Source organism: Papio anubis, chromosome 12 (assembly GCF_008728515.1).
Source record: "Papio anubis isolate 15944 chromosome 12, Panubis1.0, whole genome shotgun sequence".
Classification (NCBI taxonomy): Eukaryota; Metazoa; Chordata; class Mammalia; order Primates; family Cercopithecidae; genus Papio; species Papio anubis.
The window spans coordinates 111,253,763-111,394,196 of record NC_044987.1 but is presented as its reverse complement, the minus strand read 5'-3'; the positions used below and the strand labels follow the sequence as shown (position 1 = coordinate 111,394,196).

At 55.0% G+C, this 140,434-nt stretch overlaps 2 protein-coding genes and 1 pseudogene across 9 annotated transcripts; 1 reads left to right on the top strand and 2 right to left on the bottom strand.

Annotated features, from left to right (window-relative positions):
• Positions 1-2,845: 2,845 nt before the first annotated feature.
• On the bottom strand, positions 2,846-18,736 carry LOC103877452 (annotated as a pseudogene).
• Positions 18,737-59,839: 41,103 nt separating this feature from the next.
• Positions 59,840-125,907, top strand: SYT7 (synaptotagmin 7). Of its 8 annotated transcripts, XM_009185876.3 has the most exons (13): positions 59,840-60,120; positions 85,215-85,318; positions 89,922-90,001; positions 94,088-94,219; positions 95,139-95,363; positions 98,810-99,178; positions 103,068-103,190; positions 108,222-108,357; positions 113,145-113,415; positions 116,770-116,939; positions 117,362-117,476; positions 118,030-118,229; positions 120,872-125,904. In XM_009185876.3, exons 1-13 carry the CDS (start codon positions 60,090-60,092, stop codon positions 120,974-120,976), a joined length of 2,061 nt encoding a protein of 686 aa, XP_009184140.1. In that variant the 5' UTR covers positions 59,840-60,089; the 3' UTR covers positions 120,977-125,904. The 8 variants fall into 8 exon arrangements, with proteins under 8 accessions (XP_009184140.1, XP_003909774.1, XP_009184141.1 ...); XM_009185877.3 differs by lacking the exon at positions 94,088-94,219 and having other exon boundaries at positions 60,024-60,120; XM_009185878.3 differs by lacking the exon at positions 95,139-95,363 and having other exon boundaries at positions 60,025-60,120.
• Positions 125,908-128,556: 2,649 nt separating this feature from the next.
• LRRC10B (leucine rich repeat containing 10B) lies at positions 128,557-130,819 on the bottom strand. The gene has a single exon (XM_003909727.3). The coding sequence runs from the start codon at positions 130,572-130,574 to the stop codon at positions 129,696-129,698; it is 879 nt and encodes a 292-aa protein (XP_003909776.1). The 5' UTR covers positions 130,575-130,819; the 3' UTR covers positions 128,557-129,695.
• Between the last annotated feature and the right edge of the window lie 9,615 nt (positions 130,820-140,434).

The following is a 140,434-nucleotide window of genomic DNA, read 5'->3' as shown; positions in this document are numbered from 1 at the left end:
AATAAATAGCAAAAGGCAACTGAGTAGACCTAGGGTTGGGGGGACATGAGGAGCCACCACTGGTTTGTCACCCAGCAGAATAAAGTTTAATCTCTGTACTATGGCCTGCGAGGCCCTTTGCAAACCTTGCTGCTCATTAAAACCACCTGTGAAGCTTAAAAAAAAATCTCAGTTTCCAGGATGCTCCCAGACCAAGTAAACTTAGTGAATCCAAAGGGCATCCAGGGCTGGGAGCTAGCCCCCGCATGGTCTTAAAACAACAACAACAAAACAAATAAAACTAAATATCTGGCCTGAATGGGGAGGACCCCAAGGCCCAGAGAGGTGAATGCATTTGCTTAGTAAATCATGGACGGCCCCATTGTTACTGGAAAGGGGTCCCAATCCAGACCCCAAGAAAAGCTTTTTGGGCCTCATGCAAGAAAGAATTCGGGGTGAGTTCATACGGTAAAGTGAAGGCAAGTTTATTAAGAAAGTAAGCAAATAAAGTATGGTTACTCCATAGGCAGAGCAGTCCTGAGGGCTGCTGGTTAGCTATTTTTTTGGTTATTTCTTGCTTATATGCTAAACAAGGGTGGGTTATTCATGAGTTTTCCCGGAAAGGGGTGGGCAATTCCTGGAACTGAGGGTTCCTCCCACTTTTAGACCATATAGGGTAACTTCCTGATGTTGCCATGGCATTTGTAAACTGTGATGGCGCTGGTGGGAGTGTCTTCTAGTATGCTAATGCATTATAATTAGCATATAGTGAGCAATGAGGATGACCAGAGGTCACTTTCATCGCCATCTTGGTTTTGGTGGGATTTGGCTGGCTTCTTTACTGCCTCTTGTTTTATCAGCAAGGTCTTTGTGACCTGTACCGTGTGCCGACCTAGCTCATCCTATGACTAAGAATGCCTCACCTCCTGGGAATGAAGCCCAGTGGGTCTCAGCCTCATTTTACACAGCCCCTATTCAAGATGGAGTTGCTCTGGTTCAAACACCTCTGACACTGCTAGGCAGACTCATTGCTTTGTGCACCAAAGCTTGGGCTCTGGAACCACGTGGGCCTGGGTTCAAATTCCAAATCTATCACTTTAACCTAATTGCCTAAACCTCTCTGGGCATCAGCTTCCTCATCCAGGTGAATAGTACCTGCTCTTCAGGGATCAGATGAGGCACCACATGCAAAGGGCTTCTCCTAGTGTCTAGCACATCATGAACCTTGTTTTAAGCATTTTATTAGCAATTTCTACTGCTTGGAGGGGAGTAAGGGGGCATGACTCTGACCCAATTTACCTGCCCCCACCATCTTTTTGAGAGAGGGCCTCACTCTGTCACCCAGGCTGGAGCTCAGTGACAGGATCCTAGCTCACTGTAGCCTCAGAACTCCTGGGCTCAGGCAATTCTACCGCCTCAGCCTCCTACAGGTGGGTGCCACCACACCCAGCTAATTTTTTAATTTTAATTTTTTGTAGAGATGGGGTCTCACTATGTTGCCCAGGCTGGTCTTGAACTCCTGGAATCAATCCATCCTCCTACCTTGGCCTCCCAAAGTGCTGGGATTGCAGGTATAAGCCACTGCACTTGGCTTCAATTTACTTGTCCTTTTATACCTTCAATAATCATAAGAATTTTTGAGCTCTTGACTATTCCAGGTACTCTACAGGGTACCACCCCCATAAGGCCAACACGGGGAGCAAGGTATGGGAAAATGGGTGTCTTGCTCTAGGTCCCCCGATTGAACCCTGAGTTCTCTTCTATATGGATGTATACAGGGGTGGGAGGTAGGAATAGGGCGGCCCAGCCTCTGTAACTCTCCCGGTGGTAGCTTCTCTGGGGTGGGAACCACTTCCTTTCTTTGTCCATAACACCAAGCATAAACCCTGGCACCTTAAAAGGAGCTCAAGCAGCCGAGTGCAGTGGCTCACGCCTGTAATCCCAGCACCTTGGGAGGCCGAGGCGGGTGGATCACTTGAGACCAGGAGTTTGAGACCAGCCTGGCCCAACATGGCGAAAACCCGTCTCTACTAAAAATACAAAAATTAGCCGGGCGTCGTGGCGCACATCTGTAATCCCAGCTACTCAGGAGACTGAGGCAGGAGAATCGCTTGAACTCTGGAGGCAGAGGTTGTGTTGAGCTGAGACTGTGCCACTGCATTCCAGCCTGGGCGAGAGTGAGATCCTGTCTCAAAAAACAAAAATAAAATAAAAAGGAGCTCAAGCAATGTTTGCGGAGCTCTGCCAGGGCTGTAGAGCAGCTCCGCTGCTGGCGAGAGGTCAGGCGCTGCAGCTGCAGTCCTCCGTGTGGCCACGAGGGGTCTCCACGCTCCACCGAATGGCTGGAGGGTCTCTCCTAAGGCTCGGCGGCAGGCCATGGCTAACCCGCAGCCCCTGGACACTGAGCACGAGGGTAACAGGGTGGGACGCCAGGCTCTGGCCTCCCGGGGTGCCATTCGTCCTCCCTGCTGTCCTCCTCTGGGGTCAGGTTACAGATCACCATGAGGTCCTGCCTCAGGCTGTCATAGCCTGTCAGGGGCTGGCGGCTTCATGAGGGCTGAATACCTACTGTGTGCTCCTTCTGCCTGCTCTGAGGCTGTCGTGGCCTGTCAGGGGCTGGCGGCTTCATGAGGGCTGAACACCTGCTGTGTGCTCCTTCTGCCTGCTCTGAGGCTGTCGTGGCCTGTCAGGGGCTGGGGGCTTCACGCTGGCTAAACACCTGCTGTGTGCTCCTCCTGCCTGCTCTGAGGCTGTCGTGGCCTTTAAGAGGCTGGGGGTGTGCTTCACTACTGTGTGCTCTTTCTGCCTGCTCCTTTTCTTTAAACCCCACTGCCACAACCGTGGAAGCAGGTGTTGTTTTATTTTCTTTTTTTTTCTTTCTTTCTTTCTTTTTTTTTTTTTAAATAAGCCTTTATTTCCTTGTTTTGCAAATAAAGCTGGCTAAGTTGGTTGCTTTTTGGTGATTAGTCGAAGAGACCAAATCCCGTATCCTCATCCAACTCCTCCGACTCTTCCTTGGCTTCAACCTTAGCTGAGGCTACAGCAGCAGCAGCAGCAGGAGCAGCCGTGGTGGCAGCGGCCACAGGGAGAGCAGCCACAAAGGCAGATGGATCAGCCAAGAAGGCCTTGACCTTTTCAGCAAGCAGGAAGGTGTCATCAGTCTTCACAGACAAGGCCAGGACTCCTTTGTACCCGTTGATGATAGAATGGGGCACTGATGCAACAGTTGGGTACCTGATCTGCAGACAAACACTGGCAATATTGTGGACACACTCCAGGAAGCGAGAATGTGGTTTCCTCTGTGATGTCAAGCATTTCAGGGTTGCAGATACCGCCATTGTCAAACACCTGCTGGAGACCAGCCCAAAGGAGAAGGGGGAGATGTTGAGCGTGGTCAGCAGCTTAGCTTCACTGGCTCCCACTTTGTCTTCCGTCTTGATCAGCTGTACATCACTCAGGATTTCAATGGTGCCCCTGGAGATTTTAGTGGTGATACCTAAAGCCTGGAAAAAGGAGGTTTTCTCGGGCCCCAGACCAGTATTCTGGGCTGGCACAGTGACTTCACATGGGGTAATGGCACCAGCATGGGTGGCAGCTGGCACCTTACTGGCCAGTAGCATGTCCGTGATCTCAGTGAGGTCCTCCTCGGTGAACACAAAGCCCACACTCCCCCGGAAACGAGGCAGCAGTTTCTCCAGAGCTGGGCTGTTTTCCAGGTGCCCTCGGACGGCCTTGCACATCGTGGCGTTCTTGCCCATCAGCACCACGGCCTTCCCACGGAGGGACATGCGGATCTGCTGCATCTGCTTGGAGCTCACATTGTCTGCTCCTATGACGAAACATTTCAGATAATCATCTAATAGTTGGATGATCTTAAGGAAGGGGTTGGGTTTCCAGGTTGCCCTGTCTTCCCTAGGCATCACGGCGGTGCGTCAGGGATTGCCATGCAGGGTTTAAAGACGGTGTCACTTCCACGAGGACGCCTGGAGAGAGGCAGGCGCTGTTTTCTATGCTGCCTGGGGAGTGAAGAGAGGTGGGGTTGGTGGGGTTGGGACTCCAACTCAATTCTGTCTCGTTTCAAAGCCTGTGTTCCTTTGGGGTCTCTCTGCTCCTGTTAGCACCCCCAGGGCATCTCAGGCCTGGCTTCTAGACAAGCCAACTGGGCCTGAATCTCACACACCCAGTTGCTCACATACTCACACCCACGCACACTGACACATACGTGGGTCCCGCACCCCATCCACACCTGGAACCTCAGAGCTCAGCAGGGATTTGATACTCAGTTCTTCAAACCAGCTTCTCATCGAGGGGGTGGGCGGGGAGGAGTTATAAGAGCAATTGCTGTAATCCAATCGTCTCTGTTCTTCTTGTTTTCTTCTCTCAGAATATACTTTGCATTAAGGCCTTGTCTTCTTGGTTCCCATGAGAACGCTGTGCTTTTTCTTAAATGAAGGTTCGTTGATCGTTTTCTCCTGTTATTACAAAAGCAATTTGTGCCACTGCAAAAAAACACAGAGAAGCCAAGAGAACAAAAACTCCTCCCTCCACTCCTGCAGGGACAGCCCAGGCTGACAGGTGTGGCACTGTCCTCCCCACACCCCTCCTCCCCAGCACAGCCTCCTCCTGCCATGGAGCCCTGGCGTCCTCATGAGGCCTGAGCTGCTTCTTCCAGATGGGGCTCCCAGGCTGGGACTCAGAGGCTGGGTCTTCATCCTGCCCCATCACTGGGGCCCACGTGTTCTTGGCAGGTCCTCCGCATTTTGGGGTGGGAAGGGGATGATCTCAAAGGGTCTTCCGCCCTCACACTCAAGGATCCTGTTCTCTTATTCCAGACAGATATATCTGGGGCTGGGCTGAGCAGCAGCTATTAGGAGTTCCTAGGTAATAAGGGGCTCTCCCAGAATAAGCTGGAGACCAGGGGAGGCATGGAACCCAAAGCCTCACTCATTGCCAGCACTGAGCAGACAAGCAACCCTCCCAAGGACAGACAGCTGAGCCCATTATAAAGAGTCTGGGCCGGGCATGGTGGCTCATGCCTATAATCTCAACACATTGGGAGGCCGAGGCGGGTGGATCATGAGGTCAGGAGATCAAGACCATTCTGGCTGGCTAATATGGTGAAACCCCGACTCTACTAAAAATACAAAAAACAAATTAGCCGGACGTGGTGACGGGTGCCTGTAGTCCCAGCTACTCGGGAGGCTGAGGCAGGAGAATGGCACGAACCTGGGAGGAGAAGCTTGCAGTGAGCCGAGATCGCTCCACTGCACTCCAACCTGGGTGACAGTGCGAGACTCCATCTCAAAAAAAAAAGATTCTGGTGTCCTGTGTCCCAATCACAGCCAGCCTCATGGTTGTGCAGCCTTTGCAGCTGCAGAGGGCCCTACACTCCAAAGGGCTCGAGCTTGATTTAATGCTCTGCTGTCGCCACCTTGAAATTCTTCATGATGTGTGAGCAAGGGCCCCGCAAGTTCATTTTGCACTGGGCTCTGCAAAGTATGTAGCTGTCCCTGTTCTTAATAATGATAATACCTGTTACTGACACACAGCTTACTGTGTAGCCAGCACTGCATATTTTTCCCATATACTGTGTAATTCACCTGTCCCTCACAGGAGCCAGGTGTAAATTGCCTCTCTTAGATTTGGCCAGCCCATGTGATAATGTGAACTGGGTGCTAGGCAAGTTAGATATGTGACGCTCTGAAGGCTCTCAGCCGTACAAGAAGCCATTGTAAGCCAGGAACCGTGGCTTACGCCTGTAATCCCAGCACTTTGGGAGGCTGAGGCAGGTGGATCACCTGAGGTCAGGAATTCGAGACCAGCCTGGCCAACATGGGGAAACCCTGTCTCTACTAAAAATACAAAAATGAGCTGGGCACGGTGGTGGATGCCTGTCATCCCAGCTACTTGGGAAGCTGAGGCAGGAGAATCGCTTGAACCTAGGAGGTGGAGGTTGCAGTGAGCTGAGATTGTGCCACTGCACTACAGCCTGGGCAACAGAGCAAGACTCTGTCTCAAAAAAAAAGTTATAGATGAGGCACGTTATAGATGAGGCGTGAAGTCTGGGGAGGTTAAGCAACTCACCTGCAGCTGTAGAGCTAGTGAGGAGCCCCCAGACCCTCCCCTTCCTGCCCGGCTGGCCAAGGGCCATCCCAGGAGCTCTGCAGCCCCCATCCTGCCCTGGCCACCATCCCAGCTGTGGTGGGCACCTGGCAGTGCCTAGAGGGGTGAGAAGCTCCACTCACACTGTCAGTTCCCATTTCCACCACCTCCTGATCTGCCAGCAGTTGGTGCACTTCACCACCTCCTGTGCCCAGGTGTGCAGTCAGCTCCCCACTTGGGGCATGGAGCTGTGGGGCCAAGAAGTGTCCGTCTCCATTTCTCCCCACCGTGCTGAACTCCTGAGCATTCTTTTTTTCTTTTTTCTTTTTTTTTTTTTTTTGAGACAGAGTCTCACTCTGTTGCCCAGGCTGGAATGTGGTGGCGCAGTCTCGGCTCACTGCAACCTCCACCTCCTGGGTTCAAGTGTTTCTCCTGCCTCAGCCTCCTGAGTAGCTGGAACTACAGGCACGTGCCACCATGCCTGGCTAATTTTTGTGTTTTTAGTAGAGACGGGGTTTGACTCTATTATCTGTTGACTCTATTTTGTATTTTTAGTTCGAGGCGAGTCTCGAACTCCTAACCTCGTGATCTGCCTGCCTCGGCCTCCCAAAGTGTTGGGATTATAGGCAAAAGTCCCCGCACCCGGCCTGCTCCTGGGCATCCTAAGCTGCAGGTGTGGCTCCAAGGACTCTGGTTCATCAGTGCTCGTTTCATTCATTTATTTATTGAGACAGGGTCTCACTCTGTCGTGCAGGCTAGAGTGCAGTAGCACCATCACAGCTCACTGCAGCCTCAACCATCCAGACTCAGGCTGTCCTCCCACCTCAGCCTCCCAAGTAGCTGGGACCACAAGTACACACCACTACGCCTGGCTAATTTTTATATATTTTGTAGACACGAGGTCTTGCTGCGTTGCCCAGACTGGTCTTGAACCCCTAGACTCAAAAGATCCTCCGGCCTCAGCCTCCCACAAGGCGGGGATTACTCAGCCCCCAGTGCTGGTTATTGCTGAGGTAGCCCAAACAGAGAAGGTTGATACCAGAGTGAGCCCAGGCAGCTGGAATTGGAGTGGACAGAACAGCAATAGGAGACCCTCACACACCCAGGCTGACTTGCTCAGCATCTGTCTCAGCTCCCACATCTGTAACATGGGGTAAAGCAGGAGTCCCCAAACTTTTTGGCATCAGGGACCTGTATAAGGAGTGCATAAGAACAGGAGCGGTGGCTTACACCTGTAATCCCAGCACTTTGGGGGGGCCGAGGTGGGTGGATCAGCTGAGGTCAGGAGTTTGACACCAGCCTGACCAACACACAGAAACGCTGTCCCTACTAAAAAAAAAAAAACAAAATTAGCCAGACATGGTGGCAAGCAGCTGTAATCGCAGCTTCTCGGGAGGCTGAGGCAGGAGAATTGCTTGAACCCGGGAAGCGGCGGTTGCGGTGAGCCAAGATCACGTTATTGCACTCCAGCCTGGGCACCAAGAGCGAAACGCTGCCTAAAAAAAAAAAAAAAAAAAAAAAAAAAAAGTGCATAATGTAGATCCCTCACATGTGCAGTTCACAGTAGGGTTCGTGCACCTGAGAATCTACTGCTGCTGCTGATCTAACAGGAGGCGGCACTCAGGCAGTAATGAGAGTGATGGGGAGTGGCTGTAAATACAGATGAAGCTTCTCTTACTTGCCCTCCGCTCACCCCATGATGTGTGGCCCAGTTCCTAACAGGCCACAGACCAGTACCAGTCCACAACCTGGGAGCTGGGGACCCCTGGGATAAAGAAACCAGCCCAGCAGTTAAGAATTTGAGGTTTGGGAATACACCATCCTGAGTTCAAGCCCCAGGCCCAGCACTTAACAGCCATATGACCCTAGGCAGATTGCAAAACTGAACTTCAGTGTCCTCCATAAAAACAGCAAAAATGGAGGCATTCTAGTTAAGGACTCAGGCCCAGCAGACCAACAAGAGTTCAAATCCCACCTTGAGCACTTATTAATTATGGGAACTTGTACAAGTTATTTTACTTTTCTGAGCCTTGGTTTCCTTATCTGCCAAATGCAGATAATCTTTGCAGCATCCTCATGGGGTTTTGTGAGGACCAAATGACCTGGTGCCTGCGGAGTCCTTTGCTCAGTCCCTGGCATTTAGTAAGTGCCCAATAAGCTGTTGCGACTAGTGCAAACGGATGGGATTTGCTGGGACGTCACGAGAGCAGGTGCCCTGCCGGAAGGGTCTGTGGCAGGCCAAGCCGTGGAATAAGTAAGCCAAGCACAGGCCCATCTTCCCATAGCCAGGCGGCCCTGGGAATTGGTGACTGAGGTCCAGGGACTAAGCCACCAGGAGGCCATTGACAGGTCCATGGGGACAGCTTCGTTTAATGGGAACTGAGGCAGTGGGATGAGAGAGACAAAACCAGGCTCACATCAGCATGGGCTGCCTCCCAGCCTCTCAGCTACCTCTCCTGCTACCTCTCCTCTCTGGGGTCAGGCCTCCCTCCCCCAACTCCCGCCAGATGCCACTCTGTAAACCCTGGAGCTGTGCTCCCATGCCACAATGCACCGCGCACACGAATTCCCTGAGGAACTTCTTAATGCGCTGATTCGGATTCAGCTGTGGGGGTGGCCCGAGACCCTGCATTTCTAATCAGCTCCAAGGAATTCGAGGCCACGCTTTGAGTAGCAGCATCTAAAACATGATATAAATGTAGGTCATGAACATTAATAATAATGTGGGGTGTGGAGTTACTACCTGATCTGACTCTAGTAGACTTTGAGAGAAGCCTGTCTAGGAGAAAATTCTCCCCAGAGGTCAAAAGGAACCCCCACCCCAGGTTCTGGGGGTGCTAGATCTGATTTCGCTCCTAAGAGCAAAGACACAGGCAGAGGGCACCTTTCAGCTGGAGCCAGGTGGACAGTGGTTCCCAAACGGCAGACCACATACCAGCTGCATCAGAAGTACTTGGCGATTCGTTTTTTGTTTGCTTGTTTGTTTGTTTTTTTAGATGGAGTCTCGGTCTGTCACCCAGGCTGGAATGCAGTGGCACGATCTTGGCTAATTGGAACCTCTGCGCCCGGCTACTTTTTGTATTTTTAGTAGAGATGGGGTTTAAACATGTTGGCCAGGCTGGTCTTGAACTCCTAACCTCAAGTGATCTGCCTGCCTTGGCCTCCCAAAGTGCTGGGATTACAGGCGTGAGCCACTGTGACGACCGAATTTTTTTAAAATACAGATTCTGAGTCACGAAAAGACAGATCCTGTATGACTCCCTTATATGAAATATCTAAAGCAGTCAAATCCATAGAAACAGAAGTAGAATGCTGGTTGCCCAGGGGCTGGTTGGGAGGGAGAATGGAAAACTGTTGTTTAATGGGTATGGAGTTTCGGATTTGCAAGATGGAAAAGTTCTGGAGGTCTGCTTTACAATGATGTGAATATACTTAACACTACTGAACTGTCCACTTAAAGATGGTTAAGATGATAAATTTTATGTTATATGTTCTTTTTTTTTCCCACCATAATGATAGACAAAGACTTGCTCTGTCGCCCAGGCTGGAGTGCAGTGACTCAGTGGCTCTCGACTCACTGCAGCCTCCGCCTCCCAGGTTCAAGCCTCAGCCTCCTGAGTAGCTGGGATTATAGGTGCATGCCACCACATCCAGCTAATTTTTGTATTTTTAGTAGAGACAGGGTTTCACCATTTTGGCCAGGCTGGTCTCGATCTCCAGGCCTCAGTTGATCTGCCCGCCTCAGCCTCCCAAAGTGCTGGATTATAGGCGTGAGCCACCATGCCCAGCCTCATAATGATAATTTTTTTAAAAAAAACAGATTCTGGGCTAGGCGCCGTGGCTCACACCTGTGATCCCAGCACTTTGGGAGTCCGAGGCAGGAGAATTACCAGGTCAGGAGTTCGAGACCAGCCTGGCCAACATGGTGAAATCCCATCTCCACTAAAAATACAAAAAATTAGCTGGGCATAGTGGCAGATACCTGTAATCCCAGCTACTCGGGAGGATGAGGCAGGAGAATCACTTGAACCCAGGATGCAGAGGTTGCAGTGAGCCACTGCACTCCAGCCTGGGGGACAGAGTGAGACTCCGTCTAAAAAAAAAAAAAAAAAATCAAACAAAAAACAAAACAAGAAAAAACAGATTCTGGCTCTAGCCCCTGAGATCCCATTTAAGTGCATCTTGAGTAGAGCCCAGAAACCTATTTTTTAAAATCTGCCTAGGGAATTTGGGTGCACAGCCAGGCTTGGGGACCACTGGCTAGGAGGAAGCTTTCCCCCGAACATCTCTGGAATCTTTCCACCTCTCCCACCTCCACCTCCGTCCCCACGGCTGCGACTCCATTCTGGACAATGACAGAAGCCTCCCGCGCCCTCTCCCTGCCTCTGTCCTCTCCCTGCCTCCGTCTGCCACGCGGCTGCCCCGGTGATCTTTCAAAGCACAAATTCGATCCTGTTGCGCAGCTCCTTTAAAACTGTTCCAATGCCTCCCGTTGCCCTCGGTACAAAATAGAAAAAAGCACAACCTTCTCAGCAGAGTCGAGTCAGGGATTCAGCTGTGCACATGGAGTATTACAACAGGAAGCCTTTGGAGCAGCAGAGGTCCGTGCAAGGGCCCCGGGAGCACCGGGGGCGGGGGCACAGATGAATTCTGCCAGGAAGAGAGAGGTGGTGGGAAGGCTACCCAGAGAAAGAGGCATTGAGCTGGGCCTTGCAAGTGAGCTGGCGTTTGTCAGGAGAGTAGGGTGAAGGCAAAAGGCGGTGGCAGCAGGGGGATTCCAGGCAAGGGGGATAGCATCTGCAAAGCCAAGGAGGTGTTGGGGAGTATGTCCCCCTCAGTGCAGGCAGGGGCTGGGTGAGCTGAGAGAAGAGGGAAAGGTGAGGGTGGGAAGAGGCAGTGAGTAGAGAGACTGTGAAAGTCCAGTTCAGCTGGGAAGCAGGGAGGGGGTGAGCCTTTCCATCGCCTCCCAGAGCCGTCCTGCCAGGGGCAGGTTACCAGCTTCAGGCCCTTGTCCTCACTCCCCGCCCCCGCCCCACCTCCCCACTGGTTGGTGGGGGCCTTGGGCAAGGGGATCGGGTCAGGACGGGAACATGTTCCTTCTCTGCTCCCCCAGGGGCCCTATGGCTTCCACTATCACTCAGTTCATACCCTTGGCTCTCTGCCTTCCTCCCTCAGGGCCTGCCTGGACGCTTCTCCTTTCCCCTCACCCGTGTGTGTGTGTGTGTGTGTGTGTGGGCACGCGCGTGCGTGTGTGTGTGTGTGTTGTTGTTGGTGAGTCCTGAAGGTCGTGTGGTCACCCAGTCTCTGTCTTTGTCTGTCTAAAAGCCGGTATGGCACAGCGTGCCTGTGTTTATGAACACATCCCTCCTGCCCGAGGGTTCCCAGCCCCAGGGTCAAGTCTCCCCGGGCCTTTCAAGGCTGTAAGAGGTGATTCTAGGGGCTACAGCAATAGAGACCCAGCCAGAGGGAGCAGGAGAGCTCCAGCCCACAATTCCAGGGGCCCCACGGCCAGCCACTTCCAGAGGAACACATGGCCTAACTGAAAACAGAGAGCCCGCAGCACAGCCACAGCGCCTGACGTGGCTGAATTCCCCTGCTGCCTCGCTCAGTGCCCAGCACCAGCCCGACACCACCGTAGAGGAACTCGGGCGCTGCATGCATTTCAGAAAGGGCCCCTTCGCCACAGTTAGAGCACAAATAAATGGGTCCTCTGGGGCTGGGGCTGGGGCTGGGATTCCCTTTGCAGCCCCCTTCCCCACTGTGGAGGCCTCTTTCCTCCCCACACCTTCAACCCTGCAATTCCTCATCTGAAGCAGAAACAAGGTTCCACCCAGGCCATGGGGCCTGGCCGTGCAGGTCAACCCTGGGTCCTGGTGGAGGACCCAAAGTCTCCCTGCTGAGGACCAACATCCGGTGGCCCCAGCTGGGGTGACATCACACAAGGGGCTCACACAAGGCTTCTGTCTTCCAGGAAGGAGATGGGAACAGAGATCTCCCTGCAAAGGCTGGAAAAGAAATCACGTCCCAGAATTGTTGGCAGAAGGTTAATTGGATGCATTTGTAAGCTTATTCCTGGGACAGGCGTGTTAATAGCACTAAAACATCTGAAAACTTCCAGAGCCACACGGAGGAGTTAATAGGCCTGGAGAGTCCAAGGTCACATTGAGGCACCTCCCGGGAGTGGAAAGAGCAGTGGACCAGGAGTCTGACAGCCTGAACCCTTGACTCCTCACCACAGTTCGCTGTGGTCCCCAGGCAAGCCCCAGCCTCTCTAGACCTGGAAAACATTAGTGTGGAAGGCAGGTCGCCTGGGTCACCCGACGGAAGTCTCACTGTGGTCTTATATGATGATGTTATCATTATTTTTGTTTTGTGGAAGAGGAAACTGAGATTCCTCAAATGAGGTGGAATTTGCCACTGCTGGTGCTGGGGTCAGTACTGGAGCCTGACTGCAGGCCAAGGGCTGAAATCACAGGGCTGTCCCAAAGGCCAGCCAGGGAGACGTTCCCTTGGTGTCCACTGGGAGGCGCCCTAGACTGCTTCTCCTAGTTGGCACCAGCACCTGCATCCCTCAGCCAGAGTGGTCTCCCCTGGGTGATCTCTGGGTAAGGTGGGACTGGGGGCTGCCAGCTCTTGGGGCAAGGTCAGGAGGCTTCCTGGTCCTCCCTCCTCATTCTAGCCACCCCATGAAGGAGCCTCCTGCCCTCACTTTCCAAGGGCAAGGGAGGGAAGAGTGAGGTTTCAAACCCATGAGGACGTGGGGCCCACTGGTTCCCTTCCTCAGGCCCTTGGGGAGCCCATGTATCAGATTGGAGTCAGCTACAAATGTCAGAGGCTCAGAGAGGGTTAGTCACTTGCCCAAGGTCACATAGTCAGGTCCACCTGATTCTGAACACCTAAACTTTGTCCTGATTTAGGTGAGGCTCAGGGCAGATGTGATGGAATTCCGCCGGTCACATGGCCCACAGCAGGCAAGAAGGTGGTGGTCAGCTGGGCCTGCAAGTCCCACTGGTGGCAAAAGGGCTGAGTCTTGTAGAGGGGGTTCCTACAGTTGCTTGAGGGTCCACGGCTGGGTGCAGGTAGTCAGGACCGGGTGTTGGGGCTCATGAAAGGGCAGGAGGAGGCATTCAGCCAGCGGATGTCCTTGGCATCAGGGTCGGTGTCTGTATGTGAAAGTGGGCGTGTAAGTGGGGGATGGGGTGGAGACAGAGGGCTGTGGCTCAGGCCCAAGACCCCAGGTCATGCTCACTCAGAATTCAAGTTTGTCAGCTTGTTAGAAGAATGAGGACGGTGACAGCCGGGGATGTGGGGAGGAGAGAGGCCTTTGGAGATGGGAGTTGGGGAGGCTGTGATTGGGGGATGTCGAGCAATGGCTTGAGGAGGTCGAAGGATTCAGCTTCCCGAGTGTTCCGAGTTGGTCTGGAGCTGACGGACCAGCTGGGCTGAGGGAGGGGAGGTGACAATGACATTGAGTATGGGGACACAGGGCTCTTCTCGCCCTGCTGGGCTTTCTGGAGGGTGGAGGACAACAGGAGGGAAGCCAAGTGTCCCGGGACAGAGCTTTGCAAAGTTACAGCCGGCTCCTGCCCTCTCTACCCAACTCTTGCAACAGGGACCCTCCCCTAGAGCAAGCCTGACCCTACTCAGACCCCTACCAACATAGAGACCACCTAACCCAACCCGTTACTCAGGTCACCTCACCACAGCAGAGGCAGGAGCAGGCCCAGGGTTGGAGACAAGCCCATCCCCAGGCCCCAGGGCTCACAGCAAAGCCAAGGAGACAAGCAGCCACCAGGTACACCAGATTAAGGCTGTCCAGGTAGGGGACTCCATCTCCCAGTAGACAGATGTAGCCAGGGAGACTATAGGGCTAGAGGAGCTGTCCTGGAAAATCCCAGCCCTTCCCTAGCAGGTCACAGAACCGGCTCTCCCAGCTGAGGCCCTTCCCTCCCAGCAACGTGTCCAGGGGCACCTGACTTGAACTATAAATAGAGGATGACGGAAGGCTCCGGAAGCCCAAGGGAGGGCAGGAGAAAGGGATTCTGATTCTCCCCCAGCAAGGCCCTGCAAGGTTGCACTGACAGAGCAATGCCTCAGCACTGGGTCTTCGAGGTTGGATAGAACGGCCCCTGGCATCGGAGGTCCGGGAGGGCCATTCAGGCAGAGGGAACAGTCTGGGGAGGCAAGGAATGGAGCAGGCAGGTGGCTCCAAGAGGCTGGACGCAGGCTGCACAGGGCTGTGGCAGTTCCTGAGACCCAGTGGTCAAGGGCTCTGAATGTCAGGCTAAGGACTTTGTTCTGGAGGCCTGAATCTTGCTCTTAGAGTAAGAGGAGTTAAGAGAAACTCAACTTAAGTTAAGGAGTTAAGAGTAACACACAAGGCTGGGCACAGTGACTCATGGCTATAATCCCAGCACTTTGGGAGGTTGAAGCAGGTGGTCACTTGAGGTCAGGAGTTTGAGACCAGCCTGGCCAATATGGTGAAACCCTGTCTCTACTAAAAATAGAAAAATTAGATGGGCATGGTGGCGCACACCTGTAATCCCAGCTACTCAGGAGGCTGAGGCAAGAGAATTGCTTGAACCTGGGAGGCAGAGGTTGCGGTGAGCTGAGATTGTACCACTGCACTCTAGCCTGGGCAACAGAACAAGACCCCATCTAAAAAAAAAAAAAAAAAGTAACACACAAGAACATGTAACATACAAGAACAAGGCCACCTGGAGCAGAGTACCAGAAAGTACATGGCCATCTTCCCCACGTGGAATGGAGAAATACCAAGATGTGCCAGAGACTGCCAACTATTCCCCAACATCTGTTCTCTGTCTTCTTTGCCACGGAACCCCGGTTTTTTGCTGGGCAAACAACCCCCTGAAATATAAGCTATATTTCCCAGCCTCCCTTATAGCCAGGTATGGCCATGTGTGTAAGTTATAAGAAGTGCCATTCAGAGGCAGGAGGTTGCACCCTGTTACCTCTTCTCCTTTTCTGCTGGAAAGGAATATGCATGTGATTGCTCGAGGAGAAGCAGCTATCTTGGATCATGAGGTAGAAGCCCCATGTTAAGGATGACCAAGCCACAAGAAGGAATTGATCTGAGTTTCTGATGTTTGTGGAGCTGCCACACCAGCCCTGGACCAGAACCTCCAAATATTGTTTACTCAAGAGAAAAATAAACTTCTATATTATAGTTTACCACATAATTTCTTAAGTTTTCCTTTAGATGAACATAACCTAAGCACATACAGGTAAGGAATTAACCTCGAGAGCTCTTATACCACTGAAATAAATTCACAAACTAGACAAAAAAAGAAAAACCCCAGGGGCATTTTATACATCTCTTTGTTTTTTTTTTTTTTTTGAGATGGAGTCTCGCTCTGTTGCCCAGGCTGGAGTACAGTGGCATGATCTCGGCTCACTCCAACCTCCGCCTCCCGGGTTCAAGTGATTCTCCGGCCTCAGCCTCCCGAGTAGCTGGGACTACAGGCACCCACCACCACGCCTGGCTAATTTTTTGTATTTTTAGTAGAGATGGGATTTCACTGTGTAAGCCAGGCTGGTCTCAATTTCCTGACCTTGTGATCCGCCCTCCTCAGCCTCCCAAAGTGCTAGGATTACAGGCGTGAGCCACCGCACCCAGCCTTACCTCTTAAATAGTGAGAGGTATGCTCTGATTACATTCCAGATATCGTCTCTCATGAACTCTCTGCAGAACCTTCCTTCCAGGTGTAGGGATGGAAAAGGTGTGATACCTCTTCTCACCCATCATAAGGGTCACGGCCAACACTCCTATACCAAAAGACAGAGAGAAGTTAACAAGAGAAGAGCATAACAAATGTATTTAATCAAAATTTTACATGACACGGGGGCCTTCGGAAATGAAGACCTAGGCCGGGCGTGGTGGTTCACGCCTATAATCCCAGCACTGTGGGAGGCCGAGGTGGGTGGATCACTTGAGGTCGGGAGTTCAAGATCAGCCTGGCCAACATGGTGAAACTGTGTCTCTACTAAAAACACAAAAAATTACACAGGCATGGTGGTACACACTTCTAGTTCCAGCTACCCGAGAGGCTTGAGACATTAGAATTGCTTGAACTCGGGAGGTGGAGGTTGCAGTGAGCTGAGATCATGCTATCGCACTTCAGCCTGGGCAATAGAGCAAGACTGTGTCTCAAAACAAACAAACCAAAAGAAAAAAAAAGAAAAGAAATGAATACCCAGAGAAAACTGTACAGTACCTTTTTATGCAAAGGTTCAATGTAGAATGGACAGTCATATAGGAATGTGATTGGACCAGCCAGGCACGGGCTCTATACCTGTAATCCCAGCACTTTGAGAGGCCAAGGTGGGTGGATTACTTGAGATCAGGAGTTCGAGATCAGCCTGGCCAACATGGTCAAACCCTGTCTCTACTAAAAATACAAAAATTGTCTGTACTTGGTGGCGGGCACCTGTAATCCTAGCTATTTTAGAGGCTGAGGCACAAAAATCACTTGAACCCAGGAGTTGGAGGTTGCAGTCAGCTGAGATCTCACCACTGCACTCCAGCCTGGGCAACAGAGTGAGATTCCATCTAAAAAAAACACAGGATTGGAACAAAAGAGTATGACTTAAGGGTAATAGGCCAAGGGAGGGAACTCAACGATGACTGTGTGTTCACATTCTTCTTGGCCTGTCTGCCATATTCCTTATTTCTAGTATGGGGCAGGACCCCCTGGAGCGAGGGTCTTACGGCCCACTATCAGACCAAGTAGGCTCAGAGAATTTCCTTATGACCAGCTCCTACACAGAAAGGCAGGGGAAGGTTAGAGTAATAGTTCTACTTTCTTTTCCTCCTTTTTCTTCTCCTTCTCCTTTTTCTTCTCCTTCTCCTTTTTCTTCTCCTTCTCCTTCTCCTTTTTCTTCTCCTTCTCCTTCTCCTTCTCCTTCTCCTTCTTCTTCTTCCTTCTTCTTTTCTTGAAACAGAATCTTGCTGTGTCACCCCGTCTGGAGTGAAATGGCACGATCCTGGCTCACTGCAAACTCCACCTCCTGGGTTCAAGCAATTCTCCTGCCTCAGCCTCCCGAGCAGCTGGGACTGCAGGTGTGCGCCACCATGCCTGGCTAATTTTTGTATTTTTAATGGAGACCGAGCTTCACTATGTTGGCCAGGCTGGTCTCAAACTCCTAACCTCACGTCATCCACCCTCCTTGGCTTCCCAAACTGCTGGGATTACAGGCATGAGCCATCACACCCGGCCCCCAATATTTCTACTTTCTATGACCTCCCTTAGGGAAGAGGAATTCTCATTTCTATGGCTGCTTTAAGGGAGAAAAGGGGGACAGGTCAGATAGGGAGATACTGCTTCTGAGGCTGCTTCTGAGGCCTTCCAGTCTCCTTTAGCTCAAAGTACTCAGCATGCCACAGCCCCATACTTTGGGATATCATTATCTGAGCCCCAATACGGGGAAGGAAGTTTCAGTAGGATGCTCGAAAATGAGCTGTCTTTGTTGCAGATGACATGCGACATCCTATGACAGCGTGATTCCCATGCCAGGCCCCCCATCCAGACAGGCCTGGTTTTCTGGACCCTGTGACTCAGGGCCCCGAGAGCCACGGGCTCACAGAGGTCCCAGAAACTTTATTTGACCCCTTTGGCATCCCTGGATGGCTCCTTTGTCTCCTTTTCCAAAACACATGGTTGTGTGGTCTTATCCCGGCCACAATAACTACATAAGAACAAGAAGCTGCCGTTCACTGAAGACGCTACCACGTGTCCCTATGAGGTCAGCACCGTAGGAGCGGCCTGGACATGTGCCCTCTCCCCCTGGATGGGACGGAAACAGAGGGGATGTGGCTCTTGGCTAAGGATTTAATGGAGCCCTTTTGGGGAACAGCCTTCTCCATGTGGAACTGAGGGAGCAGCTGTTAGGGGCCCAGGCACCACTCTGCATGGTCATGCCACTTACTGGATCTGGGGCCAGCAGTGTCGAGAACAGGAGGTGGCTGGGGCATGTTTCCCTCCACCTTATGGCTCAGGCTCTGCTGCTCTGTCTCTGAGTCTTCTGTTTACCTTCAGGAGTGGCTTGTGGTGTTCCCAGGGTATGGGGGTCCTGCCTGTGGAGGGAGATCTGCAGGTGAGCTAGGAGGGGCCGCCCAGATCCCTGACACTACAAAGGCCCAACCCACACCCTACTCCCCATGCTGGGGCTGGAATGTCTTGGTCATTCCTTCTTACCCTGGTTGCTAGTAAGGTCCCTCCTGGTCCTGCCCCATACCCAGTGGGACACACTTTCCAACACCCTATGGGGAGGGGACATTCACACGGGCAAGGCAGGAAGAGGTGGCAAGTTTGAGGTTAAGAGAGCGTGGGATGAATGAATGATCGGACCCAGAACCGCCTAGGTTTGATCTTGACTCCACCACCAGCTCTGGGAGCTGCCCAATAATTGGACCTCACTGAGCCTCAGTTTCCTCATTTGGATAACAAGAAAACTCATAATACCTTCCTCCTAGGGCTGTCATGAGTATTAAACGAATTAACACATGTCAAAGTTTAGGATGGTGCTGGCATATAAAACCTGCTCAAAGAGGAATAGCTGTTAGTATTAGCATCAGTGTTAGGATTATTGTTAAAGTATTATTATTATTATTATTATTATTATTATTATTATTATTTTGAGACAGAGTCCTACTCTGTTGCCCAGGCTGGAGTGCAGTGGCGCGTTCTCAGCTCACTGCAGCCTGTGCCTCCGGGGTAGCTGGGATTACAGGTGCCCACCACCACACCTGGCTAATTTTTTTGTATTTTCAGTAGAGACAGGGTTTCACCATGTTGGCCAGGCTGGTCTTGAACTCCTAACCTCAGGTGATCTGCCTGCCTCGGTCTCCCAAAGTGCAGGGATTACAGGCATGAGCCACTGCGCCTGGATTGTTACAGTATTTCAAGAGATAAACTCAAACTCAGTGAGCCCCTTAAGGGAAGAGAACTAGTTAGGAATGAACTTCTGAAATGCCACCGCAGACATGCTCTCTCTTTTTTTTTTTTTTTTTTTTTTTTTTGAGATGGAGTCTTGCTCTGTCCCCCAGGCTGGAGTGCAGTGGCCGGATCTCAGCTCACTGCAAGCTCCACCTCCCGGGTTCACGCCATTCTCCTGCCTCAGCCTCCCGAGTAGCTGGGACTACAGGCGCCCGCCACCGCTCCCGGCTAATTTTTGTATTTTTTTAGTAGAGACGGGGTTTCACGTGTTAGCCAGGATGGTCTCGATCTCCTGACCTCGTGATCCGCCCGTCTCGGCCTCCCAAAGTGCTGGGATTACAGGCTTGAGCCACAGCGCCCGGCCTAGACATGCTCTCTCTAGCACACACCTTGAAGTGTTACTCCGCACCACTGTAAAGTTATGTAGTCACTCCAGCCCATCGGGAAGAGGGTCTCATCCTGTTTAGGGAGGTGGAGGAGTGTAGTGGTTTTAAGTGCAGACTTTGGGGCCAGACTGCCTGAGTCTGAATCTGAGCTCTGCACTGCTGGAAGTTTCCTTAACTCTCTGTTTCTTGGTTTCCTCACTTGAGGCATGGGAAGACGCAAGCACCTATCTGCGAGGTTTAAGTGAGATCATGTGTGTCTGGTGAGCCCTGGTGATGGCCTGGCATTGGTGGCACTGTGGACTAGGGGCTGGGTGCAGGAGAGTCGGGGCTGCCACAGGCCACCCCCGCTGGTGTCCCTAAGGGGTTGTGCCCAGGAGCTCCAGTGTGACCAAGAGGGGGAGGGTGGCAAAGTCACACCATAACTCCCTCATAGGCTCCTCTATCCGAAGAGCCCTCAATGCAGAGGGGCCCAAGTGGCTGCCTCAGGTGGCCAGACAGGTTCAGGCTCTGTCCGGCTCCCTCCAAGCTGGAGGCTGCTGACTGTGCAGGGCACAGGGTGGGGCACACTGGTCCCCACTCGGTCATCTCATTCAAGCTTCCCTATACCTACCTCCAGGAGGCTGGCATTTACTGCCCCATTCTGCACACAAGGGACTAAGGCCCAGAGACCCAGACATGGGAGTATCAATTCCAGGCCTGACTGACCCTGGAGTGGTCTCATTCCTCACCAGGACATCCTTGGTCTCCCCACTCTGGGATGAAGCCGCTGTCCTCCATCTCAGGTGCACAGTCAGTCATACATACTTCCCCTCCCTCCAGGTCTAACTTTCCACCCCAGCTCACTTTTCTGTTCCCACTTGCTGGTTCCCCGCTTTCTCTATGTATCTGAAAGTTCACCCCTGTAATCCCAGCTCTTTGGGAGGCCGAGGCGGGCAGATCACTTGAGGTCAGGAGTTCGAGACCAGCCTGGCCAACATGGCGAAACCCTGTCTCTACCGAAAATACAAAAATTAGCTGGACATGGTGGTGCACGCCAGTAATCCCAGCTTCTTGGGAGGCTGAGGTGGGAGGATCGCTTGAACCTGGGAGGTGGAGGTTGCATTGAGCCGAGCTCATGCCACTGTACTCCAGCCTGGGCAACAGAGCGAGACTCTATCTCAAAAAAAAAAAAGGTCAGTGATTTTTCATGCCTATGAACTCTGTCATGGAACCTCAGAGACTCACAGAGGTAAAAAGGAAGCCCTCCCTTCTAGAACTTGTCTGGGAGCTGGGGAGGAGGTTATGGTCTGGAGCAGACATTCTGTAGTCAGGGAGGTTGGAGAGATCTGCCCTGGAGACAGCCAGGAGGGCTTCCTGGAGATGGTGGACCTTGAGACAGGCTTGGAAGAGATGGGGCCTTTTGGCCAAAACAATTCATGAAAGGCAACGAGTGCCTGCAGACCTGGGATCAGATCTCAGCCTTGCTGCCACCTAGCTGGGTAACCTTGGTCCTGGTAATTAACCTGTCTTTACCTCAATGTCCCCATCTGGAACAGAGGCATCAAGTCACTGATGAAGGAGTGTGACTTCATGGAATGAGCACTAAAGTGTGAGTCCAGAGGCCTGGGTCCCCACTGCACTGCTAACAGGTCAAGCAATGTGGATAATGGTCATGGCTGGGCTGATTGGTGCTTGCGTGGTGCTGTATGCTTTACATATATTATCTCATTTAAATGTCACAGTCACCTTACTTGGGAGGTCTCCATTTTTCAGATGAGGAAGCATGTCCAGAGAAGTCTGGTGACTTCCCCAAGGTCACACAGTTGGCATATGTCAGAGAGGGTGGCTGTCAGATTCTCGAGCTCGTGCCCCTAACATTCTGGACACTTTGACTGACGCTCCCTCTCAGGCTTCCCCATCATTAAAAAGGGCAGGGAGTGGGCAGGTGACATTCTGCTCCATCACAACTTGCAGCCCAGCTGCCTACTGTAGCAGGAAGGGTCCCTGCTGGAGCCAAGTGCCCTCACTCTGGCCTTTTAGCAACTTCCCTGACGCCTCCACCCTCAGGATGGTGAGAAGTCGTGCCTGGGAGCGCTTTTCCTGCTTTTGAGAGGGTGGGGCCTTGGGGAGGGAGGAGCTGGGTCCCTAGTGCCCAGGTCTGCCGGCTAAATTTAGGTGCTGGGGCATAGAAGGAACAAGGGTAATTAAGGGGTGTGGTGTCACTTTCCAGCCGCCTCTCACATCCCCTGAGAAGTCACACGCCATTTGGGAAGGAGCAAGGAGGCGTGGGTGATAGAGGGGAGGAGAGGGGAGGAATGATGGACAGTTGGAGCCGGAGGTGGGAGAAACCCACAGCTCCTCCACAAACCTGACGGCTGCCTGAATCACAGGGAGGCAATTTTCAGCCAATAACCCCGAGGGATTCCTTCAATTAACACCATTCATAAATGGAAAATCCTGCCCTGAAGGTAGTGACCCCTGCCATTGGAAATGCCCTGCCCAAAAGGAAATCAAGCAAGCACTGATCAGGGGCAAGACGCAACAGGATTTACACGTATGTTCTCAGCAATCCCTTGCAACAACGCTATAAGGAAGGTGTTATCACTCCCATTTTACAGAAGAGGAAACTGAAGAGTTAGCCTCCCAGGTTGCACAGCTGAGGCTTGGGGGAGCCAGGATCTGAACCAGGCAGGCTAGCTCCAGAGCCCATGTGCTTAGCTGCAGGGAACAGCTAACTCTGGCCCACTGCAACACGGTCAGCTATCACTCTGCAATCAGAGGATTATGAAGAAGGTTTAAAGAAGGCTTTGCTGAAGAGATGAGAAGTCATTGTAGGTGGCAGACACTGCCTCTGTAAAGACTAAAAGGTAAGTCTGCTAACCCCAAAGTGCACAGGCTGATGTCAAAGCAAGCATGAACCTTCTGTGCTGGAGCCTTCACAACTGTTGCTTTATCCCTGTAAGTATCAAAATCAGACCTGAAGCCTGAGCACCGTGGCTTATGCCTGTAATCCCAGCACTTTGGGAGGCTCAGGCAGGCGGATCACTTGAAGTCAGGAGTTTGAGACCAGCCAACATGGTAAAACCCCATATCTACTAAAAATACAAAAATTAAGGCCAGGCACAATGGCTCATGCCTGTGGGAGGCCTAGGTGGGTGAATCACCGAGGTCACGAGTTCGAGACCAGCCTGGCCAATATGGTGAAACCCCATCTCTACTAAAAACACAAAAATTAGCTGGGCATGGTGGTGTGTACCTGTATTTCCAGCTACTTGGGAGGCTGAGGCAGGAGAATCATTTGAATTCGGGAGGCGGAGGTTGCAGTGAGTCGAGATGGTGCTACTGCACTCCAGCCTGGGTGACAGAACAAGAATCCATCTCCAAAAACAAACAAACAAACAAAAAACAAAAATTATCAGGTCATGGTGGCAGGCATCTGTGATACTAGCTACTCAGGAGGCTGAGGTAGGAGAATCGCTTGAACCCTGGAGGTGGAGGTTGCAGTGAGCCGAGACTGTGCCACTGTACTCCAGCCTGGCTGACAGATACCCTGTCTCAAAACAAAAACAAAAACAAAAACAAAAAAACCCAGACCTGAATCATCCCATTAAAAATGGGCAAAGGATTTAAATAGGCATTTCTCCAAAGCAGATATACAAATGGCCCCTAAGCACACGAGAGATGCTCAGCATCATTAGTCATGGCGGAAATGCAAATCAACACCACAATGAGATACCCCTTCCCACCACTAGGATGGGCTACAGTAAAAAAGAAAGACAATAACAAGTGCTGGAAGGGATGTGAAGAAATTGGAACCCTTGTGCCTTGTGCTGGGAATGCACAGCAGTGCAGTAGAAAACAATTTGGCAGTTCCTCAAAAAGTTAAACATGAATTACCATATGATCCAGCAATTCCACTCTTAGGTGTATACCTAAGATATCTGAAAACATAAGCCCACAAAAAAAAAATAGTGCTCCTATGAATCTGAATGTTCATAGGCTGGATCTCGGCTGACTGCAACCTCTGCCTCCTGGGTTCAAGCGATTCTCCTGCTTCAGCCTCGTGAGTAGCTGTGATTACAGGCGTGCACCACCACACCTGGCTAATGTTTGTATTTTTAGTAGACTCGGGTTTCACCAGGTTGGTCAGGCTGGTCTCAAACTCCTGACCTCAGGTGATCTACCAGCCTTGGCCTCCCAAAGTGCTGGGATTACAGACATGAGCCACTGCCCCCCGGCAAAAGTGGAAACAGGTTAAATGTCCATCAACTGATGGATATACCCATACAGTGCAATATTATTCGGCAATAAAAAGGAATGAAGTACTGATACATGCTACAAGATGAGTGAACCTTAAAAGCCTTATTCTAAGTGAAAGAAGCCAGACACATTTGATATAATTCCATTGATATGAAATGTCCAGAATCAACAAATTCACAGGAACAGAAAGTAAATGAGTAATTTTCAGGGCTTGGGTGTGGGAGGGAATGGGGAGTGACTGCTATTGGGTGCAGGGTTTCTTTTGGGGGTGATGTAAATGTTCTGAAATAGATACTAGTGATGAATGCATGACTTTGTGAATATGTTAAAAACCACTGAAGCGTATACTTCGAAGGGGGAGCTAAGGTACCCATAAATTACATGTGAATTATATATACATATATATCAATAAAGCTGTTATTAAAAAAACCTCCCAGACTCGTCTCTAATATTTGCAAGAGCACAAATGAAGACCCACATACCATATGCTTAAATATTTCAAAATCAAGCGAACAAGCTGTTAAATAAAATATGTTCTCTTCTCTTACCTTGACAAATATACCTTCATAGTGGCACAATTGCAAAGCATGTGTAAAGCTCTGGTTTTTATATGCTCAAAAGCTGGTGTGTTTGGGTATTCTGTTGAAGGGCCGGCTGTGTTTAGACAAGTGATCAAATAAAGACATACATAATTCATAAATTCTTATAGTTTTAGTCCATAAAAATGTTCAGGCCTTTATTTCACCAAAATTGCTAATTTGTGTTTTAGTGACAATACCCATCCAAAAAGACTAAAGAAATAAAATATAGTTTTTATCCAAAAGGTAAATTATAGTAAAGGTAAAATTTTAAATATTTTTAAAAGGTATTTTTCTAAAATATCCAAAATTATTTATTGAAATTAAAAGGTAAAATACAAATTATAATGAGTGTAACTGTTTTTGGAGACAGAGTCTTGCTCTGTCACCCAGGCTGGAGTGCAATGGTGTGATCTTGGCTCACTGCAACCTCCACCTCCCAGACTCAAGCAATTCTCACGCCTCAGCCTCCCAAGTAGCTGGGATTACAGGCACATGTCACCATGCCCAGATAATTTTTGTATTTTTTGCAAAGACAGGGTTTCACCATGTTAGCCAGGCTGGTCTTGAACTCCTGGCCTCAAGTTATTTGCCCTCCTTGGCCTCCCAAAGTGCTGGGATTACAGGTGTGAGCCACTGCACCTGGCCTAGCATTTTAAATCATCATTTTAAATTAAATCTGGGGCTGGGCATGGTGGCTCTCACCTATAATCCCAGTGCTTTGGGAGGCCAAAGTGGGAGGTTCGCTTGAGGTCAGGAGTTGCTTGGGCCACATAGCAAGACCTTATCACCACAAAAAATTTAAAAATTAGGCAGACATGGTGTCACACATCTGTGACCCCAGCTACTCAGGAGGCCGAGGTGGGAGAATCACCTAAGCCCAAGGATTCAAGACTGCAGCGAGCCATGATCACACCATTACACTCTAGCCTGGGCTAGAGAGTGAGACCTTGTCTCTAGAAAAATAATCATTTAAAAAATATATTAAATCTGAATTTTCATTAATCTTTTGAAATTGTAATAACATTTTATTAACCATTTTTAGAAAAATGACATATTAGCAATTCCAGTGTTTAACACTACATTAGTTTATTAGTTCATTTTCACACTGCTAATAAAGACATACCCAAGACTGGGCAATTTACAAAAGAAAGAGGTTTATTGGACTTACAGTTGCATGTGGCTGGGGAGGCCTCACCATCATGGCAGAAGGTGAAAGACACGTCTCACATGGCAGCAGACAAGAGAAGAGAGAGAATGAGAGCCAAGTGAGATGGGTTTCCGCTTATGAAACCATCAGATCTCGTGAGACTTATTCATTACCATGAGAACAGTATGGGAGAAACCAACCCCATGATTCAATTATCTCCCACCGGGTCCCTCCCACAACACGTGGGAATTATGGGAGTACAGTTCAAGATGCAATTTGGGTAGGAACACAGCCAAACCACATCAAACACCCATCTAGTTGGTACTGTAAATAATCAGTATCACACTTCATGCATGCTATATCTAAATTTATATACACAAATATAAGAGTAAGTGAATGGTTTAAACATTGCAAAAGGTTCCTCAGCTGCTATAGGCATCATTGTGGATATTATATTAATCCTCAAGACTCTGGAACCAAGAATTGGCACATGAAGAAAAGTTAAGAAAATGGACAGTTGACTCTGCCGAGAAAAGGCTTTGGTTTGCAAGAATCTACTGCATTCGAGCTCTCTGAGAGCTAAGATTTAACACATTCATCTTAGGCTTTTCTCTCACATAAGCACTGCTGCCTCTCAAGTCTACCCTGTCCTCAGAAGCAGAATCTGTCTCTCAGCTCAGGAGTTGCACAACCCCCAAACCTTCACACATTCTAGACTTAGATCACCTTTCGTATCCAGGACCTAGAGTAAGAGAAGAGGAGAAGTGGTCCCCTGGGGCATGGATGGTTCTAGTCACAGGAGTGGCTGTTTAGGGCTGTCCTGAGCTGAGGCCAAGGATGCCTCTTCCCCTGGTCTGCCAGTGGGACGGAAGGAAAGCACAGCCCTTCCATGGGTCACACATCCCAGTGGATGAATTCTCGCGAGAGTTGCCTCTTTGGTCCCCTGACCCTACTGTCTTCTCTCGCTTGTCCATCTGCCTACCAGCTGGCCCCAACACCCCCTTCCTCACTGGCTGTCCTGCCACCCCTGTCTGCCAAGCGTCAGCCTCAGCAGGGGGTAGAGAGGGGCTACCCCCTCTCCCCAGCTGACAGGCAGATTATGTAGCCGTCTCTCCCGGAAGAGGGGGTGACAAGGGTAATTACCCACCCACCGGCTAGCCACCCAGAGGAGCAGGCTCTGCCCTGGGAGGTTATGACAACAGGGGAAGGCTTCCTTCACCTCCCAATATGGCCAATGCCTCCCGCCTCCTGAAGCCTTCTGGGTGCTGGAGCTTTGAAGATGCCCAGCCCCCTAGTCCTCTAAAGGGGGCTTGTCAACCAAGTAGCCATATCACGTTGCGGGGCTGTAGAAAGAGTTCTGGCTGCAGCCTTAGGAGGCCTGGGTTCCAGTCCTGCTCCTGCTTTGCTGTGTGACCCTGGGCAAGTTATTTCCTCTCTCTATACTCTGGTGCCCTGATATATAAATGGGCCTGGCTGGGGGATGACCAGCTCCAAGCCCCCTCCGTTGTGTAACAGTGCAGACCCTGTTGGTTGCCCACCAAATTCCTTTTCCCTCCCTCCCTACTTGCTGACCAGATTCCAATTTTGTACAGGGTTGCCACATTCCCCCACCTCACATCTGTATAAACAGAAGTCTACAGTGTGGGATTTCAGGAGAGTTTTCACTTTTAAAAATAAGGGGCAGACTGGGCTCGTAGGATTTCTTTTGGTCCTAACTTCAATTTTTCTTGCCAGGAATCTGAACGTGAAGTCTGGAGGTACGGCAGCCGTTGTGGCACCATAAGGTTGAAAGTCAACATGTAAAGCTCTGGGAGCAGGAAGCTGGCATCCTGAGGCCAGCACACTGGCTCTGGGCAGCTTGCCTCCAGGGTCCTTGTTACGTGACAAGAGAAAGCCCTGAAGTGTCTAAGTCACAGTTTTTGGGTTTCCTTTGTCTTAGGACCAAATGTGCTCCTCATAGACACAGATTAGAATCTGTCTGTGGGGTGTGCTGGGCGCAGTGGCTCATGCCTGTAATCCCAGCACTTTGGGAGGCCGAGGCAGGTGGATCACTTGAGGTCAGGAGTTCAAGACTACCAGCCTGGCCAACATGGGGAAACCTGGTCTTTACTAAAGTACAAAAATTAGCCGGGCATGGTGATGTGCCCCTGTAATGCCAGTTACTCTGAAGGCTGAGGGAGGAGAATCGCTTGAACCCAGGGGGCGGAGGTTACAGTGGTTGCAGTGAGCCAAGATTGCGCCATTGCACTCCAGACTGGACAACAGAGTGAGACTCAGTCTCAAAAATTTAAAAAAAAAAAAGGAATCTGTCTGTGGGGTGTCTCCATTGCTCTAGGCCACTTTAGGATGTTTGGACTTGTGCCTGGAAGGTATTACTATTATTATTATTATTAGTTTGATATGGAGTCTTGCTCTGTCACCCAGGCTGGAGTGCAGTGGCGTGATCTTGGCTCACTGCAACCTCAGCCTCCTGAGTAGCTGGGACTATAGGCACAAGTCATCACGCCCGGCTAATTTTTGTGTTTTTAGTAGAGACAGGGTTTCACCGTGTTGGTCAGGCTGGTCTTGAACTCCTGACTTCAGGTGATCTGCCCCCCTCAGCCTCCCAAAGTGCTGGGATTACAGGTGTGAGCCACTGCGCCCGGCCATACACATTTGTTAACCTGTTTTCACGTCTCCATCTCCCCCTTGCTCTCTTGTAAGCCCCTGCAGGTCTAGAATGGTGTCACTCACTGTCTCAGTGTCCCAGGGCTGCCATCACAACATACCACAAACCGAGTGCCTTGAAACAACAAAGCTTGATTGTTTCCCAGTCCTGGAGGTCACACATCTGAAATCAGACATCAGCAGGGCTGTGCTCCCGCCGAAACCTGCAGGGGAGAACCCTCCTTTGCCTCTCCCTACGTTCTGGTAGTTGGCTCGGTTTTCCTCGGATTGTGGATGCATCACTCTCATCTCGGCCTCTGTCACTACTTGGCATTCTCCTGGTGTGTCTGTGCCTTCACATGGCTGTCTTCCCTCTTCTCAGAAGGACACCAGTCATATTGGATTAAGGGCCACCCTACTTCAGCAGAACCTCGCCTTAATTTGATTACATCTGCAATGGCCCCATTTCCAAATAAGGTCATATTCTGTGGTGCTGGGAGTAAGGACTTCAACATTTCCTTTGGGGGGATATAATTGAACCCATGACTATCCGCAAGGCACCTGGCACAAGAGATATCTGCGGGATGAACAACAGATACAAATAAATAGATCCTTCTGATTGTGAGCCCCCAGGGGCAGGGCTCAGCACCCCATCTCTGTGTCCTGGGCCCTAGGTCAGAGCCTGCTGTCCTGAGGGCAGGTAGATGGATTTTCATTTAGATGTATCACAGGGAATCTGCCCAGCCAGCTGGCTGACCAAGCCACCCCTGATGAGAGTCCTCTGGCAGGGGCTGGGGGTGGCCCGGGGGGGGGGTTTCACCCCTCAAAGGTGCAGGCCTGACTGCTGAGTCCAGAAAAGCTGACAGTTTGCTCAGTACCGCTGCCACTCAGCACAGACGGGGCAATCCCCAGGGAGATGTCGCAGGCAGCCAGGGGCGACTGATGTCTTGGTGACACTGCTAATCCGGGGCCCAAGCTATCCTTGTGTGTGTGCGTCAGGCTGACTTGCGGTGGGAATAGAAGGGGTCTTGGCTGGGAGGGGGCAGCGGATGCTGAATCAGGGAAGAGTGGGCTCCTCCTGCATGGGTTGGGGAGGGGAGGGCAAGCTGGGTTCTGCAGGGCCTACCTTCCCGTCCCCCATGCCAAACAGCCCCTGGCCACCACCACCTGCCCCCTCTTCCCCTTCAAGGCTCCAGCATCCGGTGGCCAGCCTGGCTGCACTCAGGGAGCTGGAAGGGGAGGAAGGACCAAGGCAGCAGCCGTAAAGGTCAGCAGCCCTTGGGGCTGGGAACATCCATGATGCAAATGTGGAATTTACACTCCTGGAGTGCCTGTTGGCCAGCCTCCCGCCTGTTTCTATGCCAGCCAGCAGCCTGGGCAGCACGGGCACAGCAGATGTTGTGGGCCCTGGCTGGAACGGACAGCTCTGGGACTCCCCACTGCTCTGTGCACCTCCCCAGTAGAGCCCTGATGTGCATGGGGGAGTGCCTCGGTGGGACTGGGCAGGTCTGCTCCGGCTGGATGAGCGCAGTCCATCCTACTGGTTGCGGGCTGTCTGCCTGGGATCTGCAACCTCAACTCTCCTGGTTCCACGGCTGAAAGGGCCAGACGTGGGGAGAACAACTAGACACTAACCGTGCCCTTTCCCATTCATCCTGCTCCACCCAGCTTCTTTCCAAGACCAGTTCCATTCAATGACTTTCCTGATCTTCATAGGGACTTGAGATGAGGGGAGGGAGAGGCAGGACCATGGAGCACTCCTCTGTGCCAGGGGTTTTCCTTTAAACCTTCTAACAGCCCTGCTCTTATCATCCTGCTATTCCAGGAGAGGAAACTGAGGTTCAGAGAGAAAGCCTCCCGACAAGATCACACGCCCAAAGAATGGCAGAGCTGGGACTTAAATCCATGTCTCTATCATTTCCTACAGCTCAAGGAGCTGACTCTAATCTTTACTCAGTATCCCCCGTTCCTGGCCACTGTTCTGCAAACTGCTTAGCCTAGCAGACCTGAAACGATGGCCTCCAAACCTCACACCAGGCACTGAGAGTCACACGCCTTTGCTGTGTGTGTGTGTGTGTGTGTCTCTGTGTGCGTGTGTCCCATGCAGTTGTGCAGTGTCGTGGGACTGTGTGGTGACTGAGAGGCCAGGAGTCCCAAGCCCAACACCTCATCTGCCTCACCTAGCCTCTCTGGACTTCAGGCTCCTCTGTCCTCTGTAAGTCTGGAATCCCCAAGGCAGAGTCAACCTCCCTCTCTCTTTGCTCTTCCAGCTCCTGCCTGCCCCCGGCAACCACAGCAGAGCCTGACACCCCGTGAGTGCTTCATCTCGTCCTTGCCTGACTGACAAAGCTGCCATTCTGAGTCCCTGGGGATGCCGTCCATGGATTCCTCAAAAGGCTTCCCAGGGCGGAACCCTCCTCAGGGCTCAATCTTCATTTTTCTCTCATTTACAAACTTGCTCGTCCCCTCCCCCATCCCTCTGCACTGTCACACTCGTTGGCATGCGTGCACAGGCACTCTCTTGCTCAATCTCTCTCTCTCTCTCGCTCTCTCTCATTCTCTATGTCTCTCTCTTTCCCTCAATCTCTCTGGTTTCTCTTGCTCTATCTCTCTGGTTGTAACTGGGATTCTGTCTCTCTCAGTCTTTCTTTTTTTCTAAACTTTCTCCTTTCTTGGTCTCTCATGCCTTCCTTTCTCTCCTTCTATCCTCTGTCTCTGGCTTTTCTCTCTTTCTCTGTCTCTGTCACTTGTCTCTGTCTCTCTCATCTTTGCTACTATGCCTCCCTTCCCCCTATCTCTCTCTCACACACACACACACACACACACACACACTCACGGGACCCTACCCCCGGGAGCCCTTCCATGCATCTGTCATAATGTGTCACGTCACACTTTTCTCCTGGACCATCAGAGCCTTTAATCCTATTGACATTCAGTTAACGAGTTTCTCTCACTGTTGACAGAACCTCCTGCCCCACCCGTGCTGGGCTGACCGGGATCAGAGTTCAGAGTTGTTGCTGGGCCATTTAGGGCCTGTGGGGAAGGGAGTGGGGAAAATAGTCTTGGTTGTGAGGGGCTCATAGTCTCCCACAGCGGCCTGAGGGGTGCCATGGGGAGCAACCCCTTGAGTAGTGGGAGTCGCCTCCACCTTCCTTGGGATGAGGCTGGCACTGGAGGAGCTGGCACATCGGGGAGGTGCTTTGCGGCATGCAGGAGGCTGTGGACACAGTGAGGCCCCGGGAGGCAGAGGAGCCTGCCAGGGCCATGCAGTGAGGTGCACTCGTGGCTCAGGGCCCTTCTTCCCCCATCTCTGGGCTCGCCAGCCAGTTGTGGGTTGTGCCAAAGAGATCTGGGGGCATGGATCCGGAGAGGAGTGGGGCCAAGCCCAAGGGATCAGGGGTCCAGCGCTAAACGTGACCAGGCTGCTGGGGCTGTGGGTTGCCTGGAAAAGGCCAGGGAAGGGCTCAGGAAAGGGACAGAGGCCTGGGGGAACAGCCTTCGGAAGCTGCTGCCGAGAGACGAACCCTTGGGGGTGCCAAGGGAGGTGTTGTCAGCTTTGCCCTCTGGGGATGCCAACTTGCCAGAGCTTAGGACCAGTGGAGCCCACCTCCCACGGAACCGCACCCTGGGAGAGCAGAGCTGGGCTCTGGAGATCCTTCTCAGGGAGGGCCTCTACCCCCATGCAGGGCCGTGGGGGTCCAACTCTCTGTTCATCACTCAACTCCAGAGAAGCAATAGCCCTGGGAGGGTCCAGAGCCTTGGTGGGCCAGGTGGGGTGGCTCTTGGCCTAGGGTATCCTCAGCAGCCTGTCACTGAAAGGCAGCCTGGAATAAGGAAGGAGTATTGGCCCGAGTCAGACAAACTGGGTTCAAACCCCCACGCTGCTTTTCAGGGCTGTAAGGACTGTAAGAAAGTCCCTAACCTCTCTGGGCCTCAGTTTCCTCCTGTACAAAATGGAGCAACTGCTCTCTGCCTCCAGTGGCTCCCCATGAGAAATGAGCAGCATGTCATATGTAAACATGCCTGGCATGGCATACTCCTGCTCGGTAAACAGCCACCAATATAATTGTTGCTTTAAAATGTCTAACCACGCTGATATACCATTATTCAAATATCAGATTGGCAAAGCTCACAGAGTTTGATAACACTGTTCTGGCAAAGCTATGGGGATCAGACAGATGCAGACAGGGCCAGTGGAAGTGTAGCCTGGTGTAACCTCTAAGGCGGGCCGTCCGACCTCTCCATTTCTTGACAACTGTGCATAACCACGTCTAACTCGGCGGTTCCACTCCTGGGAATTTCCCTACAGGTCTGCTAGCACACATGTGAAGTGGTGTGGGTACAAAGTTATTTATTACAACGTTTCATGTAATTACCAAACACTGGAAACAAGCTAAATGTGCATCAGTAAGGGATCAGCCGGGCCTGGTGGCTCATGCCTGTAATCCCAGCACTTTGAGAGGCCAAGGTGGGTGGATCATGAGGTCAGGAGTTCAAGAAGAGCCTGGCCAGCATGGTGAAACCCCGTCTCTACGAAAAATACAAAAATTAGCCGGGCGTGGTGGTGTGTGCCTGTAATCCCAGCTACTCAGGAGGCTGAGGCCGGAGAATCACTTGAACCTGGGAAGCGGAGGTTGCAGTGAGCTGAGATTGCGCCATTGCACTCCAGCCTGGGTGACAGAGCGAGACTCCATTTCAAAAAACAAAAAACAAAAAATAAGGGATCAGTTAAATAATGTGCAGTCCTTCCATACAATGAAGTCATCTGCAGCTGCAAAATAAGAACGAGGAACCTGTTTTGCAAGTGACATAGAACAATAATCAAGATGTGTTTTTAAGGGAAGAAAGCCAGGTACAGAGCAGGATGTGTGTGCATTTTAAAAGGATAACAAATGAGAATCCCTATGAGGGTGACGGTTTATACATAGAAAATTTCTGGAAGAACACACAAGAACTGGCAACAAGGTTCCCTCTGCAGAGGGAAACTGGGTGGTGGGGACCAAAGGAGGAGCGACTTTGCACTGTCAGTCCTTTTGGAATTTTGAATTTTGAAGCATGTGAGTGCATTAGCCATTCAAAATATAAATCATGCCTTCAAAAATAAATTCTTATTTCTGTACACTTAAAAAATATCCATTTTATGATTAGCCTCTCCTGGTCCAGACTGAGCTTCAAATGGGCTTTTGGCTCCATGTGAAGTTTCTAGGGGTAGAAATGGCATCTAGGAATACTCAGAAGCTGGGTCCTCGTGTCTTCAGTGAGTTAAGACCCCCCCGGGGGTCCCAAGCCTACCCCAAAAGTAAGGGAAGGGGGAGACCGAGGGGCTGCATTAGCACCTGCCCATCCATGGCTTTGGAACAGCTATGAAGTCCTTGTGGACAGGTAAGTCCTCATTACATTCTGCTCCACATCCAACTGAGGCTGGCAGAGAGGTGGGAGTGGGTGGGTGTGAATGGGCAGAGAAGGGTCCTGGCGTTGGGGTCACTACTTCCTCTCATGGAGAGGGGAAGGTTGAACATGCTATATCCTCCCAACAGCCGTTGTCAAATGCCTGCCTCCTCCCCTAGGAATTCTGACTCTGCTGGTACCCAAAGTGTTCAGAATTCCACCAAGGGAAGATTCTCCCCATCACTGAGCACCTACTGTATACCTGTGCCAGGTGCTTTCCCTCTCGATGGCACAGGAGCCTAGGGCAGCCAGGACCTCGATCTCACATGCCACACTCCTTGAGGGGGGCACCATGCTGGCACCTGCCCCTGGGAGAGCAGGCACTCAGACTGGCCCTGTCTCCAGTGTCCCTGGCTGGAGTCCCCTTCCCACTCCCAGGACCTAGTCAGTCCTGATGCTGGAGTGCCTGCAGCCCCCAGTGGGCCCGGCAGCGTCACAGACACCTATGGCGGGGAGCAGGAGCTCCGCTGCCAGGAGACTGTCTCCCTGGATTCTGACTCTCTGAGGTGGCAACAATGTGGAGGAAGGAGGGTGCCGCCCACCCCCTCCCGGAGCTGGGGATGGTTGGTGCTGGGCTACTGGAAGTGGGATAAAGGCCCTCTGCCAGGCCTGGTCACTAGGGACCAACTGGTGTACAGTGACCCCTTCCTGGCCCTGTTGCTCCGAGAGGCACTGAAGGTAGGGTTCTCCCTAGGGATAAGGGGTTCAGGGGACAGGTTTTCCTGCACTGCCAACACCGGGGGCCTTCACTTGACTTCACAAGTGGGAAACTTATCACAAAATGTAGTTATAGATTCATTGTGTGCCGAACCTCACAGATTACCATTATAAACTTCGGGAGAAGCGGGGATGGATATCTTCATTTTGCAGAAACTGGGGCTCAGGGAGATGGGGACTTGCCCTGAAGCCACATAGCTGACCCCAAAGCCCCAAACCTCGTCACTGACCTCCCCACACTGACACACATACCACTGCCTCCTTCCCCCAGGCCTCCATATGTGCTTGCATGCCATGGATCAGCTCAGGCAGGGGGCATTGGAGCTCAGGCATAGGGCATTGGAGCCCAGGCAGACATAGGGGAAAGAGCCCTCCGGGAAGTGTGCACAGCTTAAGCAAAAGCACAGAGGTGGGACCATTCAGCAGGGAAGTGTGAAACTGAAGCGTGAGAGTGAGAGGTGAGCTGAGGCTCCAAAGTGTGGAGGGCCACCTTGGGGAATGGAAGGTTAGTCAGGAAGGATGCGGTTTGAACGCCAGGAGGGATGCCTATTCAGGGAGCCCTAGGGCAGCACCCGAGGCTTCTGGCTGCAGGACTGGCAAGATGAGAGGCGTCTTCCCAGAAGACGATGAGCAGGGCAGCAGCGAGGCACCAGCTCAGGCGAAGAAGCCCCGGGGCAGGTGCAGAAGGTGGTAGTTCAAATACGCTTTTGGAGTCAGGATGGTTGGATTGAAGCCCAGCTGCTTACCAGCGCTGTGACCTTGGGCCAGTTACTTAACCCATCTGGGACTAAGTCATCTTATCTATAAAATGGATATGACAATGATGACAACAATACAGGTTGAATATCTCTTATCAGAAATACTTAGAGCCGGGCATCATGGCTCACACTTGTCATCCCAACATTTTGAGAGGCTGAGGTGGAAGCCCACTTTTACAAAAATTTAAAAATTAGCTGGGGGTGGTGGTGCACACCTCTAGTCCCAGCTACTCAGGAGGCTGAGGCAGGAGGATCACTTCAATCCAGAAGGTTGAGGCTGCAGTGAGTTATGATTGCACCTCTGCACTCCAGCCTGGGTGACAGAGTGATACCCTGTCTCAAAAAAATAAAAAAAGAAAAGAAAAGAAAACAGGCTCACGCCTGTAATCCCAGCATTTTGGGAGGCCAAGGTGGGTGGATCACCTGAGGTCAGGAATTCAAGACCAGCTTGGCCAACATGGTGAAACCCCATCTCTACTAAAAATACAAAAATTTGCCAGATGTGGTGACAGGTGCTTGTCATCCCAGCTCCTTGGGAGGCTGAGGCAGGAGAATCGCTTGAACCCAGGAGGCAGAAGTTGCAGAGAGCCAAGATTGCGCCACTGCACTCCAGCCTGGGCAACAAAGCCAGACTCCGTCTCAAAAAACAAACAGGCTGGGCGCGGTGGCTCATGGCTATAATCCCAGCACTTTGAGAGGCCGAGGCAGGCGGATCACGAGATCAGGAGATCTAGACCATCCTGGCTAACACGGTGAAACCCTGTGTCTACTAAAAATATAAAAAATTAGCCGGGCGTGGTGGCAGGCGCCTATAGTACCAGCTACTCAGGAGACTGAGGCAGAAGAATGGCGTGAATCCAGGAGGCGGAGCTTGCAGTGAGCCGAGATCACACCACTGCACTCCAGCCTGGGCAACAGAGTGAGACTCCGTCCCAAAACAAAACAAAACAAAACAAAAAAACGGGCCGGGTGCAGCGACTCATGCCTATAATCCCAGCACTTTGGGAGGCCAAGGCAGGTGGATCACCTGAGGTCAGGAGTTCGAAACCAGCCTGACCAACATGGAGAAACCCTGTCTTTACTAAAAATACAAAATTAGCCAGGCATGGTGGTGTATGCCTGTAATCCCAGCTACTGGGGAGACTGAGGCAGCAGAATTGCTTGAAGCTTGAATCTGGGAGGCGGAGGTCGCAGTGAGCTGAGACGGCACCATTGCACTCTAGCCTGGGCAATAACGGCAAAACTCCATCTCAGAAAAACAAACAAACAAAAAAAACGAAAACAAGTTTTGGGTTTCAGATTTTGGAATATTTATATTATTCTTATCTGTTGAGCGTCCCAAATCTGAAATCCAAAAGGCTCCAATGAGCATGTCCTTTTAGCATCAGTCATGTGGGTACTCGAAAAGTTTTGAATTTTGGAGCATTTTGGATTTCAGCTTTGGGGGTTCAGGATGCTCAATCTGTTCACGCATGGGGCTGTTGGGAAGACAAAGTGGATAGACACACGTCCAGCACTCAGTGCCTGTTAGGACATAGTAAGTGTCCATCAGTCTCTGCGATTCGGTACTCGGAATCATTACTACCCCGACACCCAGCCCCGCCTCCCAGCCCTGGGCTGCTGGGACAGATTGTTTCTGTTTCCTGCTCTGAGAGGGAGCAGAGGGGATGACATGGGCCAGTGGGGAAGGAGGATCCTCCCCCCTTGGAGATTGACATGTCCCTGGCCCAGACCTACAGGAACCTCACTGGTTTTAGAGCCCTGGTAGGTGACCAGAGAGACAAGGACTGGCCCTGGAGGCTGAATCCCTGCCACACCTGTCTTTGCCCCAATTCTAGGTGGGTGGGGAACTATACACTTGTTTCCCTAGTCAGGGATCACTGTGTCCACTTATCGAGGCCCCACGTCAGACTCCTGTGTCCCCCTGACACACCTGGGAAGAGGAGCGGGTGGGGTGATGTCTGGGCCATGGGCTGGTAGGCATGCCCCGGCAGCTCTAATGAGGTGTGTGAAGGCCACAGAGGCTGCCTTGGCAGCGGTGCGGTCAATAAGAGGGCAAGGGAGAGGCGGGCCTGGCGTGATGGCCATGGCAGCCGTGGGCGATCAGCCCTTCGCCGACGGTTGCTCGGGTGAGCAAGTGCGCTCCGAGCCATTCGACTATAATAACCCTAATCTGCTCATTACCACTCCCGGAGCTGACGGGTGACTCAGGCATGAGCTGCCAAGGGTTTCTGCCTTCGTAACCCCCATTCCACCCTCCCCCCTCACATCTGTGCAACAGCTGGGCTCCAGGACAGCCAGTTCCCAGCAGACTCTGGCACCATCTGCTTCTCCTGTGGGAGTCAGGCTCCGCAGAGGGTGTGCTCAGGGAGCCTCCTAGAAGAGTGGAGCTAAGGGACACCTGGTCTAGTGTTAGGGAGCTCTGTTCTCACTCTGCTCCCCAGAGGGGGTGCAGGGGTCCAGGCTGGGGGCTCAGGAGGCTTGAGTCCTGATGGATGTTAAATGACTTGTTTCCCTAACGCCTGAGACTCTAGGTCTCCCCATCTGCATGATGGAAGGGCTGTCTGGCTCCCTCTCCACTTCTCCAGCCAACCAGACCTAGTGCCAGACAGTGTTTTTCCCATCTGAGGGCTGGGGCGCCTGTGTGTTGTGTGTTGGGGTGTGGGGTGCATTAGAGGACAGCTGAACTGCTGACTTCTATGGAGTGTGGACAGGGTACAGTAGAAGGGGAAAAGGCAGAGGCATCGCCTCCTAGTACCTTTTGCTCCACCCAGCCCCAGGCTGCCTATCAATTTGGGGATTCTCAATCCCCCTCTCCTGCTCCTGCTGGCTTTTGAGACTTGTTCTGCATGGCTGCCCCTTCCTAGAACTGGGAGGACCATCAGGATCGTTGGTAGTCACAATAGAAGCTAAGGCTTACTCAGCACCCACCTTGAACCCTTAGAAGGCATTGTGTTGGCGGTCACAGCAATCCAGCTAGGTTGGCGCTATCATCCCAGTTCCCAGATGAGAGACCTGAGGCACAAAGGGGTTACAGAAGGTCACACCACTAGCAAATGGCAGCTCTGGGGTATGAACCACAATGCATGTGACTCTGGGTCTCCTCACAGAACCACAGAGCCACACGTGGCCCCAGTGTACAGTTGGAGACGGAAGACTTCCCTTCTAAAGAAGGAACACACTGAGACTGGAAAACCTGGCTGCCCCACATGACTTTGTGCCCACCTGGCATGCAGTAGACACTCAGCAATTGCTCAGGGCCTAAAGGACTCATCAGACAAACTGCTTAAATCGGAACTGCTCTGGTGGAAGCAAAGATGGGGTCCTGCCGGGCGCGGTGGCTCACGCCTGTAATCCCAGCACTTTGGGAGGCCGAGGCAGGCAGATCACGAGGTCAAGAGATCGAGACCATCCTGGCTAACACAGTGAAACCCCATCTCTACTAAAAATACAAAAAATTAGCCAGGCATGGTGGCGGGCGCCTGTAGTCCCAGCTACTCAGGAGGCTGAGGCAGGAGAATGGCGTGAACTCGGGAGGCGGAGCTTGCAGTGAGTGGAGATCATGCCACTGCACTCCAGCCTGGGCGACAGAGTGAGACTCCGTCTCAAAAAAAAAAAAAAAAAAAAAGATGGGGTCCCATAAACCTCCCTCCCAGCCTCTCATTTTCAGAGAATGAAATTGAAGTTGAGAGGGGGAAGGGACTCCCAGGGCCACTCATCAAGTTGGTGGCAGAGTCAAGACTAGAACTCATGTGGTGGGATGTCCCCAGGGGAGCAAGCCGGGAGAGGTCAGGAGCAGGTGGAGGGCTCTCTCCCCTCCCAGAGTGGGTTGAGTTACGCCCCTGCCCCTTTCCTCAAGCTGAGCCAGAGAGACAGGGGAAGAGGCCTGGAGACGCGGCCTGGGCTGAGCCATCTGAGCACCCAATGGGCAAGTGCACCGGGCTCCACGGGCTCCCACCAGCCAGTGCCCTACATGGTCCTCTTGATGGCCTAGTCCAGGGACAGCCCATGTGTGTGTAGTGCAGAGCCACCTCGTTCCCCACTGTTGACACACCCGACTCCCTTATTCCATCAGTAAACATTGGGCCTGGAGAGACAGTCCAATTGGCTGGCAGTGTCCTCCTCCCAGCTCCACTCCTTGCCTAAACAGACAGCTCTGTTTGTCCTCCCTGCCCAGCCACCAGAACTTCATTGTCACCCAGATCCCTGCCCTGTAAGCAACTCACCTCCTCTCACTCCCACAGAATACCCGTGTCAGAGCTGGAGAGGCCGATGGGAAACTTTTAGGACAACCTCTAACCCCTCCCTACCCAAGCAACACCACCTCCACTTTTTTTTTTTTTTTTTTTTTTTTGAGACAGAGTCTCACTCTGTTGCCCAGGTTAGATAGAGTCCAGTGGAGTGATCTGGCTCACTGCAACCTCCACCTCCTGGGTTCAAGCGATTCTCCTGCCTCAGCCTCCCAAGTAGCTGGGATTACAGGTGCATGCCACCACTCCTGGCTAATTTTTATATTTTTAGTAGAGATGGGGTTTCGCCACGTCGGCCAGGCTGGTCTCAACACCTGACCTCAGCTGATCTGCCCACCTCGGCCTCCCGACCTCAGGTGATCCACCCGCCTCAGCCTCCCAAAGTGCTGGCATTACAGGCGTGAGCCACCACGCCTGGCTACCACCTCCACTTTTACAAATGACAAAACAGAGACCCCAGAGGGGAGGCGTTGCAAGAGCCACGTAGAACAGGAAGGCAGGCCTCACCTCCAACCACTCACTGCTGGGCGTGGCCTCTGTGTCTCGGCATGTGCTGTTCCTTCTGCTAGGACAGCCCTTCCTCGATGAAGCCTCAGCCCACTGAATGAATGACAACTTTGGCTGTACCCACACAGTTGTCTCTATTGTGGCTCATGATGCCCGGCCCCCTTTCCATCACCCTGCAAGCTTCTGAAGCCCGAGACCTGGGTTGGTTCATTGCAGATCCCCCAGCTCCCAACCCAAGGTGCCCAGAGTGAGCTACTGACAAAGGCTTGGACATGAATGAATCGGTGGGCTTGAACCAGAACAAATTCTCTCAATCCTGGCCCAGCTTGGACCCCCAAATCCCAATCCCTGTTCTCCTAGGCCAAAGCTATTCTGAGAGGTCTTTCAGGCCCCTGTTTCCAGATCCCAGTGGGCTTTGAAGACACGGTCTCCCTTGCTTCCCCTGGGCCTGGGCCCCGCCTGGGCAAAGCCTTCTCTCAGTTGTTGTGGGTGAATCATTGGCAGGCTGTAAACAGCTCTATGGAGCACTGGCTGTACCACCAAGGCCCTGGCACTGATCCTAGCCGCGCCAGGGGGATCTAAAAGAAGACATGGCTCCCACGCACCCACGATGGAAAGGAGAAGGTGGAATAGAAACAGGGGGGAGGCTTCCAGATTTGCATACCAACACGTGCACAGGAGTCTGTAATGCAGCCCAGCCTAGGAGGGGACAAAACAGAACCTGGAGGACGAGAAGGGGATGAATCAGAAAGCCTTCCAAGAGGAAGGGACCTGCAGCGAGGAGGTGGGGTGGCTTCTGGGAGTTTAGAAACCACCAGTATTTACTGAGCACCTACTATGCAACAGGCACTGCTCCAGGGCTACAGGTACTGCCATGAACAAAACAAAGACCCTATGCCGCGCAGGACAGAAAAGCAGAGCAGGGCCAGGGTGTGGGCAGCTGCCTTATGTATCATTTGCAAGATTCTGTAGCAGGCCAAGAGCTTGGAGACTTTTCCAGCCACTTAACAGATGAGGAAACCGAGACCCAGAGAGGGCTGAGGAGTTGCCTGGAGTCGCACAGGAAGACAGGGCAGAGGCAGACCCCAGGCCCTGCGTGTGGGCTCAGAGGTGAGGATGCCTCTTTGGCCTTCAGAAAGGACAGGCTTTGACCTTCAGGAAAGCCCTGAGCTCAGTCCCTCCCCATGTGGCCCAGGTGGGGCCTCATTTCCACGGTAGGTAGTTGGGGGCTGGCTGAGGGAAGGACCCCTCCCCTCCTGCCCCCCAACTAGGGGTCCCAGGGCACTCAGAGAAACAGCAGAGGCTTGTGAGGAAAGCCAAACTCGAGTCACTCAGCGGTGGGTTCCCCAGGGCTACACCTCCTCGCCTCCCCGTCTGTAGATGGGCAGCTCTGACTCCGGGCTTTTGGCCTTTCCAAGACCAAAAATGTTGCTTCCTTTCCTCCCCCAGGAGCAGCCAGCTGGGGCCGACAGCATGGTCTGGCGTCTGGAAACTCAGACTTCTTCCAGCCCCACACCCCACCTACACCAGCCCCAGCACAGAGCTTGATGTCTGCTGAGTGACTCGCTTTCCATGGCTTCAACAGCCTCGGCCGCAGCAGGGTCAGAGCGCGGGCACTGACTTTTCAGACTCTCACTCTGCTAAGTGAACATTAGACCCACATTACATAGCCGCTGAAATTTGTGGCTGCCTCCTACAAGCCATTTGATAAGTTCTTATTGTCACCTCCCCCTGGTTTGCGTGCACCCTCAGGGACTGGGGCAGCTTGTTCACTCAGAGCCAGGGTGCTGCCAGGGGGTAGGAGTGGGGCATGGGTGGCACAGAGCCCTGGCTGGGAGCTGTGGCCCATCTGTGTTGCCTTGAGCATGACGCTTGCCCTTTCTGGTTTCACCTGGAAATGGCTCTCCAGAACGTGACTCAGCTTTCCTGTTCAGCCGGCCCCCTCACTGGTCTGTTCCTAGGCATAGTCCTGGGCTTTGGACAAAGGAGCCTCTTCTGAGGTCACTAAACCAGCCCCCAGCCCTAAACCTGCCCCAAACAATTTGTCATCCCAGGCCTCTTGGACCTCCTCCCAGAGCTTCCCAGTATCCCGACTCCAAAGCTATCCTTTCCTTCTCTGAGCTCTCACCTCGCCTTGTCCAGGTTCTGTCCAGACAGCGTCCTGGGCCACTGCACAGGTGGGTACTCCATGGGGTTCTGGCCTCCTTTACATTGGAACCCCCTGCACAGGCCTGGCACACAGTCGATCTCTATAGATGCCCATTCAGTCACTCACAATTCAACAAACAGCTCTTTGGGCCAGCTTTGTACTCAGCTCCACACGGCCTGGGGATAGATATTAGAGGCTAATAAGGCACAGCCTTACCCTCAAAGAGCTCCCTGTCTGAGGAGAAGAAATACAATGACAAAGCAGGTGATTCGTGCCCTAATGGGGGAAGTCCTGGGAGCAGCGGGAGCACACAGCAGTGCTACCTAACCCTGGGGAAATGAGGGAAGGCTTCCTGGAATAGGCAACATCTAAACTGAGACCTAAAGAATGAGTAGGAGTTAACCAGATAGAGGAAGCAGTTCCAGAAAGAGGGAGCACCCAGGCAGAGTTCTGGAGTCTAGAGATAGCACATGGACTCTGGGAAACCTCAGGAGTCGGGCTGGCCTCTTTGCTTCTTCTGTTGACTGGCTTTTCCTCACCCCACTAAGAAAGAAGGGGAGATAGTTCTTTCCCATTGGGTGGGCTTCCCAGACCCCTATCCCTGCCAGAAGAGGTCCGATAACTCCCAGGTGGCTGGTCACTTACCACATGCACCTAACCTGCCTATCACTTCTCTGCTCTGAGCCTCAGCCTCGTCTGTCAAATGGGGTGGGGCACTTACGCCCCATGTCATTCTTACGAGAGACCTGGAGGAGACAGGAGAAGCCCTAGCCCTTCCCCTGCCTAACTAGGGGTGCAGCCCGGATTGGGTCTGGGTCTGCAGGGGGAAGTGGGGTGGGGGAGACCCTGAGTGCTAGTGCCCACCAATCTGAGCCCAGGCCGGCCACAGACCCCTGGCTTCTCTTCCATCTCAGGAGTCTTTCTCCCTCAGCCCCCTCACTCCCAGCCACGTTGGAAGATGATAAAAAAAGAAAAGAAAGAAATGGTCCTCCCACTACCTGGCAGGCGTGCCCACAATGAGAAATGCCTTTCCAGGGGAGCGTGGTCTCTGCAGAGCCCTTGCCAACCCCCAGTCCTACCTGTCGTGATCCTCTGGCTGCTCCCTTGTGTTTTCTCCCCCTATTCCCACCTCCACCTCACTGGCTGGAGGGAAGCGGGGAGAGAAAACAGCCTTCACGGTGGGGCTAAGGACTCAGAGACTAGGCATGGGGGAACGGGGGACAGAGGGTGGGAGGGGAACCCCAGGACCAGCTTGAAGCAAGTCATTCTTCCCTTCCTGGTTCATAGGGAGGTAGAAGTGAGGGGTGGGAGTGGAGTACCTGACCCTCATAAACTCTAGGACAAATTCAAGGCCCAGAAAGGGCTGGGCCCCGATGAAGGGCTCAACAAGCTTATAGGATTAGATCAGAGAGCCAGGGGGACATCAGGGACATCAGGAATGGTCTTATCCAGCAAACGTGCCAACTGAGGTCCTAGAGGGGCCAAGACTTCCCCAATCACACAGCAAGTTAGAGGAGGCAGAAGCAGGACTAGAACGTGGGCCTTCTGTATCCAGTCCCAGTGGTGGGAACGGAATGCAGGATAACTTAAAGAGGATGGTGACAAAGCCAGGTCAGGCTGCCACGGAGGTCAGAGTCCAAGCCTGACCATGGCTTTTATTCCTCCCCTACACACTGAGCTCCTGTCCCACCAACTTGGATGCAATAACGAGGAGAAGAGAAATTCTTGCCTGGATCTTCTGGGGAGCCAGATTTCCAGGTCTTTCAATGTTCCAGAATTGCAGAAATGCTGGAAGGAACCTCCTGGATCACCTATTCATGAGAGAACTCAGGCCAGGGAGAGGAAGGCCGTGCCAAAGGCCAAGCCCCAGTGAGTGACCCACGCATGTCTCAGGTTCCCAGACCAAGGCTCTTTCTGGTATATCACAGTGGTTAGGAGGCCAGGCTATGGATGGGTCTGACACACCTGGGTTCGAATCCCTGCTCTGCCATTCACTGGCTATGGGACCTCACTTTACTTCTTAGTCATTTATCTGAGCCTCAGTTTCTCCACCTGTAAACTGGAGATGGCAGCACTTACCACATAGGGTGTTATAAGAATTTAATGCAATAACATTAGTTCCATGGGGACAGACTCTGTCTCACTTACTATCGTCTTCTTAGCATCTAGAACACTGCTCAGCACATAGTAGGTCCTCAACAAAATGGAACAGTCATAGTCATTATCACACTGTACTATGCTGCTTCTGGCTTGATATCAGTAGCAGGGGCAGAAACGGGATGACCTCTTTTATTCCACTGGCCCCTGAAGAGAAGCCAGAGTCTGGCTGTTGCAGAGGGAGGCCACCAGCCATGCTAGAAAGAATGGCTGTGCAGCCTTAGACAAGTTCCCTCCCCTTTCTGTTTGGTTTCCCCCCAGCACAAGGAGGGCATTGCTAAGTGATGACTTAAGTCCCCCAGCTTGAGGACTGCTCCTGGACCCTGTGCCATGGCTCTGCCTGAGATAGTTAAATTTTCTCCTCTGGGATGCCCAGAGGGAAGGGCTGAGGGGCAGGGCTGGGCATCCCAGATGAGAAAAGGGGTGGGGATGGGGCAGTGGCCAGGCTCTGCCAGGCTCCTGGGAGCCTTTGCTCTATTAGGCAGTCAGCTTATAGGACACAGGAGTGATCAGGGTAGCCAGGCGTCAGTGCAGGCACCAGCCTCCGCTGGGGCCTGAGAATGAAGCTTCCGGTGGATGATGGCTGGTTCATTAAGGGGATGAAGGGCAAGGCTGGAGACTTGCTGAGCACTTCATCTGCCCCCACTCCCAGGCCAGCCTCACACTACCTGGCACTTAGCGGTTCCCTCCCCAGCAGGCACTGGGGAATGGTGAGGAACCTTGATGCTCTCATAACAGTCTCCAGTGCCCGCTCTGCCCATTAGCTCCTGCTCCTTGCGGCTCTTTATTGTGAGGGAGGCTTTATTGCTACCTCTGGGTTGTAGGGTGGAGGGTGAAGTTCTAGGAGCAAGAGGCCCTGGCTGGGCATGACAGAGCCGGTTCCCTGCAGGACTGGGAGCCCCCTCCCAGGGCTGCCAGCTCCCAACCTGGGGTCTTGCCATGGTTTGTTGCCAGCCAAGTCACATTTGTCCCCGTGAATCCTCTTGTCCCCTACACACACACACACACACACACACACACACACACACACACACGCGCGCGCTGACCACACCCTCAGCAGAGCTCCACCCTACTCCTGGCATCAGGGCCTCTGGGGAGGGGCTAGACAGCCAGGCTATTTTCCAGGGGGTTTCAAAGGCCCAGATCTGGAGGTTCATGAGCCCAGAAAGCTCTGGGCTCAGGAGAAAACACAGCAACACCCTTCCCTGAGCCCTTGGAGGAAATGGCCTCCAGGGGCCAGGGAGGAAAAACAGGAAGGGCCAGGCTGGGGAGGACGTCCTGAGGGTGGGGACGGGGAAGAGGGCCAACCTATCCCTGTCTTCCTCCCTACACTAGTGGGCTCTGCAAAGGGAGCGGCCAGCGTGGTCCTGGCCTTGGGCTGCGCTAGGGACTGTCCTGGGCTGCACTGGGAGGTCTGTCCTCAGCTGGTGGCTGCCCACCTGAGAGCTTCCTCAGGGATCCCAGTTCACGTGATGGGAGCTGAGCGCTGGGGTTAGAGAGTCAGAGTCCTCCGTGGGTGGGGGCAGAGCTGTGACACCTGCCCTCCTCTCTCCACTCCTTGGCCTGTGGGGGCCCCAAGCAAACTCCCCTCCCCTCATTCACCCTTCACTCTTCATTTACTGAGCCCTCCTCAGTACAAAATAGCAACAACAGAGTAGAGGATAGCAATAACACAAACTGCTTCCTCCTACCTCTGCCTCCACTTTACAGATGAGAAGACTGAGGCATGCGGACAATGAACGAAAACAAACAAAAACTTTGCCCAGGTTACACAGCCAGTGAGCACTGGAGGAGAATTCAAATGCTGGCTGCCTGCCGGACTGCATGGGGCTTGCTGGTAACCCTTTCCTAGAGCAGTAAAGGCTTAAACCTCAGTGGGGTCAGGGAGCCCCAGGAGCCCGGAGGTGGGCAGCTGACCCCGGCCCGAGTGGGGCAAGAAGGCTCACGGCTGGCGATCCTTCACACTTACCACTGAGTCCGTTCACCCTCCCCTGCTCGTGGGCGACTCACGCTTTCTCACGATCTCCTCTCCTCAAACCCCACCCCACCCTCCCCCGTCCTCACTCTCAGCTGTTGACCTTGTTTTTCTCACTCCCTGAAGACAATCCAGTCTCTCAGAAGTACTTCCAGATTTGCACGGGCACATCCGCCCCCACCAGCCTCTGCACCCACACATTGCCTCCCCGAGTCCTAGGAGAGATGACTGTCCACGCCTGCCCTCACCCACCACCCAGGCAGGCACCAGAGCCCAGTCCCTCTGATCAGCAAGTCATCCCGTCTCAGTTCACCGAACCATTCCCGTCAGTGGCTGTTTTTCCTCCCATCTTACACATACCTGCTCTTGATCCTGCTTCTCCTGTGGCTGCCACCCAATTCCCTGTTCCCCTCTGCAACAAAACTCCTCCCAGGGTTGTCTTTATCCACTATCAGCGGTTCTTCTCCTCCTGTTCTTTCTTAAACCCACTCCAATCTGGCTTTCATCCCCACCACTCTATCAAAAATACTCCTATGGGCCTTGCATGCTGGCTGATACCTGTAAGCCCAACGATTTGGGAGGCCGAGGCAGGAGGATTGGAAATCTGGAGTCTGAGACCAGCCTGGGCAACACAGCAAGACCCTGTCTCTACAAAAAAATTTTAAGGCTGGGTGTGGTGGCTCACGCCTGTAATCCCAGCACTTCATGAGGCCGAGGAGGGCAGATCATGAGGTCAGGAGATCAAGACCATCCTGGCTAACACGATGAAACCCCATCTCTACTAAAAATACAAAAAATTAGCTGGGCATGGTGGTGGGCACCTGTAGTCCCAGCTACTTGGGAAGCTGAGGCAGGAGAATCGCTTGAACCTGGAAGGCGGAGGTTGCAGTGAGCCCAGATCACGCCATTGCACTCCAGCCTGGGCGACAGAGTGAGACTCTGTCTCAAAGAAAAAATAAATAAATAAATAAAAATTAGCCAGGCATGGCGGCGCACATCTGTAATCCCAGCTACTCAGGAGGCTGAGGCGGGAGGTGGGATGATCGCTCAAACCCAGGACGTTAAGACTGCAGTGAGCTAGGACCATACCACTGCCCTCCAGCCTGGGTGACAGAGTGAGACCCCATCTCAAAAATAAATAAATAAATAAAATGCTCCTACCAAGAAGGAGCTTCTCTATGGCTAAACTCAACTGTCAGTTCTCAGTCTTTCTGCCACTTGCCCCTGACCCCATGGCATTTGGCAGCGTAGCCCTCCCTCTTCCCTGAAACACTCTTTCCACTGGGCTCCTAGGTCACCTGCTGTACTCACTTGGTTTTCTGTTACTTCTCTCACCTTTCCCTCTCCGTCTCCTTTGCTGCTTTTTTCTCTTCCTCCAGACAGCCCAACATGGGGTGCCTCAAGCCCAGACTTTGGTTCTGATCTCATTCCTCATTCCTCTGGTGAGCTCACCCAGTCTCATGGCAACAGCATATATACACCAATGACTTTCACATCCATACCTCTAGCCTGGACCTCAAATGTTCCACTGTCCACTCAGCATCCTCTCCCTGCACTAGATAGCTCAGGTCCAACGCGTGCCAAGCTGAGCACCTGTTCTCCGTTACACAACTCGCTCTGACACATGCCTTCTTCACAGGGATGCCACCTTCCCCAGTGAGCAAAAATTGGTTCTTGGGGGGACAGAAAAATATTGATATTACAATGGTTTGTAATTTTCCAAAGGGCCAAAGTACATGAACATGTATACGTCATAGCTGTGGTGTTAAAATTCCATTGTGGGCCGGGCGCGGCGGCTCACGCCTATAAACCCAGCACTTTGGGAGGCTGAGGTAGGTGGATTACCTGAAGTCAGGAGTTCAAAACCAGCCTGGGTAACATAATGAAACCCTGTCTCTACTAAAAATACAAAAATTACCCAGGCATGGTGGTGCACACCTGTAATCCCAGCTACTCGGGAGGCCGAGGCAGGAGAATCGCTTGAAATCAGTAGACAGAGATTGCAGTGAGCCCATAGCCCATATCACGCCACTGCACTGCAGCCTGGGCTATAGAACAAGACTCCATCAGGAAAAAAAAAAAAAAATCTGTTCTGCGGGGAAGTGATTAGAGAAAAATGTCTTCAAAGGCTCCTGAGGGTGGGTGATAGTGAAAAATTGATTGAGAAAAGGCACTGCTCCAACACAAACCCCATTTCAGCCAATGGCAATCCAAGCCTTCCATGGCTCAGGCCAAAGCCTTGGAGGCGATGATCTCGGCTCCTCCCTTTTTGAAACAACCCACGTCCAATCCATGAAGAAATCCAGTTGGTTCTGCCTTCAAAATAGATCCAGAATCCAAGCCCTCCCAACCACCCCCACAGCACCCACCCTGATTCGAACCACCATCATGTCTTGCCTGGATTAGTGCAGCAGTCCCCTGACTGGTCTCCCTGCAGCTGCCCCCGCTCCCTACACACACACCCAGAGTGATCTTTTTACAATATACGCCAGCTCATGTCCTTCCTCTTACAAAAGACACTCCAGTTGCTTCCCATCTCCCTAAGTTCTCATAGTGACCTGTCCTCCCCTCTCCCCCCATACTCTCCCCCCACACTCTCCTGACCACTTCCTTCCTCCCTCCGCTCCAGCCCCACAAGCCCCCTTGGTTTCCTCCAACAAACCAGGTATTATCCCACCCTACAGCGTTTGCACTGGCTGTTCCCTCTCCCTGGTACACTGTTACCCAGATAACTGCAGGGCTAAATCCCTCTCCTCCTTCAAGTCTTTGCTCAGATGCCACCTTCTCAATGAAGCCTGCCCTCATTACCCTGTCTCAACATTGCAATCCACCCCCAGATAACCCTCACTTCTCTCCACCTTTTCTTTTCCCAAACACTCACCACCTTCTAACACACTATAACATTTCCTTCTTTTGCTCGTTGCTGATTGCTATCTCCCTCTGCTAAATGCCAGCTCCTGAGGGCAGGGATCTTTGTTTTGGTCACTGCTGCATCTTCAGCATGACGACAGAGCCTGGCACACACTAGGTGTGCCTGATACACCCTGGACACTCACTGCAGCCTCCTGCCATATCTGCTTTCTGATTTTTCCCACCCCAGGTTCCATCATATCTCCCCACCTTTGAAACCACATTTCCCTGTCCCTGAAATGCCCCCCACGCCCCCATCCCTTAGTGAGCTCTTTCTCAGCCTCAGAACTCTCTCAAAGATGACTTCGCCTCTCTGGTTAGGTCAGGAAGGGCCCTGCCTGCCAGACAGGGAATCTGAGCTTTTTCCTAAGAGCAATTATGGATCCATGGAAGGGCTTTGAGCTGAAAAGCAACCTGGTCACACTTGCGTTTTGCTGCCCTCAGGATAGTGGACAGGAAGGGAGCCAGGCTGGAGGCAGAGGAGGAGACCTAGGGAGGAAGTCGATGCAAGATGGAAGGACCGGGGCTAGGGCCATGAATGAGGGGCAGCGGAGGCTGCGAAGGACTGGAGCCAGGAAGGAAAAAGACCAGGACTCACCACCAACAAAATGTTTCCAGGTAAGGAAAAGAGGGAAAATAGGGACATGGCCAAGGTCTCTGCTTTGTAGGGTCAGGGTTGTGGTGGTGCCTTAGCTAAGGACAGGTCATGGGGGAGCTTCTCTCCTATGCGAGAAGCTTCTCTTCTCTCTCACTACAGCTTCCATCCCCTTTCACTGAAGCATCTTGTACCCCAACACTTCTGGCCATAAAGAGAGAGGTCAATGGGGATTTGGAGAGGGATGGGCCTTCCCCAGGGGAACACAGACCTCAGACCTGGAGTGGAGGGAAGGGGCTCACACAGAGGTCTTTTTCAGAAAACAGGCCTTAAGGCTGTTCCCCAGAAATTAGAGAGGAACTTCCGGCCGAGAAGCCCATACTTGCCTCATGTTCTGCATAGCCTTGTTTGACCAGAAAGACAAACAGGACAGGGAGTGGCCTGCGTGACATTTTATGAGGACTCCCCAACTCAGCCCAGGGTGTGGCAGTCAAGAGAAGACAAAAGGCATCCCCTAGCCAGACACAGCTATCCCTGGAGCATCTCCCTAGAGGAGCCAGAGACCCTCAGAATCATCTCATGGTATGTCCTCATGTTGCAGATGGGGAAACTGAGGCCCAGAGACAGAGAGAAGCAAATTGCCACAGGGCACAGTTGATATTACCAGGAGGGAACTGAGGCCACAAGGAGAGGACTTATCTGGTCTGATAGGGATAGACTAATAATAGCCCCGGTATTTGTATAGTTATTTTCTTCCCAGGCGTTCAGAGCACTGCACGTCCATGATCTCATTTGTCCACAAGACATCCCTCTGGGATGGGTGACAAGGCGACTTCATGCAGATGTGAAAATGCTCTGTCATCCCCCGCCGCCTGCCCCCAATAACCTTAATTTTCTTTTTCAGTCTCTATTATGTTCCCTTTCTTCCCATAACCAATTTAATTCAACAAAGATTTACGAGGCTACTGCTTGGTGCAAGGTGCTGGGCATTTGGGAAGCTTCAGGATTTCCCCAGGGCCAAGGTCATTGCTCTGCTTTCTGTAGTCCCAAAGCACTGTATTCAGACCTGCATTTGTACACATCCTATTGTCTCCATACAGCTACCATCTTGGAGGGCAGGGCTTGGTCTCGTTCAAGCTTGCACACCCCCATAGTGCTCAGGCCAGGGCCTGGCATTCGGGAGCCTGGAGAAATCCTTCACCAGGGCCATGTTTCCCTGAATCCACCTGTTAATGCACTTGTCGCACTGTATGACAATTACTCAGAGAAGGAGCAGGATTCTGTATATGCAGTGCCTAGCACATAGCAGCTACATCATTAATATTTGCTGAAAGGATCAATAAAAAATGTGAAAGGAGGAAGATGAGGGTGGATAGTAATGGGCGATCCTTGCCCTGAAAGAGCTCCCCATCCGTTGCAGGGGTGGAGCAGGTGGGCAGAAAGCGGGATTGAAGAGCTGTATAAATGCTATCAACTTGGACAATTCCATCACCGAAATGCTGAGAAGTGCCATGGGGCTACAGAAGAGGGGAGTTCAAACTCACCTGGGAGAATCAGGGATGGCTCCCTGGACAAAGTGACAGTGAAGACGGGCTTTGAAAGGTGGAAACCCATAGGGAGGAACTCAGTTTTTAGCTGAAGGCAGGGCACTGGGCAAGACGAAGAGGTCAAAAGTCATACTGGGGCAGACTCTGTCTCAGGCTAAGCTGCTCCTTTCCACAGGCGCGGGGAGCCATCGAAGGTCCAGGGGCTGAGAAGACAGTAGCGCAATTGGATCTTGTGTCTCAGAAAACCACAGAGAGGCCGGGCGCGGTGGTTTATGCTTGTAATCCCAACACTTTGGGAGGCGGGCGAATCATTTGAGGCCAGGAGTTCAACACCAGCCTGACCAAGATGGCAAAACCCTGTCTCTACTAAAAACACAAAAATCAGCCAGGCATGATTGCAGGTGGCTGTAATCGCAGCTACTCAGGAGGCTGAGGCATGAGAATGTCTTGAGCCTGGGAGGCGGAGGTTGCAGTGAGCCAAGATCATGCCACTGCACTCCAGCCTGAGTTACAGAGCAAGACTCTGTCGAAAGAAAGAAAAGAAAGAAAGAAAGAAAGAAAAGAAAGAAAGGAAGGAAGGAAGGAAGGAAGGAAGAAGGAAGGAAGGAAGGAAGGAAGGAAGGAAGGAAGGAAGGAAGGAAGGAAGAAAGAAAGAAAGAAAGAAAGAAAGAAAGAAAGAAAGAAAGAAAGAAAGAAAGAAAGAAAGAAAGAAAAGGAAAGGAAAGGAAAAAGAAAACCACAGGGAGGGAGGGCATGGATGGAAAAGACCGGGGGAGGCAAGTGACTGGGCAGGAGCCAGGTGAGGTGGAGGGTGAGTGGTTTGAGTGTCTGACTTAGGGAGGTGGCTCAGGAGTCTGAGAAGAGGGTGTGAGAGGCTGGGCAGAGAAAAGGGTCTGAAGGATATGGACACTAATTAGGTGTGGGGGAAGAGCAGCTGGAGGATTTGGGGAACCGATGTGGGGCTTGAGACAGTGATGGGGCCTTAGCAGCTGTGGGGTAACTCCAGGGAGGTAATGAGTTTCCTCCACCTGGTGGAGAGGCTTCACTAAGTACACAGCTGCGGAGCTTGGGAGGGAGGTCAGGGCCCCAGAGACAGTGCTGGGAATGGGGATGAAACAAAAGCTGAGGCCGTGGGAGTGGATGAGGTCACGAAGAGAGTGGGTGAGAAAGAAAAGGGAAGAGAGGACGGAGCCTTGGGGGACGCCCACCGTTGGGAGGGGTGGGAGCAGGAAGAGAGCGGGAAATGAAGCAGCCAGGAAGATGGGGGTCCCCCATTCTTCCTCCTTTCCAGGGTGCCCGGCCTCTGCGCCCCCTCACCACCCACGGGCCACACCCAGCTGAAGAGCAGGCTCTGTTGCCTGCTCAGCCTCCAGGAGAGCTCTGAGGAGTCGAAGGCAGGAAAGCCCAGGCATTGAAGGTTTGGGCTCTAGACCTGGTTGAAGCTGGTGTGACTCCCACCTGTCCCTCCACCCCGCCGGCTACCGGACCTCAGGCAAGCCACGCCCCAGGCAAGCCACGCCCCTCGCCTCCTCAGCCCCCTCGCCTTCCTAAGAGGATCACAACGGGACTTCCGTGACTATTAAATGGGATAATGCGTGTTATGCACTTGGCACCCGGGCCTGGCAGTCCCTCAGAGCTCAGTAAGTGCTGCCGGCTGCTCTGACGATTATTATTGAGCAGGACTGGATTCTGGCACTCAGGCCGGCAAGGCCAAGGAGCCCAGCAGCTCCCGGAGGCCTTGGTGAGGGAGTGGGCCTGGCCACCTGAACTCGCCCAGTCTCGGAGTGCTGGGGCCTCTCCTGTCATCCTCCTCAGCCCAGAGCCAGGGATGGCTGAACTGGGACAGTCCCAGCTCTCCCGGCGCAGATCACCCTTCCACCTGCGAGGGATAGGCCCCCACCCCCACTGCGGTCTTCAACTCCAGCTAGGGCAGAGGGTGGGGCCTCAATCCTGGGGCTGGGGATCCCTCAGAGAGAGTCATCTCCCCCGCCCCCAGTCTGTGTACCGGCCCCCTCCTCCTTCCAGGCTGGCGCGGACGCGTCCTCTCAGGTCCGCGGTAATTTGTCTGCTCACGCGGGCTCCGCGGCACCCCCTCCGCGCACGCGCATCCCCGCCCCGGGCCGGATACTCGGGGCGCTCTGGGTGGGTCAGTCCAAGTTGCGGAGAAAGATTTCTATGCTGGGGTCGCCAGTCGCTGGAGGCGCCGGCCTCGAGCCCAGGCCGGGCGTTAGCGGGAGCTCAGCTATTAAGAGCGGAGACGCCTCGTCCCCCGCCCCCCAAGAATTCTGCAGCTGGGACTCAGCCCAGGCGCGCCTTCTGCGCGGCCCTGGAGGACCAGGAGCGCGGGCGGCGAGTGGTGCTGGCTGGGATGGGGGCTGCTGGAGCAGGTCTTGGGTTGGCGGATTCTGGCTCCTGCCGCCTCACACACCGAGGCCTGAACCCTGGACTTCTCAGAGCCTCAGTTTCCCCTTCTCAACCTCAGCCTCAGACCTGGAAACAGGTCAATTGCTATCATCGTGGGCCTGCATGCCTGTCTGTGCAACCTCAGCTGGGCGGGAAGAAGAGTCATGGCCCGCTGAAGCCTGGGGAACAGGTCCCCATCCCACACTACCAGACCTGGCCTGGGCTCCCTGAGAAGAGGGGGGCTTGACCCCTCTACCAGCTGGGCTCGGGTCTGGGGTTCAAACTCAGGCCAGAGTTGTTCAGCGCTAGGAGGCCCCCATTAACTAGGCCACCCCTGGGGATGGGCGGTGGAGGCTGGAGCTGACTGGCCTGGGTGCCCGGGGGAGGTGGCTGCAAGGCCCAGGGCTTTGAACAAACCACAGAAGGTTTCTGCAATATCAAAAGAGCTCTTAGAGACTAATCATATGGGGGGAGGGGGGGCAGTTGGCCAAAGAGCTTCTGCTTGGTTCCCATCAGCGAAGGATCAAAAAGCATTTGGTCAAAGAACCTTTAAATACCTTGAAAGGCAGGTGAAGCCAGTTCAGTGGGTTCCAACAGGGACTGAAACGCTGGTCTGAGCTGCAGACAAGCTGGCACCAGCCACAGGAAATGCTGGGGGAGGGGCCCACTGAGGCAGGAGGGAGAAAAGGTGTGGCTAGACCAGCAGCCTACCTCCCTAACTGTCCCCTCTTCCCCCACACCCAGAAGTCACTGTGGAGAGGATGGGGAGGGCAGAGAACTGGGTTCAGACTGACAGAGCTGGAAGCAGTCTTGCAGGCTTCTGGGCCAGGGGTTTTCATCTGGAACCCAAAGGACTCCCACCCCAACACACACCCAGTGATGGGCAAAATGTTGTGTCTCTGTTTGTATATGCACTTTTCTAGGGAGGAGAGGTCCACCGGCTTCATTAGCTTTTCACAGGGGTCTAAGACCCAGTCAAGATTAACAAACAACATCCTTATGGTACAGACTGGTAAAATGAGGCTCAGAAGGACTGAGGGGCTGACTCCGGGTCACTCACCTGGTAATCAGCAAACCGAGGTGCTTCCACAGTGCATCCCAGGAAGGGGGTCTCACTAGCCCCCATGGCCCTCAGTCAGTCTCAGGGGTGCCTGAGCTGCCCAAGGGATAAGGAATGTCTCAGAGCAGAGTCCCAAGGCCAAACTTCTGACCAAGGCTGGGGCTGTCCCAAGCCAGAAGAAGGGATACCAACTTTAATCTTTTGAGGGTGGTGAGGGATTTGAGGGGCTGAGCCAAGCACTTGGGGAGTGTCAGGATGACCATGGAGAAGAGAGAGACTGAGAGCCAGAATCTGGATAAAGAAGAGGTTACAGGGTGAAGGGGTGTGGGAAGACAGATGGGGTGAGGGTGGGGTAGGAATAAGGTTTCTGGCCCTGTAACGTGGCCTGAGAGACCCTTGGGGGCCTATAGCTATGGTAGGTCAGCTTGGAGCAGGGTCTTTGGTGCCTGGGGTTACCCCTAGGGAACCAGGAAAGATCCAGACCTTGCCATCTCCCCAGGGTATTCTCACATCTTTGTGTGGAGCAGTTCTTAGCCTTATTTTACAGATAAGAAAACTGAGGCCCAGAGATGTCAAGTAACAAGCCAAAGCCAAACAGAGAAACAGGCAGAGGCAGGACCTGAGTTCGAGTATCAGATTCTTCCCTTGATGCTGGGGTCCAAACCCTGCCTTTTAGTACCAGGCCCCCAAAGCAGAACCCGGCAGAAGTGTGACAAGCATAGACTCTGGGTGGGCCTCTGAGATCCGGTAGTTACTGGGTCTTTCGAGAGGAGGCAATTTTGTATTGATGGTGATGAGGTGGGTATAGAGATGGCTGCAGCTGCCTCCTAGGAGTTTGCTGTCATGTCCTTTCTGGGGTGGAGACATCTGTTAACTTTATACTTTTGTCTTCTCCAGACTCGTCGTCTGCAGAGGAAGAAGGGAAAGACTAGGGGGTAGGAGCAGGGACATGATGACAGAACAAATCCTCACTCTCCTGGCCTGTCACCATCAGTGGGCTGTGCTGTTGCCCTGCACAGCCACCTTCCAGCTGGTCTCAGCCTGTCTCTCCTGAATCAGGCGAATGTTCAGCCTGGGTCTCTTGCCACGTGGACGATGGCAAGGAGAGAGGTGTGTTTGTTCTGTCACGTGAGCTGCACAAACAGCTTCCTCAGCATTTTTATTAATAATTCAGCCCATAGCCAAGGGGGTGGGGATGGGGGAAAGGACTGTGGGGAGACAGCAACATGAAGACCGTGCCAGGTAGAGGCCAGAGGGGAACTCAGGAGCCCTGCCTCCTAGCCGTGGCCTAGCAACAGAGCCAGGCAGCCTCAGGGGCCCTGTTTGGGAGAGTGCAGGCCCAGCATCTGCTCCTGAGGGACAGAATGTCCCTCCTTGAAGCTGACCCAGGACTCCTGGCCCTGAGGATGGTGCCAGATCGGAAACAGGCCTGAAGGGTCTGCAGCACACAGCACGGCAGTCCTTGGGGAACCAGGTGCTGCCCGCATTTCCTGCCATGTCATGGAACCCAGGACAGGGGACCAGCAACCAAACAGAATGAGAGGGGCTCTTTGGGCCCCCCTTCTCTGGGGACTGGAAGGGGAAAAGCTGAATGTCCAGAGGCTCGGGCCCTCCCCAATGAGAGACAAGACCCAAGGGCAGGGCAGGGGTGATTTACAGCCTCTGATCTTTTTCCTCAGAGGACCTGCTCACTCTTGCAGGCTCCATTTACTGCCTCTACCCAGTTCTCTGTGAGTACTTAGAAGACAGAATTGGGATTGAATTCTGGCACTCGGGCTGGCAGGGTCAAGGAGCCCAGCAGCTCCTAGAAACTCCCAGTTGGCTCGGCTCTCATCGATATTCCGGCAGGAGAGAGTAGCCTTCTAATGCAGCAGAATGGTTCACAGTTAGACATCTGGAAGAACTTTTCTGACAGGCAACACATGGGAATGGGGAGTATGTGGTGTCTCTGTTAAGGATAAACAAATAGCAACAACAACAATAATAATGGCATTCAAAAAGTATAAAGAATAAATTATATGTTCCAAGTATCTTTTTTTTCCTTTTTTTCTTTTTTTTCTTTTTTTTGAGAAGGAATCTCATTCTGTCACCCAGGCTGGAGTGCAGTGGTGCGATCTCAGCTCACTGCAACCTCTGCCCGGCTAATTTTTTTTTTCTTTTCTTTTTTTTTTAATAGAGACGGGATTTCACCATGTTGTTCAGGCTGGTCTCGAACTCCTGGCCTTGTGATCCTCCCGCCTCGGCCTCCCAAAGTGCTGGGATTACAAGCGTGAGCCACCGCGTCCGGTCTCCCAAGTATCATTTTAAGTGATTTGATTTTTTCACCATGCTTAAACTTAACAATAACCAAAGGTAATAGTTGTTATTATTACCCCATTGTAGAGATGAGGAAACTGAGGCTCAGAGGTGTCTGCCCAGGGTAAACACAGCAATGATGGCAGAGCCACGTAAATCTGTATTCTTTCCTCTTTCCCATGACTCTGTGTCCCCTAAACAAAGTGACTGAGACCCAGAGAAGGGGTGTCTTCAAAGTATTTTCTGTGTCAATGCTGCAGGCAGGAATTTAAAAACCACCCAAGATTCCCAATGCCCCAGAGCCTCAGTTTGCACAACTATATTTCATGGTGTTCCTCTTGTGTGTCTGAGGAGCTGTCCAGCTCTGACATCTGGAACAAGGACTGTCCAATGCCTGTGAGGAGAGGATGAGACTGGACTTCGTACTCTTGTAAGAAACAGGCTATAAGCCCTCAGATGGGAGCAAGCACTGGGTCTCCTCATGAATCCCACAGTGGTTAGCAAAGGGCTGGGAGTCTCAACCAAGAGTGATTCTTACTCCAGGTTTTCTCGCCAGCTCCCCAGGGTGCTGGCTCCGGGGCCTTTAGCTCCCTGGGTCAGTTCCTTCTCCTCTAGAGGCCTTGCCTTCATTACCTGACACTTGCAAGGGGCAGCCTGGGGCATCTCTCAGATGTCCTGTCAACTCTGAAAACCTTTAGTTGCTTAGTAAAGACCTGTTGAGTGGTGGTGATGAGGAATTCTGCTGTCCCTCTCTGGACTTTCAGATTGATGGGTGAAGGGATCTGAAGTGGGGAGATTCCTCAGCAGGGAACCTGTCTGTGTGCCCATCTGTGGTGGAGGGTGGTGAGGGTGCCCTATTTGCTCTTTTCCTTTCAAGACCAGGCTCACTCTGTTGCCAAGGTTGGAGTGCAGTGGTGCAATCATGGCTCACTGCAGCCTCAAACTACTGGGTTTAAGCCATCCTCCTGTCTCACCCTCCCAAGTAGCTGGGACCATATGGGCGCACCACCACACTGGGCTAATCTTTATTTATTTATTATTATTTTTTGGTGGATATGGGGTCTCACCATGTTGCTCAGGCTGGTTTCAACTCCTGGGCTCCTCGGCATCCCAAAGTGCTGGGCTTACAGGTGTGAGCTACCATACCCAGCCCCTGTTTACTCTTTACTAGGGCAATGAGAGAGGCAGCTGGGGCGGGTGGGGGAATGAGCCAAGGTTGCAGACCCTGCAGTCCCAGCCTGTTGGCTTAGCTTTCTGGGGTTTGCCAGGCCCCAAAGCAGAGTGTAGATAACTCGTGGGTTCTTGGCTGCACATGGGTGAGCTGGGGAGGACAGCTGCAAGGTGTATGAAATAGGATGGCCCTTCCCCAGAGGGTGAGGGCTGAGATTTCTGGCCACTGAGGAATGGTGGCCTTAACCTACAGATGCTTTTGTTCCTTCCACTTTTATTTAGAACATTCATTCCCAGGAAATCTGTTCTCTACTGGAACAATCTTCATGGAGGTTTGCTGGGGAACTTCCTTATCTTTTTCTCAACCGGAAGAGCTATAGGTGGAGGTGAATGTGTATGTGTGTATGTGTGTGTGGTGGTGGTGGTTGGGGATAGACTCTATGTGATTTCAAGGGGATGGGGTCTGTTTGTGTGTGTGTCGGGGAGAATTGAGATAGAGCGGTGTTCCTGGCTGCCTTCTGCACTGTGGGCAGGTGGAGGTGTGGCAGGGCGTGAGTAGTGCAGTATAAAGCCAGCAGAAGTGGATTTCTCAGGGTGGAAATAAGAATCCTTGACTCTGGGAAGCCTAGCTCACCTGCAAACTACATTCTCAGCACAGGGGAGGGCAGGATGCTGCCACAGACCCAGGGATTTTACCCTCTTACCTAACCCATCTGTGAAGGGTAGGGGCAGCACCTGTATTGCGGGGAGCGTCAGTGTATGTGTCTCTTTGTGTTGGCAGCATGTCTGTGTGGGGCGGAGGGGGCAGCATGTCTGTGTGTGTGTGTGTGTGTGTGTGTGTGTGTGTGTAGGTGATTAGGTGTGTAGGTGCGTGCAGGGAGGTCTCTGTGCCTGATACCCCCAATGGTTCAGTTCCGGGTTTTTCATATCCTTGGGAGACAGGTCTCTTCTCCTCCCTGCCCCAGAATCAAATCATCCCAATTCTGTAGAGAAATGAGAACTAGTGTTCACCTGATTTAGACTGTACTGAGCCGGCAGAGGGGCAGAGAGGACCAAGAGAGGTCCAGGGTTGGAAGGGGAAGGAGGGATTTCCTTCCTACCCTCCGAATTGCTAGGGTCAAGGAAAAGAGGGGAGGATGAGAGGAGGAGCTGCTGCTGGAGAGGGATAACCAGAGGCTGAAAAGTCTATTTTCTTCTTTCGTGGGGCTGGGTTAGGTGAGGAGGGTCACTAGGCGTAACCTCCCACCGAGGGCAGGGATCTTAGCCCTTTATGCTCCACCTGTGTGCGAGCTTGGAGAAACACCGGACTGGTGGACCCAGGCTCAGCGCTGCCAAAAATTCCACTCCTGGTTTTTGCACACACCAGCCCTTCTGCCCCGGACCGCTGCGGTGTTGAGTTCGGAGCTGACGCCCTCGAGCCGCCAGCAAGCGGAAAACCCGGAGTGGATCTCTACGCCTTTTGGATCGGAGCCAAAGGGCACTTCGGAGGAGGTGGCCGGCTCTGCGGCCCTGCCCGGTGCCAGGACGCGGCCATCGGGGAAGCACGGGCCGGGGGTGGGTCGCGCTGCGGAGCCGGACCCGCTGACCGGACAAGCCGGGCCGTGGGGCTCGGCGGCCCTCCCTGCCGGGGCTGCGGGCGGGCGGAGCACTGGGCGGCGGCCGTGCCCTCGGGGCGGCTCCGGGCGGCGGCGGGCGCGGGTGCAGTGCGGCGCGCGGCCGGCAGCGGGAGCAGGCGGTGGCGGTGGTCGCCGCGTTTGGCGGCGGGCGGCGGCGCCGTGGCGGTGCCCCGGGCGCGCTCACACACGCGCTCACACACACACATACACACGGCCTCGTACACACACACGCTCCGGCGCGCACACGCGGCGCGCAGGCCAGAGGGAGGAGGCTCGGCGCGGCTCGGCGGCGGCGGCAACGTGCTCCGCGGGAGGGCGGGAGGGCTGGCGGGCGGCCCCCGCTCCCCGGCTCCGCGGCTCGGTGCAGCCCGCGCGGCCCCCGCCCTCGGACCCGCCCCCGGGGGTCGCCCGGCCCCATGCCCAGCGGCGGCGGCGGAGCAGCGCGCGGCCGCGGGCGGCTCTGAGGAGCCCGGAGGGAACCGGCGACGAGGGGACCATGTACCGGGACCCGGAGGCGGCCAGCCCAGGTAAGCGCGGCCCCGGCGGGCTGGGGCGCCCCGCACCGGCGGGCAGGACGGCGGCAGCGCCGGACACCGTCTCGGAGCCCCAGCCTGGGGCTGCTGTCCACTCGGAGCCGCACGAGCTCCCCCAGGGGTCATCCCAGCCCCGGGGGCGCGGGCTTGAGCGGCAGCGGCTTGGACCCCGGTCCCCCGCAGTCCGGACATTGCCAGGCTGGATGTCCGGGACGGGCTTCGCAGTGTCCCCACAAGGACCTCCCCCCCACCCCCCAGCAGCCCAAGGACAACGTGTGTGGCGGAGCGAGGAGCCGCTGCCCCTGTGGGAGCCGGGCAGTGCCCTCAGAGACACCCGCGGCTCCCCAGCACCGGTGCCCCGGGGGTGCCAGCTCTGGCGGACCCCAGGGTGAGGATCCCGGCAGCTCTTGGCCAAGATTGTGGGCACAGGGGAGCGGAGTGGCATCGCAGTGCCAACTGTGAATTGAGAGGGTGCCAGGGGGCAAGTGGGAATCTGGTGCGGCAGCCGGGCAGGGAGGCTCTGGGGGGTGGGGAACCGCAGGGGCGTTGATGGGGGAGACGGGGTGCCTGAAGGGAAAGAGAGCAGGGGCTCTTGAGAATGGGGGTGCCAAGAGAATGTTCTCCTAGGTTTGGGGAGGGGGAAGCAAACAACCCCAAACTCTCTCACATTCTGGGGGAGAGGGCCGAACTGCTTTGCCTTCTGCTTCGCCCGCCAGGGGAGTGGCCTGGGAGCCCACTGTCTGCTTCGTATCCTCTAAGCCAAAGCCAGAGAATCTTCCCGTCTTCCTCGGAAATTGCTCTGCCATTTCCTCCTTGGCTCCCGATGCCTCCTCACCCAGTGCCCACCTGTAGGCAGGTCCCCTGCAGCTCCTGCCCAGGCTCTATCCCTGTTCCCACCTGGGGTGCTCCACCCAGTCCCAGCACTCCCAGTCTGCCAGTTCTGGCATCAGGGTCTGTTTCTGGGCTTCTCTCTGATGCTAAAAGCGTAACTCCTCAGCCCAGGACGTGCTCCCAAATGCAGAGCCTCCAGGCTCCCTGCTGCCAGCCTCCTGGGGGTGGCCGTGCTGTGGGGAAGGAACAGCTCTAAGACCCTGCACAGAAGGAGCCTGCAGCCGTGAGGCTCCTGAAGGCAGTCCAGTGGGTGCTGGCTTTGCCCACTCTTGCCCCAGCCCCACATTTGTTCTTTCCCCTCTAGGGGCAGCCTCAGCCTGTCTCTGCCTCCTGAGGAATCTGCTCCCACCCGCCCTCAATTCTTTTCAGCCTAGTCGATATTGAGGACGACCCACTGGGCGCCAGACTTGCCCTCACTCAGCACTTGGATATGAGGGTGATTCAGTCTCCTTCTCTGGAACCTTGCGCCCTTCTCTGAATGTCCTCTAGGTGAGGGCTAAAGGGGCATTGCCTGTGGAGAGCCCTCCCCTCATCTGTCTGGACCCAGGTCACCTACCCTGGCATCTTCCTCCAAGATGCCGCCAGCTTCCAGCACATGGCCCATGGCAGGAGCATTCTCTTGCTCAGCTCACCTTCTCAGAAGCCAGTAGCTTAGTTCAGAAGCCAGCTCTGGGGTATGAGGATAGAAGATAGGGAAGCAGTAAGGACACTCTCTGTCCCCTCGCCCACCAGGCTGGCAGCCTCCCCTCTGTCCTGTTAGGCCGCTAGCCTGGGGCCATGCCCTTGTCCCCTCTCCCTCCCTCCTCTTCCCTCCCATGCCTGGGCACCATGACATCACCACTCCTTCAAGCACCTCTGCCCTCGCCACGGAGGCCAGCTTGACGTGCTTGGCATCTTCTAGGCAAAGGGTCTGGAGTCCAATGCCATCCCTGGTGTGCTGGCAGCCCCCAACTCTTCCCTCACCCCCTCCTTGAATGCGCCTCTCTGGCTGCAGTTGGGACCTGTCTTGCCCACCCTAGTTGCAGCTGCAGGACCCACCAGTGCCTGTGGTGGGGCAGCTGTGACTGGGAAAGGGGTTGGCCTGAGGCTGACTGCTCTCTGGTGTGGGCATTAGGCTGGGTGGGGTCAGACATAGGCTGGAGAGGGCAGAGTCTGCCTTTGAGCCTCGTCGTCTGGGGTCCTTAAGGAGTCAGAGATCTCATTCTGGCCTCTGCCCTCTGGCATCCCTGCCCACCTTCGTAGGCCCTATAGTTCCAAGTCAGATTCCCCTTCCCCCCAGCTCCCCCGAGGTTCCCCAGACTCAGCTCCCCAAGCCAGGGCTCTGTCCCCCCCTTCCCCCCCCCCCCCCATCTCCCCTTGGCTGGTACTGGTTGGGACTGAGATATGCAAATTGATTTCTGCGTAACTCAGGCCACCCCTCCCCTCCCCTCTGGTCCCCCAGGGGCCGGTGCCTTTATATCCTGATCCTCTCATCCCACTCTCAGGAACACCTGCGGCCCAATCCTTTAAAAAAAAAAAAACTGTCCTCTCCTGCTCCCCTTTGCCTCATGCTGGTTCCAGAGGATCCCTGTGGTACTCCCTCCCTCATCCCCGCAGGGCTCAGCTACTGCTAGGACCTTACCTGACAGGTGTGGTTCTCTCCCTACTTGGGCCCCAGGCCCCCAGGCCCTTGGCTCCCTGATCTATTGTGAATGAAGAAAGGGACTGTGGGCAATAATCAGAGTCCAATGAAGAACCCAGACCAGCCCCCTCCCATGCACACCCAGGCTCCAGCTCCACGCTTTGCCCAGCTTCCCTAGGCCATCCCTGCAGCCTCCCTTCTGCCCCCTCCTAGACTTCAGGGCCTCTCTCTGCCCTCGGCTTTCACCCTCTGGTTCATCCTGAAGTCCCTGTGTCTCTCGGACTGCTTGTCCCCAGACCAGGCGGGCCCCAGCAGGCCTGCAGGGGTCAGCGTTGCAGTGGGCAGGCAGGACAGCGGCAGGAAAAGAGAGAGGGAGGGAGAGGTGACCTTGCAGTGAGCTGGTGAGCAAGGCCAGAGAGGGAACCACTAGGACAGAGGTTAGGTCCTGAAGGCTGCCTGCCCTGCCCCCAGCCCTCTGTGAGCTTGCCCCTGGGGGCAGTAATGCTTGAAGCCTTCTTTTGTCCCACCTGTTAGTGGGCTGTGTTCCCTGCAGGGCAGGGGGCCTTGGCACAGCAGGCCTCCTCTCTCAAGGCAAAGGATCCACGAGATTGTCCAGGCCAACCCTCCACTCACTGGGCACAAGTTAGGGGAAGAGGCTGATGGCGGGTGAAGGAGGTGCAGAAGTTAGGGGTGTGGCTGAAAGGGCAGATCAAGGGTGTGCCCTGAGGACCACCTGGGTTAGAGGCCAGGGCTGGAGTGTGGGAAGATCCAAGGAAGCCTGACTGTGTCCACCTATTTCACCAACAACCTCTCTCCTCCCACCTACCTCCCCAAAGCCTGCCCCATCGGCACACGCTCGGGCCTCCCTGGCCTGCATCCTGGGCTTGGGTCAGAGTCCGGACTGAAGATCAAATGATCTCCCCACAGGCCAGGACACAGTGGAGGACCTGAGGCTGGGCAAGTCTAAAACCCAGAGGGGACGAGGATGGTTTCAATGGGGCATGGGCCAGGGCAGCCAGTGCCCCCAAGCTGTTGTGTTACCGTGGAGACAGGCCCCCTCCTTGGCCCTGGTTCACACTGTTCTGTGGCCTTGCAGGGAAGCTTGATCAACAAGCTGCCCACTTGAGGGCTGGGGGATAGTGGGCAGGGAGACAGCCCCAGAGCCCCTCCTCACACTGGGGAGGGCGTTAGAGCAGGCTGGTTTGAGGTGGGAACATACAGGCCAGTAGGTGACAGGTAAGGGGACAGCTGGAAGGTAGGGCAATAGGTGGGTGCCGGGTGAGCAAAGACAGGTCCTGGGCAGCTGGGTTCTGCTCCTGGCTGACCTCAAGCTCAGGCTTAAGGGGCATTGAGGGCAACATGGAGTGCCCGTGGGGTCTGTCCCCTTGTTATACCCTCTAGCCTGGCCATTGCAGGATGTTGTGTGGGACAGGCAGAGGAGCCGTATATGGTTCCCTCCCCCTCCTGCGTCCCCCCATCCCACTTCCCACCCACCCCCTATTCTCTCAGGGACTTTGAATCCTTATTGAATCTGATGGACTGTTTTTGTTTTCAATAACTGATTCCCCCAGGGGAGTGAGGCCAAGAACAGCAGGGAGAGGAGCTGGGAGGGGTCACGTGGGGGCGGGAGGCCCAGTCCTGAGCTGATGACCCCCAGCTGGAGAATGAATTGGCTTGATGGCTCCTCAGAGCACTGTGGCATCCCAGGTGGGCATGGGCAGCCCTGTAAAGAGCTGGTCCTATAGTGCTCCACAGACAGTGCCCGGCAGGTGGCATATGTGGCCGAGAGGTCAACTTTCTCTTGTCAGGGCAGTGACTGGTCTGGCCAGGTGCCGGCACCAGCCGGTGCCAGGCCCAGCCCGGGTGCCTGCCTGCCTTGCCAGGGAACCCCAGCTGGCGATGCCAGCCGAATTCTGTCAGTTCCATGGGCATGGAGGTCCCTGACCTTCCAGGCAGCAGGGGCAGCCCTGCTGGGCCCTATCCAACTAGTGTCTAGAGGGCAGAGCTTTGGTCTCACCCAGCAGAATTCCCCAAGGGCTGGAACAGAGTTGGCAGACAGCATGGGACCTGTGGAAGGGGCTGGACTGTACCCAGAGCTTGCGCCTGGAATTCCAGGTCCAGTTGGTTGGAAGGTGGGCGGGTGCATCCGGCCTGCTCTGGGCGGTCTCTGCAGCCTCCACCTGGAAGGCCCCCTTGGGATAGAATGGACCAGGAGCTGAGGTATTGTGAGCTGGAACCCCTGCAAAGCTGCATGTTTGGGGAATTGGTATCTTCATGTGATTGAGCCCACGCGTGGAAGGGGAGGGCGGAGCCGGGGGGAGAGGCGCTCTCTGTATGTGTACCTAGTGCGTGTGCCCGTGGCAGCTGGATGGCCATAATATCTGCATTCATCTGAGTGCCAGGACCGCTGTAAACAGCAATTAAAGAGTGTATTTGTAGCAAGGTGCGTTCAGGTGCGTGGGGAGCTATGATGGAAAGCTTTAAGGTAGGGCCCCTCCCCAGGCCCTGTACCTGGCCAGGCAGGGCCTGTGTGCCAGGGACCCTGCCTACCCCCTGCCACACCCTCCCACCTGCTGGCATGGCCACGAAGTCCTCGTCTGCTGGGAGCAGGGCCTTACCTGGCTGTATGGCATACATGGGTGTGAACGGGAGTGATCATGGGAGCTTTCATGTGTACAGATACAAGCGTTTCCATGACGGTGTGGGGCTGTTAGCATGTGTGTATGTGTCTGGGTCAAACTGAGATCACCTGTGTGTTTGTGACTAGGTCTGTTTCTGTGCATGTGTGTATGCACTGCTTCCCCAGGCCCTAAGAGGAGGGCTGCCATCGTCTCTGTAGTGACCCTGATAGTGACAAACCCTGATAGTGACAAAACAAAAGATGCTGGTAAAACAGGCATGTGCTGCTGGCCCTGCTCCTTCAGTGCCCTTCCTGGAGTGCAGAAGGCTGGGGGCTTCCATGGCTGACCAAAGGAGAAATGGGGGTGACTGTTCTGCCCATTAGAGCAGACAGGAGGGAGAGGTCTGAGCTCCAGCCCCAGTGGGCTCCCATAGTTGCTGCTTGCATCACAGATTGGGGAGAACCTGAGGGCTAGAGAGCCCTCTGGTTCTAGAACCCCCAGGAGCCCCAGGAATGAGAGAGGAATGGTGCCTACCTGTTAGTCCTAGCTGGTTGGTGGAGCATGCACCCTGCCACCAGCCAGGGTAGGCTGGCATGAGGGGTCGGAGGCAGAAGGGGTGCCTGCGTGAGGCTCTGCATGAGGGGAGTGGAGGAGAGAGCGTGCGGCTAATGTGTCCAATTAAATTACTTCAAACCCTGCCGCGGCAGCTGTTCCCGGCGGGGCCCTGGGTACAAATTGGATCCGTCTCATTACCATGGGGTGGTGTCAGCGGGGCCAGAGAGCGGCGGCCAGCATGGCCGGCACATAGCAGGCCCTGTCCCGCTCTGCCGGGCCTGGGCCCGGGTTGGCCCCCTCAAGCATTTGCTTGCTCCAGCACCCCTCAGAGGAAGTGCCCCAGGTCCAGATACTGGGGCTCCCCGCACACCATCCAAGGATGAGGGTTAGGGATGGCAGCCAAGGGACCCTTGGAAACACTTTCTCCAGGAATGGGGGTTTTGTGCTTTGCAGAAGAACCAGTTTAAGGAATCCCCCCCTCAGGTCACCAAACACATTCTGTGTCCTCCCCTGATAATAACAATAGCATGATAATAGCAAGCCTTGTAGAGTGCTCAGTATGTGCTGAGCACTTTACATATGTGCCTCCAGGGACAGCTTGCTTGAGCTAGGGCTCTGGGGTCAAACAGCTATTGATTTGAATCCTGGCAGAGACACTTGCTGCTGTCTCTGGAGCAGGTCAGTCCACCTCTCTGGGCTTGGGTTTCCTCTTCTGTTAAATGGGTATGATGATGGTTCTTACCTCCCAGGTGGTTGGAGGATGAGGTGAGATAAGGCAGAAAAAGTATTTAGCAGAGAGCCAACCCATAGTAAACACTCAGCCAGAGGCAGCTGTTCTCAAAATTGTCCTGTACCAAGCAATTGATACGTGGGATGAGGGTTCTGGATCCTCCAAGGAGGACATGCCTGCCACCTCCATGGTGGAGGAGTTGGGGAGGGCTTCATGGAGGCAGTGTCAATTAAGTTACCATCAGAATAGCAGAGACATGTGTGCTCACTATGTGCCAGGTGCTGTTCTAAGCACATAACATGCGTTAGCCCCTCCGTTCTCAGAACCACCTTGGGAAGTGTGAACTTGCAGTTAGAAGTAGGTCTGGGATTCCAGCCACGAGCCAGACCTAAGGGTGCGAGCTTCAGATACAGGGCCTTGAGTCCTGAGGGAAGAATAAGAGCTTTGCCATGTGAGCGAGCAGAGGTGAGGCAATCGGTGAGGTGGGGACAGCACATGCAATGGCTCAGAGGTTTGAGGGATGTTGGCCAGTTGAGGCAGCAGTGAGTGCTTGAGCATGGCCAGAAGGGAGACCTTTGGGGCACAATAGCAGGAAGTGAGGCTTGGGAAGGTAGGTTGGTCCAGATTATGAAGGGGTTGGCATTTTGAAAGAGGAAAACTGAAATTCTTTTAAAAAGTAAGGCATTTGGAGAGCCATGGATGGCTTTTGAGCAGGTCTCTATAAAGAACTTTGAAAGCACGGTAGTGTGGAGGGTGGGAAGTTGGGAGGCAGGCGGATAGATGGAGCTAGAGTCTCAGCAATTAACACATCTGCTCCTACCTCTGCCGGGAGATCTGCAGTGTCCAGCCAGCCTGGGCTCTGCCCTCGGAAAGCTTGCGGCAGATTATAGGCAGTCAGGGGGTAACCAGGTGCAGGTGGGCATGAATGAACACCCTGAGGGGGCTTCCCAGGTGCTTGGGGTATCAGAGACGGCCTCCCAGCAAGGGATATAGAGCCAAAATGGGCAGGCCCAGGGCCCTATGGACACAGTTAGTCCTCTTGAGGATTTGTTCTGTACCCACATAACCCTCCCAGGCATTAGGGCCAGGCCTGGGAGGGGCCACACAGCTCCTGCTCCAGCTGCCAGGCCTGAGCTCCAGAGCCCCACCAAAGCCAACCTGTCTCCATGGCAACTAGGCGGGCCACCCCCCTCTCCATGCCCACGGCCCCTGGCACAGGGGCCCATTCACAGCAGGGCCTAGGTATGTCTTCCCAGTTCCCTCAGGGGTCATCCCAAGGCAAATGCCCTCACACAGAGGCGCTGGCAGCACACATGCATGTTGGCATTTGGGTACGTGTGCACACATGATGTGTGTGTGTGTGTGTGTGTGTGTGTCCTGCAGCAGGAAGCAGGGAGGTGGGGACTGTCTGTGTTGACTACCCACCTTAGCTAGAGATTTGTTCCCCCTGAGTGGGGGTCAGATAGGTGCCAAGGACCCTGATGCCAGGATGAACTGTGGGCTCCTGTCTTGGAGATTGGGATGAGAAAGGCAGCCCAGAGAAGGGGCAACTAGGAGAAATGGAAGGTTAGGGAAAGCCGCAAGGGAGAGGCTCCCGGTGGTGCCTGGTGGGTCCACAGACCACCTTGTTCTTTCCATTCATCATGTCATGTCATCTTCACAGCAGTCTTGCAAGGGAGATATCCAATTCACTGCGGTGCAGATGAGGAAATGGAGACTCAGAGAGGTTGAGTGTCTTGCCTGGGTCACTCAGTAGAGCAGGAATAAGATTGCAAGTTGGCCTCACTCCAAAGCCTGGGTCTTAACCACTGGGCTACGTTGCCTGGTGCCTCCTTATCCTACTAGGCTCCAAGCCAGCCCGTCTCTCAGCCTGTCTCTCAGAAGGGAGCACTACGAGTTGGTACTGGCTGCAGAGCTGGACTCAAAGGGTGTCCCAGTGCCTCTTCTAATGCTAGGGTATCCCCTAAAGCCTTTGTTCTTCCTGGAATGGCAGGGAGTCTCCTTCCCACCCTGTCTCCATTCTCTCCACTGGCAAGGTGGAGGGATCCTCTCACTCATGGGGGAGGCTCTCAGGAAAAGGGGAGGAACCCCTCTCTCCCTCCTTGGCACCTGCCAGCCCTGGAGGAGCCTGATGAATTGTCTGTGTGCCCCCCCCCAACCTCATTCCTCCCTCTCCAGCCCCCGCCTGGTTGGGGAGGTGCGAAGGGAGTGATTTCACAGCCTGTCAGCTGAGGCCTAAAAATACCCAGAACTCTAAGATGCTTGGGCAGGGGGAGGAGAGAGCAGGGACCAGGGATAGGGTGGTGAAGGGTGCAATGGTAACTTGGCCAGAGGAACCCAGGTGGCACCACAGTCCTGCTCAGGAATGATGGGAGACCCGCTGTCCCCAGGGTCCCCATCTGACCCCATATCTGGCAATGACAGAGGGGGCCAGTGTCTCGAGGGTCTTGAGAGCTCAGCTCTGGCACTCAGACCTAAGGGAGGGCTTAGTCTCAGATAGGAGCCATTGTGGACCCGAGGCCCCCTGGAGCCTCCAGTTGATGCCTCTCTCTCCCTCTCCACCCCCAGGTTGGCTGGCATCTTTGGGCCGTGGGAGCCAGGCTGTGCCTGAGTCTGCTTCCTTCCTGGAGAAGGTGCCTGCTTCTGCTAGGGGAGAGGCGTGAGGAAGGCAGTGTGGATGGGGGTGCCGGCAGGTGCGGGATGTGACGTGCCAGCCACCCAGGCACTAGAAGGAAGCAGAGGAGAAGGGGTGTGGTGGCCCACGTCACTGCCACATGGCTGTGCGCTGCAGCATGGCACATGGCCCCCACAAGTCAACCAGTGCTCAGAGACGGGAACACGTGTATATGTGTGTGTGTGCATGGACCTGCTAGAGTCGGCTTGTTCTGGTGCTGGGATGCTTGTGGACATGTGTGACCCAGCCTGGCTACCTCAGGTAGAAACTGGGTGAAGGCACAGGAGTGGGCGTGGGAGCATGAGCTAACATACCTCACTTCGTGCAGATGCATGACTGTGTGTGTGCTTCCCATGTGGAAACACGATGGTAGGTGTGTCTGTGCAGAGGCACATGAGCACACATCTGTGGGGCGCCAAGCAGGGGCTGAGAGGGTCCTTAGGGAAAGAATGCAGAGTGGCGGCCAGGGCATAGGGACTCTGGATCAAAAGTAATGAGGCTCAAATCCCAGATGTGCCATGTGCTGACTTACTTTGTGGCCCTGGGCAACTGACTTAACCTTTCAGTGCTTCATTTCCCACCTGTAAAACAGAGGGAATAATAGCACCCTCATGGGGCTGTTGGGAAAATTCGGTGAGTTTATATCTGTGAACCACCTAGAACTGTGCCTGTCACAGACTTAGCACCATGTACGTAGTAGTTCTTCTTCTTATCTTGTCCTACCCTTTGATGGTACAGGTGGGAATATGAAGGCCCACAGAGGGACAATGACCTGGCCAAAGTCACACGGTAAGTTAGTGGCAGAACCAAGACTAAAAACCAGACTCTAACGCCTTAAGACAGGGCTTGTTCAAGTCGTGGACCTCAGGGATTGCAGTCCTGCTGGAGTGTGGGGCTTAGATTGTGCCAGGGCTGTTCTGGGACCTTGGGAACTCAGGGACCTGCACATCTTCAGATAATGTTGAGGGGTCTTCAGGGCAGTGGCCTCAAAATGACCAGCTGCATGAGTCAGAACCATGCCACTGGCTAGCTGTGTGGACTTGGCCAGGTCACCCAACCCTGCTGCGTCTCAGTTTTTTTCCCTATAATGGAATAATAGTGATACATACTTTATAGCGTTGTTGGGATCAAATGAGATCCTGTATGTAATGTCTTAAGTGGCTGGCACACTGTACCTAGTAAGTGCTCAATAATGTTTGTTACAATTATAACCCTCTCACCCTGTGCTCCATAAATGTGATTTCCTTTGGTTCCCTTCCAGCCCCTGGCCACCCTCACTCCCTTCTGCCTGCCACCCCACACTCCAGAGAGCTTTGATCAGGACTGACTTGCTGGCAGCCATGACTTATCTTTGTCTGCTGTTGTTGCCCTTTGCCCAGAAGGGAACAGGACCCACCAGTAGGACTTAGTCCCTGAGCCCTCTGCGTCTGGCCTCATCACTCACTTGACCTTGGACAGGCACCGTTTCCTCTCTGTGCCTTGATCTTCCCTCTGAAAGTGGAGAGGCTGGACACAGCCCCAGAAGCTCCTGGTTGTGTTGCTGTGTGGCCCAGGGGGGCCCCTGGCTCGGCCTACTTGAGGGGGTGGCAGGTTGGCAGGGAGGGAGGTCAGCTGGCTGCCCCGGGTGAGTGGAGCATCTGGGGCCTGAGCCGGCTGGTGGCGTGCCATCATGCCCGCCCGCACCTGTGGCTGCGTAGGAGGGTGTGCAGGCCCGGCTGGCTGGGCACTGACATTGGGGGAAGCTCAAGGACAATGACGTAGAGAAAGCCCTTCTTGGGGCTCTGGGAGCTGCCACTCCAAGCCGTCCTCCCCCGCTCTCCTCCTTCTCCCTGGGGTTTTCCTTCAGCAATTCCTCCTTCCTCCCTGTCCTTCCTCTCCCCTTCCCCTTCCTGGAGTCTTCCAGTATCTCTCTCTCTCTGCCTCTGCCCCTTCTGTAATCTTGACCATTTTCTGGTGCACCTTTTCACTTCCTCTCCCTCCATAGAGGGGAGATTCCTACCCCTTCCTGTCTCTCTGGTTCCTGAGATTCCTCCTTTCTTCCTTTGATGTGTCCCCATTTTTCTGGCTCCTCCTGGCTCCCTCTGCTGCCCCAGAGCCCAGGTCTCTCTCACGTACTCTGCATGGGCATGTCCAGGCTCCTTCCAGCTTTTTGTCCCCTTGCTCTCTCTCACTTCAGAGTCCCTCCCTCCTCAGAATCCCTGCCTCCCTTCTTCCAGTTCTGTGGAGCTCTTTGCTCCTCCACCAGCATCCCCTGCCCTGACAGGACCCTGACCCAGGCAGTTTCTGTGGCTGGAGCTGCTACCCAGTACCTCCACAACCCCCCTGCCTTCTGTGAGTTGAGAAAAGGGTCAGTCCAGGGCCCAGGGACTGGCAGCCCTGCCTCCTAATTAGCAGGAGGTAATTGCCTGGAAAAAAAAAATTCATTTAGAATGAGACTCCGAGACTCTGAGTTAAAGCTGAGCCAACCAAGAGACCCCAGGGAGGAGGAGAGGGGAAGCAGCCCAGGCCCCGGCCTCAGGAAGCCCCTCAGGAGATGAAAGCCCCTATGACTCCCTGCCTGGCTTGTCCCCAGCACCCCAGCCTTAGGGAAGTGGGAAGAGTGCACTGGACTGAGTGTCCCACCGTCTTTGCCTGAGTTCTGGTTCCACTGCTCACTGTGTGACTTGGGGCAAGCCATTTATTCCTTTGAGCCATACTTTTCTCTCCTATAAAATCAGAATAGGGCCATCCCTGCCCACTTCACCCCTCAGGATCATGAGGGTCAATTCAGACAGTGGCTCTGAAAGCATTTGGCAGGCTGTAAAGTGCTACAGAGTGCAAGGTGTTACTCTCTTCCTCCACGTGGCTCTCAGCCGAGAGGTGAGGATGGTGGGGGGCTGGAGTGGTCTTGGAGAAACCTGAGGGATAGTGTGGCCTCTAGGACTGACAGGATGGTGAGGTAGATCCAGCTGAATGACAAGAGTAAGGGCAGACGATGCGCTCTCCCATGCCCGTCTCAGCACTCGCTGGCTGCAGCAGCCTGAGTGGTCACCTCCCTTTCTGATCCTTACTTTCCTCCTCTGTAGGAGGCTGAGCATGATGCTCCCTCCTGGGGAGGCAGGGTGGCTGGAAGGCTAAATGAGATCATGTTTGCAGAGCTCTTAGCACAGTGCTTGGCATACAGTAAGTGCTCAATAAATGATACATATATCTCATTTAGCTATGTCTACTGTAATTAAGGGCTATTATCTTGACTCCCTTGACTCCAGAGAAGCTGTGGTTTTGGGTGCTATCTTCAGGTGGTATTATTTGTTTTGCTTTTTGTTTTTGGAAGGGGGAGAATCTCTACAACCCAGTAAGGTTCATATCAAGCAGTCCCTAGAAACACCAAGCAGATCTGCCTCTCAAAGAGCCCCCCACCTGTAGGGTGGGGAATCAGGAGTGGACTGCAATTACGGCATTCTCCTGCAACCTCACTTTTTCCTGGGGGGCTGTGGGCAAAGTTCTTGTTTGGGTCGGGGAGAGGTGTGGAGCCTGTGCTGGGGGAGGCCTTTGTGTTCATCTTGGAGGAACTGGCCCTGCCACAGAGGAAAGGTTGGTGTTTGTTTAAACAAGCCTTCCCCACCCACCTTGGAGGAGGGAGCAGGAAGTTTTGCTTACCCCAGGTCTGCCCACCTGGGTTGAGCCTGCACTGTGACCCGGGCAGCCCCAAGGCAGCCAGGACGCAGTCAGACAGACTGGAGTGTGCGGGTGTCGTGCAACGCTGCAAGCTCTGAGCGCCAGATTGCCCCGGGAGCGGTGAGGGGGCGGCGGGGGCCGGAGAACCGTCTGCCGCTCCTTCCCCGCCGGCCCAGGCCGCCGCTGGGGACCGTCTGTGCGCCCGCCGGGGTGCAGTGCCCGCGCCAGCCACCAGGAGGCAGTGCGGCGGGCCCCGGGAGGGAATGGGGCGTGATATTTACCACGTTCGTGGGGCGGCCCTTTTTGTCCTGAGTCAGGACTGGGGTCTTCAGCATCCGAGGACCTAACTCGAGGAAAGGGGGCTCTTGTCGCTGGTTGCTGCCATAGCTTCAGCTGAGGGTTGATCAGGGAGGCACTGGCAGAGGAAGGCGGAATCACTATGCACAGTCTCTCGGATCCTGCTCGCTGGGAGCTGCGCAAAGGGCGACCTGGAAGAGGGCGCAGCCCCAGGACTGACTTCTGTTTCAGCACCAAGGACAAGGAGCCGCGTGGCCGACAGCTGTTTCAGCACCGCGGACAGCTCTCGGGGGGCGGGACACTCAATGGCTCCATCCTAATATTTGCCGTGTAAATGATACCCCTGAATATGATAGAATGGCATGTCGGCCGAGCGCGGTGGCTCAAGCCTGTAATCCCAGCACTTTGGGAGGCCGAGACGGGCGGATCACGAGGTCAGGAGATCGAGACCATCCTGGCTGACACGGTGAAACCCCGTCTCTACTAAAAAATACAAAAAAAAAAACTAGCCGGGCGAGGTGGCGGGCGCCTGTAGTCCCAGCTACTCGGGAGGCTGAGGCAGGAGAATGGCATGAACCCGGGAGGCGGAGCTTGTAGTGAGCCAAGATCACGCCACTGCACTCCAGCCTGGGCGGCAGAGCGAGACTCTGTCTCAAAAAAAAAAAAAAAGAACGGCATGTCGTGGAGGGACTCTCAGACCCTGCATTCCAGCCAGGAGGCTTAGGACCAGAGAGTTGAGTGAGTAGCCTAAGGTCACACAACTGGCAAGTGACAGAACAGGATTCAGATCCGCAGTGGTCTCTCTCTGTCCGTCTCTCCTGCCCCTGGATTCCCACTAGTTATCTCTGTCCTGAAGCCTCTCTGGGAGCTTCACATTATGTTGCATCCCCCAAGAGCCCTCGAGCTGGCAAAGATTAAGTGTACTTCCCTCCCCAACCATAAGCCCTGGCCATGGATTTGAATCCCAGGATGGAAGATTTCTAGCCCCGGTGGCCTTCACAGCTCCAAGCCTCAGGTGGGAGGGCATTCGGGCAGGTGGCCCGTGAGGAAGCCTATGACTTGGGGAGATAAAGTTGAGTCATCAGCATGAGGAGCTTTTAAGTGCTCTGAGATTCTCAAATGAAACATAGCATACAGTTCCAACCCCAGCTTCTCTGCAGCGTGTATTATTAATAACAATAAGATGCTGATTTAGGCCAAGGCACAACAATGCATTATTCATAGGAGTAACTAGTGGTCAAGGCCCACACTTAATCATCACACGTCCCTGGTCCTGCCTCTGCTCCACATTCCCGGCGAAGAGGCCCCCCCGCCCCCAGTCTGAACCCCTCCTTTCTTGGACTCCGGATGCTCTGACTGACGTGATCATTTTCACAGCTGCTCAGGTGGCTCATCAGCTTTGGGATCAAGGTGGGTGGGGAGGGTGTCAGGTTCCCAGCTAACTCCTGGCTAGCCACTCTTCAGCCTGGGCTCCCAGTTCAGAGCTGGCACCTGGCCCTTTCCATCCTGAATGGCTTTGGCCCTGAGATTTCTGGGCTTAGCAGCTCTCTGGGGTCTACAGATGGCCAGTCTCCCCTTCCCCCTCTTTTGAGGCTGAATACTGAAGCCAGATGCACCAGGCCTCCCTAGGCCAGGAATTGTGGGAGGTAGGAGTGGCTGTGGTGAGGTGAGGTGAGGTGAGGAGGTCACTGAGCAGAAGATACCATCACCTCCATTAAATTCAATAATGCATGTGAAACCCTCGGTAAACTGTGGAACACTTTATAAACTGCTCTGCACTGTACAGATATGAGCCATTATTACCAAGGCCATGTGTCGACTGGAAGGGAGAGAAGAGGTAGGGAAGGTGTGGACAAGGTCCTCATAGCTTACCAGGCCTCGCTCTCTGATGAGGAGTAGGTGTGCTTGTGGATCCCTACATATCCCCGTCCAATTTCTTGCTGGAACGGCTGCTGGCCCATCCAGATAATCCTTCATTCGCTGTTTACTCACTTGGCACCTCCTCTGAATTCTAAACCGTCTGCATCCAGCCGGCCTCTGCGGCCCCTGCCAGTGCACTCTCCCTAGCTCACTCACACATTATCTGTTTTTATTACAGTCAAGGTTGAGGAAGCTTGCTCGTGCTGAGCCCCTATTTTCAGCTACTTGTAACTTTCCAAAACAATTCCCCTTGGGCTTCCTCTTTTGCTAGCCTAGTTCCCACCCTAGGTGAAGCCCGAGGGGTTGTGGGCACCTCCACAACTTTCCAAAGGACACTCAGAGAATGTCCAGAGGGCATGGGGTGGGGGTAGGTCCAAGGCCCAGCTTTCCTGGGAAATAAGTGCTGGTCGTTCTCCCCTCCTTCTTTTTTCCTTCTCGCCTATCTCAATTTCTTTGTCCTCTTGCAAGAGAAGAGCTGGCCCTGTTCCCAAGGTGGGTGGCCTGGAAGGGGGAGCCTTACAGTGGAAAGAGGTCAGGAAATTCTGCAAGATGGCAAGACCTGGAGCTTTGCCTGATTGTCTGGGGTGCAGGGTTTAGCTCACTGGCTTTCTATTCCTTTCTCCCCAACTCTGCCTTTCTGGCTTTCTTGTGTGTGTTGGGTTGAGGGGAGGGAGGGAAGCAGGATAGGCACCAAAAATGTCCCCCTTCCCATGCCTGGATCACCCTGGAGCTGGTAAGCTCTGCCCACTTGTAAATGCCTGCCATCTTCCCCCATTTCCATCTGCTCAGCATGCGCATGGAGGGTGCTTCCTATGGAAACCTGTGACTCCAGCTTTCACTGTTTCCCACCTTGAACGTCATCGGGAGCCACCAAAAGATGGGGGTGGGGAAGTGCTGGGGCTTGACGTGTATTGCAGAATCAGGTGGGAGGAGGCAAGCTCAGGATGGGGACGTGCTGGCAGATGTAGCCCCAACCACCCCCAGCAGCATTCTGCTTTATCTCCAGAGTAGTGGTTGCACCCTGATGAGTACCAGAGACAGAGCCCTGGGCAAGTCCTTGGGACATCCCATTTTCCTCCTCTTCCCACTCCTAGACTGTCCAGTGCCAGACACCCAACCCCCAACCTGTCCTGGGACCCTGAGGCCAGCCGAGCCTTTATCTATTGAGGGTGCTTCTCTGAGGCCAATGCCTGGGCCAGTGGAGGTGGGGAAGGAGCCCCAGGACATGTGTATGTGTCAGAGGAGTCTCTGAAGTACCTGGGGTAATTTGGGCATGGCTCTAACTGGTAACATTCTTGGGAGAGTGGGAGCCCTTTCCCTGACTGCTGTTTGTGTCCACTCAGGTTCTTTCTTCTTTTCTGTCTATTCTCAGAGTGTCTTATTTCAAGGCATGGCTCCCCTAGGGTGGAACAAGAGTAAGAGCCACAGGGTTTGAGGTCTTATAGACCTCCAATCTAATCCTGGCTTTACCTCTCTTCTGCTGTGTGTTACTGGACAAGCACTTAACCCTCCTGAGCCTCAGTTTCCTTCTTTGTAAAATGGGTGTAAGAGTATTTACCCTCAGAGGGGTGCTGAGGTCTGCGGACATGATTCAATGCCAAGCATATGTTAGTTACTTTGATGAAAGACACTTGGGAAGGAGAGCAGTGGCCTGGGACCTGTGAATGCCTGTAAGAGCCTCCAGGAGCAGAAGCAGTCTAGGTCAGGAGGGCTTGGGGGTGATGGAACAACTCTGGAAGGGCTGGGTGTGGGGAGTGTGCATGTCACCATCTGAGAGTGTGAGCACACATGAATTCTGGGGGAAAGAGCCTGTAGGCACAGATTCCCAGTAGGTCCAGCAGCCTCTCTGCACCTTGACCTAGGCTACATGCTGTGGGAGACCCTGAGCAATTGGGAGACAGGATATTATCCTGTTGCCCCTGCTTGTGGGGGTCAGGTCTATCCCCAAGAAAAGGGGGTTGACAAATGGATCCATTAATTCAAGTTTGGAGAAGGAAGAGATTGCTATGAGTGCCTGTCATTGGGGAGGGCTTCTTGGAGGAGGTGGGCTTGTCTGAGACCTTGAATGATTTCATGAATTTGTTTAGCAATTACTTATCCAACCTCTCCTGTGTACCAGACTTTGGTCTTCAAAGATGAGTGATTTGGGGGTCTCAATCCTCTAGGTGTGCCCAGTTGGGGAAGGACATAGAAAGAGCTAATTATTAACCCAAAATAGTTAATTGTCATAGTTACTAGGGAGGCAGAAAGGACTGTAGGAGGGGAGACCATCTTTGTCTAGTCGCTTTGAAGATAGAGAAGGAAAGGCATTCCAGGAAGAAGGAATAGCCTAGGCAAAGCGTCATAAGTGTGACAAGGGTTGGCCTGCTTGTGGGAAAGAGGAAAGTGTGGCTGGGTTGTACAGTCTAGCACATTATAGAATGCCATTGCATTCGTCAGCTCAAAGGGAGGTCACTGTGGCTGGGTAGGAAAGGATGGGCTCAAGCACCTATTATTCCCCATGCCTTAGTTTCTTTCCCTGTGAAATGGAGATAATAATGGTCCGAGGTTGTGGAGATGGTTCATGTAAACTTCATGATGCAGTATCTGCCACACTGTGTGCACTCAACTAATGTTAGCTATTATTTGATAGTGACAGCACCCCAGCAGGGAAGGTCAGGGGTTATAATCATCATTGGAAGGTAAAGTGTTCAGGCCCAGCATGGGCCTTGCCCTGGGTAACGTAGTTGGCCAGGGCCAGAGCTGGGGCGTGAACCCAGGTCATCTGCCTCCAAGTCTACAATATATCCCACCTCTCTACCTGAGAAGGACAGACAGAATCTGAGTAGACAAGTGATGGCAAATTCATGGGCAGAGAATTCCAGGCTAGAGGAAGTACGTGAATGCCTAGAGCTCGTGAATGGCGGAGCTGGCTGGGCATCTGCTTGTGGCCACGGCCATGGGCGTGTGTGCATGTGTGCATGGGTGTCTGTGCCAGGGTGAGTTTCTGTGGCTCATGTCTGTGGCCTGTGTGCATGTGCCCACTGCTCCTGCGGCCCCCCCCTCCCGTTCCCCTCTGGGCAGCTGGTGAGCTTGCCCTCAGAAAGCCATTCCCTCTCCTGCAGCTCCCCAGGGCATCCCAGCAGCCAGCAGCCCTGTTTGATTCTGTTCATCCATAAATCATGTCTTGCTGAGGAGATGAGAAGGAGTTGGGAGTCAGGGCTGAGCCCTGGTGAGGGACTGGGTTGGGTCGGCAGTTCACACCTGAGGCCCAGCCTGGCTTCCACCTGTCACCCCTGACCCCATGTCCCCATGCCTTAGCCCTCCCTCTTCCATACCGTAGGTGCTCACTGATGCTTGCTTTGGTCAAGCCCTGCAGGTCCTGGGAGGGGTCAGTGGTGCACAAAATTGAGTAAGATGTGACCTCTGACCTCTGCCATCCTGTGGAGAAAACGGGAGTGTATCCAGTCCAGTATTTCATTCAACACCATTGAGTGCCAACTCCGTGCCCCAGATATCTCTAATCCAGGGCACGATGTGATAATGCTATGATAATAGCTAGCATTTAGTGCCTACTTATTCCGTGTCAGGCACTGTGCTGAGTGCATTGTACATGCTAATTCCTTTAAACCTCACCATAGTCCTATGAGACTATGCTATTATTAACCCTCGTTTACAGATGGGGAAACCAAGGCACACAGCAATTAGGTTACATGGCTTGGAAGAATCAGAGCCAGAATTTGAGCCTGAGCAATCTGACTTCAGAGGCCTGGCACTAATCACTATACCCTAAAGGAAGAATGTAGGCCCAGTATGCTGAGAACTCAGAGGCAGGAGAAATTAATTCCCACTGGGCAGACTAAGGGAAGCTTCCTGGAGGAGGTCTTTTCATCTGGGCCTAAAAAATTCAGGAGTTTGTCAGGCAAAGTTGAACATGCGGAAAGAACAGAAGGGGTCCTGGTTGTGTGTGTGTGTGTGTGTGTGTGTGTGTGTGTGTGTTTGTATGCACATGCACACACCTGCTTGTAAAAGAGAGCTCTCAACTTATCACTGCAGCCTCTCCCATCTCTTCTCTTCCATCTTATTTGGGTGACAAATGAGATAACATACAAGCATTGAACATTCAACAAATGTTTGCTGAGCACCTCCTGTGTGTCAGACACCGAGCTTGTCGTAGAGGATACTGGAGTGAGCAAAGCAGATACAGCCCCTTTCTTTGTGGACCCTGTAGTGTGGTATATAGTAGGTGCTTAATAAATAATAGCACCTATTATTATCTTTGTTCCTGGAGGCCTGGGATTCTTCCTCCTTCATTCTTTCAATAAGCATTTATTGAGCACCTATTATATGCTCCACCATTGGTGCTGGGAATACAGTGGTGGAGACCAAGCCCTGCTCTCATGGCACTGAGATGCTAGAAGGGAAGGCTGTGCATGGGCATCTTGTCCACCCTCAGAGGCAGGCCACTTCCTGGGGTACACAGACCTTACCCTGCGATCTCCTTGGGGGGTGGCCTGGCCAGGGGCATAGGCTGTGCCCACAGGACACAGCAAAGCACACAGGACTCAGTCAGACCCTTCATCCTGAGCTGTAGTCAGCTGATATGCCCACCACAGGCCTGGGCAGAGGGGCAGCAGCCTGCCCCAGCTCATACCTCACTCCCAAGACACACCCCGCCCCAGCATTGGACCCAGGAGGTCTGGCTCTGCCTAGCTCCTGGTTCACCCTGCCTCCCAGGTTTCCTGATGTTGCCTGTCTGCCCTTGTCTATGCTGTGCCTTACCCCCCGGCACCCAGGATGTCTCCTCTGCCCAAGGATAGGTTGTGGCACTCAGCCCTGTCAAAAGGCTGACTAGGGCTGCAATATTTTCTTTCCCCCAGTGTTAATATGCTGACAGTAAGGGGACTTGAAACCATGTATGTCATCTGAGGAGGGGTTAGAGGGCTGGGGTGGCTTTGCCTGGAGAAGACTTGAAGGGGACATTAGAACTGTCAGCAATGATTTGGAGGCCTGTCATGTGGTAGAGGCAGCCGGCTCCTTCCTGGCAGCTCTGGAGGGCAGGCTCAGGACCAGCAGGGAAGTTTCTAGGGAGACAGATTCAGTTCTGCAAGAGGCACAGCAGCCCTCCCTAACAGTGCCCATCCAGGAAGGACCTGCTTCCTGCCTTCTGCTCCCTGCGGAAGCTCCCTGTCACCAACAGGGCTGCCCATGGACTTTGTGCATCCCTGGGGCCTGACTTCATGACTTTCAAGGTTCCTTCCAGCTGGAGACACAGTGACTCCATACGCAGGAAATGGTTCACTCTGGCTGGTAGGCAAGAACACGCTTGTACCCCTTGATGGCGACATCTCCCTTAGGATCTCCTTAGGATCTCCTTAGGATATCAGCATGCTGGCCGAGGACATCAAGTCACTTTTATTCACAACATCAGTGCAATTTGCAGTGGCAAGTGTTTGTTTCACCCTGCCTTTGAGGGCTGTCCGAGGGAGGCTGAAGGGTCTGGGGAATCTGTGGGGGCTGCACCAGCTGCCTGGAAGATGACAGCAGCCACCCACACTATAGGGGACCCTGGGGTCACTCATCCAGAGGAGTTCAACTTTCCTTAGCAACACAACCCCTTCTCCAAATGGAATTTTCTGCAAAAACTCAAGAGCACAGAAGGAAACAGTGCTACTGTGACTGAAGAGGGCTTGAGGGATCACAGCCTTATCGGCTCAGCCTCCGCTCCCCAGAGCCCCAGAGAGACTCCAGGCAACCCTAGGGGTTCCAAAGAGTGCACCTTGAAAACTAACCATGTACCTCTGTAGTTGGTGTGATGTCAAAGCAAAGAGTATAGAATCCGAGTCGGACTGCCTCAGTTCAAACCCTGGCTTTGAACTTGGACATGGTATTTGACCTCTCTGTTCCTCAGTTTCACCTCTGTAAAATGGGGATGACTCATAATGCTTATCTCTGTTGTCGTTGTGACTGCATGTGGAACACCTGGAATACCTGGCTTGTCCTCTGAGGGGGAAGGGTCAGGGTCAGCTCTTCCCCAGATGAAAGCACTGATATCCAAGAGTCGAGTGTCTTGCCTGCCACACGGCCGGTTAGCAGCTGGACTAGGGTCTCAGCCTAGTTCTCCTAGACCCCAAGCCTAGGGCTCATTCTGCCATGCCCACAGAATGCTAATTGCTTAAGATGGGTGTTCTCTTGGGTTTCTGGGGGCCTTTCAGAGTGTGCCCACTGGACTCTGGGATTGACAGGCTTCTGTCCCTAGGGACTCTCTGACCTGCAGGTTGAAGATTGAAGATTAGTTTTTGAGAAGGATCCTGTTTGACAAAAAAAGAAGGGAGCTCCAGGAAGGTGACCCCTTAGAGAATTCCCTGTGGCAAAGAGGTATATGGGGGAGGGTGAAGTGTGGAGAGGGCACCAGAGCAGAGGAGCCTACCTGGAGTGTGGCCATGACCTCCAGCTGCTTCCTACTATAGCTACCAGATCATGAGCTTGTGAAACACCCCTCTGATCCCATCCTTCCCCTGCTCAAAAGCCTACCATGGCTCCCGTGGTCTACAGAACAAAACAAGCCCCTCAGCTGGATAGACGAGCCCCTTCCCCATCAGGCCCTCCTTTCCTTCCAGGCTGGTCTCCCTGAATTCACTCCCCATACCCTAAGTCCGGCTCCTCAACAATGTGCCTAACACTTTTCCCACCTCCACACCTTTTCCTCTGCCTGGACTATCCTACTTTCGCCTCACTTCCATCTTCAGACTACGCCAAACACCACCTCCTCAGGGTGTCCTTCCCAGATAGCTCACTTGTCCCGCAAGATTGATAAAGTCCTCATTTGTGCTCCCAGGGCCCTTTGTTTATGCCTGAGATAAAACAAACACCAACAACCATACTAATGGTACCCATCCATTGAGTGCTAACAGCAACCCTGTGGGAGACACTGAGTGGTTAAGATACTTGTCCAAAGTCACACAGCTGTTAAGAGGTAGAGGTGTGGCTGGGCGCAATGGCTCATGCCTGTAATCCTAGTACTTTCGGAGGCCGAGGCGGGTGGATCACCTGAGGTCAGGAGTTCAAGACCAGCCTGGCCAACGTGGTGAAATCCCTTATCTACTAAAAATACAAAAAATTAGCCGGACGTGGTGGCGGGTGCCTGTTATCCCAGCTATTCGGGAGGCTGAGGCAGGAGAATCACTTGAACCCTGGAGGTGGAGGTTGCAGTGAGCTGAGATCACGCCATTGCACTTCAGCCTGGGTGAAAAGAGCAGAACTCCGTCTCAACAAAAAGAGGCGAGGTGGTACTCACACTTGGGTCTTTTTCTCAGGTCTTTTGGAGTCTGGGGCCCGCTGGCTGGGTGTCCTGTGTTTGATGGTTCTAGAGCACCTAGCATGCTAGGAGATAACTTTTTTTTTTTTTTGAGACAGACTTTCGCTCTATTGCCCAGGCTGGAGTGCAGTGGGGCAATCTCAGCTCACTGCAAACTCCGCCTCCTGGGTTCACGCCATTCTCCTGCCTCAGCCTCCTGAGTAGCTGGGACTACAGGCGCCCGCCACAGTGCCTGGCTAATTTTTTTTTTTTAATTTTTATTTTTAGTAGATACGGGGTTTCACCGTGTTAGCCAGGATGGTCTTGATCTCCTGACCTCGTGATCCGCCCGCCTCGGCCTCCCAAAGTGCTGGGATCACAGGCGTGAGCTACCACACCCAGCCGAGATAACTCAATTCTAACTTGTCTTCCCCATTGGAGTGGTAGTTCCTTGTGGGCAGGGCCTGTCCCCCCACAAACACATACCCTCATAATTTATATATATGTGTGTGTGTGTGTGTGTGTGTGTGTGTGTGTGTGTGTGTGTATATATATATATATTTTTTTTTTTTTTTTTTGAGACAGAGTCTTGTTCTGTTGCCCAGGCTGGAGTGCTGTGGTGCAATCTGGGCTCACTAAAACCTCCGCCCCCCTCCAATCCCCATGGCAGAGTTCAAGCTAAGCGATTCTCATGCCTCAGCCTCCTAAGCAGCTGGAACTACAGGCACACATCACCACGCCCAGCTAATTTTTTGTATTTTTAGTAGAGATGGGGTTTCACCATGTTGGCCTCAAATTCCTGACCTTGAGTGATCTGCCTGCCTCTGGTTCCCAAAGTGCTGGGATTACAGGCATGAGCCACCACACCCACTCATAATATATTCTTAATAGATAGTTGCCGAGGAAAGCTCAGCGTAAGAATGGAGTTTACTTTATCTCAAAGTGAGTTAAACAAAGGAAAGTGTGGGCTCACTTGCTTTCAGCCCACATAGCTCCCCTAGCCCTTCCAGTGGGGCTGGGCGGGTTCCATGGGGAGAGCTGGGAAACAGATCTCATGTCCAGAAGGCACCTTTGCCCATCCCTTCCCTGGAGGCCTGGCCATGGGCCGTGGGGCTGTGATGGAGTGCCCTGCTCCTATTCTCCCTCAGAAGCTTGGAGATCAGAGTCCTAGTTCTCCTATTTGACCTGAGAACTTTGACAAATGTGGCCCCTCCAGGCTTGCAGAGCTGTGCTCCTCAGCCCAGGAGAGGGAGGGGCAGGACCTTGGTGTCTGCAGGTTGTCCAGGTCAGAGCTTATGGGTGCCCTGGGCCCTGAGGTTGAAAGTGAACTGGGTGCAGGGGCTTCCGGGGGGTTGAGGCTGCAGACTTGGTACAGGAGGAGACTGGATTTGCCTGGCAGGTGGACAGGTGGGAGCCTCACAAGGGTGGCCTTTCCCCACAGCTAGGAGGCTCAGGAAGTCAGGAAGGGAGAGGTGGGGCCCAAAGAGGGTTCTAGTAGAGCAGGTAGAGAAGGGACTGCCCAGGGTGCTAGAGTGGAGGAGGGAGGGAGCCCAGAGGCCCCTGAGAGTTGATGAGAGTCATCCCTGAGGGTGACTGCTGGGCCCTCCTCCACCAGGCTGCATGGCCAAGTAAGAGAGACTGGGAGAGGAAGAAAGGCAGAAGCTAAAACCGCAGGAACCAGGACCAGACAGATATCGTCAACTCTTAATTACTACGATCACTGGCACCAAAAAGCCCACGCAGGCTCCTCTGTAAATAAACAGCATCTCCTTGGCTTTAGGACGCATGCTAGCACACACAACAGATTTATAGCGCATGTGTGATCTATGCGGGTCTCCACTCACTGCCCCACATGAGAATTTTTCCTCCAGGCTTTTGCCTTCCTTTCATTTGGTTTGGGCTAATGTTTACAATCACCCGTGAGGAGGGTGGGGGAAGAGGTCTGATCTGCATTTACAGAGGAAGAAACTAAGTGCTTCTGTGACTGGTGGAAGCCACACAGCCTGGGAAGGGGTGGGATTCGGACAGAGGCCTGAGATTTTCCTCCCAGGACAGGTCTCATCTTTGGCAAGGGTGTCAAGGTTTCCACTCCTGAGGTTTATGGCCCCTTGGCTCTTGGGATGAGAGCATTTAGGAATTACAGATGGGCTGCAGCCATGGTGTTGCGGGGGGGTGGGAGCTCGGGGGATAGGGATGTGCAGAGGCCAGTGGGTGGGCTTCCAGACCAAAGAAAGCTGGGCTAAAGGGGGCAACAGCTGGTCAGAGGGTTCCAGAGATTCCTTTGACTACACATATGGCTGGTGAATCTTGGGAAACAAGACGATCGGCTAGTGCCCATGAGGCAGATGTCCTCAAAGGGGCTGTCAGAGCTAATAAGGACCCTTTGGACAAATTTGACTGGAGTTTCGACTCAGAGTGTGTGTGTTGTCAGGGTAGCGGTTGGAAGAGTGCTGTGTGAAAAGGCCATCCAGGAGCAGTGGCCTGTGGAGGGATTTGATGGACAGATGAAGTCTGGCTGAGCTGAGGAGCACATTTGGCCCTCCTTTGAGGGTTTCAAGTTTGGAGGATGGCACAGATTCCATGGACTCACACAGGGTCCATGCAGGGAGAGACAGAGAAAGATGCCAACTGGCACAGTTTCCCCATTTTACAGATGCGAAAACTGAGGCACACAGAGAGAAACTACCCAAGTTCATCAAGCAAGGCAGAACTGGGAGTAGAACCTGGGTTCAGAGCTCCCGGTGAAGGGGCCAGATGGAAGGGTAGGGTGGTTGTTCTGGAGGGCTCTGGGCTGAGGGAGGGTGGCCCTGGCCAATGAGGGTCTGACCTGTACCTGTCCTCCCCAGGGGCGCCCTCGCGTGACGTCCTGCTGGTCTCTGCCATCATCACCGTCAGCCTTAGCGTCACTGTCGTCCTCTGCGGCCTCTGTCACTGGTGTCAGCGCAAACTGGTGAGGCTCCTGAGGGCCCCTTGGAGGGCAGTGCCTGGCCCTGCACACTGCCCCCCCACAATTACAGGCTCGGGAATTTTCCTAAGGGTGCACACAGGTGACTCACCTGTCCACATAGTCAGGGGCACTTCCATAGAAATTCAGACCACATGCACACGCATGCATGCACACACACCCTGCGTTTACCGGGGTCTCGGCCCTATACTTCTGTGTATATGCCCAAAGCCATGTATTTAGGGACACGTTCAGGGACAGACTTAGGACTCACAGGCATTCGCACGCGAGCAGCTACACACACACACACACACACACACACACACACACACACACACGCCCTGCCTTCCGCATAAAGCACCGCAGGCACACACGCTCAGACTGAGAATCGAGCCCCCAGTCTAAGCGCCGCGCCCCCTCCCCTCCGCCCGCTCCCCCCATGGGCGTAGCCGAGCCGGAGGCCAATGCGGTGGCGCCGCCCGCCCCACCCCCTGCACATCCATCCTGGCTCTCGGGTTTGTACAAGCACAAACGGCTCCTTTTCATTTTTAACGAGGGCTGGGGAATTAACGAGCAGGATTAGTCCATCAATAAGTAAAGAGACCGTCAGGAGGGACATTCATCCCCCGAGGGCGCCGGTAGGAGGAGCGGGGCTGAGCCGCCCGCCCTGCATCGCGCCACCCCGCCCCGCCCCGCCCCGCCCGCAGCTCCCCGGGCTTCTGCTTCGCAAGACCCCGACTCCCGTCCCCCTTCCTGCCGCCCGGCCCAGAAGTGTGGTGGGGCTTTGGGGGCAGCAGGGGGCAGAGGAGCAACGGTGGGTCCAGGGTGTCCGAGGTGCGACGCCTTTGGCGGGGTGAGGTGAAAGGGTCACTGGCAAGCGCCCCCAATGGTGGGAGTGGGGGCAGGGCGCCACCTCTGGGAACCCCATTCTCTTCCTGCGCAGCCACAGAGGGGCCTTAAGGACAAGGGGGGAGCGCTGTGGCTGTGGGCACTGGGTGGGTAGAGGCTTCATGCCCCGCTCCTCTGGAGGAAGAAAAGGGGCAGATACCCCTGGGAAAGGGTTTTGGGGTCTTGTGAGAGACCCGTGGGAAAGACCGGAGAGGTCCCAGAACCCAGCATGCCTCCTTCAAGAAAGGCAAACTCAGGACTTGGGAGCATGCGCCTCCATCCTGGGTGTTGAACTTCAGGCAGCTCCCACCCCTGGGGAGGAGCCGTAGTGGAGGCCAGCTCTGCTTCCTGTGTGAGTGTGTGTGCATGTGTGCGAGTGTGTGCGTGACCCTGTCCCCCTCTGCCTGCAGGTGTGTGGAACTGGGCTGGCTGCCCTGCTTTGTTCCTGGGTCCCCTGTGTCTGCGTCTGTCTCAGAATTTCAGGAAAGGTGGTAGAGGAGGCAGGGCCATGTGCCTCTGTGTGTGAGTGTGCTCGGAGGCTGGGGGAGTGGCTGAGCGTAGCTGCAGCGCTGAGCATCTTGTTGCAGAGCCCCTTAGGCTGTCTTGCTGTCTGTCTGGATTTGAAGGCCAGGGAAGAAGGCTGGCTGCATGAGCAGGCGCTGCTGGCGACCTTGTGTGTGTGTTCCGTGTGGGGTCTGTGCTGAGTGTGCTGACTTTGAGGGTATTGGTGCAGTGTGTGTGTGTGTGTGTGTCTGTCTGTCTGTCTCTCTGTGTCTGTGTGTCTGTTCACCCCTCAGCGGTGGGATGTGCATCAACTCATCAGATCCCTGTGTGAGCCAATGCTGGGGTCTGCCCCACCCTCGTGACCTCCTCTGCATATGTGCTGCAGTGTGTGTGTGTGTGTGTGCGTGCAGTGAGAGGTGCCTTCCAGGACCTGGGTACAATTGAAACTGGTCTCTACCCCACCCCCATGCACCTCCAGTCAGGTGCAGGACCTGGGGACAGGAGTTCAAAGGCGACAGCTTTTGCAGCAGATGGGGGCTGTCAGCACCAGAAGGACCTTGGGAGCTGAGAGATACAGATGCAGTCTCTTCCCTGGTCCCAGCCCCTCCCCTCAATCCCCAGCCAGGAGCCGTCCCAGGGTCCAGACCACAGGCTGTCCCTCTTGACTTGCTCTGGATAGAATGCTACTCTCCCCAGTCATCCAAGCCCTGCCACCCGCTCCCCTCTGCCTCAGGGGTTCCAGAAGCCAGGGAGCTCCTTGATCAGGCTGTCTCCTTGCTCCATGGAAGGGACTTTAAAATGCTGTCCCCTCCCCCAACACACACAGTTGTTGGGCTCTCCTTGCTTGCTTGTCCCCTCAGCAGCAGTGACGTGATACCCTGACAGCCCAGATCCCATTTCCAAACATTAATAACTTCCTTAATCTCCAGCTGGCTTTTTCCGGATCAGCCTGGCCACCCCTCCCTGAGAAGCGGGCTGGTGGTGTTGGGCTCCTTTGAAGCTGCCTAATGTCACCCGGACCCTGCCTGATTTCCTGTTAACTTGGGTTATCCCCCTGCCCTCCAAATCAAGTCCTGGCCTGGTTCCTGTCCCCCATAGCGCCTTGGCTCCTGCTGCAGAGCAACAGTCGAAGCCAGAGGGGAAGGTTCTCGTAGTTAGGGAAGGAAAAGCAGCAGACAGAGGCTCCCAGAATGTGTGGGGGGGGGCGGCTCGGAAAGGGCTGACCCTGCCTTTCCTGGCCTTAGGAAAGGGGCAGTGGACCAGCCCTATGAGAGGGTGCTGGCCGGGGCAAGCTCTCTTGCCAAGCCAGAAAGAAGGAAGAGAAGAGTGAGGGGCGGCATGGGATGCCCTCAGCAGCCCTGCTCTTGCCCCACACTGCCTGTGTGCTGCAGAATAGTGGGGCGGGGCTCCTGCCTGAGGGTCCTGCCGAAGGGGGCCTGAGGTCACTGTGGCACAGCCTCGTCGGATCTTCCCAGTTGGAACTGGGAATTGAGATTTGGACCTCTGGGTAGTGATGGGAGAGATTGGAGAAGGAGCTGTGAGTGGCAGCTTTTGTGAACCCAGGGTGTCCGGCATCTCTGTATTTCAAGTCTTAAAGTTCTGACTTAGAGGCAGCTGCTGGGGGCCCAGACTCCAGGGTGGACAGGGCCATAGAAGGGACACTGCCAGGTGATGATTTCTGAGAATTGCCTAGTACCAGGTTCCACACTAGGTACCAGAAACCCACAGCCTTGCTTCTGTGGGAGCACGTGCCAGGAGATAGGAGCTCAAGTAAGTAAACAGAAATGCCCATGTCTGTGATGAGAGCCTGGAGGGATGAGGAGTCTTCCTCCTGCGGTTCACATGGCAACACCATTTCAGAAAGGAGGAAAGAGGCCAGAGAAGGGAAGGGACTTGGCTAGGACGATGGGGGAACATGCGGTATTGCTGGAGCCAAGCCTCAGGCAACCCTGAGGTGTAGGGCACTGCTGGTGGCATGAGGGAGCTTTGCTGCCAGTCTCCCTAGATAGGCGGCTCCCGTGCCTGGGAAGGGGCTGCCCCTGGCGGGAGCGTCAGGGAGCATGGCCGTGACAGGGATCATGGCAGTGACAGCTCTTACTTTGCTTTAGAGATGATGGAATAATCGACTGTTGTGGCTGTGGCGCTGGTGCACATGACGGGGTGTTGGGAAGCATTTGCGTGCGCACATGTGTGTGTGTGTGTGTGTGTGCGCGCGTGTGTGTGTGTGCAGCCGGGGAGAGGTAGGCCAGTGCCCAGTGGGAGAATGGGCTGGGAGAGGCAGCCCCAACCCCCGCACAGACCCTGTTCCCCCACTGCCCACATCAGCCATGGACCTGGACCTGGCCCAGGTCCGTGGCCCATGGGTGCGTGTGAGGACGCTTGGTGGCAGCCAGGAATGTTAATGGGGCTGGGCTCTGCATGAGCTAAATTTAGAAACCCAAACTGAGAAGGTGAATGGTGCTCACCTTCCCGGCAGCAGGCCCAGTTGCCACTGTGGCCACGGCCCTTCCTTTAGCTGGAGGACCTGGAGTGCCCACCCGCTGCCTTGCCCCCTCCCTCCTCCTGCTAGTGTGAGGGACTCTGGGAAGCAGGGGCCTAGGCTGCCTCCCCACAACTGCCTCTGAGTCAGTGGGCAGTCTGTCTTCCTAAGACTGCCTTCCTAAAACAGCCTTGCTCCTGCCTCACAGCCCCAGGGCACAAGGACCCCCAGAGAGCCCGACAGTGGTGGACACAGCCCCGAGCAGGACTGGGGACATGGCCTTCTCCCCGCCCCCACTGCTCACATCACTGGCCACTGCCAACCTTGCCCTGCAGGATGCCACCCCCACCATCTGGGGGTGATGACGTGGACAGTGTGACGTGGCCAGGCGCCTGAGAGCCGTCTGTCCATGGCAGAGGGAACTGTGTTTCTGGGAGCTAGGCCAGAGCCCCAGGAGATAGGCAGACAGGAGGGGCTAATCCCTGGGAGTCAGGGATGAGGTTGAGGTCGAGGCGGATGAGGCAGGTCCTAGAGCCCAATGGGCCCAGGAGCTGCCAACCGGGGAGCAGGCATCCAGGGGATTGGCCCCCACCGCTGTGACATCCTCGCACACTGGTCCTGGCCTTGTTGCCACAGCCCAACTCAGGTCTATCTCCTTCCCCTCTGGGTCCCTGTTCTGGGGAGGTGGGGAGGGTACAGTCCTGTTCCCCAGGAGTGACCCCAGTGCTATCTCCACAGGGCAAACGCTACAAGAATTCCTTGGAGACGGTGGGCACGCCAGACTCAGGGCGTGGGCGCAGTGAGAAGAAGGCTATCAAGTAGGTGCCAGGCTGCCAGTTTGGGATGGGGCCACACAAGCAGCCCAGGTGGGAGGAGCCCCTTCTCTCCCTCAGCCCCACAGACCTGACCGCACACTTTCGGTTCCCCCACACCCTGATGCCATGCTCTCTACACCCTCCACATGCCCCAACAACTCAGGGGCCCTGTCTTTTCTGCCTGTGCCCAAGCCCCTTGCAGTGTTCCGGAGTCCCTGGCCTCCGTTTCTGCTGCTGTCACCCCCAGCACTGTCTGCACCCACCTTATCCCTGGTTGCCGCTTTCCCATCCAACCTTCCTGTCACACACACTGTGCCCACCACCCACAGGCTTCCCTGGACCTCTAAGACCCTCTCATGGGGCCCCTGCTGCTAGGCCAGGGAGGCCCCTCCCTAGTAGGCCCCAGGTTCTTTTCTCAGATTCTGCCAGTGTTTAAGGATGACCTGGAAGTGGGGAGGCAGACACGCCTTGTGGACCCCAGCTGGCCCCTGTGCTGGGCCACTCAGGGAGCAGAGCGCTGGGGAGCAGTCCCTCCCTCCCCGTCACCCCCACCAGCCGCTGCGTGTGTGGCTGTCTCTGCCTTACCCTGATCTCCTTGTTCTGCTGTAGAGCCCTCTTCAAGGGGTCTGCCCTCCCACTGCAGACCATCTTAGCCAGCCCTCTGCTGAGGTCACTGGGAGACACCAAGAGAAGCCCCCCACCCACCTGGCTGGGGACTCAGGCCACCTAGGCTCTAGAAATGGAGGCTTTCGCTGGGGGGGAAGCCTCTGTGTCCACTGGTCAGTGGCCCCAGCCCCTTCCTCTCTGCTGAACCCAGAGGTCAAGGTAGGGGTGGTAGCCCTACATGTCAGCCTGGCCTGGACCAAGCCTGCCAGCCAAAGGGCTCTGCCTAGAAGCCGAATGCCCGTAGCCCTCCCTACCCCCACTCTTCATCCCTCTGAAGGCCCAGCCACCCTCCCCTGCCCTCTGGCCCTTGCCCACTGCTGGTCTCCCTTGCCTTCCCCTGTGCATCTTTCCCCTTCCCTTCCCTTTCCTCTTTCTCCACCTTCTCTTCTCAACTCCCCGACCCTGCACCCCGCTCCCGAGGGCTCCCTTCCAGGCCTTCCTCTGCCCCATTTTGTTCATCTCTTGCACTGATCCTGTTTGGGGCCTTGGTAGAATCTGTGTGCATGTGTCTGAGGTGGGGCAAGAGGAGGGGTGGGCCAGGCTGAGGCTGGGGGAGGGCAGGAGACTCAGGAGGAGGCTGCGGGAGCCTTTGAAGCTGGGTTGGTTGCGCAGGCTCCAGTCTTCAAAGCCAAGTGCTGGCAGGGCTCAGGGGCTCTTGCAGAGTGCAGGCCCGGGCTTTCTGAAGGCGAGAGAGCGTGTCGGGGAGCACGGCCAGCGCAGCACCTGTGCCTCCTCCAGGACAGGCCGTTTACAGCTGCGGGCCAGGGCTGGGGGCCTGTCTCTGCCAAGTGATCATAACCTTCCTGGATAGGGGTGCGTGTGGCAGGGCCTGGAGTCCTGGAAAGGGCCCACGAGAGGAGACAGGATTCCCAACCAGAGGGAGGGCGGGCAGCAGGCTGTGCCAGGCTGGGACCAGTGCCCATGAGGGCTCTCTAAGACAAGGTGAGGCAGCCACGGCCATCCAGCCTGCCTCTGTGTGGTCCTGCAGCTCCCGCACTCAATCCTAGCCTGCCCCTGATGCTGCTGAGTGGTCAGGCCCTCTGCCCTGAGGGAAGGAAGCCACCACGTGTGTCTACATGCACCTCAGCCTTTGCTTCTTTCCAGAAGAGAACAGAAAGGGCCCAAGTCAGTGGAGTCACAGGAGGGAGAGCCTCCTTCCTGCACAGCCCTCCACGGGCTTCGGACCCCCCACAAAGGATCGTCTTATCAAGGATTCTAGGAAACTGTGTTCTTTAGCAGCACTTTCCAAACTGTGTTCCTCAGGGCCCTTGTGCCCCATAGATGAGTCATAGCTGTTCCACGAATCAAGGGTCTCATGGTCGACTAAGTTTGGGGAACACTGTACACTCTGTCTCCCTCTTGGCGATACTGATATTCATGGGCACATTAAAGGCTCTGAGAAGTCCTGCGGTAAAGGAATCAGTGTTTCCCAAATTTCTTTAATCAAAGATCCTTTTTTCCAGTACCACAGTGGAAAAACCTGAGGGACCCTGGAGCTCTTCAGAACACAGGGTGGGAGACAAGTCCGGCAGTGGTGGCTTTGGGTGGATTTTTTTTCTGGGACCTAGGGTTGGGTGGCCCTAGATTCTGGAGATCTGGAGGGAGTGGGAAAGGGAGGCTCCTACCTGCTCCATCTCTGTTATACCTGACACGGGGTGCCCCAGCCATGCCCTGGTGTGAGGCTCTGCTGGGAAGGGACATCTGTGGTGGGAAGGGGGTTTTTGGTCAAGGGGTTAGGTTCCCCTGGGGCCTGTCCTACCTCCTCCATACCCACCACTTACTGCCGCTGTGAGCTGGCTCTACGCTTTGGCTTTGAACCCTGTACACAGAGTCCCCTGTGAGACATTTCCAGGGTGTACTCTGGACAGAGAAATCTGTCTACGCCAGGGATGCCCAACGCCACCATCTCATCTGGGCCTATGGTGGCAGCTCAGCCTCTCTCCATCTTTCTCACTTTTGTGCCTGAGTCTGAGGTTGAGAACCAAGGTCAAGGTCAAATTCTAAATGGAGGAAAAAGCAGGTCCCACAAGAACATGTTTGCTTGATCCTGGGGGCTGGTGTGTGCCCCCGATGGCACCCTTCCCCACACTGCCCCACCTTGGCTTTGGGGAGCGGCACAGCCTCAGTCCTCCCCAGGCCCACCCCAGTGCTCCTCCCGGGGCCTCTTCTCTAGAGGCATTCCCGTGCCTGAAACATGGCTGCCTTCCATAATAGTCACTGTCTCTATTCCCCTGTACTCCCAGCCCTGCTTCTTGGGGTCCCAGTGGCCTGATTAGCTGGTGGCACCCCTTGTCCTTGGCTCCCAGGGGTTCCAGGCTGTGCCCTCCACCGGCCAAGGCTTCTGCCACCCACCCCACCTGCAAGTCCCCACGTTCTCAGGAGAAGGTGGAGAGTCCGGGGTGAAGGTCCCTTCCAGACCCAGCAGCTCCACCTTGGAAAGGGATAGGGACCCAGGGAGGGGCTGCCCCAGCAGGCAGGCCAGGGACACACCCGGAGGACAGGTTCCCGCTACACAGGCCCCAGAACAAAGGACTGAAGGGTGCCCTGGTTACCTTAGTGACATCCTCAGCAAGGTCAGAGGCCTGGGAATGCTCCCCTTTCAGGGGGGTGGGGTGACCCAGCTGCCACATTTGCAAGGAGTAGAGATGGTCTCCAGTTCAGCTGAGATCCCCCAGTCTTAGGTTAAGGCTGCAGCCCCGCCTCACAGAGTAGAAGAGAGAGCAGAGGAAGCCAGGGAGCCCCTCAGGCCAGTAGGAGGAGGAGGTGAAAGATGGTTAAGGGGCTGGGCCTGCCCCAGGAGGGCCTCAGTGGAGAGAACATGGAAGAGGAGAGAACTTTGAGTTCTCCAGTACTACAGCTTTTATTCTACAGTGAGAGAGTTGATAGTATAGCAGTTACAGCCAGTCTTCTCCTTTGACCGGCCAGGAAACTGAGGCCAGGAGAGGTAGGGCCTAGCAAGTTGGCACCTGGGCCTGATCTGCCTTTCAGCTCCATCTAGCCAGAAACCAGCACTCTCCTTCTCCCACTCCCCCTGCTCACCCCGGGCCTCGTCCCCAACCCTTCTCCCCCACGTCCCCGCCTCTCATCATTTTCTCTCTCCCACCAGCTTCCCAGGTGCGAGGCTCCGGTCTGCCGCCTGCCGCTTGCCTCCTTTCTGTGTGGCTTCCCGGCCCTCGGGTGCGTGCGTGTGTGCATGGGTATGCTTGCACATGTGTGCGTGTGTGTGTGTGCGTGTGCGCGTGTGTGCGAGGCACAGACTGTGGTGCCCGCCTGCCTTTCTTCCTCCCGCAGGAGCTGACCACGAAGCCCCGCCCCCTGTGTGCCCGGCCCCGGGGTCCTGGTCCCTTCTGCCCCTGCAGGACTTGCAGTTCTTGTTTCTTCTTGTATCTCCCTGTTTTCTCCCCTCTCTCTCTGCCCCTCCAGTGATCTAGACAGAGACTTTTGGAATAACAATGAGAGCACAGTGCAGCAGAAATGGAGCTCCTACCCTCCCAAGGAGTTTATTCTAAACATTTCACCCTACGCCCCTTATGGCGACCCACGACTGTCCCTCAAGTGAGTGACTTTACCTGGTTTGATCATATGTACCGAGTATCCGCGCACGCCCTCCTTCCCTCCTCCCGCCCCCACCCACCCCTGGCCCCCCTCACTCCCTCCTCTCGCTCCTGTCCCCCAACATCCCCACCCATCCACCCCATGGGCAGGCCGACCATGGAGACGAGCAACCCCTCCTGCCCCCGCCCACCTGCCTGCCCGCTCCTGTCCCCTCCCCCAGGGCCAGCCTTGTAGGAGAGCCCCCTCGGCAGCCATACTTGGCCCCCCCAGCTGGTCCCGGGGCCCACCCCACCTTCTGTGCAGTCAGGATGGGGTTGCCCGTTTGGGTCCCGCCCCCTCGGTTGTGGTCGCTTCTTCCTCCCCGCTGTGTGCTGCCGTGGCTGCTCGGTGGTCGGTGGTCGGTGGTCGGTGGTTCGTGGCGGTGGTGGCGGTGATGGTGGTGGTGGTGGTGATGAACTCTGACTAACACGGCTTTCTCTTTCTCCCTGCCTTGGGGCCTCCTGGCCTGGACAGCCCGCTCTTCCTCCGTCGTTAACCCTTCGTTGTCCTGTGGGATAGAGTTGGAGGTGGCTGCCCTCCCCCAACCCCCGCCGCCCCTGCCCCAGGCGGTGGGGAGGGGCCCCCCCTCCGTTGTCGTGGTGCGTTGTTCTCCGACCCCCAGCCCGCCCGGTCCCCCTCTCTCCTCTCTGCAGGCTCCGCTGTTAACCCATTTGCAGTGCTGATGTCTCTCTCTCTCTCTCTGTCTGTCTCTTGTCCGTCTGTCTCTCTCCTCTTCCTCTCTCACTGTCTCTTTCTTCCTTTTATCTGTTGTTGTTTTTCTTCCTCTTCCACCCCCCCACCCCCACGTATGGCCCGCCCTCTCTCCCCCACCGCCACCCCCGGTGCCCCTCTGGCCTGGCTGCCTTGTGCATGCCTCCAGTGGCACCCTCCTGTCGGGCGCCAAAGTGGCCGCCGCGGCGGGGCTGGCGGTGGAGCGGGAAGGCCGGCTGGGGGAGAAGCCGGCGCCGGTGCCACCACCCGGAGAGGACGCCTTGAGAAGCGGCGGGGCTGCCCCCAGCGAGCCGGGCAGCAGTGGCAAGGCCGGGAGAGGCCGCTGGCGGACGGTGCAGAGCCACCTGGCCGCAGGGAAGCTCAACTTGTCCAAGTGAGTGATGGCGCCCCATGGCTGCCGGAGCCGTGAGCTCAGGCCTGCCCTGTCAGGGTGGACAGCGGGACCCCTGGCATGCCCGCTGCTGCCCCCAGAGGTGCCGTCCTCGGCCCCTGGCTCATTCCATCCCTTCATGAGACTCTCCCATCATCCTTGCCATTTGGCACGACGAACTCAGCCATACAGTGATGCATTTCAGCCTCTGGCTGATGCCCCATCAGTCCCTTCCTTTGCCAGTGACCAGGTCATTCCATTTTCTGCCCCCAGGGCAGCTTCATTTCAGTTTCCGGGTCATCCCATCCTCTTTGATTGGCCGCCCCATCTCAGCCACCAGGTCATCCCTCCACGGGCAGCAGGCCTGTGGTTGTTCCATCTCATCCTGGGTATCTGGCCCACTCTCAACCTGACAGTCACCCATCAGCTCCCAGGCTTTCCCTCTTACTGCCAGCAGACGGCTGTAGACCCAGAAGTTGAGCCATTCCATTTTTGACCATGGGGTGACTCCACTGGCTGTCCCAGTCTTGCTCGAACCATACATCATCTGTTGTGGAAGCCACTCACGAGCAGCCACAGGCTGCCCCATCGGTTCATCCTCATCTCAGCCATCCCTGTTGGCTGTCCCAGTCTTGGTTACCGAGCTATCCCACCATTGGCTGTTGGGACCGTGTATTCCTGGAGGTTGGGTTGTCAAACCCCAGCTAGCTTCACTTGCCAGATGTCATGGGGTGTTCTAGACATCAGGCAGAAGGAGCCATCCCCTCTGTAATAGCTGTCTGAGCTAGTCAAAGAGGCCCACTCTTGGCTGATGGACGTAGGATTGGCCCCTGTTTTCCACAGATAGTATATCCCCTCTCATGGGGCAGCTTTATTCTCATCTTGGCCTTTGGAAACTTCTGATTCCCCTCAGTAGAGCCCTTCTAGACCCTGAGTCCTTTGAGCTGTGACCAGTTTCCCTTGGGGTATAAATTCCATTTTCAGAAGTTGGAACTCCCAGCTAATGGAGCAGCCTCCCACTTAACAGGTCAACAGCCCTGCCCCTTTCTAGCTGTTGGGCCATCCTGTTGCCTCAACTGAGGGCGCTCCTGATTCTCTTCAGAAGACCTGTGGTTCCTGCTATTGGGAGCACTGAAGGCCACCGTACTGAGATCTCGTTCACTAGTTGGCTTGAGTGCACACAAGCCAATTTCTCCCAACATCTGGCCTCAGGAGGGTCCCACAGGGAAGCCACACACCCCTTCAGAGAGCCTGGCCCAGTGCCCCACCCTCCCAGCCTGCCCCAGCCAGTCTCCAGGCCAGTTAGGCCTCCATGCCATCCTCTGGCTTCAGGCCTGGAGGAACCAATTTTAGTTTCCTATGACTGAGAGGTTGTAAATTGGACTAATTTTGGATGTGATAGGAAACCAAAATGAGGTCACCAAGGAGGAGGAGGAGGCAGCTGCCAATGTGCCACCCTCCCTCTGCCTCGACCTGCCCCCAGGGAGCCGTGGGCCTACCTGGCCGGCCAGGCCTGGGCCTGCCCCTGGAGGTAGCCCTGATTTCAGGCCTGAGTCAGGCAAGGCTGCCAACCCCTCCAAGACCCCAGCTAAAGCCATGTTTTGCTTTCTTCTCTCTCTCTTTCGTTCTCTCTTTACTATACTCTTTCTTTCTCTCTTTCACTCTCTTTCTTTCTCTCTCTCAGCCCACAGGGGTAGCCTAACTGTTGTCTTTTGGTTCCCAGGGTAGGCTCAGAGGGTGAGCAAAGCTGAGGTCTGGTTGCAGTGGTGAAAGTGGCTCCCAAGGGCTCTGGGGCCTCCTCCCTTGGGCAGCCCGGGAGATACTTGACTGCCCCATGGCCCTAGACCAGAGGTCAGCAAACTTACTCCCAGTAAAAGGCCACTTGGAAAATATTTAGGCTTTATAAGCCATATAGTCTCTTGCATAATGACTCAACCCTGCCATTGTGGAATGAAAGCAGCCAGAGACAGCACGTAAACTAATGCCAATGGCTTGGTTCCAGTAAAACTTTATTTACAGAGACAAGCAGCAGGCCAGATGTGGCCCACAAGCAATGACTTCCCAACCCCTCCCCAGGGCCATTGGATTGAGAGGTGGAGGGAAGGGACAGAGGAGGAGACGATTGGAACCCTGAAGTTCCAAGATGAGAAATGATTCACCCAAAAGCTGCTCATTCAGCCCAGTCTCCGGCTCAGCTCTGGTGCCTGGAGGCAGCCTGGCTCTGGCCCTGCCTGTGGGATATGGTGAAATCTCCAGCCAGCGCATGAAGCAGACAGGTTCTCCAGGGGAGGCCAGGGACTTCGGACTCCAACCACTGGCATGGGGACCTTTTACCAATACAGCATTTTCAATACAGCCCAACCTCGTTAGATCCTCATGGCAACTCTGTGACAGAGGAAGCTCGGGGATTATTTTATTACTCCCATTTCGTAGATGAAGAAACTGAGGCCCAGAGAGATGGAATCACTTTTCCAGAGTCCCATATTTAGTAAGTGGCAGAGGTGGGGTTCAAACCCAGGTCTCTATGAGGCTATACAGAATCTGACCAGCCATGTCCTAGTTCTCTGTCCTTGCCCCACTTCCCAGTGCACTTCAGAGATGCTGATGGGCCTGTGGGAGAGCACCCCCTTGCAAATGCATCAAAGACAGTCACCCTCTTCTCTGCTAGAACTGCGGTGAAGTGTCGGATGAGTGGATACTGGGCTCCCACCCTGTCTGCACTCTTTCCTTGGTCCAGTCCTCTGACTGGGAGATACTTCCAAGATCCCAGGAGAGGATGCTGGACCTTTGAAACAAAGAACCCTGGAAAGAGGGCAAAGATCCATGCCAGAGCCTGAATCCTAAGGAGGTGCTGGCCACAGGGCAGAGCTCTGCCGCTTCCTCACCTCTGTGGACAAAGTATAAGAACTGATGGCTTCCCCGGCCTCCCCAGGATTACTAGGCCAGCTCTGTGCTGGCCTGGATTTCTTCCTGTCTCCAAAGGATGGCAGTACTTAGAACACAGAGGCAGACTTTCCTCGTGTCCCCAAGCGAGACAGCGGGAGGAGCCACAGCAGCTCCCTCCACCCCTCCCACTCCAACATGACAGGCAGCCGCAGGGCCCAGGGGACCTGCCTTCACCACGCAGCCTTGGCAGCACTGGCAGCCCACTCAGACCAGCAGGGAGGTCGGCTTAGCCAGGAGGTATTCTGGCACTAGCTGAGCCAGGGCCAGAAGGTGGGCGGGCGGAGCCGACCTGGGGACTCAGGGTGGGTGCGAGGGCTTTGCAGCCTCCTGGGAGAGGCAGTGGCGGCGACGGCAGCGGCGACAGCTCCGATGGAGGCCTGGCGAGGTCCGACAGCGCGCACCCTGCACTGGGGCCTCCTAGTCCTGGCCCTCGGCTTCTTTCTCCTCCACTGTGATCCCTTCACCTGCTTCTCCTTTCTCTCCTCTCCTCCACCTGCCCCAAGTTTCGAGGACTCCACCCTGTCCACGGCCACTACCCTTGAGTCTATCCCCAGCTCCACGGGAGAGCCGAAATGCCAGCGACCCCGCACCCTGATGCGGCAGCAGAGCCTGCAGCAGCCGCTGAGCCAGCACCAGCGGGGCCGGCAGCCCAGCCAGCCCACCACCAGCCAGAGCCTGGGCCAGCTGCAGGCCCACATGGCCTCGGCGCCGGGCCCCAACCCCCGGGCCTATGGCCGGGGCCAGGCTCGGCAGGGCACCTCGGCCGGCTCCAAGTACCGGGCGGCGGGGGGCCGCAGCCGCTCCAACCCGGGCAGCTGGGACCACGTGGTGGGGCAGATTCGAAACCGAGGCTTGGACATGAAATCCTTCCTGTAAGTCCTCCCCTTGAGCGGGCCGGCCCCCACCTCCCCGACCCAGCCTCCTGCCCCCTAGATCTCCTTGGAAGCAGCTGGTTGTGTGTACCTCCCGGCCCTCCATCCCCTTGGCAGGGTGCCAAGCAGACTTGGCAGCCCCCTCCTTAGCCTCTTGTGGCTCATGCCTGAAGGCCACCATGGAAGGATTCTGAGCCACCTCCCTACGAGGACCTCTGCCTTTAGGGAAGTTCCCCCCTAAAAGTTAGGTGGAGACACTGGACAATGCCCTGAGATACATCTCTTCTCCCCAGCTAGTCCCAGGCTGCTCTTGGCCTCCAGCCGGTCTTCCTTCACTCCTGCAACCTCTCTCCTCCCTGCTCTGCTCCCAAACCCATCCCTTTTACTCATCTCCAGCCCTGCCTCCTCCCCTTCAATTTACTTCTCCCCTGTAACCCGACTCTGCTAGCCTTCCTGGCCCACACCCCTCCCTCCCTCCCTCTCACTTCCTCTATCCCTGTCCCTGCCACCAGCCCTCCCCCATCTCTCTGACCTTCTGTAGCCACCTGTCCTCTAGCTCCCGCCCTGACTTCCCAAGTCTCCTTCCTCCAGTAATGACCCATCCCCTGAGGACAAATCTGAGATGTTGCCCCAAAGCTTTAGAAAAGGTTGTTTCTAAATGGAGCTTTCTTTCAAGCATACAGGTCTAAGAAGTAACAACACACCATCAGTGTCTAACCTTAACCATTCCCTCCAGCCATTCGCCCACCCCCTGCTCTCCCTGGAGGGGCCCCACCCAGGAAGCCCCTTCACCAGCATCCCTCTGGACATCTGCCCCCTACTCTCAGAGCCTAAGACAGGTCTGGGCTGCCATCCCCAACATCACCTCCCTCCTCTGCCCTAACATGAGCTTCCTTCCAGGCCCTGGGGACTTTTCCCATCGCCCAGGTCTTCCCTGGGAGCACTTTTCACGGAGCAGGAGACCAGCACACTAAGCCTGGGAGAGGAGAAAGGGAGGAGGAAAGGGAAGCATTGGCAAGATATAGGGATTCTGAAGGCCAGCAAGTTCCTCGGAGCGTCCTGTCTCTCCTCTGAGACCTCAGCCAGGGCTTCCTGGGCAGGTGGGAGCGCTGTCCTGGGCGAGGCACCCCATGCGAAGAGGCCCTGCCATGCCGGCTTCCCATACCTGTGCGAGTGGCCCATGGCCAGCAAGATATGCTGCCCGCGACTCTCCTTGGCAAATCAGGACACCCTATTCTCTGGGGCTCTTCCCCACTCAAGGACCTTCAGGAATCTAACTGGACGCCTGCACAAGACGAGATGCCCAGAAAAGCCTCCTGTCTTCCAGGTGGCGGTTTGTTTTGGGACAGAGGCTTGAACAGGACTGAGAGGCTTCCGGGCGCCTGCACGCCCCTGCTGCTCCCCACCTCAGACTGTCTTGTCACAGCTGTCACCCCACTTCCTGTTCCAGCAGCCATCAGACTGGGCCAGGGACCTGCCAGGAAACTGGGTACCATCTCTTCCCTGCCTGCTGCCTTCTCAGCGAACCGGGATTGGTCCAGCATTGCACATGCAGAAGCATCCTCTGTCCTTGCTCTGTGTCCCAGGACAAGTCTCACGTTCCCCTAGTCGCTGGCAACCTCCAGAGCTCACATCAAGGGTCGGCCAACTTTTCCTAGAAAGGTCCAGATAATAATTTAGGCTTTGCAAGACGCATGTGATCTCCATCACACATTCTTTTTTTCTTTAAAACAACCATGTGAAAATGTAAAAACCACTCTTAGCTCGTGGGCCGTACTTTGCCCCCTGCCTTACAATTTAGCTGCCCTGCTTCTGAGGCTCTTTTCTTGCCCAAACGCTGGTGGCTCCAGTAGAGAAGCAGGTGGCAAGGGTTGTCCTGGCCCCCCATGATCCCACCTACGCCTTGCAGGGAGGGCAGCAGCCCTCTGCTTGATGGTCGTGACTCCCCTAACACTGCCAGCTTCTTCCTCCACTCTCCAGCCCCTGCCCCTCATCCTAAGCCTCGCGGCCTGCAGAGCTGGAGAGAGTGACGAATCAGGAATTTATGCAGAGGAGCTGTTCTGTTTTTAAGAAGAGAAAAAGGAGTATCTGAAAAATGCATTAACCGGGGAAAAAACATGTTGTTTTCACTGAGTTTGCCTTCCCCCAGCACAACTAGCTCCCGAGCAGCCAAATGGAATTTTACCAACTCTGAAACAGTACCGGTGGGCAGAAAACAAAGAAAATGAGGATTTGTCCTGAGGGAGGGGGCAGAGTTTTTTTTCCCGAAAGTTAGATCCCAGCACAAGGGTCAGCCTGGAGTAACTGTGCCCAGGACCAAAGATGCAAAGACAGGGAGGGGCACAGCAGCCACTTAGCTCCCTCCGTTCGCTGAGACCCCAGAGGTAATGTCCCATTTTCCAAGACCCTCGTGCCCTCGCCCCTCACCTCAGAGGCTGTTTCTCACCTGTTTGTTCCCTTTTTGACAACCACTCTGAGAAGTTAGAGCAAGCTCTTCCTCTGTAAACCTCGCCTCCCTTCACGTTGAAGTGGTAGACATCCTGACCCAGCATCCTCTCCCTTCCAGAATATTCCATCAGCCCTACTGTCTTCCCTTTGGCCCTTCTTGAGACGTGCTTTCCTGCCTGGCCTGTCCGAGAACCCCTCCCTCTCCTTTTGTTCTGATGAGAGGCCCCACGCTGGAGGAGCTCCACAAAGCACCCAGAAAACGCTCACGGACTCTGATGGCCTATGGGGACAGCAGGGTCACCACTGATGCTCCCTTTTCCCCCCCGGCAAATGCGGGTAACCTCGCAAAGACCCTGGCAAGTTGCCCAATGGTTCTCTGAGAATGCCCCTACTAACGGTGTCACACCTGGCCTCATACCGCTGCCCACATGTCCACTCCAAGAGAGTCTCGCCCTCTTGCCTACCCCCCGCCTGTTCAGCCTTGACTGTGCTCCCTCAAAGTGCGATCTCTCACTGCAGGCACAGGCTCCCTGCAGTCCTGCCAAAACTTCTCCAGACCTTGCCAAGTTCCTGCACTTTCTTGCCGCCTTGGCTTGTGGTGCCTTCTGGACCTCTTCTCCAATGAAAGGCCCTTGACCTGGACTCAGCGGTGGTGCTCTTTCCCTGGATCTCCAGCAAGGAGGACACAGGAGACAGCCACTGTGGCCGAGTTGCCATATACCACAAAGGACTTTCGTTCTCCTCTGATGGGCTTGTTTATCGAGGAGCCTAGGGGAGGTAGCTCCTTAGACCCTGCCTGGCTTCAAGGACATCTGGTTGACCGTGACACAGCATTGTCTATGAAGGGCTTCCATAAGGACAGGGTGCAGTACCCATTGGATTTTGAAACTTTCTAAGCCTGCGTGGTGCCGGTGCAGAATACTGACGGAGCCCGATACTGACGGAGCCCCTCCCTCTTCTCCCAGTGGCCCAGATGGTCAGAGCGAGTCCAGCTGGGCATGCATTAGCCTTTGAAAATCTGTGGGGTCCCAGGGCCTATGCTTCATTCCCCCCACCCTACCCCCCGTGTTCCCTTGGGACTGTCCCAGCCATAGGCCACCTCTGCAGGCCTCTGCCCAGCCCCTTGCAGTTTAGCTCTGGAGAATCTTGCTCTTGGCTCGGGCCAGTGGAGTCTCAGGCCATAGTCACCTCCCCTCCCTCCCTGCCTCCACTCTCCCCACTCTATCCTGCAACTGTTGACAGTGCTGAAGTTTGCTTTCTTTCCTGCAGGGCCAGTTTCTTACACTTTTTTCTTCTCTCTCTTTGTCTCTGTCTCTCTCTCTCTCTCTCTTTCTCTCTCTCTCTCTCTCTCTCTCTCTCTCTCTCTCTCTCCTTCCCCCCTGCCCCTGCCCACGGGGCCTCCTCGTTTCACCCTGGCCGGTGGGCTGCCCACCCCGGGCAGGGAAGGCCGGATGGTGGTGCTATCCTTGGTCTTAGGGCTTTCGGAACAGGATGACTTTGCCAATATCCCTGACCTGCAAAACCCAGGAACCCAGCAGAACCAGAACGCTCAGGGGGACAAGAGGTACGAGCACAGGCGAGGGCCTGCGGCGGCGGCGGCAGAGAAGGAGGCGCGGAGAGGCCGCCTGCCTCGACCGGCCCCGGCTGCTGGATGAGGTGGTGGTGCCTTCAGCGGATGCTGGAGCGGGAGGACGAGCCCCCTCCCCAGCCGGTGCCCTCACACACAGCCACCTTGGTGGTGTCCCTGGGGTCTGAGGCCACTTGTGGCCATCCTGGGACCATTCTGGATCAGGCCTGCTCTCCGGCATGCTTGCCCCAGCCCGGAGCAAGCGCAGCCTTTTCTGCCCCATCTTCCTGCTTGGCTCCTCTCTGCTGCCCTCCATCTTTCATCTCTGTCCCCACCCCAACCGGAAATCCCTGTTTCTCTGGTGGTTGGTGGGCGGGGGGGATGTTAGGGAAGGGGCGCCAGCCTGTTCTCCCTCATCCCCACCCCCTCAACCTCCCTCTTGCCTGGAGGTCCTGTTGGGCTGCTTGGCTGATGGAAGAAGAGCCCATGGTGGGAGGGTCTGGGGCGTGGGAGAGACCTGGTGACCAGAAATAACCAGAAAGTTCTCCCCTGAGCCGGGGCACCAGGAGAGAGCTGGGGAGGGCCCGGAGCAGTGAAGGCAGCCGTCCTGAGCAAGGGTGAGGCCTGGCTTTGTTGGGCTCCCTGTCACTGCGGCTGGCCTCGGGACCCTATGGAGACCGGGCATAGCCTGTGTGGCCACAGCACAGGCCAAGCAGAAGCCTGGGCATTTAAACTGCCACAGCCTCAGCTATCAGGAATTCAGGAAAGCATCTCCTCCTGTCCCCGTCTCAGGAGGGGGCGGGGCGCTGCTCACAGGCAAGGGGTAGGGTGGGAGGTCCCAGGATTCAGGCAACATCCCACAGATGGGCCAGTGGATGCCTGACCTTAGGTTGGGTTGACCACACCTGTGGTTTCCAGGATGAATTAGCCTTTGGGAATCATGGGAGGAGGGCTTCTCACCTTGATCGGGTCTGCTTCCCATCAGACCAAAGGCCTGCAAGACAGCGTGTGGCCTGGCAGCCAAGACATCTGCCTTCCAGCTCTGGTTCTGCCAGAGCCTCATTCTGCAGCCTTGGGCAAGTCACAGCCCCTCTCTGGGTTCTCTGCTCACTTATCTGTCCAGTGAAGGATTGGACAGGGTAACCTCTAAGGAATGGCCCCTCAGGCTCAGATATGCTAAGCTTTTCATGAGGGAAACGGGCCTTTGGGCTGGGGCATGTGTCCTGTGAGCTGGGCAGGGACTGTTTGGACAGGCCATCCTGAGGCTCTTGAGAGGCCCCAGGGGCCAGAAGGGACTGTCCCAGGCTGCTGCCCTGGGCTTGTGGGCTAGGGAGGGTGGATAGACTGAGAGGCAAGATGGCTGGCTTGCCTGTCCCTCTGGTGGTTCCTGGAGACCATCCCTCCCAGTTTCTTCCCATCCTGAGTCCACAGTTGCATGGTCTGTGGTGGGCAAGGCTGGAAGTCCCCAGAGAGTGGGGCCAGGTCTTTCACTGAGTGGCACAAATGGTGTCAGGCCCTGAGCCCATGTGCAGGGGTACCAGAGGAGTGGAGCCTGCCACCCCTGACCCACCTAGGCACTACTACAGGAGCTGTGACTTCCTGAGCCAGGGTCTCAAAGCTAGGCTGCAGGGCAGTCAGAGGGCCACTGGGAGGGCCAGGAGCCGGGGGCGAGAAGACATAGAGGGTGGCTGGAGTCTTCTGAACGCCCACTAAGAAGCTGAGACTGGTGCTGGGAAAGGTGTGAAGCGTGAGGGAGCAGAAGCAGGCTGGAAACAAGATTTCGCATCACCCATGTGTTAATGAACCGGCTCCATTGTCACCCACAGTCTATTTTTACCTCCTTGCCACTTAGGTCTCACTCCATATTTAACACACCCATCCCTTCTGATCATCACATCAGCTTGTCCCCTGCCTTCCTGGGAAAGGTGGGTGTGGGGGTGGAGGCCGTGCGCCCTCGCCACCACCCAGCCTGACTTTCCAAGTGGACCGTGCCATTCCAGCCTCGTCATGCCCACCTATCCTGGAAATTCATTCCTCATGGACACTGGGGTGCTTCTCGGCTGGTGGGCTGCCACAGGGGTCCAGAATCCAATGCTTCCTTCCCAGCAGACTCTCCCCTTCCCAAAGCTTGGCATCAGCACCACCCACTGGGCACCGGGCAGCTTAGGGCCCCACCCCTCTGAGCTCCTGGACCCTCAGACTTGGGAGTGGTGGCCTTGGGGTGGCTGTCCCTCCCTCTTCAGCCTTTCCTTCTAGACCCAAGGTCTGCCCTTCTGACCCCAGCCCCACCTTTCCCTCCCCAGCTGACCCCTTGACCAGATGTCTCTGGAGGAAGGGGTAGTGGCCCTTGGCTGTCACTGGGGAGGACACTCAGCCCCCTGTGAGGCTGTGAACAGCAGGCTCATGGGAGACAGCGCCCCGGGAGGAGGAGTGGCCATTCCAGGTTCCAAGCAGCGTGGGAGTGTGTCCAACAAGCAGCAGGAGATGGGAGGGCCAGTCACTGCCTCTGTCCCCACGATTCTTGGTGTCCCTGAAGTCCCCCCTCCGGGATCCTTCAGCTCCTGGGCCTCAGCACCACACTTCAGACTGCACTCCCGGGGGGGAGGGAGGCCCTGGCTCCACGCCCTGCTGTGCCCATTCCACCCTCAGCCTCTCTGCTCGTGTCCACCCCCTCATGCTGTCTGCCATCGTTTCACCACTGCTCCTTGGGATCCAAATGGTTTCCACCGCGGCCCACCCCCACCCCGAGTGGGGGACAGGGCAAGGCGGGGACCAGGCCACCCCCATTGCTCTCCCTACTCTGAAGCCACCATGTTCTGTCACGGTGTGTGTCCCCCGCCTCCTCTCTGCCTCTCCTGTTGGCCGCACGCTCCTCCCTGTCCCCTCGTCCACCCGGCAGCCTTCACACGTCTCTGACTAACTTTCTTGGCCTCTCTCTCCCTCTGTCTCCTTTCTCCCATCTGCTCCTCACAGGGCTGCCCTCGGCCGGCGATGGGCCCCTCGGCCTCTCCCTCTGCCTCTCTCTGTGCCTCTCACCTCTGTCTCTCTGTCCTGTGACCTCCGACAGCTTCAGTGGCGCTGACCATCTCTCCCAGGCTGCTTGGCAGCTGTGCCGACGCTGCGGCGTGGCCAAATAACTCTAACGTTCTCATACCTTCAGCAGCCAGTCTCGCACTCTCCCTGCTCTCCCACTCTGTTTCTAACCTGACTTTACCTCTCCAGCTGTTTCGGGCTCCTTTCCTTCCCCCTGCCTGCCCGTGTGAGCACGTGTCCTCTCCTGTGCGTGTGTGTGTGGTGCGTGCGTGTCCACATGTCCATGCGTGCCATGGCCCTCTGGGAGGGGCGCCCGCGTGTCGCTGGGTGGAGTGGGCGTTTCCGTGTTGTAGAGGCAGGGCCAGGTTTTCACAGCAGGTGTATCGTGCTTCTGATAATCAGGATGTTGGGCCCTGAAACCACTCCCTGCCCTTTCTGTTTCAGTTTGTCCCCCTTCACGTGCACTCGTGGCATGCCTGGGTCTCCCCAACGCGTCTCCTCTCGGGATCCCTGTGTGCCATCGCTGTATGTGTGTCATCACTGCTGCTGTGGTTGGCCTGCCTGCCTGTGGCCCCTGCCATCCTCTCCCTGCCCCTCTGGATGTCTGTGAGGCTCGTGTGCATGTGTGTGCCTGTGTGTGCACATGTGTGTGTGCATGCATGTGTGTGTGTATGCGCATGTGTGTGTGCATGCTTTGTGTGTACATGTGTGCATGCGTGTGTGTGTGCACACACGCACCCTGCTTTGGGACCCTGATATCTCCCCTCCAGGGCCTGGCATATTCTGTGCATGTCTGTCTGTGCCTGTCGTGGTCGCCTATGTACTGGAGGCTGGTCTCTACCCGAGGGCCATGGCTCATGTCCACCCTCAGCGTGTGGCTCCCAGTTTGTGGCTGTGTGTTCTCAAAGCTGTTCTATTTTAGCCTGTCCTGAGCCTCATGCTACTGGTCCCCTGTCTCTTCCTCCCTGCCTTCCTCCACCTCTCTTCCTCCTCATGGGACATGCCAGCCTGGTCCCTGGGCAGGCTTTTAGTGCCCCTTCCTGATCCCCAGCTGAACGGAGCCTGGGCTCACCACCCAGCCACTGGGTCAAAGAGCCCAGCATCCTGGGAACGTCATGGAGTCAGGTGCAGACAGGGCTTCTTGGTGGTGCCTGTCTTTCTGTGACCCTGGGTGAGAGCCTTACCAAATGCACAGTCTTCAGCAAGTGGGAGAAGGATGGGAACTGGGGAACAAGGGGGTGTAGACTCACCCTATCCAATATGGGGCCATTAAACCTAAATGAGCTTACATTCAACAAAATTAAAATTTCAGCTCTCAGCCACACTGGCCACATTGCAAATGCTCAAATGCACACATGCGGCATGCGGCTGTTCCACTGGACAGCACGAATACAGAATACTCTGTCACTGTGGAGAGTTTACTCTGTCACTGTGGAGAGTTGTCCTGACCTCACCTGGTCAGTCTCATGTCTAGAGGGTGGGAAGAGGATTCTTGATGAGCCCAAGCAAACACAGGTGGGGCATCTGGGAGACAGACCTTCTGGGTGTGTTTGCAGAGGGTAATGACGCAGAGAGGCACCTGGACACACCACGCCACGGCGGAGCCTCCCCCTTCCAGGCTGGGGGTGGATGGGATAGAACAAGCCTCTAGGGAGTGGGGGTGGTGGCCAGCTCACAGACCAACTATGCAAGCCAATGACTGGAGGGTGGGGGGTTTCTGGGGAACAGGAAGAATGGGGACACTTCCCCCAAATATCCCCTATAGGAGTAGTTAAGCCACAGTCGCCTGGGGCAGGGGCTGCAAGGAGAATGGGCCCCAGGCATGGGTCTCCAGGGAAAACCAGGTGTCCATGTGGACAGGAGTACCGCTCCTGCTGGCCCGCTGGGGATGGCAGCTGCTGGGGTCTTCAGAGAAGGTCCTGCCACCCCTCAGGCCGGGGTGCCCAACCCAGCTCACTTCCCAGCCCAATCTCATTTGGACTCCCCTGCCCCCAGGTTGCCTGCAGGAGGGAAGGCGGTGAACACAGCCCCGGTGCCAGGCCAGACACCCCACGATGAGTCCGACCGCCGGACCGAGCCACGCTCCTCTGTCTCAGACCTCGTCAACTCCCTCACCAGCGAGATGCTCATGGTGAGAATGAGGGAGCCTGTGCTGCTCCGAGGAACTGGGCTGGGAGGCCAGGGGCAGGAAGAAGAGGGACGTGTGTGGGAACCAGCAACGGCATGGGAGTGGCCAGGCAGGGGAACCGGGTCAGAAGCAGCCTGGAGAGCCAGGCCTAGCATGGTGGCCACTCGGCGCTTGGTGACTGAGTGTGCAAGGCCAGGGTTTGCTTCCCAGCTCTTTCATCAAAATATCTTCTCCATGTCTCAGTTTCTTCCTTTGACAAGTGAAAATAAGAATTCCCATCCTGCTTTGATCCCTTTGTGGATTGAGAAGGCACCAAAGAAAACCCACTCATGCAAGATACTTGCAGGATCCTAGAGGGAAAGGCTGGTGGGCAGAGGACTCAGGACAGAAAGTGTCCCCGCCCGAGAGTAATGTCCCCTTAAGTGGAGGTCTGGGGTGGAAGGCCTAGCCTGCGACCTCCCCCATTCCCATGGCTAGAGGCCCCTGAGAACAGGAGAGCAGGAATCCACTGGTCCCGGCTCCTCTGAGGGACAGCTGTGATGGGGTGCTGCTGTCCACACCCGTGCCCCACCAGAGGCCTCCAACCCTGTGGGATCCTAGTTCTAGGTTGCTTGGCCCAGACAGAGGTTGTGGTTCCCACGGTGCCCCCACGGGGGCAGCAGTGAGTCACAGCCACTTGCCCCACCTGTACTTTTCCAAAGAGGTCCTGGAGGGAGAAAACTAGGGAGATTGACAGACAGAGATCAGTTAAAGGTCGGAAGTCCCAGGAAGGCTTGAAGAGGGGACGAAGTTGGGAATCCAGCCCCTGCTCTGTTCCTACTGGACTTGACCTGGGACGCTTCATCTCCTTGGATTGAACCCCTCACTTCTCTAGAGAGAAGGAAGTAGGCTTGGGAGCTCCCAACCCCTCCCCCACTGCCCTGGCACTAGAGCCCCCACCCTTCTGCCATGTAGAGTTCCAGCCAGCTCTAACCATCCATCCCCACTGCCCCTTCTAGCCTGGCGTTTCTCAAATTGCTACGTGTGCAGGAATCACCCAGGAACCTTGTTAAAATGCAGATTCCTGGTCAGTGGGCCTTTGGTGGGGCCTAAGAGTCTGCTTTTTTCCTTATTTTTTATTTTTTTGAGACAGAATCTCATCTATCCCCTAGGCTGGAGTTCAGTGGCACAATCTCAACTCACTGCAACATCTGCCTCCCGAGCTCAAGCGATTCTCCTCCCTCAGCCTCCCGAGTAGCTGGGATTACAGTAGTGCACCACCACGCCGGCTAATTTTTCTATTTTTAGTAGAGATGGGGTTTCACCATGTTGGCCAGGCCGATCTCAAACTCTTAGCCTCAAATGATCCACCTGCCTTGGCCTCCCAAAGTGCTGGGATTGCAGACATGAGCCACCGCGCCCGGCCTATCCTGTGGTTTTCTTGAATCCACATTAGAGCATCAGATTTTCCACATCCTAGGTCTGGTCGCCTTGGGCCTCCCCACCTCTCTCCTTCTCCCCGCCCGCCAGGCCCCTGTGTGTCTGGCCCTCCACTGCCCTCCTTCCATCTTCCCCCACCCAGGCAGACTGACCCTGGCTGTCCTCTCCTCTGGATGGGCCATTACCATAGCCCACCCTGCCTCCCTGCACAGCCCCTTAATTGGTTACAGCTTCCCGGTAGCCAGGTTCCCAGAAGGGACGGCCCCTTCACAGCCAGCTTGCCTGCCCCTTGCTGCCCCCAGGGAGGGGCCAACAGCTGCAGCCTGCAGAAGGAAGCGCAGGCCCCATCTCCCTCTCCTGTGCTGGGAAGATGCTCAGAGGTGGGAGGGCAGAGTCTGATGGCACAGCTCTGTGCCAGTGCTAGGCCGTTGACGTTAACAGCCATGATAAGCAGGGCAGAATCAGCCAACTGTGACCTCAGCCTGTCCCAGTCTCTGGACCCTGGGCTGTGGAATCTGGGGGTCGAGAGACAAGAGTTAAGCACCCAGAGCTGGCCAGAGAAGGGGCTGAGGGGCAGAGGTGTCTGAGAAGAGGCGAGGCCACACGTGCTTCTGGGCACCTGCTGCCCTGGTACAGGGGTGGCTTGCTGCTTTTCGAGGCTGACTTCTGCAAGGGCTCGGGAAGCACCTTCCCTGACTGTGATGGGGTGGCCAACCTGGTTGCCAAAGAGATGGCTCTGCCCCAGCTGAGTAATTAGGGCTCAGGGCTGTGGCTTAAGAAGGCTGGGAGTGGGCACAGAGCTGCCACCCCTTTCCGAGGTGAAACCCACCTAGCCAGCCCAGGCCTTCCCAAGACCACACCGTTTGGGAGCCAAGAGCCAAGGGACCAGAGGGACCTCAGGTGGGGTGGGGGCCACCTGGGCTCCGGTCATCAGCAACTCCACCCCAACTTTAGAAGCAAGAGGGTGGGCGAGTGGTCTTTGCTGGCACTGTCTACACATGCTATGCCCCAGGTGCTCGGTCCCTCTGCCAGTGGGTCAGGTCATGGGGCAGAACTCTAGAAGGGACCCCTTCTAGCTCTCCCAGGACCCCTCAAAGTAGGTCTCATGGTCCCTACTCTGCAGATGTAAAAACAGGGTCAAAGCTTGCGTGTGGGGCTGGCATAAGCAGAGAAAAGAGCGTCGGGGAAAAGCAGACTGTGGACAGGGAAACCACATTCTCCATGGGCCTGCAGTGGGGCTTGAGGGGTTATCTGGATCGGCCAAGGGGTGGGGGCTGGAGGGAACATCTTCTGCTGTAAGGCAGCACGGTGCCCCCAACTAGGCAGGACCGGGGTAAAGCCCCAGACTCTAGATCTGAGTGCAAGTGCAAGGCGCAGGTGGAAGGGACTCAGGATTCCTGGCCGCTCAACTGGGTTGTGTTCCCACTGGCCATTCAATCACAGGCGACTTGAGGCAAGTGACCCAACCTCTCTGTGCTGGCAGCCACAGTTGGAACACCGGGAAAGTGTTCCAGCGGGAGTGCCTGCCTCGTTGGGATGTTGTAAGAGGTCAGTGAGGACAAGGCACAGGTTACAGGCGGCCAGCCAGTTCGTGGTAGTTACTGTTGTGAGTGTGAGGCTGGATGCATGGCTCATGCCTGTAATCCCAGCACTTTGGGAAGCCAAGGCGGGCAGATCACTCGTAGCCAGGAGTTAAGAGACTAGCCTGACCAACATGGTGAAACCCTGCCTCTACTAAAAGGACAAAAATTAGCCAGGCGTAGTGGTGTGCGCCTGTGGTCCCAGCTACTCAGGAGGCTGAGGCACGAAAATCGCTTGACCTTGGGAGGTGGAGGTGGCAGTGAGCCGGGATTGCACCACTGCACTCCAGCCTTGGCAACAGAGCGAGACCTTGTCTCAAAAAAACAAAAACAAAAAGCTCTCACGAGTGTGATTCCGACGGTTTTCACCTGGCACGGTGAGTCCGCAGGTCTTTGCCAGCTTGAGGGGAAACCTCAGTGTTGTGCTGGGGTGTGGGCCTGCTTCAGTGGAAAGAGCAGGATTTTGAGTCAGAGAGGATTCATACTGCTGTGCAGTCTTGGCCATGTGACTTAACCTCTCTGAACCAGTCTCCTCAGTGAGGGTGGTGCCACCTGCCTCGCCTGGCTATTATCAGGATTCAGTAAGGAGACGGCGATGGGAGAGTCGCTGGTCATGGCAAGAGCGCACTGGATACATTATTATTATCTGTATTATTTAGTCTTTCAGAGCCTAGGACTGCCTCTCGAGGATGAAGGAGAGGGCACAGAGCAGGTTTCTACGGGGGAAGCGGGGGAGAGAACGGATGCCTGCAGTTTTTCTTACTGTGGTACCCAGGGTCCTGCTCCTGTCTCTCATCCAGTCATCGTGGGAGACTTTTGAGCCAGGAGTACCTGAGCCATGCAGCCCCCTAACTGGGTCTGCTGTGATCAGTGGTCTGGGGCTGCACTCAGGCGGCTGGAGGGTGGGCAGGGTTCCAAAACCTCCTAGGTACTACCAGTGTGCTCACAGGTTTAGACACGTGGCTGGGAGACCCTCCTCCCGGCTGCTTCCTGTGGTTGGATGTCAGGATGGGATGAGATGCCCACCCTGCCTCTGTGTGACTGTCCGTTCCTGGGTCAGCCCAAGCGCCCTCCCTCCCAGCACTCCTCAGCCCCTATGGACAGTACAGTCATCTGAGGCGCCTTTTACCCAGCACTGATGCCCAGGCCCACACCAGCCCCATCCAGTCAAAGTGCTTGGGGACAGGGCCTGGGGGGTCTGCAATTTTCTTGTCCCTGGTGATTTTACCTAACACAAACAGACATCGCTCCTGAAAACTTACCTCTCTCATCTTGTAAATCACATCATTCTCCGCACCCTAGAGAGTCACTTTGCAAAGAATTGTTGCGGTACACTCTTTTTGATGTGAGCAGCCTCCCTCATCTGCTGTGTAGCCCAGGTTTGTGTCAGTGCATCCCACAGTTGGCCCTACCGTGCCACGAGAGGGCAGGGAGGTCTGGGGGGCTCGGGAACGCCAGCACGCACCAGGGCAGCTACAACCAGGAAGGTGAGGCAGCGGAACTGGAGCTTGGGGCCGGCGGCAGACCCAGGGCTGCGAGGAGAGCCTGGGAGGTGGGTGTCGTGCATACGGCTTTGAGGTTCAGGAGACAGAGCTGTCTAGGCTCTGCCATCCCCCCTTCCCCTCCCCTCCTGGGAGACCCCGGTCAAGGCACCTGCCCTCTGAGCCTGAGCAGTGTCCATGGGATGTGGCTGGGCCACCACCTTTGGCCTCTTACCCGTGCTGGCCAGCGGTGGGGACATGGGGGAAGCAGGATCCTCCCCAACCCTGCCGGCCTCTCCCCCACCCCCAGCTCTCCCCAGGCTCCGAGGAGGATGAGGCCCACGAGGGCTGCAGCCGAGAGAACCTGGGCCGGATCCAGTTCAGCGTCGGCTACAACTTCCAGGAGTCCACGCTCACCGTGAAGATCATGAAGGCCCAAGAGCTGCCGGCCAAGGACTTCAGCGGCACCAGTGACCCCTTCGTCAAGATCTACCTGCTGCCTGACAAGAAGCACAAGCTGGAGACCAAGGTGAAGCGGAAGAACCTGAACCCCCACTGGAACGAGACCTTCCTCTTTGAAGGTGAGGCTAGTGCCACCCTTCCCCCGCCATGATCACCTCTTGCCGTCCACCATCCCCCTACCCAACCACACATGTGGTCACATGGACAGATGCATATGGGCACACACCTGCAGGCCCACAAATGCACAAACACATGCAATCAGATACACTTATGTGCACACCTGCATGCGTGCACAGGCACAGATCCATACACATGCGCTCACAAACGCCCACACAGGCAATGACTTGGCCCGGTTAACCTGATGCATTTTGTGTCTAGTTGGGATCAGGTCACAGGAGCCAAGTGGAGCCAGCATCACAGCCAGAGGCCGAGGAGGGAAGCTGGGCCACCGCCTGGTGTTTCAGTCCAGACACAGAGCTCATCCTGAGGAGGGCAGGGAGGGAGGGAGGCACCCACAGGACTCAGAGCTGGAGCACCCTGGAGCTACCAGAGCATAGTGGTTCAGTGCACAGGCTGTGGCCTAGGCTGTCTGGGTTTGAATCTCAGCTCTTGCCACTTACTCGCTGCGTGACCTTGGGCAAGTTCCTGAGCCTCCCTATGATTTGGTTTCCTCATCTACAAAATAGAGATAATAATAGTGAGGGTTCAACAAATAAGTGAATTGTAAAAGCACTTAGAACAGTGCCTGACACCCAGCAAATGCTTGATACCAGGTTGTTAAACACACGCCATCTGTTGCCGTTCTCTGCCCCCCTCCCTCGCATGGGACAGGAACAACAGCTCTGAACCATGCCTGGAGGCCGCGGAGACAAATGTCCTTTCTCTCTCCTGCAAGCCCCCTCTGAAGGCCGGTCTTTATCTCTTATCTCTGAGGATTCAAGGTAACCAGGAAGCTGGGCATGCGATTAAGCAGTGATTTCTATCCCAGGGCCTTTGGGTGCTAGGACCCCGCTTAGAGAAGCTGTAACCCTTTGCCAATGGCTCCCCATTCATCCAGGGGGAGTAGATCCCTACTCCAGCTGCCCCAAGCCCTAGCCTTCCAGAATCTTCACCGTGTATCCCAGGGACCTTTCCCCACCTGCCGTCCCACCCACTTAGCACCCCACCTCTTCTGCAAGGTGACAGCCAGGTCACCCACTAAATGGCACTGAGGGTGAGCAGTGAGTGTCCGTGTGCTTCTGGATGCCCTCCTTTGCAGGCACCACGAGGGCCAGGTTAGAGATGGCTCAACCAGCGAGAGGTTCAGCTGTCTGGAGGTATAGGTAGCCAGCTGGCAGGGCGAAGGTTTTGAGCAGAACTCCAATCCTCCAGTCTCTTCCACGAGCACGTGCCCAGCAACAACCACGAGCTGGGCACTCTTCTAGGTTTCGGGGGTGTAGAAAAGAATGAGGCACCGTTATGGCCCTCAAGGCATTTCTGGCCTAATGGAGACACAGATATGTAGATAAGCCAGCCACACGCAGCATGACAGGAGCTGCAGGAAGCCAGTATGAGCTCCCTTTGATGGTGGTGAAGAAAATTTCCCAGAAGAGGGACTATTCAAAATGGGTTCTGATGGATGAGCAGGAATTTGCCAGCTAGGAGCCTGCCTCCTCTGGTGTTGATGAGAGCTGACTGGGGTGCAGCGACTTCTTGGAGCTTCCAATATTCCCAGAACACTTGTCCTCGTGCATTTTACCTGAATTGATGCCTGGGCAAGGTCCATAGGGGACTCTGAAATAAGCAGGACACAGCTTCCCACAATATGAGGAAAAGGACCCTGAACAAATTCAGAGCGTCTCCTTTTCCCACTCACCTGCTCCTGTCGGAGCTCCTCGGTGCTTCCAGAGTCTCTGGGGGGAGGTGCTGGAATCCTCCGGGGCTCCTCCTTCCCTTCATCTTCTGCACCAGCCAGGCTTAGGTTCCAGGCGTCCTCCATCCTGCTCACACCCGGGTTCAGAATCTCCTCACCTCAGACCTCTGGGCTGGCCTGTGCCCCCTGCACCTCCTGGGCCAGCCCCACCTCTGACTAAGCCTCCCAAGAGCTCATGACTCCTGGCTTCAGACCTTCACCTGGCCCCCTCATGCAAGCCCCGTCTGCTCCTCTCCCTCTGACCTTAGCTGCCACTTCACCTCAGCACAGTCCTGCTGCTCCATCAGGCCATTTCATTGGCATTGATTCATCTGTTCAATTATGCATTCACTTAACAAATATGTATCGAGTGCCTACTATGTGCCAGAAACGGTGTTAGACACCGAGATCCAGTGGTTGGTAACAGAGAGGCCTTTCTGGGAATCCTTGCCTTCCGGGAAAGCCAGACAAAAATCAGGGAAAGAGACAGAGAAATCTATTACCGTGTGTGATATGTTTCGCGGAAGAAAAGGTGCTAGAGCGTATAACGGGATCCAACACTGTCTGGGGTGCCAGGAAGGATACTGAGACTTGAAGGATGAGAGTAGCCAGAAGGGGGGCGCATGGTGGGGCCAGTGTGCGCCCGGCCCCGAGGCGGGAGGAGTAGGGTGTTGAAGGGCCAGGAAGGAGGCCGATGTGGCTGGAGCCCAGTCATTGAGTGAAGAGCGGTCACAAGCCAAGCAGGGAGAGGACAGCCGGGCCAAATTGTGGAAGGACTTGAAGCCAAGGTAGGGTGCCCGGCTTTTATTCTAAGTGCACTGGGAACCATTGAAAGGCTTTAAGCAGGAGCACATCATGATGGAATTTCTATTTTTAAAAGATCTCTCTGGCTGCCGCATTGAGAATGGACGGTAGGAGAAAGCGTGGATGCGGGGAGGGCGGTTTGGAGATGCTTGCAGCTGCCTAGGCAAGAGGTGCCGGCGGCTTGGACGAGGGAGGTGGCAGTAGAGAAGGGGACGCTGTGGGAAGAAGGACGGAAGCACAGGTGGGAGGAGGGGTGCCGAGTCACAGGACACTTGTCACCTCCTGCTTCTATGCCTTTGCCTTTTCCCTCCCACTGATGCTTCCCCATGTCCCTCTGCCCTGAGTCCTCCTGGGGCCTGCGTACTGGCAGCTGTGGCCACCTAGGCAGAGCCACTTGCCCAGACCTGCCTCGGGACAATTGGCAGCGGCTGCTCAGCCACTGAGATGGACACAAGGTGCATGGGTGAATGGATGATCGCAGTTCTACTCTTTACTAACTGGGACTCTGGGCAAGTACTTTAAGCCGTCTGAGCCTCATCTGTAAGATGGACGAGATGCCATTCACCTTGGAGAATTGTTGAGGGAATCCCATGAGACGGTGACAGTTCTTGCTAGCACTTCAGTAAGGTCTAATTGCAATCCAGTGTGCCTGCTGGCCCGGTGGGGTGGCAGCGGGAGGGCACAGGGCCTGCCTCCTCTTCCCAGGGCCTTCCTTGCCTCCCGGGCCCCATGTGGCCCCTCTGTGCCCCTCTTCACTCGCACCCATCTATACCCCCAGGTTTTCCCTATGAGAAGGTGGTGCAGAGGATCCTCTACCTCCAAGTGCTGGACTACGACCGCTTCAGCCGCAACGACCCCATCGGGGAGGTGTCCATCCCCCTTAACAAGGTGGACCTGACCCAGATGCAGACCTTCTGGAAGGATCTGAAGCCATGCAGCGATGGGAGTGTAAGGCCCCATGGGTGGGCCTTAACTGGACAGGCAGCAGGGCAGGGCTGGGAGATCTGGTCCCAGACCCTCGTCAACCTTAGAAAGGCCAGGAGGGCTGTGGGAGAGGGTGCAGATGGGCAGGCCTGATGGAGCTCAGTCCTCACTAGTAGTCAGAGCACTGGTGCTTGGCACTTGGGGGGGACTCACCCGATCTGTAAGAAGGAACCTAGGGCTGTGTTCAGGGAACAGAGAGGAGATGGTGGACCTGGGAGGGGCAGTACACACACCTGCCAGAGGAGGGGAGACAGAGTGAGACAGAGGTGACAGACAGGGGCATGGGTAAGCGCCAAGGTCAGGGTAGAGGGGGCCTGGGGGCAGCTGGACCAATCAGAGAGCTCTGCTAGCCTAGTTCCCCACACCCCTCCTGTTGTGCCTCCCAGGGGAGCCGAGGGGAGCTGCTCTTGTCTCTCTGCTACAACCCCTCTGCCAACTCCATCATCGTGAACATCATCAAAGCCCGGAACCTCAAAGCCATGGACATCGGGGGCACATCAGGTGCGGGGCTCCTCCAGCAGAGGACGGGCGGGCCGGGGATGTGCTGGTGACACAAGGGTTACACTGGATGTGGAGAGCAGGGTCTGCAGCGGTGCTCACCCCAACCCGCCACACCCCCACCTCCAGTCCTCACTCCTTACCCTAGAGGCCTTGGGGGCCCCCTTTGGAGCACCCTCATCTTGGACTCTGTTCAAGAGTCAAGATGTCAGCATCATCCTGGACTCTGTTCTTCCCAGAATCAGGAAGAAAGGGAACATTGTGGGAAGACCTGGGTTCTATCCCCAGCTCTGATGCTACTTGTCTGAGATTTTGGACAAGACCTGGCCTCTCTGGGGCTCAGTTTCCTCGTTGGTAGTAACAGGAGGGCCCAGGTGATTGCTAAGGTCCATCTGCTGATTCTCCCAGGTCCCTCTTGTTCTTGCCTGGGTCTCTCCTTGCCTCTGGGGAAAGCACACGGCCCTCCTGCCTCAGCTTCCATTCCTGGAAGGGGAAAGGGATCCTAGGAAGTCCCTCTCCCACGGTCCCTCTAACCCTTCCCCACTCCCTCCCCCAGACCCCTACGTGAAGGTGTGGCTGATGTACAAGGACAAGCGGGTGGAGAAGAAGAAGACGGTGACGATGAAGAGGAACCTGAACCCCATCTTCAATGAGTCCTTCGCCTTCGATATCCCCACGGAGAAGCTGAGGGAGACGACCATCATTATCACCGTCATGGACAAGGACAGGCTCAGCCGCAATGACGTCATCGGCAAGGTAGGGGCGAGGCAGGTGGTGTGGTGCACGCAGCTGGTACCAGCGAGGCTCCGTTCCTTAAAAGAAGCAGTGGGGGTAGTGGGCACAGGCTGGACACCAGGAGAGACTGGGATCAGTCTCCTCCCCTCTCAGGCCTCTGTTTCTTCATCTGAAAATAAGGGTGTGAGATGACCCCCTCGCAAGGATTCCTCTCTAAGCGTCCTCCTATGGGTAGGTCAGCTTAGGACAGACCACCAGCGGGCAGGGAAAGAAGTAGTGCAAGAGAGGAATGGCCTGGATCTCAAAAGAAAGGTTTTCTGGACAGGATGATGACATTGGGGCAGTATTTCCCGGGGTCCTGTCTACACAGGGTGAGCTGCGTGGGGCAGCGCTGGGAGCTGCGATCAGACTCCGAAGACCTCGTTTTAGTTCCCATCCCATCTTCAGATAAACCGTATAACCTTGGGCCAGTGGCTTGGCCCCTCCAAGCTTTAGTGTTCTCATCTGTAAAATGGAGCAACTAGTACTGTCCCTGTAGAGCTTTACAGGGTGGTGTAAGAATTGCTTGAGGCATGTGGATGTTCTTCTCGTAGAAAGTTGGCCGGGCACAGTGGCTCACGCCTGTAATCCCAGCACTTTGGGAGGCCGAGGCGGGTGGATCACCTGAGGTCGGGAGTTCGAGCCCAGCCTGACCAACATGGTGAAACCCCATCTCTACTAGAAATACAAAAATTAGCTGGGCGTGGTGGCGGGTGCCTGTAATCCCAGCTACTCAGGAGGCTGTGATAGGAGAATCCCTTGAACTGCAGAGGTTACAGTGAGCCAAGATTGCAAGACTGTACTCTAGCCTGGGCAACAGAGCAAAACTCTGCCTGGAAAAAAAAAAAAAGTGATCTCTTCATATCACATAACCAAAAAATTCATACCTGACCTTGAGTTTTCCCAGGATGGGATTCTGTGACATAAGCCCTTCCATGTTTCTACCTTAAAATGTCTCTTTCTGTGTTTATTTATGGTTTAGTGTTGAGAGAATGGGCTTGAGAGTCAGATAGCCTTGGTCCAAATCCTAGCCTTACTTTTTAAGGCTGTAACCTCTCTGAGCCTCATTTTCTCCTCTCAAAACGAGAGTAGGACGGTCCTACCCTCACAATGCGCTGGGAGGATTAAGTAAGATCGCACAGGTGAGCTAAACAGCTCACTAAACAGCATAGGACTTGGAACGCATGTTAGCTAGTATGATAATAAAGGGGCATGTATATCCATTCAGGCAGGGCGGTTTGACCAGGACCATGTGAGGAACCAGTGCTCAGGGCAGTCATGGGAGAAGGGGAGATGCCAGGAGTGAGTGAGGGGCACACACCTGGGCATTACCCTGTGTAGGGGAAAGGGAAAGGGGGACTGGATACCCACAGGGAAGGGAGCTGAGTTGGAGGCAACCCTCAGACAGATGGGAATGGAGAACTCACCTGCTGGGGTAAAGGAGGCAGTCTGGCCTGAAAGAGGAGAGCTAGCCCTGCCTGCCATCGGGTATGGCACGGGGAGTATGACTGGCCAATCTGTGGTCACAGGTGGGACAACTCCCCAGGACATTGCCACTTATACTCCAGAGAGAGTATGCGCCCCTGCCTGGCCAGGGTTCAGGTCCCGCCGATGCCCCTTTGACCAGCTCAGCCCAAAGGCCAAGTGACCATATCTACTTTGATGTTCTTTTGAAGCTTAGCCTTTTGGAGTTGGGTGTCCCTTAGATACCGATTAGGGCTCCTTTTGAAACAGTCCTACCTTCTGTTGGCTGAACCAAAGCAAACGTGGATTTGTTCTCACTTTGGCCTGGGTAACTTATGGAGCCCAAGGATCTCTGAATCCTTCTGACTCCCGGCTCCTGCTCAGCCCCTGGAAGCCAAGAGTGCCCCTTGTCTGCCTGGCATCATCCAAGGCTGTAGGTATCATGCTGGGCTGAGGTTGCAATGGGGGCAATGCTCATACTCTTAATCGCCCCCAAGTCCCAAAGCTGAGGTCAGCGGGGCCCATCCTGGGGGTTCCGGGGGGATTCATGCATGCAGCACCGTGAGGCTGTGAAGCAGGATTAGGCCGGTAGCGTAGAGCTCCAAAGACCTGGATTTCAGTCCCTCTGCGCCACTTATAAACACTGTGACTGTGGGTAAGTCTCTTACCTCTTTGTACCTTAGTTTCGCCATCTGAAAAATGGAGATGATCGTATAACCCTACCTCGCAGTTGTAGGATTGGATGATCTGTGTGTATAAGTCCCTAGCTCAGTACTCACATGCAGCGAGTGCCCAGGAGCTGGGAACAATTATAATTAACGGGGGCTGGACAGCACCCAACAGATAGGGCAGGGAAGGCCGTGGAGACGATCTGCCTCCACCCCCACCTTCCAGACCCCACTGCAAAGTAGGTTGGCAGTCTAATTCCAAGAGGCCAGGCGTGCCCAGACTTGGAGGTGTGGGGGTAGACAACCAGGAAAATAGATCAGGCTGGCCGGGGAGGGAGGAGGGCGCCTCTGTGGAGTAGGTTGTCACAGCATGTGGAGGTTGGGGGGCCACAGGCTAGGGTATCATGGTGGAGTTGGGGTGTCACCCCTGTGGGGGAAAGGGCCAGTGCCCTGGAGCCTGTGCCAATGCCATCCTCTCCCCTTTCTCCCCAGATCTACCTGTCCTGGAAGAGCGGGCCAGGGGAGGTGAAGCACTGGAAGGACATGATTGCCCGTCCCCGGCAGCCCGTGGCCCAGTGGCACCAGCTGAAGGCCTGAGTGGGGCCAAGGGAGGCCCAGGGGGCCGAGGGCCCGGGTCCCCATCATGCCCTCACCACTTTATGCACAACGCCCGGCCTGAGCCCCCTGCCATAGGGAGGGGAGGACCCTGAGGGCTCAGCCAGGGAGGGGTCCCAGGACTCAACTGGGCCCCGTGTCTAGGAAGTACCAGCCCCGTCCCCCACGGTCCAGCTTGGGGGAAGGGGCTCTGGGAGGCATTTTCCTGCTTTGCCCCTTTTCTTCCTGACTTACTAATACTAAAGAAGTTGGGGGACCTCGAGAGCCAGACGGCCAGACAGGCAGACCCCTCCAGAGGCCCGCCAGGTGGGCATGGTCCCCCGTTTTCTTTAAGGCAGCACCTGGAGTGGAGAGAGGCCACTCCCTGTCCAGCCCCCGAGGTGGACCCAGGGGAGGGGAGGCTGAGGCGTTTGGCCCCAGTCTGGCCAGGAGAGGCCCGTCCCCAGGGCAGTTTCAGGTGCCGGCTGGGCCCTGAATGCCGAAGACAGTATCTAGCCCGCTCCTGGGTCCTGGAGCCGCGGCCCTTTGTACTTGTGTTGTGTCCATTGTGTGTGTGCGTGGGGACAGAGGCCTGGAAGTGCGGAGGACTATGCGGAGAAGGCAGGTTTCGTGAAGGCCAGGCAGGGTTGGAGGCCAGGAGTGTGAGAGGAGAGGCCCGTAGGGCTGAGTGGGGTAGGGTGAGGCAGCAGTCAGGAACAGAAGAGCGGCAGATGCTGGAGCTGGGCTGAGAGCCGGGCTGCCTCCTGCCATCCCCCCATCTCCTCCCCTTCTCCCCTTGGTGCCCCCTTCTGCTCAGAATCTGAAATAGCTCCTTTTTCAGCAATTTCATCTCTTGAACACTGACTGACACCTTTTAGGCACCTACTGTGTGCATAGCATTCCACCAGGACTCATCTCCCTTCCTTCTCAAGGGGTCCTGAGCCCTGACTAGCTTTGCCCTAACTCCTTCATCAAAAGACCCCCCGCCAGCTTCCCACACCTCATACACAGCCACATCTGCCCTATTCTCCATGCTTTCCAGCTTCCCTGCCCTTCCTCGTCTCTCCCTGCCTGTGCAGACCCCCACCCTTCTTTCCTCACCCCTTCATCCCCCGATGCTTGTAGGCCTTCCATTCATTCCCTCTCATCGTGCGTGGTCTCTGATCTTCCATCACCTGATCTTCTCCAGGACTGTCTTCCCACCCTCCCCACTCCCTGGTCCCCGGGAGCAGCTCCTTCTGCCTGGCTCACTCACAGTGCAGGGAAAGGAGGCAGGGAGAAGACGAAGGTTCTGAGAGTTCTGAGGTTGCCACACACAAAGAAGCCGTGGTTTCTCTGCCTCAGCCACTGATGAGACTAGAACTGGCTTCCCCCTGGAGATGGCAGATTTCAGGCTGATCCCTGCTTAAGCCCTCTCATCCCCACGCTGGTCCTGGTATTGATAAAAGACCCAGCTGGTGACAAAGCCTCCAAACCTGGGGGTCCATGAGCCTGGGCCTGACATTCCAAGAACCACCGCCAGGTGGCGCCAAGCCCCTACAGTCTGTGGCTTGGTCAGCCCACAGTTCCACCCCGGATGGGCCTGTGACACCCCAAAGAGAAGAAGGGGACTCTGGATAGGGTCCCCACATCCAGGGCGTGGGGAGAGCATAGGCATTTGGGAACCATTTTCCTTCGGTCGGCTTCCCCTTGAGCTGAGCATTCTGCTTGCTGCAGTGTAGACGGGTCGCCTTTTGCCCATAGCGAAATTTTCTTAAATTGAATCTCACACCCCCACCATTTCCTCTCCCTGGGATCTGGAAGAACATCATACATAGTAGGTGAATCGTTTTGTAGAGTGAAGAATGCTAATGTAAAGCAAATAGTCACCCACGTTCCTTGTAAATCCAAATGTTTCTATATTGTAGCTTTGCTTAAAATGGGGTCGGCCCCAACTGCACCCTCCTCTTTGGCGGGCTGGGGAGCGGCCCCCAGCAGGGACGGGAGGGCAGCGACCCCGAGGCCACGTGGATGTGGGAGAGGGCGTGGTGGGAAGTTTTGAGTGGAGGAGGGGATCTGCCCTTCTCCACCCCTCCCTTGGATCCGCCTCGGTTTCCGGTCCCCCCACCACCACCCGCCTGCCCCGCGGAAGACTGCCCAGTGAGCGAGCCCCCGCCTCCCAGGCCCCTTCGCCTGCTAGGGAGCCCCCTGGGAATCCAACCAACTTGTATCGAGTGGGCGGGGCAATGGCTCCACCTTTTCCCGAGCCCCGCCCATGGAGCTCTTAGCCAATCCTATGCAGAGAGCATCTCCTGGCAGAGGTCTTTTCCCAACCAGACCCCATCCAGGCACATTGGCTACCAGGCTTGGGCTTCCCCACCCCCCCACGTGCAGGTGGAGCTCTGGGATGCTATGTCGGGGCGGTGGGCCAAGGGCTGAGTAGGCTAGCACGGGAGGCAAGGGTGGTATGGGATGGGGCAGGGGTGGTCTAGGGTGATAGGAGAGCAGGGAATGGGGGAACTTGAGGGTGGAGGGCACTTGGAGCCCTGTCACCATCCCAGGACTTTGGGCAAGTCACCCGCACTCCCTGGGCCTCAGTTTCCCCATCTGTAATATGATGGTAATAATACTTCACCTACCTCACAGGGGAGGTTGTGAGGCCACCATCACCTGACCTGAGGGTCAAGGCAGGAGGACTCAAGAGAGAAGGTGCTACCCGTGAGCAAAGTGTAATTAGCGAATCCTGACAGCAAGGCCCACCTGCCCCTCCCCCACAGAGCCTCCAGAGCTAGCCGAGGCCAACCCAGGCCCATCTGTCTCTTCACTGTGTCGCAGGCCCCTTCATGGGCCTCATCTGCCATCTTTGTGGGTGCCCTAGACTTAGTCCTTATCTTGTCCTGGTTTCCTTTCTTGTGGCCATCTCCCCACGAAACTGCTGTATAAATTCCACCTGCCCCAGGACCCCCACACCTGCCCTCCGGCACCAGATGCCAGGAAAGGGACAGAGGAAAACAGCCACAAACAAGCCAGGGGCCTCCCCTGAGTCCCCCAGGGGTGGGGATCGGTGGCCACTGTTTGTATGTCCTTGAGCGCAAATGTTTTATAAAAAACAAAACAAAAACCCACCATCACCAAAAAAAAAAAAAAAAAAAAAAAAATTTTGCAGCGAAGAGAAATGAAGAAAAACTAAAGAAAAAAAAAAAAAACAGGAAAAAAGAACCATACAAAATTTTTCCACCACACGTACCCTCTAAGCCAGCAAGATTTCCTCTTTGCAAAATCATATTTTTGTGGGAATGGGTCCTGCTTTTTGTGGCAAGGCCTGTTCTGATTAATAAAGGATCGTGAAAAAGTAGGGCCTTGGCTGTTTCCTCCTTGGGTCCCAGCCCTCCCTCACCTCCCCAGGGGCAGAGGCAGTGGGGTGAAGGGGATGGGGGCCCCGGGGCTGAGCCTCCCCCTCAGTGTGTCACCTTTGGGATTTGACTTCACTGGTGACCAGGCCCTTCCTGAGCGTCCAGCCCATCCTCAGATCTCTATAGAATATGATCCCACCGGCTTCCCAGAAAGCAGAGAGGCAGCTACATCTCCCAGATCAGGCCTGACGCAAAGCTTTTTGGGAGTAGAGTCCTCTAGGCCTCAGAGGTGCCCTCCAGGGTCACCCAGCCTGACGTCCCCTCCCTCAGTTCCCAGAGGACCCTCACCACCCTTCAAGGCAGCTCAGACAAACCAAAGGGGGACGCTCCAGTTTTCCCACCACCACCCACGGGGCCACTGTAGTATCAGGCCAGCGCCTCCTTCCTGGTCCCTGAGGTGGGAAAGGGAAAGATAAGGAGCTCTGTGTCTGTTGGCTGGAACTGTGGCTTCTCTCAGCCCTCTTCTACTTTCGTTCTTTAGGATTAGAAAAGTCTTTTCTACTCAATAGAACAGGTTCCAGCCCGAGGTGTGGGAAGCTGGGTTGTAATCCCTTCTCCAGCCTCTGTGGCCCTGAACAAGCTCTTTTCTTCCTTCCACCTGTTTCTTCTGACCACGACAAAGCAATAACCATCCCCATCCCCTGCCCTTTCTTCCCCACCCAGCCCAGGGGAAGCTGAGCCCCCGCAGCTCTCAGGGTACTTCAGAAGGAAGGTGCTACATCTGTTTCAGACACAGGCACAAAAGGAACGAGCACATCCCTGTTGTCATGTGTCCACCTGCTGGCCCCTGGCCCTGCCAGGAGTGAAGCGGGCCATCCCATCCGCCCCCTGCTCCCAGCACCTGGGGCCAGCAGCTGCCTCCTGGAACTGCACTAAGTACCCCACCCAAAGCTGTCTGTCTCTCGTTTCCCGCAACCTGGTTTAGATATCCCTTCTGATCTCTGTTCCAGAGATTGGAGGAAGCCCTGGGGTCAGGTAAGTAGCCTCAGGGGCGCCCTTGGCCAGACCTTCTGTTCAGGCTTTCTCTGTGAGAGCAGCCCCGGAAAACGGAGCCTGAAGTCAGAGACAGCCCAGGCCCAGCACAGGTGGCAGTCTCTTGCTGCTGGCTCGGGCCCTTCCCTGGACTTTTTGCCTTCCTCTGTTTTTACTTCTCTGGGTCTGTCTTCATCCACGCCTGATCTGAGATGCTCCCCCACCTCTCCCTGTACCTGGGACCACCGCCCTCTGGTGTTTTCTTTCTCCTGTGAGTCCCCCCCAGATACTGCTACTTTCTGGAAGGCCATCCTGGGTTACGTCCTGCGCTCCTCTCCCTCCCCCGCAAAGACAACCAGAAAGACAAGGCTTGAGCACGCCGATGCCCCCGCTCGTGGCTTCCCTGACCATCTGTTTCCCGTGAAGACGCCCCGCTCCCCGTGTCTGTGTCCTGTGTGTGTGTGTCGTGTCTTGTTTAGATTGTGAGCCCCCTGGGCAGGGATCCCTGTCTGCATACGTGTTCCCTGTGGCACGCCCGGGTGTGCTAATAAATGTTCATCTTCAGAACAAGAGCGCCAGGTGTCTTGAGGAAGCTTTGGGACAGATGGCTGAGTAAGCCTGTGTGGTGGCACTGGAGGCAGGGAGGGACTTCTGGGTAGGGCCCCCAGTTCCAAGAACCTGTTCTCCCCCTTTCCTGAGTCCCATGAGGGTGGGTGGGAAGGGGGTGAGGAATGGCATTCACGAGGCTGGAAAAAGCTCAGCCTTGGGTCTCCGCTGCCACACCGGCCAGCAGGGGTGCTTGCCTGGAGGCTGGTGGGGGCGGGGGCCTCAAGAACAGGTGCAGTCCTCAGCCATTCCACTCACAGACCTGACTGCCAGCCAGGGACCACGCAGCTCTTCTGTGAGCACTGGGTTGGGAGTCCTCACACGGCTTATGGGTGAGTCACTCGCCCTCCCCACCCTGTTTCTTGCCCTGCCGCCTCCTCTGCCTTTCCCTCCACTTGGTTCCACAGCAGGAAGGAAGCTTCTTGCTCTGACCGCCAGCTCCCTTGGCCTCTGCCCCTGAATCCCTGGTACAAACATGACTCTTGCGGAATTTCCCTACCCTATTCCCCCATGGCCTGCCCACTTCTGACTGCCCCGGAACGATGTGGGGAACCGCAGAGGCAGCCCATCCATCCCATCCCATTGTTAAAGCGTCCCTTCCAGTCTCCCCTGCCCCCTGCTCCCCGGAGGCCAAGTGGGAATCACAGGAAGTTGTGGGTGGGGGAATGCTAGGACTCCTAATACAGTGCTCTCTCTGTCACCAAGGGGAGCTGTGACACCCAGCTGTCCCTGGCAGTAGCTCCCCCCCTACTCACATGGAGACAGAAACCCTCAGTCATGCTCTATGGCATCAGTACCCAATTTAACCACATTCAAACTTTCCAGAAGGGACTGGCTTCTGAGGGTGTAGAGCAAGTGAGTAGCAGAGCCCGGGACAGAGCCCATTCCCATTCCTCGGGGGAGCTCCTGCTCAGCTGGCGAGTAGTCATGGCTGCGGGTGCCACGTTTGACAAAGCAAAAGGGTAGGGCCCTGAGTGCCTCAGGATGTCCCAGGGGGACTCGTTGCCAGGACTTTGCCCCAACCTAGAGTCCTCAGGTGAGAGCAGCAGGGGATGAAGTACAGGGAAACAGACCAGACAGAGGGAGGAGACCTGAGCTCACTAATTTACTGCAAGTAGTAAATCTTGCACATAGTTACTGCAAGTGACCATGGCTGCCTCTGCACCCTCCTGCTCCTGTGTCTAAGGTTTGCATAAAGGAAGGTAGACAAACCCCTTGCATCAAGTATTGAGCTGCAGCATCAGATCTAAATAAACCCAATTCCTTGGGCCAGGTGCAGTGGTTCACGCCTGTAATTCCAGCACTTTGGGAGGCCGAGGCAGGCAGATCACCTGAGGTCAGGAGTTCGAGACTAGCCTGGCCAACATGGTGAAACCCCGTCTCTATTAAAAATACAAAAATCAGCCGGGCGTGGTGGTGTGCACCTGTAATCCCAGCTACTCAGGAGACTGAGGCAGGAGAACCGCTTGAACATGGGAGACAGAGGTTGCAGTGAGCCAAGATCGTGCTGCTGCACTCCAGCCTGGGCAACAGAGAGAGACTCCATCTTGGAAAAAAATAAAATAAAAGTAAATAAATAAGCCCAACTCCTCATGTACAGATGAAGAAGCTAAGGCCCAGGGGTTCGTGACTTGCTCAAGATCACTTGGTCAACAGCAGAACTAGGCCTGGAACCCGTCTTCTGATTCCAGGCCCAGGGGTATTTTCCCTATGCTGCGATACAAGTGGCAGGTCAAGAGGACAGTGCCCAGTCAGCTGCAGCTCTTACCCCACCTGAGTGATCATCAAATTACTTTCTCCAAGTTTCCAGACCCTGGAAGGCCCACTGGCCCTGACGGAACCCCAATAGGGGGAGCTATGGGAGGGACAAGGTCTGCAGCAGCCAGGCCCCAGACCTGCTTCCTCCTCGGGAAGGAGGCAGCCTCCGATCTTCCTCACCCACTTCCTCTTTCTGTCCATTCAAGGCCTTCACTCTCATTTGCAAGCTGACTGCCCCAGATCCATGCCCAGCCTCCTCCTTAGCCAGGGCCCAGCCCCGTGTGCCCACAGAGCTTCTGGGCAGGGCCTGACCTTTTGGCCTGGTATGCCCCTGTTGCCATGGTGATGAAGGCCTGGCAGGATCTTCTCCCATGAGATGGGCCTCCAGGCTTGGGGTTTTACAACTTTCTTCCTTTCTTTAAATCGTTATTCTTTTCCTGAACAAGGGGAGAAAGAAATGCCAAAACAGAGCAAAAAGAGACTAAGAAGGAGAGAGACAGAAAGAGGAAAACAGAGCGAGAGAGATGGAGTCATGGAGGGGGTGGAGGGGCAGCGCCAGTGAAAGAATAGAGAACGATCAGCCCAGCTTGAGGGTGATTCAAAAACATACAAAATCTTCTGCAGAATTAAGCAGTGAGATTCCGCAAGACAGGACAGCAGCCTCGAGGGGCAAACGCCACTGCTGACGACAGTACTTGTTCCCCAGACAGCACACAACAGCTGGCAGGGTCAGTCTGACATGGAACAGGAGGTACGTGGGGTGGGGGCAGTGCCAGAGGGAGTCCAGGGTCCCCACAGCAGTGGGTTCCGGTGCTCCCAGGGATTATAAATAAACAGGCACATGGGAAATGCACATTCTTTCTCCAAGAAATATAATTTATGTTTACAGCCAGTTGTTTTTTCTTCTCCCTAAAGAAAACATTACCATGTGGGGCTCCGGCCCCAACAGTGTCCCTGAGTGTCCTTGGCCCTGGCTCCCTCGTTCCGTTATTGCTTGGATGAGGAAGATCTGGCTCTGGGAATTGCAGAGCAAGGCCCCTTTCCTCACCCCCTCGGGGCTGTCCCTGGTGACGGAGTGGAGGTACAGCGTGCCAGTCCCGTGCCAGCCACCCTGGCTGTGCCCATTTAAGGGAAAGGAGAGTGCAGGCTGTGGGAGAGGCGCTGAGCAGCCTCCCAGAGCAGAGAGCCCCTCTCTGCGGTGCAGGAGGCCCTGGAGGCACGGTGGCTTCTTTTCAAACTTGACAGTTGGAAGGCTCAGGCTATGGGGTGGGGAGTGGAGGGGGAGCTCCCTCTTCCCAGCAAGATTCCAGGCACACGCTGGGAGGCTGGGAGAAGAGAACAGAATAGGGTGGGGGTGACCCCCTGCCTTCTGTGCCCCATACGAATCTCAGGGGGCCGGGGAGGGAGGTATGTACTCAGCTCTGGTGGAGGGGTGAGGGCAGCTTCGGTGCTGGGGCCCCCATCTGTTTCCCACTTCTATCCCGGGCACCAGCCCCACTCCAAGCCCCTGCTCCTGGGCCAGGCCCTCCTCCCAAGGGCAGTCCGACCCCACACAGGCACGCAGTCCACCCCAGAGGTAGCGGTTCCTGCCCTAGAAAGGGTGGGCCTAGGAGACCCAAACCCCAGAAGGAGGGAGGGTGGTGGGCGCCCTGCATCCAGACTCAGCGAGACGTGAAGATTCTGTAACCCTCAGTGACCCTGGTTCCAGGTGGAAGCTGGCGCCTCTGTTATCAGTGGCTCCATCGGGGACTGGACCCAGCCCAGACTTCTTGGTCTGACAATTGCCCACAGATCAGCCAGGGGATAGTCAGTCCTCTCACTACCTAGGAGTGTCTGAAGATGCGCCCCTGCCCTGCCTATGCTCGGCAACTCGCCAAAAGTGGCCGCTCCATTGCCCCAAGTAGGGGCCCGCCGGTCCCGCAGGCCTAAGCAGCCAAAGCTTCCCAGAGCCCCTCCTCTCAGAGGGGCTGAAGCCCGTCAGCCAGAACATAGGCTCAGGTGCCCAGTCCTGGAGCGGCTTCCAGGGCGCGGAGGCTGCCCCTGGGGGCGCCCAGAGCCCGGGAACCAGCGCCGCCTATGAGCAGGTCTTCCTCCTCCTCATCCTCAAAGGCCCGCGCTGGGCGCCGGGGCGGAGGCCGGTGTGTGGGCTCGTCGCGCTCCGCCATGCGCTCGACGGCGCCTTCGCCTACGAGGAACACGGTGTCCGCGACGCGCGGAGGCCCGGTGACGGGGTTGTGGTCGTAGGAGAAGACGCGCAGCGCGCGCAGCGGGTGCAGGTCGGGGAAGCCGCCCAGGCGGTTGCGGTCGAGGTCGAGGATGTGCAGGCGGCCCATGCGCAGCAGCGCGGGCGGGAACTCCTCGAAGCGGTTGCCGTAGAGCCAGAGGCCGCGCAAGCCCGTCATGCGCGGCAGCTCCGCCGGCAGCGCGCGCAGCCGGTTGTCGCCCATCTGGAGCGACTGCAGCGCCACCAGGCGCAGCAGCGGCCGCGGGAAGCGCCGCAAGAAGTTGCCCTCGATCCAGAGGCAGCGCAGGCTCTGCAACTGCGCGAAGTCGGCGGGCAGCGCCAGCAGCCGGTTGCCGCCCAAGTAGAGGCGCGTGAGGCGCGGTAGGCGGCAGAGGCCGTCAGGCAGGCGCTCGAGCTTGTTGAAGTCCAGCGCCAGGATGCGCAGCTCGCGCAGCTCCTCGATCTCCTCGGGCAGCTCGCGCAGCCCCGTGCCGCTAACATACAGCTTCTGCAGGCGGCTCAGAGCGCACACGGCGCTGGGCAGCCGCCGCAACCGCCGCCCGCTCAGCTCCAGCTGCTGCTCGCCGCTGCGCAGCTGCTCCTCCGCGTCCGACGGCAGCTCATCCGGCGTGGACTCGGCGATGCCCATGGTCACGGGCCCCGGCCGGGGCCGCCACCACCGCCACCGCCCGGCATCGCCCCGCCCCGGCTGCCCCCCGGCCGCCCCGACGGTGTCGGAGCCGCGCGGGCCTCCGGGCCCCCCGCCCCGGCCTGCCCCCGCGCCGGGAGGGGGGCCGTGCGGGGCCGGGAGGAGGCACCCACTTGGGGCACCGCCGCCGCGCGCTGCGCTCCACCGCCCGCCCTCTGGCCTCCCCCGTTGCCTCCGCCGGAGGCCGACTGGCTAGGGTTCGCACTGACTCGCAGCTTAGCGACCCGTCTCCCTGGCAACCCCGACGCTCGTGCGGCTGCCAATGAGGCGGAGGGAGGGCGGGGCGGGGCGGGGCCAAGGCGCCACCGGAGCGGGGTCCCAGCGCCGGAGCCCGCCCCCTACCTGCCCATCCAGCCCACCGCAGAGCAAGCGCAAGCCGAGAGATTCCCCTCCGGCCAAGCCTGGCACTGAGACCCGACGCCCGACGCCGTTTGGTGTGCGATTGTGTGCGCCCCAGAGCCGTGGGTCCAAGAGGAAGGCCAAGGAAACGCCGGCAGTGGATCAAAGACGCCGTACTAGAAGCTCACAGGGAGGGGCTGAGGGGCGCGGTCACTGCCGGTCATTCACGTCCAGCGGCGTGCGGCCGGCCTACCTGCTGTGATCACTTCAGTGTAGTAACTCGAAACTGTGTTACTGTCTGGCCCTTTTCACATCTGCTGGCTTTACCGGGATCCAGGGCTTGGCTCCGCCCTGCCTAATTGCCCTACAGCTTCCTCATTGCTAAACTCACACCCCTCTCTCCTGCCAGGATCCCTCCACCGACGTTCAAAGTCTGTGTGTGGCTGCAATGGACAGAGGACTGGGACGTGTGAACGCCTTTGAGCCACCAATCATGGCCACTCGCATTCCATGACTCTTCCTTTGCCTGCTACCACCAGCAGCCGTTCCCCACTGCCTTCTCCCCCCACCTCCCATCCGGAGCCCACCTGCCGGAGCTCCTGGCAGAAAAGCACTGGCTGCCACTGGCTTCGAGCACACGTGTGCCCAGCACTATGCTGAAAGCATTGCTTTGGGTCCTTGACACAGTCTGAGGTAGACACCTTCATCACCTCGATTTAAAAGATGGATAAACTGAGGATCAAAGAGACATGACTTGAGCTGGGTCAGTCTGACCTGGGTGAAGTGCCCAAGGTCACCCAGTTGATGAGCAGCTGGATTCAAAGCCAGGTAGTATGACTCGAGAGCCTGTGTTCCTAACCATAAACCATACCGACAGATGGAAACGAGGGTCACTCCACCTGCAGCAATGAGTTTTCTCACAACAGAGCCTCTGATTCTCCGGGCAAAGCTACAAAGAGAGCATTATCATCCTATATGAAAGATGAGAGAAGTGGCCTCACGGCGATTAGGCACCCTGCTTACGGTCACACAATGCATAGAGATTGCAGCCCGGGAGCCGAATTTTCGGGCTCCAAGCCTCCTGCCTCCTGCCTTCTCTTGAACCCGGCTGGTGTGACCCATGTAACTGGCTGAATGGACTGACCTCAGGACAGCACGCTGCCCTTTGGCCCACCCCCATTGCCATCCCCACTGCAGGGGAAGGGGAATGGAAGACAGCCCAAGGGCAGAGAGCAGTTACCAATGCAACGTGAGGATGGGAACCATCCCCACTGGAATGTAAACTGCCCAGCCAGGGAGGTTTGGAAATCTCCTTCCCTACTGGCACAGGCTCTAGAGCATACAGTAGACATTCAGTGCAAATTTTTATTTATTTATTTATTTAATTTTGAGATGGAGTTTTGCTCTTGTTGCCTCGGTTGGAGTGCAATGGCGCGATCTCGGTTCACTGCAGCCTCCGCCTCACCTCCTGGGTTCAAGCGATTCTCTTGCCTCAGCCTCCCAAGTAGCTGAGATTACAGGTGCCCACCACCATGCCTGGCTAATTTTTGTATTTTAGCAGAGACAGGGTTTCATCATGTTGGTCAGGCTGGTCTCGAACTCCTGATCTCAGGTGATTCACCTGCCTCGGCCTCCCAAAGTGCTGATATTACAGGCATGAGCCACTGCACCTGGCTGAAAAAATTTTAATGTTAAAAAAAGTGGAGGCAAACATTGCATACAGTGAAATGCATAGTCGTAAGTGTACTCTTGGATGCATTTTGAACATCCATGCACCAAACATACACACCCCTGTCCCATTTCCATCACCCCAAGAGTTCTCTCAAGCCTCTTGCCGTCAATCCCCACCTCGCAGAGGCAACTACAATCCTGACCTCTATCCTCATGGATCAGTTTTCCCTGTTCTTGAATTTCACACAAATGAAATTATTCAGCACATACTTTTTTTCAGATAATATGTATTTGTTGGATAAACGAATGAAAGGGCAGAGCAATAGCAATTCTAATATGGCAAGAGGTGTCGGGGGCGGACAGGTGTTGGGGGACACAGAGGCAGATGTTGCTCTGAACCAGGAACCAGCCATGCACCCCCATCCTGGGAGAGTGGCAACAGGAAAGCAGGGATCCAGGCCAAGGTAGAGGACCCAGGTGGAACCCAGGCACAAGACTTGGGGTATAGAAGTCTCAGCCCCAACCGGAGGGGCTTCAGGCTCCTCCCAGATGTCACTTAAGTTCCAATCCAGCTCTCTCCCTTCTACTCATTCCGGAGGACTTCTTGGAAGAGGTAAGGCTCTCAGAGACCAGAAAGGTAGGTAATACCCAATGAGGCTAATGGGATGAGGATGAGTCCCTACCCCCCCACCCCGCCCCCAAGCAGTTTCACCGAGGGAACATTGGCTGTGGAGGAGGAGGCTCAGCAGCCCAGCCTCGCCACATGCTCAGGCTGGCACCCAGCGCCAGGCTGCCCTCTTGGGCTCCATCCGCACGAGCAGCACCACATGAGCCCACATGAGCCTCTCCACCCCGGCACCAGCTTGGCAGAGCTTCCTGGGGCTGAGAGCAGGGAGGACCAGCCGTCTTCTTTCTCAGAGTCTTTTTCTTGCTCTCGGCAGATCCTGTACCTTCACCTCCCACCAGGCCCTTCTCAGTGGGTAAAGGTAAAATGTGCTGGCGTTCCAGGCCCACGCAGGCTGGCAGTGGGGCAATCATCATGATGAATCACGCTGGCACTGCAGGCACCTGGTCCTTGTTGAGGCGTAACTAATGAATTAGCTTCGCCCCCAGCATGGGGCCTCTCAGCCTTTCCCCACTTCCCAGGAAGGCAGGAAACTGAGACCTGGGAGTGGGAAGCAGGGGAGGAGAGAGGGCTCTGTCAGCTCCAGGCATGGGTCCCGAACCCTGGCCAGCCCCTCTGCCCACACGCACGCTGCAAAAACACCCAAAGTGCAGGTCCCCCAGGCCCCCAGAAACTGCCTCTCTGTTACTAATCATGAGCTATAACTATTAGTGCCCACCCCCAACTCTGTATTTTTAAAGAATTTCTTAAAATACAGGAAAAGTGTGGTGCTGTGAGAAACACCCCCGTGCCCAGTACCCAGCATTGACAATTGTTCACATTTCGTCAAACTTGCTTTAAACCTATTTTCTTTTGAACAAAAGGAAGAAAACAGCACATGTAATATACAAGTCTCCTTTGTCTCCCCTCCAATGTCTCCATAGGCACTACCGCCCCCTCCACACTGACCCTGCCACAGTCTCCTCTGGATTCCCCTCCCTGCCTTGGGGCCAGGACGTCCCTGGCTGCTGAATAACATGATGGGATCTTAGCATCCTAGGTTCTTAAAAAACAAGGATTCAAATCTATTAGAGCCAACTACGAGATGTCAGAGCTGGGAGGGTGCTTAGCTCCTCTGGGAGGTCACAGGCTCTGTTCAATGTCTGCAAGAAGGTAGGGCCCCTTGTTCCAGAAAAATGCGTGGAGGCAGAGACTCACCCAATGATGTGTGCCATTCCCAGGGGTTCACGGTCTCTTGGGTGTCTAGGCCAACCCCTTCATTTGGCAAAAAAGGAAAGCGATGATGTGCTCACCTCATGGCCCACTCCCCTTACCTGCACCAGCCAGAACTTCAGTTCCTGCCGTCTTTCAGGTATTCATTCAACAAACCTTAAGCACCTACCTCTATGCCTAGGCAGGGGGAATTACTATGAATGTGAACATAATAGACAAACCCCCTGCCTTTGTGGAATTTATATTCATGCAAGTGGAGATCATCAACAAAACACGTGTCAGGTCATGATCAGGCTATGGAAGAAATAAAGCAGGGATAAGAAAGGAGGAGGACTGGCTGGGCGCAGTGGCTCATGCCTGTAATTTCAGTACTTTGGGAGGCCAAGGTAGGCAGATAACTTGAAGCAAGGAGTTCAAGACTAACCTGGCCAACATGGTGAAAGTCCATCTCTATTAATAAAAAATTTAAATTAAACTTTAAATTTAAAAAAAAGAGAGAGGAGGACTAAGAAATGTGTGGGGGGTGGGGAGGGGCTATCATTTAAAACTGAGTGCGATGGCTCACGCCTGTAATCCTAGCACTTTGGGAGGCCAAGGTGGGCAGATCACCTGAGGTCAGGAGTTTAAGGCCATCCTGACCAACATGGCGAAACCCTGTCTCTACTAAAAATACAAAAATTAGCCAGGGTGGTGGTAGATGCCTGTAATCCCAGCTACTTAGGAGACTGAGGCAGGAGAATTGCTTGAACCCGGGAGGTGGAGGTTGCAGTGAGCTGAGATTGCACCACTGCACTCCAGCCTGGGCAACAGAGGAAAAAAAAAAAAAACACCTGAGTGGCCAGAGGAGGCCTCATTGAGATCATGGCATTGAGCAAAGATGGCAGGGTACACTCCTGGCAGTGGAGATGGCAGTGCCAAGCCCTTGGGGCAAGAATATGCCTGGGCCTTTGGGAGCAGCAAGGGGCCCAGCCCAGGAAGCAAGGGGAAACATGGTGGTCGAGGAGATCAGAGAGAGAAAGTAAGAACAGGGCAGGCCGAGGAGGGCCCGTGTCGTTCACAAGGACTTTGGCTTCGACTCTGGGTGAGAGGTCATGGGGGAATTTTGCACAGAGGATACACATTTTAACATGATCCCTTTGGCTGCAGCTGCAGGATAGGAGTGTGTGCATGTGTGCGTGTGTGTGCATGTGTGTGTATGTGTGTGTGTTGGGGGAAAGGAGTTTGTGCAACTTTAACCTCTCTCCTCTTGGTTCTCTCCCACAGGGTAATGATAGCTGTCATTTACTGAACACCTACAGGTTGTCAAATGTATTCTTCACAACAGCTCTGCCAGGCAGATACTATATTCCCCACCACCCTCTGGCTCTACAGATGAAGAAACAGATTAGATTCCGAGATGTTAAATAGTTTGAGTTTCAATGTGGTTAAACAGCCACTGCCAAGCTACAAGGTCACACAGCTGGTAAGGGGCAGAGCCAGGATTCAAACCCAGTCCATCTTATTGCAAAGCCCGGGCTTTGCCTGCTATGTCTCATTGATTCTGTGGGCTGGGAGAAATTAGAGAAACCACGCTGCGTGCTCAAACGCTCACCCCCATCCTGCAAACAGCAAAAATATTTCTGGGGGTGCCCTACTTGGAGATTTTGATGTTGTCAGAGAGGACAAGAGTGGCTACGAGCCATACCACTTCCCCTTTCCCATCCCAGGCCCCAGGGCTCATACGTTTGCTTAACTTGGGGGTATCCTGAAATCCTCAGGGCAAACCTAGGAACCCCAAATCAGGCCCCAGAAGACAGAACAAAGAGGTCCCCAGGTCCTGGGTCATCCTAGGCCTGTGATCTGGGCTCAGGGCTTATCTGATAGCAAATTCCAGGCAGTCTCTGGCCCACCATTGGCCTAGAGTCCATCAGTGATAGCCAAACTCACCAGGCTGGCTCAGCCACCACCAAGTTACTCCTCCCACCCTGCCTAAGAAACCAGAGCCTAGGCATGGCCTGGGGATCATATTTACCTGGAACCCTAGCTCTGTGAGTTACCTGCCTGATCTGTTGAAAGCTGAGAGTCCTCCCAGGTCCCCCTCAGAGACACCAGAGCTGGAGCAACAGAGGCCAAGGGAGTGTGAGGAGGGGGAGAAGCTGACTGGTTCCCAAGGCCACATTCCAGAATGTTGTGGATGGAACTCTGACCACCCCAGTGGGTTCTGTTAGGCCATCACGCCACAAAGTGGACTTGACTGTAGCAGGACGAGCCGCAGACAAAACCCCTCAGACACCAAGTTGTAGAAGGAAGGGTTTTATTCAGCTGGGAGCGTCGGCAAGCTACCGTCTTAAAATCCGAGCTCCCCGAATGCACAATTTCTGTCCCTTTTAAGGGCTCCCAACACTAAAGATTTCACATGAAAGGGTTGTGACTGTTTGAGCAATCTAGGGGGTACGTGACAGGGGCTTCATGCACCGGTGGTCAGAGTGAAACAGAACAGAGCAGGCAGTTTCACAATGTTCTTCCATACAGTGTCTGGAATCTATGGATAACACTGGTTGCTAAGTCATGAGTTGATTTGTAACTACTAGATTTAGGCCAGGCAGGCCCAGGCCTGGTTTCAGGTCTGGTTTTGGGTCTGGTGCCTGGCACCGGGCTGCCTGCCTTTGGTTTCACTTCCTTGTTTCTTCTTAAAACAGGTACTAAGTATAAAACAATATAAAACAATATGACAGGGTCTCTCTCTTCCCTCATTTCCCCCCTTTGAGACTTTCACTCATTTTACCAGTGGGAGTTCTCACTTTTATTTTCACTACTTATATCTTCCTGTGCAATAGACTGATAGTGATTCATATAATATGCTTGTGCTGAAGCATTCTGGTGAACTAAGGTAGCGATGAAGCTTTTTATCATTTGGAAAAGTATAGGTGGCAAACAAGGGAGCAGGAAGCAGGTTCCCATTACTATTATTACTCCTATTATGAGAGTTTTAAATCCTCCTATTGCTGGGAACCAATTTCCAAACATGGCTCCCGGATTAAATCCGCGCCGCACTTGCACGGGTACATGTGCCAGTTTTGTTATATCTTTAACTACATCCTCAACTACTTGCCCTTGATCATCTACGTGTAGACAACAGTTAGTAAGGTTGAATTTTCCACAAATTCCTCCTTCAGCCACTAGCAAGTAGTCAAGAGCTAGTCTATTTTGATAGATAGCATTTCTCATCAGAGTCTCTTGCCGGGCAAGAACGGTCAAGGCTTGACCGGTTTTATTAGTAATGATTTCTAAAACAGCTTAATGATCCGGTTGAGCATGTAGATGGGGGTCCAATATCCCCACGAGCCATCTTCTGCCCAAGTGGCGGGTCCATAGAATTGTATAATTTTTTCAGGTGGCCATTCATTATCTCTCCAATTACCTATGGCTATGCTTCGTTTTTCGCGGGAAGCATAGTCAGGGAAGCCCAGAAGTTCACCTGTTTTTATGGGCAGTAAGAAGAAAGATGGCTTAATGGTGCCAGTTACACAGCTACCTGTCCACTGATCAGGCAGCTTAGCGTAGGCTCTATGTCCACATATCCAGTATAACCCGGTGGGGCCGTCCAGTCCCGGTGGAATTCTGGGTGGGCCCAAACAGTCTGCAACTTTGGAAATTTACTGAATGGATTTCTTTTTTTTTTTTTTTTTTTTTGAGACAGAGTCTCGCTCTGTCGCCCAGGCTGGAGTGCAGTGGCCGGATCTCGGCTCACTGCAAGCTCCACCTCCCGGGTTTACGCCATTCTCCTGCCTCAGCCTCCCGAGTAGCTGGGACTACAGGCGCCCGCCACCTCGCCCGGCTAGTTTTTTGTATTTTTTAGTAGAGACGGGGTTTCACCGTGTCAGCCAGGATGGTCTCGATATCCTGACCTCGTGATCCGCCCGTCTCGGCCTCCCAAAGTGCTGGGATTACAGGCTTGAGCCACCGCGCCCGGCCTACTGAATGGATTTCTTTCAGTGTAATTGGAACTCCACCATGTAACTGTTTTTGCGGTACCATTATACAGCTTTTGCCCAAGACAACTAAGCCGCCCTACAGGATGAGTGGATCCCTTTCCTTCTCTAGCTATGCAATACTGTCCAATAATTGAGGCTTTTAGAACCCAAAAAGTGTCAGGGTGGTTCTTTTGGGCCAGGAATTCATCAGGAACTGGGTCTGTAGGAACTAACTCTCGGGCTTCCCATGGCCATTGATCTCCTGTTACAGTTCCTCCACAAACATAACATGAAGTGACTTTTAGAGACTGGGCTACATGTTCAGCTAATTGCAAAAACAAATTTCTAGTTTTTCCAGGAATCTCAGGTACTGGCACATTTAGTTCATCATAGAAAGTCTGAAATTCTGGTTCTGGAGAGCATCTTCGAACCTCCCCTTTTATTAGGATGCCTACTCTAGGATCTAGTCCTTTTCTATCAATGCCTAATGATACGTATTCTCCTTTATTTTATTTTGGGTCTGAGGAGTTTGTGATGACCAATTCTAAAAGGTTGCAGTTCCCACTCATGCAGGAGGGGCTGTCTTTTCCTTCCCGGAGCCAAACAGGATCTTTTTTATCTTCTTTCCAAGTAGCCCAAATGACACAAGACCAGTATTGACACATCTCACATAAATATGATTTTTGACAGATATACTTATATTCTGCTGTGTAACTTTTTTCCCAATCTAGAGACTGCATCCTATTCCTTGCTGATTACTATTAATAGCAGCACAAGTGTCAAATTTTAAGGTTATATGTTTGGGGATCCCTCTTTCTTCTGTTCCAGCTATTACTTTACTTGTGTCCCTTAGGAAGGGACCAGTCCTTAGTCTTACTTCCAAGACTGTGATCACGGAAGGTTCAGAGGGGTCATAGCACACATCGGGCTGGTCACTTCCTGGATTACATACTTTGTACTGGGTGTTATTATACAAGCAGGTTCCCTTTGGAGTTCCTAGGCATTCATAATAACTGTAAAATAAAAAGATTGTCTTAACTTGTCCTATCTCAGTGACCTGAGGTGTGCACTGAAAATAGTCCTCTGTGTGGGAAGAAGCAGTGGAAGCTTTTACCACACAGGTCCATGTTATAAGGAAAATAAGTCCCACGACGATTTTCCTCATGCGTCAGCTGTGCGTAGACCAGTCAGCTTCTGGGTGTGACTGGAGCAGGGCTTGTCGTCTTCCTCAGGGTCACTTTGCAGGGATTCTGCAGGCTTGGTTTGGCCTCCCAGGTCTCAGCGGCTGCAGGCTTCATGTGGCTGTGGTGAATCCAGGCTGGGATTCCTTCCACCTTTACAGCTATGGGAGTGGTCAGGATAACGGTCTGGGGTCCCCTCCACCGTGGCGGCAAAGGAGCCACGTTCCAGTCCTTGATCCACATATGGTCACCTGGAAAAAAAGGCTGAACTGGGGACAATAAGCTGACTGGGCACCTCTCATTTACCCAAGTTGAGATTGTCTGGGTAATTTTCCCCAAGGCCTGTAGCTGTCGTTGTAATTCAATTTCACCTAACTCTTGGGGAGTACCCGGAAATCCTCACAGTATAGGAGGAGGCCTATGATACAGAATTTCACAGGGGGAGAATCCTGTTTTCTTAGAGGGGATACACCTAATTTTAAACAATACCACAGGGAGGGCTTGTATTCATTTTAATCCTGTCTCCTGACATACTTTCCCTAAACTATGTTTGATAGTTCGATTCATTCCCTCCACCTTTCCGGAACTCTGAGGTCAGTAGGCAGCATGTAACTTCCATGTGATTCCTAATACCTTTGCCATCTTTTGTACCAAGTCAGCCACAGATGCCAGCCCATTATCTGAGCTGATTTGTAGAGGCAGTCCAAACCTAGGGATGAGATCTCGAAGAAGCACACAGGTTACTGCTTTTTCAGTTCGTGTTGGATAAGCCACCACCCACCCAGAGTAAGTACACACTAGAACCAGTAAATACTTGTT

Coding starts and splice junctions, on each gene's coding strand:
- LRRC10B (XM_003909727.3), bottom strand. CDS start 130,574: ATGGGCATCGCCGAGTCCACGCCGGATGAGCTGCCGTCGGACGCGGAG.
- SYT7 (XM_009185876.3), top strand. CDS start 60,090: ATGTACCGGGACCCGGAGGCGGCCAGCCCAG. Junction 85,319..89,921: donor ACTGGTGTCAGCGCAAACTG/GTGAGGCTCCTG, acceptor CTATCTCCACAG/GGCAAACGCTACAAGAATTC. Junction 117,477..118,029: donor GGACATCGGGGGCACATCAG/GTGCGGGGCTCC, acceptor TCCCTCCCCCAG/ACCCCTACGTGAAGGTGTGG.